Raw genomic sequence first — 144,179 nt, 5'->3', positions numbered from 1 at the left:
GGTTGTTTGAGGTCTTTTTCTGTGTGAACATCTTTCTTTAAAAAGGTTGGTGGCTATTTCTGAGACGGTAGGAATGAACCTTCTATAATATCCTAAAATACCGAAAAAGGTACATAGATCTTTACGGGTCCCTGGGAACTGTATTTTAGTCAAAGCTGCTACTTTTTCCTCCTGTGATTTGATATAGCCCTCCCTTAGGAGATATCCGAGGTATTTAACTGAATGAGCGGCCAGATGCCTTTTGGGTGGGTTTATAGTGAGGCCTCCGTCTTGTAGGTCCTCAATCACTTTTTTAAGATTGTTTAAGTGAAGGTTCCATGTGTCACTGTAGATGACTATGTTGTCTATGTATTCTGCCCCAAAGTCTTGATGGGGTTCGAGAATCAGATGCATAAGCCTTTGAAACGTGGCAGGTGCCCCGTGTAGACCGAAAGGCAATACTTTGAAATGGTATAACCTTCAAGGTGTGGAGAAGGCAGTTTTCTCTTTATCTTGCTCCCTTAAGGGTCCCTGTCAATAACCCTTACACAGGTCTAGGGTGCTGATGTATTGAGCCTTCCCCAGCCTCTCGATCATTTTGTCCACCCTGGGTAATGGGTAGGCGTCAAATGGTGATATCTTATTAACCTCACTAAAATCAATACAAAACCTCAATCCGGTTTTGCATACAACTACTACTGGTGAATTCCATTCGCTTTTTTCGATGATTCAATGATTTCCATTTTTAGCATTTGTTGTACTTCAGCTTAAATGGCCTCTGCCCAGACTCTGGTATCTGGTAGGGCCGTAATCTTATGGTTTTGTTGGAATCCGTATGGATAGCATGACTAATCAAGGGTGTTTTCCCTGGGGTTAGGGAGAACGCATCCTGAAGAGGTGTCAATTGAGTTCTTAACTCTTGTTGCTGTTGTGGAGACAAGTCGCGGTCCATGCTTTGTAAAAATAGGGGTTCAGCATTTCCTACTTTTCCCATCATGGCTAGTCTAGGTCCCTCCCAATTCTTTAAGAGATTTATATGGTATATTTGCGTGTTTCTCTTCTCTTTGGGGGTCTAGTTCCAGTCGATAATTCACTGGAGTTACTTGCTTAATAACCTGGTATGGGCCCTGCCACTGACCCAGCATTTTGTGTTCTAAACTGGGTTTTATCACTGAAACCAGATCGCCTGTGTTAAAACACCTCTCTTTAGCCCTTTTGTCATATTGTTTCTTTTGTGCTTCTTGGGCCTAGATGGGTTTTAACTATGTTCCTGATTTTATATAGTCGAGTCTTTAGACCTAACACATATTCAGGGAGTGGCATCACTCCCTCTGGTTCTTCTTCCCACTCCTCTTTCACCATGTCTCAAAGAGTATGGGGCTGCCTCCAATACAGCAACTCAAATGGAGAGTATCCGGTACTCTTCTGCTGCTTGCATCGGAGAACAAAGAGGACTATGGGTAACATAGCTTCCCGCTTACATGTCTCTAGCTCTAATAACTTCTTGAGCGTAATTTTAGGGTGGCATTACACCTCTCAATGAGGCCATCAGTTTGGGGGCGATAGGCGGCTGTTCCAATCTGTTATATGTCTAACTGTTGACAGACTTGTTTCATCAACTGAGACACAAAAGGGGTACCTTGATCGGCTATGATTTCTTTTGGAAATCGAATCCTGGAGAAGATATTAATCATAGCTTTTGCTATTTGGGTAGCAATGGGCTGTCTTAAGGCTATGGCTTCAGGGAAATAGTCCACTACAACTGAAACATATCTACACCCACTACGGGAAGGGAGAAGGGGTCCAAATATATCCATCTCTACTCTTGAAATGGGTTCTTCTATCACAGGAAGGGGTGTTAAGGGAACTCTCATGGGCATAGCCCTACTGTTCTTCTGGCAGACAGTATATTCACTGCAATACTTGCAAACCTGGTGGTATACTCCCAGCCCATAGAAGTTTTCTAGGATTGCTTTTTTGATTTTCTCCTCTCTGAAATGCCCACCTAAAAGGTGGCTATGGGCCAGGAAAAGAACTTTCTCAGGATATTGTTGGAGAACCAATAACTGCGGGGTTAAGCTTTGCCCGCCTTTCCTGTACAACAGTTCTTTCCTTATGAAGAATTGTGGGCATACTTGATTTGGGTCTTCTTGTGATTAAGAACGTTTCCAGGTTTTGCGTAGGGTGGGATCTTCTTTTTGAGCTACACAGAAGCCTTAGTCGCACTCCCACACCCCAGTGGTAGCTGATTGCATTAGAGCTACTGGGACCCACTAATGTTTTTCTTTCCTTCTTTGACTCCTGCTCTTTCGGGGTTTCCATGGAGATAATTTCAGATCTGGTACCTGTGAGAAGGGAGCCGTCTTCCTCCATTCATTTTCCTCAGCCCATGTGTCTTGTAGCAGCTGGCTCATGTGGGGATATTCTGTCCCTAACACAAAAGGTTCTGGTAACTTAGGGATCAATCCAACCTTAAAGGGTACCGGGGTTACTGATGGATCATGTTTCATATATGCCTTAGTGGTGGAGTACGGTTTCAGGTCATCATGTACACATTGGATGTTTACCGTACCCGTGCTGGTTTGAACTCCACCTGGAACGACCTGTGGTTGTATAACACTCTGAAGACACTCCGTGCCAACTAGTGCCTCTCTCTGTTCCCCATTCACCAACACTTGTCTATGGTATGGAAGAGCGCTATGAGATACAGGATTGCAGACAAAGGACCGAGTGAGCCCTATTTACAGTGGTTCCTACTTTTGGGGACATACACGTGCAATATGCCCATATCCACCACAGTAGAAGCATTCTAGACCAAGAAGGGCAGTTTGTCGAGGGGGAGGAGGTGGAGGTCCTGTGTCTGTTTTTCTTATGGGGGTGGGTCTAGGAGCTCTAGAGCTGATGGTCCCTCCACCCGATTTCCAGTGCATGTCATCTCTCTCTTTTTTGATCTCCTGTGCTCAGTTGTAGGCACTTGCAATCTCCACAGCTCTCTCTAGGTTAAGGTTGGCATGCTGTTGAACCAACAGTTGAATAGGGGGATGGAGAGACAACAGATATTGTTCCAGGTACACTTTTCCCATGTTTTCTTCTTTCATGGAGGTTAATGATTTAAGCGTACACAGCTCCTATGGCTATGCCAGCATAGGAGCTGTGCACGCTGCAGAACACTGAATGCACCACTTGTTGAACATTTTAACTGCCTCAACCACACTAAAGATGACATAAGGTGGCTAGTGATCACTGTGATCCAGCAGGCCCCTAGGAATACGAACATTGCTGGCATCCTTAACAAGGAAGAATTAAAATGGATCTTTCACACTGACATTATCCACACAGGTCAGAATTGCCTGGAAGACTGGACCAACCTTTTATAACTTAGCCACACCTTTGATGAACCTATGACGTTTCCATTGTTGTCACAATTTGTAACTGGCATTCCTCTCCCAATGTTGTCAATTGAATTGGGACCATCCTTTTATGATTTCTGTTGTCATTTACACCTCCATTACGATTAACAATTTTCCCTGTTTAACCATTGGAGCAAATTGTTTCAACACTGGCTACCTTCTGCACACTCATACTTACTTTACCTTATCACGCTTCTGATATTCAGCCCATTTGGACTATTCTTTATCCTCTTACCACTCCCCCCCTTTCTTTTTTTTCCCTCTATGGAATACTTCCACCACAAGAATCTGTTTTTGCACATTCTCTCTATCTCACCCCTTCATACTCCTTGCTCCTTAAGATGTCGCAATGGCTACTCTCACCCCTGTTTTCAAATCCTTACCTCTGTGCTAACTCGACGCAGACCCAGCGCAGCCACGCCCCTGGTCTCCATATCCGGAAAACCTTGCCCATAAGGGACTAATTTAACATCACGGCTCCTATTGAATTTCACCAACTTTGTTTACGATATAAGATGTTATTGCACTACGCGAGTGTGTAAAACTGCTTGCCATGCCCGTTTGCGATGTGTTTTTCTTGTTCAAGAGCGCGTTGTGCATGTTTGGGGCGCTGTTTGCGTCCTCGGGGGATAGTATCTCGCAAACTTACCCATGAGGTTGCCTATGGACGCGGCCATCTAGTTTTTCAATTGTCCCGCCCGCTTGCGATGCCTTATTTCCTGTTCCGGGTCACGTATAGCGTGTTTGCAATGAGCATGTCATGTTCAGGAACGCGATTTACTTTTTCAAGACGAATATTGCGTGCTCTCATCAAAATATCATGTGAACTTACCCACACGGTCGCGATGGGTGCAGCCATCCTTGTTTTCACTCTATGCCATGGTTCTGGGCCTGCTTTTCTATCCTCCCTCAATCTTTGCAATCCTTAGTTTTTACACTGTTTTTCTGACTCTCTCTCTATGTCCTTAAGTTTATATTTTGCATTTTATTCCTTCTTTTACTGTGTTTTTTTACTTTTCTACTGTTTTATATTACTTCTTTCTTTAAGCTCCTACTTCTTCCCCCTAACTATATTTTTTCATTCTAACTTTTTGTTTCCACCTCCTACACACCCCAGAACCATGGCCAAGGGTAGGAGCACTACCGGCTCCAAGGGCAAGGCGCCTGTGCCCATGAGCCACCTGCCTTGCGGCAGAATGCGCCCTGCAGTGGTGCAGGCCAGGCAGATTTTTGGTAAGGTGGAGGTGGCCGCCCTTGTTTTTTTTATCCAGCACCACCTCCCCTTGACCTTGGCAGGAGGCGGCAGGCCAGGCTCCAGGTACCCCACCCAGGAGTGTCATAGTCAGTGAGCGAAGGGCCGCCGGGCAGTGTTTCGCTGCTCAGGGGTCCGGCGCACCCATAACCAGCTGGCACACCGGTGGTCAGACATCCTGGACTGGAAGCAGGATCTGTTGGACCTGCAGGACCTGCAAGGTGTCGAGGTCGAGGGGCTTGGTGAGTAGCTAATATATAGTAGTATAAGTATTGTGTATAATTCTTCAACGAATAACAAGATTACTGCTGCTTACGTTGCAGGTAAATTACGTTTCAAAATATTCTGTGATTGTAGGACACAGGTGCTCGGCGCTACCCTTACTTCAGAGAACTGAAGTTAGGTAATGCTATTGGTAGAGAGGCTCTAGTCCTTCCATTGTCTTCCTGTGAAATAGTGGTGGATGGATACTAGGTTTAGTAAGTATTAGTTCATAATTTTTTATGGTCTGCGTGACGCCTCCTCTGTCACTGAGTGCTGCTTACCCCAGTCCTCCCTAGAATCTTTTGTAGTTTGTTTAGTGAGTGGTAAGCTTAGCAGTGTCAGTCAGTAGCAGAACAACATCAGACGCAACCAACCAACAATTTGGTGTATGCACAAATTTATGCATGCGTCCTCCATCTCATCTATGCATTTTTAAAGGCTAAAAAAATGGAAATGCAGACTTAGTGAACAATTGGCCCATCTGAAATAGGTGGTCTAGGTCAGGTGGTACTTAGGCTTCTTTAGTATTCTGAAATCAGAATGATTATGGAACATTGGATTAGTGTTCATAAATAAGTAGACGGTCGATGTATCCTGCAAGCCAATAGTCGATCTGATTAGATAGGGCAATTCTATTGCAATTGTTGTTTTCTAAAATGTTTTGGAGCATTGTTTTAAATGATTTGTTTGTGTCATAGCACTCATTAATGTTTGTCTCTGTCGTTATTATATCTTACATGATCAGCACCACCTAGGGGAAAGAAGACGGGGTCCAAGTCGGCGGGACAACCACCAGAGGACCACTCTTCTACTGAGGGCCCTGCTGCTGGCCCCAGTAAGTCCTCCAGTGGTTAATATTAACAATTATATTTCCCTAACTTTTACTGCACCTTATTTTTTCCATACTATTAATTATGGTTCCACTTCCTAATTCTATTTTTTTACCAAAGCTTCTTTGACCTTGACTATCTGTTTCCAAATTCTGGTTATCCCTGTCGCTAAGTTCCTTCTAACTGCCTCTGCTATGACTCTCTGTACTACTACTATTAGTCTGTCTGTAGCTATGCTTGCCCAGTTGGCCACTCTTTATTTAAGGTGTTCTTTTGAATAAAACTCACATTGACCAATAGCTCCTTTGGGTTGTCCTCTTCTAGTCTTCTTAATCTTGAGGCTTTGACAATTCCCACCAACAAAATGCCCAACCAGATATTTGACTAGTATTTTTGATAGGATAGTACATACTACTACTGTTGTGGGGATTCTGCACAGCCACATACAGAACTATGCACAAGAAAATAGGATGTTGGTGATGGGAGGTTGCACCTTACTCACACCTCAGTCAGAACCCACAATCCTCTGACCGACTAGCTATAGTGTCTCATTAGGTCCCGAACCCCCACACGAAGATACCCAATCATTACACAACCCAGAACATAACACGCTTTCGCTCACTCACTCGTGTAAGTCCACCCCATCAAACCAAATACCACAGAGTCTATGCGTAAGTTCAAAAGGTTTATTTATTTTCAAATAACAAGCTCTGTACGTTGTTCTATGAAATTACTACAGCCAGCTCCAAAAGCAAAAGTGCATAAGATTAAAACAGTAAACATTTGTTACAAGTGCATGATAGAAGACAAAAGATCTGTGTGAATTCTGGGAGACCCCTCACCATAGAGCGTAGAAATGCTGGTTACATGCATCATAAACTTTGCAAATCTCTGGTTTGTAGAAGGGAATCTTCCGCCTATTATGAGAAAAATGGTACGCGTTAGACAGTATAATGCAATTATGCAAGCATTTCACAGTCATACCAAAAAGTGTAACATGTTATGGCTAAGCAATACGGACTAACCGAACTCCATAACAAAGTGGCTTGTTTTTTTACCGCTTCACTTTTATGCAACACTCATGTGGCCTCAAAGGCGTCTTACTGTACAATAAGCTGTGAGGTAACATGCGCTAAAGAGTAGACATGAATCTAAAATGGCTACATGGCTCAGGCTAACTTTCCAAAGAGTTGAGTAGGAATAGAGAGGACCCTATGGATCATAACACTACTAGTGTCTGTCTACTGACTCTACTCTAGTACCCAATTTGGACTAGTGATGATGTATGTTGTATATGTAGTATTAACTGTTTTTTCAATCTTCCTAGTGAAAACGAATAAAATAGGGGGAGATGTACAGGCATCTAAAAATGTGTAATGTTTTTTCTAGGCGTACTACCAACCACCAGTGCCGGCGGGGCCAGCGGCGATGGTGATGCGGGCATTCTGGAGGGGGCAGGAGAAGATGGGGCACCTGCAGGAGCTACAGGGGGGAGCCAGCAGCAGTGGTGGGCGGTGGTAAGTTATATTCATTACTTATTGACATTACTACTAGCTGGAAGGGGGTTCACTTCACTCACTGTACTGTGAGACTTATTAAGTATGACGTTGTTGTGAGCATTATACAACGGTTGAAGAAGACATCCTTTACTTAGCATTAGCAATGCATTAGCAATAGCATTACCAACATGAGTTGAGTAACCAATAGCCTCTTCTATCTGACTCCAACTCAGTGGTGACATTTTTATGGAAAAGACTAAAAGTCAGATCAGATGACCTTGATGGATGTGTTGAACAAAAAGGGAAAGAAGGGTGGAAGGAGGAAGGACGGGCGAGATGTGATATGACTGGCAGAGGATATGTTGGAAGCATGCATAGGTGGCTGATAGGAATCAGATCAGATGCATGGGTTGTTGAAGGATGGGTGAAAGGTGAACGATGATGCCTGTCTGGGTGGCGGACACAGTATGGGTGGATGCTAGATAGCAAGAATCATCAGCTGGGTTTATGGGTCAAACTCAAAGCCAAGGCAAGCAAGGAGGGAGCGGACGCATGTGTGGTTGTTGGTGAAACCAACTAAGGTTTGTTAAGAGATATATAAAAAAAGAATGATAGACATTTACTTTTAATGGATGGATGCCTGGATGTATTCATCATAGACAGCATAGGTGGAGACTGTCACTGGATGCAGAGTCTTACTTTGTAGAGAATGTAAAAGAAACTGCGCCAGAGTAGCAAAGCGCAGGGGAAAATAAGTAGTATTTTTAGAATACGGTTGACTCACAGTAGTTTGCAAGCACATCATATATATATATATATATATATATATATATATATATATATATATATATATATATATATATATATATATATATATATATATATTATCAAGCGCCTTCCTCCGAGGACCACTCCCTACCTCTGTAAATTTATTTTCGATTGTGTCAGCCATCCTGCAAAGGGTGGCCTATCTATTGGTTATGCAATCAATGAAAACGAAGTACCTTATGCAGTAGCGGTGGGTGGCCTTATATATGGCTTATATATGCCTTGGGTGAGTAGTGCGCTATACAAATTTAAACTTGACTTGACTTGGCGGGAGGTGATGTGGGGAGGGGGAGGGGTAGGGTGGGAGGTAGTAAACTATGGATTACAGCCAAAAACAAACAAATTTAATTGTGTGCACTACACCGCCAAATGCGATGCAGTGCTCACAACAAAATCTGTTTTATTTATTTACATGTTTACTTACCTGTAATATGCCGTAATCCATAGTTTACTACCCCCCTTACTGCCCCTCCCCTCCACACATCACCACTCACAAGCACTCTCACCACTGACCGCTACTGTACTGTCCATATGTCATTGTTCCATAGTTTAGTTTAGTTTAGCTTTTAAATTTCTAATGCGCAACAGCTACCCAACAATGGTTTCCCGGTGCATAAAGCAGATCAAGGCATGATATACAGAGCGTGTTTTATTTATCAAACAAACACGTTTTTAGTGACTTGCGGAAATTGATGTAGTTTGTTTCATTGCGGAGAGCGATGGGAAGGGAATTCCAGTGTGAGGGTCCTAAGTTTGAAAATGATTTGCCGCCCATCCTGGTTAATTTACATTTCGGGATGACAAATCTACCTTGAGTGGCTGATCGAAGATTGCGAGAAGGAATGTATGGGTTAGCCATAGCAAGCAAGTAACTAGGAGCATTTCTGGATTTCATTTTGTGCATATAGGTAAGTGTATTGAATTTTATTTGACTCTCAATTTTCAGCCGGTGAAGTTTGCACCGATGAATTGAGATGGGCATGGTCTTGGAAACTCCACATAGGAGCCTGACTGCGGCATTCTAAGCCATCTGCAGTCTGTGGATTACCGATTTATTTGATCCTACATATAGCACTTTGCCGTAGTCAAGCCTTGATGTAATTAAGGCATTGACTACAGTTTTTCTTGTCGCTTCTGGTAGCATCCAACAGATTTTCCTCAGCCATTTAATATTGGTGAATCCGGTGGCTGAGACTTTCACTGATTGGGGATGCATACTAAGGTCCTCATCTGTTATGATGCCTAAGTTACGCACTTGTGGTGAGGGAGATGGAAGAACACCCATTTTGCTTAGCCAGTGTTGCTGGCTCCAGACGTCTTTCTGTTTTCCTAACACCCAAACCTCTGTTTTCTCTCCATTTTTATTTCAGAAAGTTATTTTGCATCCATAATGCTATGTTCTTTAGGCCAGTCTTTAGAGTGGAGGGGGTGGCTGTGTTATGAGCAGATAGGGAAAAAATTATTTGAGAATCATCTACGTAGAAAAACATGGATAATCCGGATTTCTCAGTCATCTCAGCCAGTGGTCTTACATAAAGGTTGATCAATAAAGGGCTGAGGATGGTTCCCTGTGGCACCGCATGGGCAAAAGAGTAGACTTCAGAGCAGGCAGTTTGGGAAAAAACTTGGAAAGTGCGGTTGGAGAGGAAGGTGGTGAGCCAGCTTAAGGCAGCCCCTCCAATACCCCGTGAATTAAGTTTGTTTATTAGCACTGCGTGGGATACCGTATCAAAAGTGGCGCTCAAATCCAAAAGAATGAACGCCACTGGTTCTCCATTGTGTAGATGGTGACGAATGCCTTCCATAACCCCAAGTAGGGTGGTTTCAGTAGAAAAACCCGCTCTGGAACTTGATTTAGAGGAATGGAGAAGGTGGTGTGTTGTGGCATACTGCGTTAAGTGAGCATGAATGTGTTTTTCTAAGATTTTAGACAATACTGGGAGCAATGATATGGGACGGTAGTTACTAGACAACTCTGGGACCGTGTTCACCTTTTTAAGCAGGGGATGTACCATTGCTTGTTTCCATGTTGACGGTATGGCGGATTCCTCTATTGAAGCATTTAAGAGTTGGGTAAACGCAGATAGTGCTGAGATGATTAACTGTTTTAGTATAGAAACAGGTAATGGATCTTTCAGGGATCAAGATTTGATGTTCTTTAAGAGTAAGGTTACACTATCTGTTGTGAGTAGGGGCCATGCCTGTAGAGAGAGATATGTGTCCTTGGAAACATGCGCTTGATTAGTGGGAAAATGTGACATTTCAAGAAGGGGTGATGAAGGATAGGTAAGAGCAGGATGTGTTTCCTGTTCCAATACAATATCTTGATAAATATTGTCAACTTTGTGGATAAAGAAAGAAGATAACTCTTCACATTTCGACTGAGTCAGGGCTAATTCTTTTACCATATATAAGCAGTGATAATTGGATCAGATATATAATAATAATCTGCATTTTAATAGTAGCCAGTCCAGAGTGAAAGTGAAATTGAGCAATTGCCCTTCATGTGACAGAGAGAGTATTGCCAGTGCCACCCGTAATAGAAAAATAGAATAAAAAAATACGAGCTTCCCCACCTGCAGACATTAGTAAATAAAAGTAACTGGAGTCTGCGTCATGACTCGCATGTTTGTCTTGGGTGCAAGCTTAGCTGACTGAGCTGGCATGTCGGCTACAACAAGGTTATATAATTTAGCTAAACTAGAGATAAGAAAAAGACTTGTGTTCTGTGTACTGGAGTCCATAGTGCTAGTATAATGCCTGAAATACTCCAACAAATGTTAGAGGCAGAGGAAGTGGGAGGATAGATACTTACCACAAATGTTATGTACTGCGCTTGCTGTGCCACTATATGTTGAATTCATTTTGTGTTACTGTTTTTCTAAGAGTATTGGTTACAATTATTTTTCTTTCTTGATATAGATCCTCCTTCACAAGAAAAACCCACAAGGAAGGAGTTGGCAGCCAGAGCCCAGCGCCGGAACCTGGAGGCCATCTGCCCAGAGTACCGTTGGCTGGGGGCTCAGGCAGAGGAGGAGGAGGCGGAGGCGGCAACAGCTGCAGCCTCCTCCAATGCCCGGGCCCCAGCCAGGCCCCACCTCTAGTGGTACGGCGCAGCGGTCAGGCAGCCGCCCACCGCCGCACTTTTGCAAGCACTGCTGCCTCCACCCTGGATGCAAGTGCAACTGCAGGGCATTTTGCCGCAAGATTCACCTCCGGGTGGCACGGCTAGAGGAGCGGGTAAAGATCATGGTGGACAAACACCGTAAAGCCTGCCAAATCTAGAACTATGGAACCCGTTGCATTGCCCCTTTTTTACTTTTGTTGGTGGGTGGGAATTGGGTGTTGAAGTTTATGGACATTGTTTGGACTTTTTTCATTTTGGACATTGGCTGGCTTTAGGGAGAGAGGTGGTTCAGGTGAGTTTATTTTTGTTAGGGTAATAAATTAAATTCATTTATACTTACACATACGATGTTCATGTTTTATGGAGGGGTTACTGTTTTACGAATATATTTATGTCACATGGTTTCCTTGCTGCTGCAGGGCAGCAGCCAATGTTGGATTTAAATCATTTGCCAATTTTGTAACACACAGATGTGGTACCCCTCACTGAGTTATTATTTGTCCTACTAGTACTGTCAGTTTCTCCTCCTAGTCCATTATACCTCCCACCAAACTTATCTTACCTGTGATTGATGATGATTACGTTCGGCACAGCGATGACTGCATGGATTCCCAAGAGAATGGAGAAGATGCCATGGTTGTGGTGGTAGTAGTAGACACTGGCACTAGCATTTGCAAACAAAAAGAAAGAGAAAGCCACTTGCCTGAGAGAGACTGTGAAAGGAATAGTAGAATGAAGTAAAGTACAGTACAGAAGCAGACTGGCAAAGAAACAATATTGCAACTGCTAAAGTAAAATAAAACATAATGGTTGCGGGGACAGCCTAGTACAAGAAGTTATAAACTGTAGTTGTGTCAAGTGAGTCACTTAACACATTCGTAATTTGTAAACTTTACTGCTGTGTGGTAGGATGTTGATGATGAAACCAATCAATGCCCACAATTAATTATGATGTAGAAGGTGGGTTTTTTGGAAAAAAATTGGCTTGTACATAAATTGAACATGGGTGGGCAAGCAGAAGAAGATCCTCGCCCTGCCTTGAAATTGAATTAGTGTTGCTTTCACCAGATCTGCCCCAGCAAGCATGTGATCAATTGGTGGTGTACATTTAATGTAGTCACAACTTCACACCTCAAGATAAATCACACAGCCCGGGGGAAGACACAACAAGAGTAAAACACAATCTTGGAAGATGGCCATGATCCGTTATCCAATAAATCTATAACTGGAGAAAAAGGAAATGCATGCATGATGATGAGGACAACTTGATGGTTAATGAGTAGTACTTACTAACTACTACTACATAATTAGACAGTACAGGGCAGCAGTATTATTAATATGAAATTTGCCTTGCATGGAAGCCCTCAGAGAGACCAAATTACATGCTGTACCTGGCTTACTTTTAAAGCTAGCAAAGAAAATAAAAAAATAGTTGTAGAGATCAATTATCAAACAAACAACAACACACAGTCGTAACGATTGAAGAATAAAAAGGAATCAAATTAATTAAAAGACGAATGATGAATGATACTAAAGTTACTGTATTGCCCAGGTTCAATCTCGTCTTGGCCTCCCTTCCATGGACACTCTGCACATCAGTCTTGGGTGTCATTGCCAGCCTGGTGTGGATTGGTAAGGTAAGTGTGAGTTGTTTCTCACAGTATAGCACAGGATAAACACCAGCCTGTAAGTGAAGATGGAAAAAATAAAATGATATTGAAAAATAAATTAATTTTAAAAAAGCATCAATTACGGTGGAGTGCAAGAAGACAAGACTCTTGAGAGAACACTTTCAGACTAAGGCGGCTTGGATACATCGTGTCTACTCTATTAACAGCATTAAGCTGCTACAACAATAACAGGACAGGAGCCAGCACAAAACAGACCCACGGCACGGGGCTGTGACCCAACCTCCATTTACCTTAAATTGTGACAGAGCCAGACAAAAGGCATATACAGCAACCTAGCATTTTCCAAATCAAGTGACTAAATCAATGCGCCACTGTCGGTCATACCACTACACTCAACTCCTTTTATTGCAGTTCATGAAACACAGTTATTTCATCAATCATCTCCGATCCAACTGACTGACTGTGTGCAAAGTTAGTATGGTCATCATCATGGTGTGGTACATGTACGTGTTGTCCAACACCAACTCAGTCTGTAGTGACTCTGATTAAGTCCATATTCCATATTAAAAAATTGCAATGGATATTGCCCTGCACCTGCAGTAGTAGGAGTACAATGTGGTTATTAAACAACAAGAAAACATTGACTCTCACTTGAGTCAATTTTACTTTGTAGATTATTTAGTCTAGTTCGACTTCATGCACATTCGCTCAGAGTCAGCACAATGCATGCCATCATTCATTAATCATTACCTGTCTTGCTCTTCTCTTTGGCTGTCAGATAGGATGCCTAGTCTTTTGACAGTGATGAGGCTACTTTTGGATGCCTGCTCAAGTTCTGACAGTGAAGATTTGTGGATGCTTGCAGACAGAGGCAGTAGCCTTAGGACAGTGATGAGTATCGGCTCGGGGAGAAAACGGAAGATAGCTATTGTCACATTTCACTTCTTATGGAGGGACTGTTAGAGGCAACATTTATTGTACTATTCTCCATCTCCCTTCAATGTCTGGCTTGATGGAAATGTATTTAGGGTGAGTAAGGAAGATGGAGCAGGACTCTGAGGAGTGGAGTGGACAGTTAAATGCACAAATGTGCAACTCCAATTGGGAAATAAAAATAGGAGACGGTGGTGATGGATTTGTTGTGATTTGATTTGAACCAGAAATACAGATACACACACAAATAAAGGAAGGAAGAAAGTAACAGTTCGAACACCTACTTGTCAGGGGAGAGGAGCTCTGCCACAAACTCTGGTGGTTTAGACAGAAGTAGGTCATATAACCCGCTACTTATGTCATCGAAGTCGCTCTCCTCTTCCTGCTATGATTCACTTTTTTTGTACTCTGGTGGTATGAAGTGCTGATTTATTTTGATCATGGTTAACCTTTCCACACTTTTGGCCGAGAAACTGGTCCTTTTCACAGTTACAATGGCACCAGCAGCACTGAAAACACGCTCATAAGAGACACTTGCGACAGGGCAAGCCAGATACTTTATCGCCAGCCTGCTGAGCACTGGCCATTGGCGTCTTTCCTCATACCAATGGGCTTTGCTCCATGAAGACCTCTGTTGTGTCATCCAGATAGGCCTGGACCATCCGCTCAAAGTTCAGGGGTGCTCCGATTTGCTTGGCCTCTTTTGCCTTTGCATCAGCAATGGACTTACCAAACCCTTTCCATAGAAAAGCAATCAATTGCCGTTTTTTTTATGTGGCTGATGATCCTGTTGGAGCTGTTGTTGATGTTATTGGTAGTGGTGGTGACTGCTGGGAGGCAAACACACTGCTCTCAAGCTCTGAAGTAGAACTGGACTCTGGATGCTCTGTAGTACTTGTTCTGTCCTGGGGTGGCGGGCCTCTAATTAAGAATCGTTCATTTTTTAAATCAGTGGCTTCCTCAGCTATCAAAGTTTTGAACTTGGCAACATCCACTTCTGAAAAAGGAATTACTGCATTACTGTTCAGAAATAATTTGTACCATGGATCCAAAATTGTGGCAGTAATGTAATGTTGATGTGACACAATGTTATTTTGAATCCTTGTATTTTCAGATAAGCGAACACCAAGGTGTCTGCCAAATATTATGCGTCTACTTTGTCATCCACACCTGCGTACATTTCAGACACCTCCTTCAGCTGTTGCTCTAGTATGTACAACAATGGGATAGCTTGGCCCATAGTACAGTCCTCCCTGCTGACTTCACGTGTGAAGACCTCAAAAGGAAGTAGCATCTCTGTCAGGCATTTACCGACGTCCCATTGGCCCATCTCAGCTGTCATGCCTTTCACAGTAGGATCCCCTAATCTTTTCATGACATAAGCATTAAGTGGTATGTACTGCTCAAACAGACAATCAAGCATGTAATAAGTTGAGTTCCAACGTGTTGGCACCTCCTGGATGAGTGCTTTGACTGGCCTTTTATGCTCACGTTGAATGACCCTCAGCTACTTCTGGGCTTTAAAAGAGCGGTTGAAATGTGTGCACATTATTCTGCAGGTGGGCCATAAGTTGCTGACTTTGCTTTCATTTTTCAGACAGCCTTGAACAACAATGTCAATGCAGTGTGCCAAACACGGGACCCTGAAATAGCCCCCATCGTTCATGGCCCTAACTACATTACTGCCATTGTCCGTGGCAACAAAACCAATGTTAAGCCCTCTTGGTCACAGCCACTCAAAGACTTTGCTGTTAAACTCATCCAAAATGTTTTCAGCAATGTGAGATTTCTCCATAGCAAACATGGCTTCAGTTGCACGTTTGCGAGTTTCATTAAAAATCTCATCAGTGTCAACACATGCAGATATCTTTTCTCTAACATCCGAAAAATAGTTCCAGTGTGCAGTGATGCACATGTAATCAGTGGCTTGGCAACTGGTCCACATGTCTGTTGTCAGGTGGATACTCTGAACAGCACTCTGTTTTAAGGCTTTTTCAATCAATCCGTCCATCATCTCCTTTTGTATCGCTTTGTTCGCCCTAAGTTGGCAGGGTATGCTCAGACGTGAGTCCCTTGCTCACTTGGCCACTGGATTCAAGATAGCCTGGCTGATGAGGATTATGAATCCGAAACCGGTCCTAGGATGCATGTTTCCGGTCCAGGGAAGACATGGCTTGGCAGTTCGGGCTGGACTGTTCCCATGAGGCACAGGGTCAGACTGATTTGCATATGGCCATGTCTGAACTGGGGTGGCTGAGTGAGCTAAAGAAAGGTGATGGATTAACCCCAGATCAATTGACTGGGGTGAGTGTTTGATTTGCTCAAACTCTCCGTCCATTATCCCCCTTTGTATCGCTTTGTTCGCCCTAAGTTGGCAGGGTATGCTCAGACGTGAGTCCCTTGCTCACTTGGCCACTGGATTCACGATAGCCTGGATGATGAGGATTATGAATTCTGAAACTGGTCCCAGGATGCTTGTTTCCGGTCCAGGGAAGATATGGCTTGGCAGTTTAGGCTGGACTGTTCCCATAAGGCACAGGGTCAGACTGATTTGCAAACGGCCAAGTCTGAAATGGGGTGGCAGAGTGAGCTAAAGAATGGTGATGGATTAAACCCAGATCAATTGACTGGGGGTGAGTGTGTGATTTGCTCAAACGCTCTGTCCATCATCCCCTTTTGTATCGCTTTGTTTGCCCTAAGTTGGCAGGGTATGTTCAGACTTGAGTCCCTTGCTCACTTGGCCACTGGATTCAAGATACCCTGGCTGATAAGGATTATGAATCTGAAACCGGTCCCAGGATGCTTGTTTCTGGTCCAGGGAAGACATGGCTTGGCAGGTCGGGCTGGACTGTTCCCATGAGGCACATGGGTCAGACTGATTTGCATATGACCATGTCTGAACTGGGGTGGATGAGTGAGCTAAAGAAAGGTGATGGATTAAACCCAGATCAATTGACTGGGGGTGAGTGTTTGATTTGCTCAAACGCTCCGACCATCATCCCCTTTTGTATCGCTTTGTTTTCCCTAATTTCGCAGGGTATTCTCAGACGTGAGTCCCTTGCTCACTTGGCCCCTGGATTCAAGATAGCCTGGCTGATGAGGATTATGAATCCAAAACCGGTCCCAGGATGCTTGTTTCCGGTCCAGGGAAGACATGGCTTGGCAGGTCGGGCTGGACTGTTCCCATGAGGCACAGAGTCAGACTGATTTGCATATGGCCATGTCTGAAATGGGGTGGCAGAGTGAGCTAAAGAATGGTGATGGATCAAACCCAGATCAATTGACTGGGGGTGAGTGTTTGATTTGCTCAAACGCTCCGTCCATCATCCCCTTTTGTATCGCTTTGTTTGCCCTAAGTTGGCAGGGTATGTTCAGACTTGAGTCCCTTGCTCACTTGGCCACTGGATTCAAGATACCCTGGCTGATGAGGATTATTAATCTGAAACTGGTCCCTGGATGCTTGTTTCCGGTCCAGGGAAGACATGGCTTGGCAGGTCGGGCTGGACTGTTCCCATGAGGCACATGGGTCAGACTGATTTGCATATGACCATGTCTGAACTGGGGTGGCTGAGTGAGCTAAAGAATGGTGATGGATTAAACCCAGATCAATTGACTGGGGGTGAGTGTTTGATTTGCTCAAACTCTAAGTCCATCATCCCCTTTTGTATCGCTTTGTTCGCCGTAAGTTGGCAGGGTATGCTCAGACGTGAGTCCCTTGCTCACTTGGAACTGGATTCAAGATAGCCTGGCTGATGAGGATTATGAATCCGAAACCGGTCCCAGGATGCTTGTTTCCGGTCCAGGGAAGACATGGCCTGGCAGTTCAGGATGGACTGTTCCCATGAGGCACAGGGTCAGACTGGTTTGTATATGGCCATGTCTGAACTGGGGTGGCTGAGTGAGCTAAAGAATGGTGATGGATTAAACCCAGATCAATTGACTGGGGGTGAGTGCTTGATTTGCTCAAACGCTCCGTCCATCATCCCCTTTTGTATCGCTTTGTTCGCCCTAAGTTGGCAGGGTATGCTCAGATGTGAGTCCCTTGCTCACTTGGCCACTGGATTCAAGATAGCCTGGCTGATGAGGATTATGAATCTGAAACCGGTCCCAGGATGCTTGTTTCCGGTCCAGGGAAGACATAGCTTGGCAGTTCGGGCTGGACTATTCCCATGAGGCACAGGGTCAGACTGATTTCCATATGGCCATGTCTGAACTGGGTTGGCCGAGTGAGATAAAGAATGGTGATGGATTAAACCCAGATCAATTGACTGGGGGTGAGTGTTGGATTTGCTCAAACGCTCTGTCCATCATCCCCTTTTCAATCGCTTTGTTCGCCCTAAGTTGGCAGGGTATGCTCAGACGTGAGTCCCTTGCTCACTTGGCCACTGGATTTAAGATAGCCTGGCTGATAAGGATTATGAATCCGAAACCGGTCCCAGGTTGCTTGTTTCTGGTCCAGGGAAGACATGGCTTGGCAGGTCGGGCTGGACTGTTCCCATGAGGCACAGGGTCAGACTGATTTCCATATGGCCATGTCTGAACTGGGGTGGCTGAGTGAGCTAAAGAATTGTGATGGATTAAACCCAGATCAATTGACTGGGGGTGAGTGTTGGATTTGCTCAAACGCTCCGTCCATCATCCCCTTTTCAATCGCTTTGTTCGCCCTAAGTTGGCAGGGTATGCTCAGACGTGAGTTCCTTGCTCACTTAGCCACTGGATTCAAGATAGCCTGGCTGATGAGGATTATGAATCCGAAACCGGTCCCAGGATGCTTGTTTCCGGTCCAGGGAAGACATGGCTTGGCAGGTCGGGCTGGACTGTTCCCATGAGGCACAAGGTCAGACTGATTTGCATATGGCCATGTCTGAACTGGGTTGGCTGAGTGAGCTAAAGAATAGTGATGGATTAAACCCAGATCAATTGACTGGGGGTGAGTGTTTGATTTGCTCAAACGCTCCATCCATCATCCCCTTTTGTATCGCTTTGTTCGCCCTAATTTGGCACGGTATGCTCAGACGTGAGTCCCTTGCTCATTCGGCCACTGGATTCAAGATAGCCTGGCTGATGAGGATTATGAATCCGAAACCGGTCCCAGGAGGCTTGTTTCCCGTCCAGGGAAGACATGGCTTGGCAGTTCGGGCTGGACTGTTCCAATGAGGCAGAGGGCCAGACTGATTTGCATATGGCCATTTATGAACTGGGGTGGCTGAGTGAGCTACAGAATGTTGATGGATTAAACCCAGATCAATTGACTGGGGGTGAGTGTTTGATTTGCTCAAACGCTCCGTCCATCATCCCCTTTTGTATCGCTTTGTTCGCCCTAAGTTGGCATGGTATGCTCGGACGTGAGTCCCTTGCTCACTTGGCCACTGGATTCAAGATAGCCTGGCTGATGAGGATTATGAATCCGAAACTGGTCCCAGGATGCTTGTTTCCGGTCCATGGAAGACATGGCTTGGCAGTTCGGGCTGGACTGTTCCCATGAGGCACAGGGTCAGACTGATTTGCATATGGCCATGTCTGAACTGGGGTGGCTGAGTGAGCTGTAGAATGGTGATTGATTAAACCCAGATCAATAGATTGGGGTGAGTGTTTGATTTGCTCAAACACTCCGTCCATCATCCCCTTTTGTATCGCTTTTCAATCAATCCCAGCATGTCGTGATGTAGTGCTGGAACAGCAACTCTGGCAAAATAGTAGCGGCTGGGAACCTTCCATTTTGGGCAGATGGTTGTCACAAATTCCAGAAAACCCACCTCTTCAGCAAAAGAAAATGGAGAAGGTCCAGTGCTAACATTTTAGCCAGCTTCGCATTGTAGAAACGTGCTATTGGGTGGTGCGTTCGTACTGGCCCTCTGGCCTAGTAAACATGCTAAGATTGGTAGGCTGCATGGTATTCCTTTCTGTTAGGCTCAATGCCGCACTATTTTTCATTGCAGTACTCCTTGGTATCTCAGGCTGACTCTTACTCTTTTTGCTGAGGATGTGGGTGGTACTACTGCAGTGCTGGAGACAGGGCTACTTTGTGTACCACTACCAGAGAGAATGTCTCCCTCTTCTTCTTTTTCCTGTTCCACCGTGAGCAGACCTTCTACTCGTTTATCCCCACCAACAGCAATGGTTCCAGTTTTTATGCGACAAAGGTGGTCCTCCCAGTTGATTGCGGGTGTTTTTTCAGATGGGTCATATGGCCTCTGGTATCATAGTTTGTACCAAGCTTACCACGACTAACAGGTATGACAAATGGAGCATATAGCAATGTTCTCCTCCTTTTCGCTAACCGTAAAGAAGTCCCACACTGGGGAGCTTAACTTTTGTCTCCTGCTGGAGGTGCCACTTCCAATGCCGGATGAACTGGCATGTGTGCATTGAGTTTGATTCTGTGGATGTGCAGTACCACTACCTACTTCTGCTGAGGCGGTGCTTGTGCTGGATGTAGGATGCTGCCCGCCGTTTGCTAATGTAATTATGGAAAATGATAGTCGTGTTGGTGTTACCTGTGTTGGAGGTATGCGTGCTATATCCCTCGTAGCCATTCTGGATAGGGTAATAATGTTGGTCTCCATGTCCTTGGGAGTGATGTTCGTGATGACTGGCTCATCATCATTATCCTGCTGTTCTACATCGACCTCCAAAAGTCTAAGGCTTTCTGGAACCTTCCTTTTCCCTAGCCTGGTCTTGAGATGTGTCTCCCTCTCATGCCCAGGTTTTTCTGGCTCCCAAGTGACATCTAGATCATCAGAAGGGATGCTTGGTGAAGAACTTGATGGACTAACCCTCCTTTTCCTTGCTGGGGATTTGGAAGACAATGGATCTCCTGAATGAGTGGCTTCCTCTTCTTCTTCCTCTGCACGAGGCTCAATTTCCTGAACTGCCCCTTCTTCGGGAGGAGCAGCAACTACTATTGCCTGTGGTGGTTGTGGCTGTTGTTGTTGATCACTTATCTGCTGTGTTTCCTCCTGCGTTGATTGTGCACTACTTTGAGATAGTGATAAGTTTTGGTCAGGCTAAGCAGCACTGCTTTCCACCACTAGGTTGGCTACCTCTTCCACACTCATCTGCTTGGACCTGGGTTGGTGGGTTGGGCCCACTGATACGGAGGTGCTGCCCAGAGCTTGGCCCCCGGGGGACACCGCTGCTGGAGGTCTCATTTTTGATGTCCCAAAAAAGGTTTTGGGCGGTACACCAGATTTAAGTGACACTTGCTTCTTTTTCTGTGCCTTCTTCTTAATAGCAACTTTCTTGGCACTGAAGGACCTGGTACCTGCTTTCTTTGGGGCCATCTTCTTCAGATGTCAGCAGCACTCAGTTGCACAAGTTGCAGAGATGTCAGGTCAGGTCACTCACACGTCACGCACAGCAGCAGGATGTCTGTCTGGCACCACAACGGGCAATGATTACACACCTCCTCCTCAGTCTTTTGTGCACCTTAAAGCAAAAAAGCCAGAAGAACCTCAGTCAAATGATCGTATAATCAAACTAATATAATATATAACTTCTTAGTGTGTGGTGGTCACAATTATTACATTTTAATAACTCAGTGAACAACAACAGTGTAGCCACTTATGAGACTTTGACAACAAGGCCAGGGCTTTCCTGGTGTACTGTACCGTGTACACTCAGGAAGAATAAGAACAGCAAAGAACAAAAACATCAATGTAGTGGAGCTTGTTTGCCCTAAATTTGTGCATCACGTGGGATGGATGCAGCATCAGGGAGCAACAACATCGCATACAAATGCAAAAAAAGGCATTTATTTAACACACCCAAAAAGTGAAATATACCCCAGAAAACCCCCCACATTTTGCCATTCAATCCAATGCCATCCATGCCATACCTGATGTTAAAATTCAACAGACAACACAAAAACAGTTGTTTAACTTTCATGCACCCATGATGATTGATGAGTACCTCTGGGCATACTGGCAGACTAGGCCACAAGCTTGGAGGCCTATGGCAAAAGCATAGTGGCTGGTCCCACAAAACGTTCTGCCACCACATGGTAAGGCCACTCACAAAAAAAGAAAAGGAATACAAGACAGACAATACAGGCCTATGGCAAAAGCACAATGGCTGGCTTCACAAAATGGACATCACCTACATGGTCAGGCCACCCACAATAACAAGAAAGTACATACAAAGGACAGGAACAGGAAGTTGCAGTCTCTGGGGAACTTCCTTCCTCTTTTAAAAACAAAACAAAAAAAAAGACTCAATGCTCCAAAAACTACAGCCAAATGACAACCTGAGGAGTTTTTTTAGCAAAATGAACTAAATTATCAATTTCGAGAAAGTTTTATGTTGTTCACGAGATATTGTTCACCAGATTGCAAATTCTGCTTGTTCGGCATCGCGAACAGTATAAAAAGTCGTTATCGCGAGCGCGAATTCGCATATTGAGCGCTCAAAGAAGACAAAACTGTAAGTCTGTTGTCGTATTGTGCAGAGTTGCTAAAACTACATGAGCTGAACTTCTAGGTTTACCTACTGGCTGAAAAGCCCTATTTAATTAACACACACCCAAAAACTGAAATTCCACTACAAAAACCACATTTTGCAATTCAATCCAATGCCATCCATGATTTTAAAATTCAACAGACAACACAGAAAAAGTTTTTATGCACCCATGATTTGATGATGACTACCTCTGGGCCTACTGGCAGACTAGGCCACAAGCTTGGAACTAAAGCCTTTGGCAAAAGCAAGCACACTGCCTGGATGGCTCCACAAAATGGCCGCTAGCCACCCACAACAAAAAGAAATGGAAGACAGACAATGCAAGCCTATGCCAAAAGCACACTGCCTGTCTTCACAAAATGGCTGCCACCCACATGACCAGGCCACAACAACAACAAGCATAAGCCAAGGGGAACAAAGAAAAAACATGCAGGGCTATATGGAAAAAGAAGCACACTGCTAAACTACCACCACAAGGTCACTCACAGTCACAACAGGCCATGGAAAACAATGAACTGAAATAGGCCTATATATGACCAGACAAAGGAGGCCTGCTAAACAACACAGCTTTAATCCAAAAATGCAAACACGAAAATCAACAAGGCTATGAAAGTATTGGAAAGTTACACACCAAGCACACTCACATCCAACAATGGTATTGAACGCACACACCAAAACAGTGAAATACACCACAACCACATTTAGCAATTGAATCCTATGCCATCCATGCCCTACATGATGTTTAAATTCAACAGACACCACAGAAACATGGACCGAAGGGTTCCTCTGGACCTAGTAGCAGAAATTGCAAAGAAAAACAACTAGGCCCCTTCTGAAAGTACAGGCCACCCACAGCAATAATTTTTAAAAACGATGTAAAGCCCAGAACACTGTAGGTAAAAAAGCCCCAATTCTCCAACTTACTTGTAAAATGAAACCTCAAATCCAAAAGTTCTCAAATAAATCCAATCCAAGGATATGACGCAGCATACACACACAAAAAGCGATCCTTCCAGCTCCAAATCCAAATGAAAGTGAACAGCACATGGACAAAGCACTGGGAGAAGCCTGCTGGACAGGAACAGGAAGTTGGAGACTCAGGGGCACTTCCTTCCTTTTGAAAAAGAGAGTGAAACAAAAAAAGGACTCCTTGCACAAAAGACTACAGCCAAATCACAATCTGAGGAGTTTTTCTGAGCAAAATGATAATTTTTGAGAAGGTTTTATTTTGCTCGCAAGATATTCTTTGCCAGATTGTAGTTTCTGCATGTTCGGGAACACGATCTTACCAACACTGCAGCCGGAAGGAAGATAGCACGTACCCGGATAGAATATCGAGTTGGCGAATGCAGAATCATGGTAAGTCGTTACCGCACCAGTGAGAATGCATATTGAGCATGCAAGGAAGAAAAACAACTACGCTATGCTGTAGATTGCGTAGTATCCAGCAACTTTGCACTCTACGTGAACCGCAAAGTTACCGAAACTTCGCAAACTCCACGAGCGGAATATAGTTCACCGCCCAGGGTTACTTTATACTTCTTCTTTACCCCCTTTATGGCCTCGCAGGCTTCTTACATCTGCATCACCATTGACGCCTCTAAATGTCATCATTGAGCCCTTTAACTCTAACTCCCCTCCAAGATGGCCACTCGTTTCCACAGTAATCCCAATACTCTTTGCGCATGTCCCAGGATAACGTGACATCCTGGTGCAAGGTTCAATTAGAGCCCTCAGACGCCTGGTAGCCCCCTCGTACCATTGGTTGCAGGCTTAATACTGAACATTCACTGCTTCCGTTGTGGCCAGAACGTACGGTACTCTCGACAGGCACTCGCACATCCCCCCTATCAAGGTTAGCGCCTTCGCTCTTCCCCGGCTCCTTGGCAGGCATGTGGTTCTTCATACAACTAATTATTACTCCGCTCCCTTAGACGTCGATTTTCTAGATTGTACTGGTTTTGTACCCCTTCGGTCCCTGATGGGACACAACCTGATCTCCCCTGCCGTCCAACTGCTGTATACTCTGGTAAGCGCACTCTGCTGTTCACTGCCGATCTGAGCAATTACTCGGGTCTCCACACAATTAATTTTGGACTTCAACCCACAGGCTTAATCTCCTTCCCTATCGACCAACCGCTTATTATGTCCCGGATGGAACCTCACCTCCTCTCCCTGGTTTCTGACCCACCGGGGTTCCAAGCTTCACAACACTGCAATTTCAATTCTGTTAAGACCTTGGGCGAATTGATCATATGCCCCCCTTCTCCTATCCTTTACCCTTTACATAATTTCACGTTCCCTTCTCTATAAGCCGCCGGCGGTTGCATTGCCCCTTTTACATTGGGATTTACCCTGGTTACTATACAACAGTTTTTCACCGTAAGTCCGCAAACAACCCCCACCCTGCCTTACCTTTCTGCATAGCGCTCCTTCGCTGCCTCAACTCAATGCATTGGGTTACCGTTCCTTCTCCATTCTTGCCCCCATTTTGCGGGTACACCCGGCCTGCAAAATGAACAATTTGCCTTCCCTTCTATTTCTACCAATGCGAACATGCCTTTTATACTTTTCTTCTACTTCTCACTTGAATAATACCCACAGCAATCGCTTCGACCTGTTTCCTGATTCCATTACAATAATTAATTTGCTTAAATTTACTCCACTATCAATTTGAACCTTCTGAATGGATCCTTTACCTGACATATCACCCTTTGCTATTTGCCCTCAACTTAATATCAATTCTAATAATTAACTGTGATGTTTAATTCCACAAGCCAATTTCTCTGGAATCTCACTATGCTGCATGCGTGCTAATCTAGGCTTCATGCCTCGCTAATTTTGTCTCAAGACAATTCATTATATTGTGATCACGAGCATATATGACCTTGCCTCTTTAATTAATTTTTTACCCTATTTCCTTCACGTTTTTCTCCACACCTTTTCCCTACCCTCTCCACGTCCTCGACACATACATCTTCAACTCTATACTGTAATTTGTATCTAATTGTGAAGTATGAGATGTAAATCTGATTGTGACTTTTTGCTTACTCACATTTTCACAAATTGAAAAGTCACTTTTGAGGTCATTTGCCTGTGGTAAGGAAATCAGCAGTTTTTTTTTTTACCCTGTCACGGCCTGCTCACGTTCCTTTCCATATATTAATTTGTGCATTTAATTGAATTGTAAGAAATGTTTCTATTTTTCCATTTGATATACTCATAATTCCATTTTTTGATTGTACAAATTGTGATATTGTACCAATTTACCTTGAATGAGACCATTGTTTCTCTTGACTTACATATATCAGAGGCACATAGTTGGTTTGGTGTCACTCATGCTATCAATACTTTAAGTTGAGGAGACCAGGACACCATCAAGAAAAGTTGTCAGACATGTAGCTGAGTCAATCATTGTATGTACATTGCACTGTCCATGATTAGTGGACATCAGTTGTAAAATGGCAGACATGTGAGAAGGGGCAAAAGGATAACAGCATCTTTGTTGAAGTTGCAGTCACAGGGCCTCATGGTTGTTTTTTGTGATTTCTATGTAGACTTACAAACACTTGACAAATGGTAACCTGCATGGTAAGCAAACATCAGTTGTGACATGGCAGACAAGTGAGAAGGGGCAATAGTACACTAGCATCTTGGTTAGAGTTACAGTCACAGGGCCTCGTGGTAGTTGTAGTGATTTCTATGTAGACTTACAAACACTTGAACTATGGTAACCTGCATCTTTAGTTAACATCAGTTGTGACATGGCAGACAAGTGGGACGGGGGAATAGGATTACAGCATATTTATTAGAGTTACAGTCACAGGGCCTCATGATAGTTGTAGGGATTTCTATTTTAAATTACCAACACTTGACAAATGGTTAATGTTACATACTTGCTGACAGCATGCATTTGGGATTGACCATATATTTACTTTATTGCACATATGATGGTTCCCAGGATGATGAATTTCTACATCTGCACTTAAAAACAGCATTCCAGAATGTGTCATGTAAAACAAATTGACGGATGTCATCTTATATGCAACACTCCACATTGACACTGGTAATTATTTTCATTGGAATGCCCTGCATTCACACTGTTGATGCATGATAGGGATTGAAGGACCAAACCTGAGATGAAAATAATAATTTGTGAACTAATGTGCAACCATGGTTTGCAGCGGTAGGTACCACAGCACAATACCAGTGTGGATGACTGAAATGTTTGATGTTCAGTGAAGGTCTCTCCTAGAATGCGGGAGTCTGTTTTGAATATCTTGAAATAATGGCATGGTAGAAATTTTGTTTGTCTCCAAGATGATATGAAACATTTTGCCCCAGAAGAAATTGATTCTTTGAGGTATTCAAGTGATGTTTATGTTCAAACAAGTACTATGAGACAGCAAGGATAAAACAAAGTGCTAATAACTGAGTCAAGGACGCAGTGGGCGGTAATATTAGGCACATCGGTGCAATGGATTATGGGCATTGTAGCTTTTTAACTTAATGGAGACGTGGAAATGATTTATAATGTAATTAATATATTGAACCAGTGTGTTTATTAACAGAATGAGGATTATCTGATTATCTTAAGACTAAAAGCCCAAATAGGTCACTGGCTTATTTACACCTAATTTTTATGTCATTTTAAGAAATATTTTTCCTTTTAGTTCTTTATACGTGATGAGGTCCACTTGCAGTCCTTTCTCACTCTTTATGTAGATTTCAAAAATCAGTTGACCACTCCTGAAGGCATGTGATCAAGACCCTGAATGGGTTGAAATGCGTCATGACGGACTACTTGCTGAAAAAACATGCCCGCTAGACCAATAATGCCAAGACCCGCTGTACCAGGATCAATTCTGGCTATAGGAACTTCAAAAGTATCCTTTTACAAAGTTTAAAAACTGGAAATAAGGAAAACAGTGTTAGCTCTAGGAAGGAAATGTTAAAAACGTTTATAAAGAGGCACTTCATCAGGCAAAAATTGTTTGGAAACCAGAGATGTGGGAGGACTTATTAGTAGCTTTTATGGGAGAGGATGTTAAATCTTTCTGGGGAATTGTGGCTCACGGCAGACTGAATGCTACCACCAGGGTTGATTATAATTTACAGCCAAAGACCTGGCTAAATCATTTCCCAAAAATGTATGCAGGCAAGTCTAACCCGAAGAATATACAATCAAGCAATGCGCCCCATAGATGAAGGTCCCACTCTATCCTTCGAGCTCCAAGATGTAATTGTGGCGCTTTCAATCTACAATTGCAGGTGGCCTGATCCCTAGCTCTTGTTTGACTACAGAGATTGTCTTGATTCGCAAAAAAGGGCCAAAAAAGACCCAGAGAATTCTAGGCCTATCAGCCTAATCAATACATCTCAGAAACGTTTCTGTTGTCATCTGTCTTCTTATACTGGAACAGCTGCTTGATTGGGCAAAAGACAACTCTATTTTCTCAGAGCTTCAGGTGGGGCTCAGAAATAGAGTCAGTACAGTGAATGCAATATTCCACTTCTGTGCCCTACATTGGAAAACAGTCTTACAAGACAAGAGCCATATTTACATGGTCTTTTTTTGACCTGAAGACAGCTTTTGATTCTATCCCTAGGGCCAAGTTGTAGGAAGTTGTGGAAAAGATGGGTGTTCCCTGCAATATTCTGTCTGTCCTTATTAGGTTGCATGCACTCAATACTGACAGAGTTAGGTATGGAAACTGCAGTGACCTTACAGAGCCTTTCAAGATTGAAACCAGTGTCCGGCAAGGTTATGTGTAGGCCCAACACTGTTTACTTTTTATATTAATGATTTATCACACAAACTTTATTTTCTTGGTAACGATGCACCCATACTTGGCCCTCATAAAATTGCAAAACTATTTTTCGCAGGCGACACACTTTTAACTTCTAAAACCCTGCATGGTCTGCAGGCTCTACTTGATCACTTTTTAATTTTCCGCATTAATCGTGGTCTTAAATTAAATGTTAATATCACAAAATGTATGCTTTTTGAATCCTTATAAATCTGTCAAATCAAAAATCTTGGTGCAGGGTGCACTAGAAAAAGTGCAGGAGTTTGTGTATTTGGCGGTTAGCTTGAATCACAATATGTGCTGGTCCTCACACATCAAGAGATGGTCACTTAAACTTCAACAAGAAGCTGGTACCATATCCAAACTGCATAAATGGGCCAGTATGTACTCTCTAGAACCGTTGGTGGAGATTTATAACATCAAAGCAAAAATTGCAGCCATGTATGGTGTAGAACTGTGAAGCCTCGTTAAAACTTGGCAAAACAAAAACATGGTTTGTGAGGATTATTCTCAACCTTCCAACGAGCAACCATCACGACCCCCAACTCCTGAATTTGTAGATTGTTCCTATAAATCAACTTATTATGTGTCACCCTATTTTGAACTGGCATAGACTTTGGTCGAAAGATGAACTATGATCCGACAGAATTGTGATCAGGGCTCTTCTTAAATCTCCGGGCTGTGAGAGGATTGCTTGGTTCACTTATATAAAATCCACACTGCATGAGATAGGCTTGCCTTTGCTCTGGAAAATCAGTTGTCAAGCAGGACAAGTCTGTTGCTCCTTGGTCAAAGAACGACTAAAATACTATCAGTGGTTGATGGATCTGAAATGTGTCAAAGCGGGTAGTCTCACTAATTAATTTTTAGACATCATGCTCTCCCCCGATGAATAATTTTTTGACATTCTCCCAGGTTCTATTCCTCTACAACTCTTCTTAGAATGGAGGTACAGGGTTTGCAGTTAAATAGTTTCTGCATAAATTGGAGCGTGCAGTATTGCACTTCTAATGTGGGTCCCTCATGCAAGTCAGTGTAAGAAACTGCATCATTCAGCCTGTAAGGGACTATAAAAACAATGGCCAAAGCCACTATGTAATCTGTTGGGCTTTCATCATTATGCCTATGCACTACGCACTTTATGTTTGGACACGAGAGAGGTAAATGTTGTTGGGTGACAAAATATTTGTACCCTGACTGGATCACCCGTATGCATAGTGTCAAGTGTTGAAGCAATGATGTCTACAAGTGAACTTTTTTACATTATTTACTTGTAGATGCTGCTCTTTTTCCTCTGAAGTCTCCCCACATTATTTAGAATTTTTCTTTTCTCTCCTATTTTATTGTGGGATGTTGTTTTACAAGATTGTTGGTCTTACTGTTGTCTAATTATTTCTTTTTATGTGGTTGCTTGCTGTACTGTGTTTTATGGATCTTTGCATCCGAATTAAACATTTTATACAATGTAAAAAAACATTTCTGTACCAGAGTAGTAGACGATGTGACTTGTTTCTATGCTTTCAGATGCTGGGACCTTGCCCTTTTGGAATACAAATGAATGCTTTGTGATAGCGGATCCCGTTTTAAGTGGGAGCCTGCCTTCATTTTATACTGCTCCCGCTAGAGACGGGGAGCAGCCAAGGACCTCGGGCATTGAGGCTTTCCCCTGGTCCCAGCGCTGCACACTGGGTACCCTCAGTATGATCCAGGGAACACAGCATCAAGTGGCTGGACCCGAGGAGATGAGGAAAAAGTCAGCCAACTGGCCCCCCACACCTTCTTTACAGCACAAAGGATCCTACCTTCTTGGACTTGGAGAAAGCAAGTGTGTTTCCTCCTGTATTCCAGTTGAAAAACAATCTGAAAAATGTAATGGAGATAAATGCATCATTGATCTATTAGATCATAATGTGATCTGGGGTGACTATGACAAGTGGCCTCTTTCTGATTGTCGCCTGGTGAGAGCAGAGTGCCAATGGTTCTCCCTTTTAATTACCCAGAGCATCCAAATGCCCCAAATCATCTGCAAGCTCTGCCCATTTGGCCTGCCCCATTTTCCATAGTAGAAAAGGTCTTCTAACATTTTCGCAAGTTGATGGACAGCTTATCAAAAGGCCTCCGAGTGCGTATCCCGCTGATTTTAGTTGTGCGTCCTTGATGCAGAGGAATACGAGGACATCTCCAACAAGCAAAGAAGGACTTATTTCATAAAGTTAGGAGGAGTACTATTATTTGTTGGAGATTCCCCTCTTTATAGTCTCATCATTTTCTCTTGCAAGGATACATGTTAATACAGGTTTGTGGCAAAAACCTTAACGAACAATCACATTTCCAAAATTACATGCACACAAGCTCACTGGAGAAATGTTTCCATAGTCTATTATGCAGAAGTAGTGTAGATTATCCACCAGACATTTACCCAACAAGATAGCACAAATAACCAATGAGCAGCATTTCACTTGGGTAACCATATTGTGCAAAACTGTGGCCTCTTGCTGAATAAAGGGGCAGGTGAAGGTCTGTACTGGTCCAGTCAATCAAACAGCTACTGATATACTCATGCAGACACTCACAGATCAAATCTCATATCCATTCATCACTCTTACATGTACCCACAGACCCGCACAACCACTCACACACCCACTCGCCTAAGAAACACTCCTACTCCCACTCATAGACCCACATAGCCACACACATACCTAAACAATCACACATACACCCTCTCACATATCCACATAACAACTCCCACACCCACTAACAGACCCATACAGATACTTACACACCCAATCATACACCCACATAACCACTCACATACCCATTCATGGACACACACACTTACTCAAACACCCACTCAAAGACCCTTAAGCTACTCATAGACACACACACAGCCACTCACATACTCAATTACTAACCAATACTGCCACTCATATATCTTTTGTACTTACTGACCCATACAACCAATCACACTGCCACTTACACACACATAAAACCTCTCACACACCCACTCACAGACCTATACAGCCTCTCACAAACCCACTCTCAAAGGTTAAAAATAATATTTTAAAAAACTAACGTCCCTGCAATGCACTTCTTATGACCTCACATATTATATCACTCATGACATGGTCAGTGACAACACTCATGACATCACTGATGCCATCTCAAATGACACCATCAGTGATTGGGACGGTTTTCTAAAAGTTACTGAGTGTTAAACATATAAAATAAGGTAAGTGGCTATGTGAGTTCTTTTATGGGTGGGCGAGTGGGTGTTTAAGTGGTGTATTGAAGAGTGAGTGACTATACATGAATGAGTGGGTGTGTGAGTTTTTGGGTGGATGAGTGAGTGGATATGTCAGTGGGAGTATGAGTGAGTAGCTGAGTGAGTATCTGTATCTGTATGGGTGAGTGAGTTGGTGTGCAAGTGGCTATAATGGCGAAGAAAAGGATGAATGATTGGTGTATGGGTGAGGGTATGTCAGTAGCTATAAATGGTAAATGAAAAATACATGAGCGGCTGAATGGGTAACTGAGCAGGTACATAAGTGTCTGTATCAGTGAGTGACAGGGTACATGAGTGATTGTGTGGTTGCATGAATGATTATGTAAGTAGGTGTATGAGTAAGTGAGTGGTTGTTTGAGTAGTTGTATGGGTATATGGATGAAGAATAAGTCTGTATCAGTGAGTAAGTAAGTGTGAGAGAGGTTATATGGATGAGTATGTACTTATCTCAGTGACAATATAGATGAGTAAGTATATGTGCTAGTATAATTATGGGTAAGTCAGTGGACATGTGAGTAATTATGGGTGAGTGAGTAGATATGTGAGTGACTATATGGGTGAGTGAGTACGTATGTGAGTACCATTATGGGTGACTGATTCAGTATGGGAATGACATCTATAGGTGCATGAATATATATAGATATATTGTGGGTGGGGCAGCATCCTGTTGAACAGCGGCATCCGAAGAAGGCTGTTTGAGCCGAAATGCATCATGCCTTATGCTGTGAAATACAAGGCTTCTGAAGAAATTCCCTGTGTGGCCTCTACCTTTCTCGACTGGAGGGGTTCTGTGTATATATATATATATATATATATATATATATATATATATATATATATATATATATATATATATATATATGTATATGAAAACGTCAGCTTCTCCTCGACTCTCTCAGAGTTTCGAGCCACATCGCACGCCAGCAAACGAGGGAGACGAACCAACAGGAATCAGCAAAGATGTTTTTATTGCCACCACACAGAGAACAGCTACGCATTTCAGGCTAACTCGCCCTTGTTCACAGTCAATATATATATATATCAGAAAAGCACCCCTTCAATGAAGAAAGGTGAGAGGCCACAAGCGGGAAACCTGTTGGAGGCTTTATTTAGGACAATGCGGCATGATGCATTTCGGCGCAACAATCGCCTTCCTCAGATGCCCGTTAAAACACAGTCTCTTAGGGCCTAAACCTTTGAATACCTCCTGATGCGCTCCCATTGGTCGGGGAGCACCTCCCCTTGGTCACATGTCAGCACACCTTCTGCAGCGCGATGTAAAAACTACAGGTCCCAGAGTTCTCTTTACCGGGACTGGTTTTGCTGGGGGGAGAAATAAACGACCAAAATAGTCTGAATTGCAGGGGTGAAAGGTGCAGAATTCCAGTTGTTACCCACGTGTTTAATAGCATGTCCTCGGGCCTCCTTGGGTCTCCACAATCGTTCCAGCACCTCAAACAAACATCAGGCGGGCCTTGAGACGGGATGCAATGATTCCCACCGCTTCATGTAATCACAAACTGCTCACATCAGAAGCCCTGTATTTATATATTTCAACCAAGGAAATCCGCTGGAACAGAGATCAGACGAGCCCACAGATCGCTAAAGCAGGTAAGGTTTTTTATTTTTGGCAGCTAGGGATGGCGCGTTTCGACTACAGCCGTAGCCTTGGTCTACATATATATATATATATATGAGCTTGACAAAGGGCGAGTAAGCCCGAAACGCGTTGCTGTTTTGGTGAATAAAACTATATCCTTGCTGTACCTGGCTGGTCCGTCTCCTTCCATTGGTGTCACGCCGCGCTGTGCTGTGCCAAGCTGTGTGGAGCTGATTCTGCATATATATATATATATATATATATATATATATATCTTTGATGTGACCAAGGCCGCTGGGACGGCCGAAACGCGTTTTGACAATCTGTCTAATGGCTGAATAAAAAGAATGCTGAAAAAGATGGTCCTTGCCTCGTGTTTCGCCAGGGGAAGCGTCGCTGCTGCGAGGTATTTGCAGATATATATATCTATATACATATATATTTCTGTATGACTTTTTGACAAAGACCCTGCTGTCGAAACGCGTCAAGTCAATAAATACTTTCCCACAACAAAGAAATCCTGTGTGCGACCTTCCCTGTGCCTCAGCAGCGCAAGATCTTTGCATATATATATATATATATATACATATATATATATATATGTAGTTATAGTTAGGACCTATTATCCATAGGAAAACCGCAACATTCTATTGCTATTAACTATGGCGTCTATTAATGAATCTTCTTGAAATTTTCCAAACTTTTGGACAGCTTAGTTCCACTCCTTCCCTGAAAGGTTAGGGGTGATTGGTCAAGTGGGGGCCGAGAAAAAAGGGGGTGTCCCAAAACATGTTTTTCTCATGCAATTTACATGGGACCTTTAGACACAGCTTCAGCCCGAACGGCTGAACGGAATTACAACAAATTTGGCAGAGAGGTTGTTCTCATTTCCGACTTGTGCCTTTTGCTTATATGGTGTCAATCTGTACAGTAGTTTCTGAGGAATTTAGGGTTAAAGTCATTTATATGTCTATGGGCGCGGTGGATCCACGGATTGTGCGAGGATTGGCATTGTAGCATAAGCGCACCAACCCGATCACGTGCTCAATTCTAATTGTTTGTCAAGCTGTTGTAAACATTCAAAACCAGGAACTGTTGGCAGCCATTTTGTGCCTCAGTAGAAGCGAGGGTGAAGAAGTCTGTGAAATATGTTTGCAAAACGTGAACAGGGACAGGGTAGACACACCCTGACCCCTAGGCCTGTTCAGTGGGTCCTATAAGGGCCCATAGGGCAAACAAAGTAGGAAAAAATATATATTTTTTTTAAAGTCGCGGGATGTGCGTTGGATCCGCGCATTTCACCGTTGAAAAAAACGCATGTATTTTTCAGATGTACATCAAGCTTATGTGAACTTTTGACCTGTTGCTCAAGTGTTTCTGTGGTAACAGGTAGAAGGCAGAATGAGGATAGGGTTCAAATATATGTCGTTTGGAAAGGATTGAAATGTCTAACCAATAGAAATGTGTGTTTGGTTTTGAATTAATGTGGGAAGCAATGTGATTTGATGTGAAGGTATATGTGTGTTGAAAATGAGCGGGAAACTTTGCCAGTCTATGGTTCTGGTGAGAGGTGTTGAAAAGAGAGATTCTGAAGAAGAAAATCTGCTGTGTGACTGACATACTTCTTATTCTACAAAACAATTGGAAAGGTGAGTTATTAATTTGTGATGGAATGTATGTGGTGCATTTTGTTTTTAATCAGAGTAATGTGTTTGTCCTGGTAAAGTGCAGGGAATACTTTTTTTCTCTAGAATTTTATTGTGAGTGTATGTGCATTTAGAAAACATTCTGAGATAAGCATTTGTTTATTTTATGTGTTTACACACAGATAAATACGCTGTTCTAATGTTTTAGTAGAATTAGAAACCTGCTATTTGTTATGTATTTGCAAAATGAGTGAAGTTTCTACATTAAAATGCAGTACTCATTCTACACTATAAAATGTGTTTCGGTAAAATAGAAGGGATAGTGTTGTTTGTCTAGAATCACACAGTGAGTGTGTGCATTTAGGAATCACTCTGAGAGAAGCATTTTGGTAGTTTATGTGTTTCCCTACATGTTATTGTTTAAAAAAAGTATTGTGTTCTCACATTTTGGTGGAATCAGAAAATAGTCACTGGTTATGTGCCTGGCTTGCAGTGACACTTCCACCAGTATGATTTCCTACACTACCCAAACACCACTGCACTACTGTAAACCCTTAATCTACCTCCAGCATGAGTACCTACTGTACCTATTCACCACTTTATTACCCTAACCTTAAATCTACTCCAGCAGAACCTCTACACTACCCAAACACGTTTGTTTCCTAGAAAACATCCCTACCATGACCCCCTATACTACACAAACACCACTACACTACCTTAAAGCCTAGAACGCTATCCCTAGCATGATCTCCTATGGTACATAAATACCACTGCTCTATGCTAGAGCACTACCCCAGTATGACTCCTTATACTACCTAATCACCATTTCACTACTCTAAAGCTTAAATCTATCACAACAGGACCCCTTACACCACCCAAACACTACTATAGTATCCTACTACTGTATTTATAGGAAGAATTGTTATTTGACTAGAATCACACAGTGAGTCTGTGCATTTAGGTTTCACTCTGAAAGAAGCATTTTGGTAGTGCATTTAGGATTCAATCTGAGAGAAGCATTTTGGTAGTTTGTGTGTTTCCTGGCATGTTATTGGTTAAAAAGGTATTGTGTTCTCACATTTTGGTAGAATTAGAAAATAGTTATTGGTTATGTGTTTCCAAAATGAGTTTAGTAATAATAGTAAAATACAGTTCTGAAATATATGAAATGTATGCTTGATGTTTTTGCAGACAAATAAGTACATATAGTCTTGCAGTGACACTTCCACCAGTATGATTTCCTACACTACCCAAACACCACTGCACTACTGTAAACCCTTAATCTACCTCCAGCATGAGTACTTACTGTACCTATTCACCACTTCATTACCCTAAACGTTAAATCTACCCCAGCAGAACCTCTATACTACCCAAACACCAGTTTATTTCCTAGAACACTCCCCTACCACGACCCCCTATACTACACAAACCCCACTGCACTACCTTAAAGTCTAAAACGCTATCCCTAACATTACCTCCTATGGTACATAAATACCACTGCTCTATGCTAGAACACTACCCTAGTATGACTCCCTATACTGCCTAATCACCATTTCACTACTCTAAAGCTTAAATCTACCCCAGCAGAACCTCCTTCACTACCCAAACACCAGTTTATTTCCTAGAACACTACCCTCCCAAGATCCCCTGCACTACACAAACACAACTGCACTACCTTAAACCCTAAAACGCTATCCCTACCATGACCCTGTACAGTACATAAACGCCAAAGCACTACCCTACAACACTACCCCAGCACGACCTCCTACACTACCTATTTACCAATGCACTACCCTAAACTCTAAAACACTATAACAGCACGACCCACTACAGTACCCAAACACCATTGCACTACTCTAAACCTTAAATATATACCAGCATGACCCCCTACACTACCGAAACTCTATTGCGCTACCCTAAAACACTACCACAACACGACCCTATATACTACACAAAAACCTGTGCACAACTCTAAACTCTACATCTACCCCTAGTATGACCCCCTACACTACATAAACACTACTGAACTACCCTAAACACTAAAACACTACCCAGTAAGACCCTGTACACTACTCAAACACTATTGCACTACCCTAAAAATTAAATCTATCTCACCATGACCTCCTACACTACTCAATCACGACTGCACTATCCTAGAACACTACTCCAACATGAGCCCCGTACACTACCCAAACACTACTGCAGTACCGTAAAACACTACTCCAGCATGACTCCATACACTACACACACACCACTACACTACCTTAAACTCTAAAACACTATCCCTATTATGACCCCACACACTACATAAACACCACTGCACTACCCTAGAACAGTACCTCAGCACGGCCTCCTACATTACTCAAACACCTTTCCACTACCCAGCATGACCCCCTACACTACACAAAAATCCTAAAACACTATCCCTAGCATGATCCCGTACACTATATAAACACCATTGCACTATCCTAGAACACTGTCCCAGCAGGACCTCCTACACTACACAAAGGCCACTGCACTACCCTAAACTCTAAATCTACCCCAGTACATCTACCTACACTACTGAATCACCAGTGTCGTACCCTACACTCTAAAACACTATCCCTTGCACGACCCCCTATACTAATGAAACACTGTTACACTGCCCTAAACCTTAAATCTACGCCAGCACGACATCCTACACTACTGAAATACCACTGCACTACCCTATAACAGTACCTCAGCACGACTCCCTACACTGCAGAAACAACACTGCACTACTGTAAGTTCAAAATCTGTACTGTTGCAAAACCATAGTGAGTGTTTATGTACCATGTAGAAATCTATTTACTAAAGTAAAAGTGATCCACTTATGAATTCACTCAGTGTCTTTCCTTATAGTATTGTAATCATTTAGTAAATGTGCATGTACTCATACAGTGCATCAGGTTCTAGTGTTATGGAGTGCTTCAAACTGCTATACATTATGTATGTAGTGCTCTTATCACCTTCACAGTTGTGCTTCAGGCCTGCAGTTTTTTAGTCAGAATTTGTATGAAATGTGTTTGTATAGTAATAAAAATGTATAAATAAAAAAAAAAAAATATTTATGTTCATTTTTTACAGATACTGTTTATCATCGTTAAAATAAAGTTATCATGCTGCAGAAAGAAAGAAGAAGAAAAAGTCAGAAAAAGGATATTTATTTGAAAAAAACTCAACCACAAGTATTGGCAGACCAACATAATGTGACTAAAAAGAGAACAATTTCTGGTAGGACTACAAAAGTCTTCATAAAAAACATTACTAGAGTCAGAAAAAAAAATGCAAATGTGCAAAGCAGTGAAAATGCTCCTAGCACAAAAAGTGCAAAGAATATGAAAGGCAAAAAAGGCAATGTAAAAACAAAGTATACAACTTATAGTAAAAGGAGAAAAAATCAATAGAAATTCGACAAAAATTATTAACAGAGTTGTCCATAATTTACTGAAACACACAAAGAATTATAGAAAGATAACACAATTTTATAAAAAGAAGAAGCATATCAAATCCATTGTTGAAAAGGCTTTTGAAGTAAAGAGGAAACTCTTCATTTTAGTATGTAAGAGAATTCGATCACTAGATAAACCAATCCATTTAATGAAGGCCAAAAGTAAGAGGAAAAGAGTAATTAACAGAAGTATTTTTTGTGATAATTCTTTAGGGCAATGGAAACACAGTTCAAGTTCAGAGCCTTTTTTAATGAAGAGAGTTATTTACAGAGAAATGATTTGTTGCATGCAGTTGACACCAGTAGTCGATCTTATGAGGTTAAAAATGGTTGTCCAATTGAGAAAGAGCAAATGGTTCCTAGAAATGCAGAAGAAGTGATAGCAGATGAAGGTCTAGGCATACGTCCTAAAGCCCCAGTGTACACCTGGGATTGTAGTAGTATTTGTAGTGTACGACAAGAATCTATTGATAAATTACGTAATTTCTTACAAGCATATTGTAAAAAAAGTGTTAAACAAAAGATGATGGTGTTGCAAGGACTAGACCCTTGCAGAGTGAGAAAACACACTGGTTTGCTAGGTCATTCTCTGGTTGTCTCTCTAGAGAAGTATGTCAAAGTGTTTTTCACCATTTCAGGATGTTGGCAGTACATCATACTCAAATGCGGAAGTTAGTGAGAAGATTGTATTATGCAAAATGCAAAAAGTTCAGCACTAAAGTTAAATGAGTTGAACAGTGCTCTTTTACGTGGTTCAGTATCAGATGTGAAAAAGGTTTGTAATGATATTGAGCTTTGTTACTTTGGTCCAGAAGAAGAGAGTAAAGAAACTCAGACATTAACAGAAGAAAATGTTGTAGAGAATGTTGAACATTGTTGTACAAAAAAGTTTGAAAATAACATTACAAAGTTTAAGGTGATTTCAGGAGAAAGGCCAATTTTTTCTCATATTTGTTGTCGCCGAACTCACTACAAAAATCAGACTAGGAGTGTTGATCTGTATGTAAAAAGTGAAGAAGAGGGGGGGCGTGGCTAGCGGCCAAGCATGGCGGCAGCGTGAAGCGGGAGCTCCTCGCGGCATAACGGCCTTTCGTAAAATCCGATACTTTAATCCGTCACACTGCCTGCCCGAAGTGGCGATACCTGCTCAGGAACCGAAGCAGCACTACCTGATCCAACTCCTACGAAAATCGAGTGCCGGGAACTGCACCTTCTAACACTTGCGCAGTAGGGCCTACGGCGACCCAGCGACATCGGTCTGGCGTGTTCGTCGGACCCCGGCGGAAGTGTGACCTGCCCGGATTGAACACGGTGACAACTGCCGCCCCCCCCCCAGAAGGGGGCGCAGTGAGAGACGCTTCAGCACAAGCACTAATGGTGAGAGTCTCGGGGGGGCCGTTGAGACTTGTGTGGACGGGAACGGCTGCCCGGGGCGGCAAATACCCACAGAGAAACCACAGAGGTGACTGAAAAGTGAAAGTTTCCACACGGTGGACGGCACCTTAGGACCCCATCAGGCGCCATTTTGGAGGAGAGGCCTGGTCAACACGAGCGGAACGGGAGAGGAATAGGCACTCCAGGAGTGCAGACGCCTACTAGCCGTGGCAGTAACAAACAGAACCATTGTCGATGCTGACACGAAGCTGCTCTGCCTCGAGTCATGGCGGGCAAAGGGACCAGAAGCGCTTCGACACAGGCAAAATTGGATACATTTGCCTATAGCCAACACGGACACTCTCAAGTCAGTGGGCGACACTCCACAGGCGCTACTCCGGACACGGAAGGTACAAAGAAAGTGACATTGGAAGACATTATGAAGACCCCTTCAGAGGTGCAAACAACAGTGGGCTCCATCTCCTCCGAGGTTACTCTGCTACGGGCGGACTTTCAAAAGATGACCGAAAGGGTGTCTCAGGTCGAGGTGGTTACAAAATCACTTATTGAAGACACTTCCGAACTACAAATAGCGATGGAACGCATGGAAAAAGTCACCAAGATGCTACAAGAAAAGCTGGACGACCAAGAAGGGCGTTCCCGCAGAAACAACATACGCATTCTTGGCCTACCGGAAACAGAAGGGAAAGGAGCAATGGACCTATACGTCGAGGACCTCATCAAAAATAAACTGCAGCCTAAAGGCCTGTCGCATTTCTTCTCCGTTGAGAGGGCGCACCGGGTGCCAGGTGGGACGCCCAAACCGGGAGCAACGCCGCGGCCTGTTCTGGCTAGACTTTTTAATTTCAGAGACAGGGATGCAATCTTGCAGGCGGCAAGAGTTTCACCACCAGTCAAGCTCCAAAACTCCACTTTGGCCTTCTTTCCAGACTACACAGCGGAGGTGGCCAGGCGCCGGAAGTCCTTTACGGAGGTTAAGAAGACGCTGCACGACAGAGGCCTGCCATATTCGATGCTGTTCCCTGCCAAATTGCGAATTGTGGCTGATGGAAAAGCATGGTTCTTTGACAAGCCTGAAGTGGCACGAGACTGGCTTGATGGCTGGAGACAGGCGGGGTAACAACAGCGTCCACACAGAGATCGACCAAACCATCGCAACGGCAAGCACACGGACGAGCCGACCAACCGTCCTTCACACCACGATGATGCAGCGGGAGTGGAATCTGATTTGGAGCGGGACCCACTTGACTCTGGGCAGCCAGCCCGGATTTAGAGGTGGACTTCATAAGAGACAAAAAGTGCGAAATAAAGGGACCTGGAGCTGGTTAAGCTGAGTAGGGTGGGCAATAGCCGGTGCCTGTAGGGGACTCACCAACCCCACGAGCAAGTAAGATAGTTGGGAATGGGGAAAAGCACTCTGCCAAGTTGGGGAAGCGGGCGGGAAACGGTCCGTGGAGCAGGGGAGCAGGGAGGGGGGATGGAGGGGGAGTTCGAATGTTAATGTTATTGTTATTGGTCATCACTTCTATTTTATGGTATGCTATCACACCGAAAGCCACACGATCATGGTACACTAGCACACGGCGCTGCATCTGTGTTGATGTCGGCCACCGCTCGTTTGCGACACTGATTGCACGACCCGATGGCCCAACAGTTAAACGTTGTGCCCGTTGAGGGCACCCCTGCGATGGCTGAAGTGCCCCCCCTGCGTATGATTACCTGGAATGTTAGAGGCTTAGGGGATAAAATTAAAAGAGGTCTGGTTTTGCAGGCCATTAAACGACAGGGACCTGACTTAGTGATGCTCCAAGAGACACACCTCGCAGGGTCAACATGTAAAGCACTTAACAGACGTGGGTATGTAATGGCAGTGCATGCAGAATTCACAACAGGCTCCAGGGGGACTGGGATACTCATGAAAAAAACATCCTCTTTCCTGGTGGAGTGCCATAAGATGGACGACCAGGGTCGTTTTGCTGCACTGCATGGACAATGGGAAGAGAGACCTCTGAATGTGGTCTCCGTGTACATCCACTCCACTCAACGGCATTGCCGGCACTTGGTAAATTTCTCCTAGACCTCCCTGAGGGTGACACGATCATTGGAGGGGACTTTAATGCAATAATGGACCCCGCGCTAGACACCTTCCCCGTGAGAGACCGCCCGAGGGGCTCTGCCACACTCCCTGGTTTTCTAGAGGCGATGGGCCTTACGGACGTATGGCGACAATTGAACCCAGCGATTATCCACTACACATATTACTCTGCAGTACACAATAGCCTTTCACGAATAGACTATTTTTTGTTTCTGGGGGTGGGTCTAGGAACGATAGATAAAATAGATATCCTGCCTAGAGGTGTGTCTGACCACTCCCCAGTATCTCTATTACTCACCACCAAAGAGAGGAAGTGTGCTAGAATATACCCAATATACCCCAACTATTTGAAAATCCCTAAGATCAGGAAGAAACTCAAATTAGCAACTACGCAATATTTCAAAGAAAATGAAGGGACCGTTTCCTCGCCCTCGGTACTTTGGGAAGCTTATAAAACAGTCCTCAGAGGTGAAGCGATAGCAGCGATAACGGGACACAAACGGGAGTCCAGACGTGAGCTCACAGAACTAGAGCTAGCACTTCACAGCGCGAACGTCACACACATGTCAAATCCCACAACAGAGACAACGCACTTATTACAGCTCCGTCAACAACAATACCAAGACCATCTCAAAACGACCGTCAAGGGCTATCAAGAAAACACGATACATAGGATATATGATGTGGGCGATAAGGCTGGGAAAATGCTGGCATGGCAGGACAGGAGACGGGGCAGTAACAGAGGTATACAGAGACTTTACACGCATGATGGTCACTTACAGACACACCCTGAGCAAATAGTACACACCCTGGCACATCACTTTCAGGAGATATATACCCCAGAACGAGACGTCAATGCACAGACGGCGACAACTTCACTCGAAAATATTACCATCCCCACGCTTACACAAGAGGCACAGCAAGAACTAGAAATTGAACTGTCGGAAGATGAAATCCAATTGGCGATACACACTTTGCAATCCGGTAAGGCACTGGGCCCCAACGGACTGCCTGTAGAGTGGTATAAAGCAGTGGCACCTATGCTAAGCAAACCGTTACTAAATATGTATACTGAAAGCATTGAAAGGGCGGCACTACTGCTTGACCAGCGTACTGCCACTATAGTGGCTATACCTAAGCCGGATAAACCACCGACTGCATGCACCTCCTACCGCCCCATATCATTGCTTAACGTGGAAGCTAAAATCCTAGCTAAGATCCTGGCCAGCCGTCTGACACAACACCTGTACACACTGATACACCCTGACCAGTCGGTCTTCACGCCCCACAGGAGTACAGCAATGAATCTCAGGAGGGTTCATGGGGTGTTGGCACATGCGCACCTTATTGTTGAGCAGGCGGTGATCCATTCCCTCGATGCCAAAATGGCGTTCCATCTAGTGGAATGGGAATATCTATTTGCAGTGCTTACTCGTATGGGCTTCGGACCGAAATATATTGCGTGGGTGCGACTACTATACACATCACCGGTGGCACAGGTTGTGGCGAATGGACACATTTCAGCATCGTTCTCACTGAAGCGGGGAACTAGACAGGGATGCCCGTTGTCTCCCCTGCTCTTTGCCCTGGTGCTTGAACCACTGGCAATCCTGATTCGAACTACGCCACTATTTTGAGGTATCACGTGGGAAGAGGGGTGGGAAGATAAGATCTCCCTATATGCTGACGATATGCTATTCTACATGGTTGACCCTAATAACGGGATCCCTGCTCTGTTGCACCTCTGTAACACACACGGGAACTCGCCGGGTTACACCCTGAACTGGTCTAAGTCGGTAGTGTACGTGCTAAGGGGTCCGGAGCCATTGTTACGGGAGGACTGCCCTTTGGCCTTAACGACAACCTCCTTTAAATACTTGGGTATTTTCATCACGAATAATGCCACTGACTTCTTTGACACAAACTGAAAGCCACCTATGGAACGCCTACGTGCAGACGTTAAACACTGGGCGACTTTGCCCCTGACCCTCCTATGGCGGGCGGCTCTGTATAAAATGATGGCACTCCCTAGATTTCTATATGTGCTGGAAAATACCCCTTATTTGGTTGCACCGCGCTATTTTAAGCAGATTGCAGCGCTGGTCTCCAGCCTACTCTCGAATAATGGCCCGGCACGTATAGCGCATGACAAACTGGTGAAAAGTTGGTATGAGGGAGGGATTGCACTACCCAATGTCCAATTATACTACTGGGCGGCTCAACTTAAGATAATCAATCAATGGGTCCACGCCCCACGGGAGGACCCAGCATACAAAGCGGATTGGTCTCAACTGGGGACAGATGGCATGATCTCCGTTTTATATAACAAGTCCCGAGTTAGAAAACTAATTGGCCCGACACAGCACACAGCGACACTGTGGCATAAAGCACAAATACGGCTAGGCTGGGCAGGGAAACTCACCAAATTGACGCCACTGTGGGATGCAAAATCACTGGGTAACCTCAGATTGTGCAAAGGATTCACGCAGTGGGACCGCATAGGGATCTCCACGATAGGGGACATGTGGGAGAAAGGCACAGTGATTACGTTTTCGCAACTCCAACAACAATACGGTTTAGGTCCCAACGAGACGTTCAGGTACGTGCAGATACGTCACGCACTACTCCAAGCAATCCCACCAGACACTGACCTACCAGAATCTTCACCACTAGAAGATAGACTACTGACGGACTTTATGCCGCAGAGTGCAACTTCTCTCACATATAAAAAGTTAGTTAACAACCTGGCAGACCCCACATTACAACTTAAAGAGAAATGGGTGGGGGAAATAGGAGAAGTAGATGAATCGGAATGGAATGAAGCGCTAGCCTCACCGAGAGAGGTAGGCATATGGGCAAAATTCAGATTAGTGCAACTCAAAATTCTGCACCGAGTTTACTACACGAGAACGCTACTTCACAGGATACAAAGGGCACCACACCCATTCCGCCTTAGGGGATGCGGGGAAGAAGGGAATCTGTTCCACACCCTATGGGAATGCCCGCAGATACAAGAATTCTGGAAGCAAATTCTGCGCACTGTCTCCCAAGCCCTTAAGATATCTGTCCTGCCTGAACCTCGAAAGTGTCTGTTGAACATTTGGGACCCCAATGATCTGGACAGGTATGGACTGTTGTGGGCCACACTAGCCATTACAGTAGCCAAGAGGGACATTGCACAAAAATGGGGTGTTCCAGAACTACCTACAGCGGCTCCATGGGCCAGAAATATGGACTTGTTGATGGTGACGGAAAGGGAGGTGTATGTGCTTAGGGCTTGCCCCCGGAAGTGGAACAAAATCTGGGCTCCTTGGAATACTTATAGAGGGGAAATCTGTGAACCCTTGCCAGAAAACGAAGATCTAGACTCTGAGGGGGAGGATGAGTAGAGGAGTGGGTGTTTGGTTCTCTCATGCACCGGGCTGTCGCACGACGGTGGCTTAAGCATAGACCAAATTGTACTTAAAGAAGATGGCTAATGGGTGTTGAACTGTATAGAAGACATACTGTAAGTGATGACAAATAGTTGGGTTTTCTTTTCTTTTATTGTCACTAAATCACTTTCTTACATATTATTGAACATGATTTGAGGGCTAGAGGGATATACCGTATATAATATGAGACAGATAAGTTATGATCCAACTACTGTGCTAAAGACAATTGAGGTTACACATCAGTGTAACTGTTGGGATTACATTTAACAGATGTTAAAGTACGCACTACCATACTGTACTTCCGGTTTATTATTGCACAGAACAAAGATGAATCCTATTTGCAATATTGTACATGTCACTAATGCCTTCATGTCAATAAAGATTTTCAACAAAAAAAAAGTGAAGAAGAAAATAATGATAAGTGGAAGGAATTTGCTACTTATTTGTTGGTAGAGAATTGTTTTGATTTGGGTTCTGATCAGCGTATTTGTAAATATTGTTATAACAAATTAGATGAGAATAGAATGCCTGCTAGAGCTGTGCATAATAATTAGGGCTCCTGGTTTTCCGTTTAAACGGATTTATACACATAAATACAGACGGAAAACTTTTTTTCCTTTGTCTGTATTTATAAATAGATACAGAAAAATACTGACAAAACAGCGATGTGTCTATACCTGTCCGAGGTTCACAGGGGCTGCAGAAAGAAATTTGAAACCTTTTCCAGATTCTCCGGCACACTATTCTTCCATCTAAATCACCCTAAGCACTCCCCTGCTGAGTGATTTGTTTCCAGGGAGCCCTGACAGCAGCAGTCCAGGAGCGCTTATCAGCTTTTTTTAATGTACACTCTCGGCTGTTTAGGCTCTCTCTTTCTCTGGACTCGGTGCCTTTGCAGATCGCTCGAAATGAAAAGGGGGGCACCATGGGTAAGTAAGGAGGGGACCCCAGGACACACTAAAATCACAGCGTGGGCATTGGCCATCACATTGTCTGGCATAGTGATGTCACGGCCAACTAAATGACACTATGGAAACTTTCAACCTGGGCAATTCGCAAAGTCGAGTGCTGGGGGCACGGAGCGATACCAGGAGGGCAAATGGTGTTGCGTCTTTTGCATTCTTTGTAACCAAAAGACATTTTAGACTTGTATTCAGTAATCCTCATCTATCCCATATGCATGTTTTGTAATACATACATTTGTGAGCCCTGAAAAGATCACCTTTGTCCGGCAAACCATGCCTCTGTTGTGTCCATTTACTCTGTTGTTCTATAATTGGATAACTGATAGAAAGTTACAGTGGCTGCAGACTTCAGCACTTAAAAGTATTCTAGTTGGAGAGATCAAATACTTAAAATACCATCCTGATTAACCGATCATACCAAAATAAACAACATGAACAAAGCAGGGCTCAGTGGGCTGCACTGTATTTCACAAAGCAATTATGAAATTGGGTATGTGACAATCCGTCCATTGTGACATGTGCATCTGGAAATCTTGAACACATGGAACCAGGCCCAAATGAATGTGCATTTGCACAGCAAGTTTATTTTCACTCCGAGGGAGATCTACTTTCGCTATATTGCAGACTATCTTTCCAGTTACTGACCTATGTCCTATCTCTTTTAGATAAAGTCATTGAAAAATGTGTGGCTGGCCACCTTCGACACACCCCAGTGTAATTTGCTAGCACCTTACCACTGGTTCCTGTCAGGTTTTCTTAATGTTGCAGTACTGAATCTGCACCCATTACTGTTCTGGGTGGCAATCCCCGCATGTTTCACAATGGTGATATCCGCCTTCTCATCCCGCTTGATTTATTGAAAGCATTCAGTCATGTTGGTCATCGTAGGCTCACCGCAGTCCTTGAAACAGACATGTTAAAAGGTAATTTTCTCAACTGATTTGCCTTTATCGCAGCTAATGGCACACAGACAGGTAGAACATCAAAATACACCTTGCTAGGCTGCACAATTTAATATATTTGAACTTTCTCGCGCTCAGAAAACTTAATTTTGACCCATAAGGTAACCGCATCACTCAAAGCTCATCGAAGATTGCCTCTCCGAACTGCACATTGACAGCTTCTCTCTTACTCTGGGTAACAAGGCAAATTCATTGCGTCTGTGGATTGAGACTCTTCTTTCCATGACCTTACTAACTGAACACACAGCATAACCAAGTAGCCCAACAGATGAGAAGTAGATTATGAGAGTCACATTAACTCCAGCATATGTCCGACTCAGCATGGGTTGATGGGAGATAGAACCAACATGGTATTTAAGTTTGGATTGATACAATACATATACCTAAGAGAGGTCGTATTCAGTGTGTGAGGGCAGCAGTGCAGGGAACAGCGGCAGGTGTCAACGAGGAGTAGGAAGTGCTGGGGCCTCTACTCCAGTCTCCCAGACCCTCTCGCAAGCCCTCATGCACATCGTAGCAGTCAGCCTTGTGCACCTCGCACTCCAGCCGCCACTTGCCAGCTGTGCCCTTCCCTAACCCGGTTCTGCTTATCCCCTGTGCCTCTCATCCCAGTATGGAGGCAGGCATGGGCCCCTCCTGTCTCCCTGAATGCCCACTGTTGTTTGCCGTACTTCAGCGTGTATTGTGAATTCACCCCTGGCCTTCCTGGAAGATGGCAGGTTTAATTGTGGGAGCCTGCTTCTGATTGCGGAGAAGTTTGCTTCTGATCGCGGGGAGAGTGCATTTAAGATCGGTGAGTCTCACTTTCTGGAAGAGAAGGTGCCATTTCCGGAGTGACTTGACAAGATAGTAATTGTAAGGGGGCTTCATTTGATCTCCCACGACACCCATTACACCAACAGTCCCATTTCCACTACTGTAATTGTGAACTTTCTGCAATATGCAGAGTGTAGCTGCAGGGGCTCTAATGGGATGAAAAACAACAAGCCTTGTTAACGTGTGAATGGTCTTTTAAAGACCTGTGAAGTGTTCGGGTGCAGCTGTGTGTGCCCGCGAAGCTGTTTCAGCCCAGGCTGCCACACAGGAAGGGGAGGTGGGGGGGCGGGGGTTACCCTTTGAGAGCCTGGCAGGCTGTGGAGTGTTAGAGCTCCAAGGAACATGCAGGTATGTTATTTTTCAGCAAAGTAAACCACATGAAAGTAGCAGGCATCTTGGAAGGATGAAAGGCAGAGTAGCCCTGCTAAAAATTGATCACATGGCCTGAGTTCCCACTTGGTGTACACAACAGGCTTACCAACCCACTGTGCTATAGGATACAGATGTTCCATACTCTGGGTCAATAGCAGGGCTAACCTTGGCACTGGTACGAGCGCCACTGTTCAAGAAGGCATCAAGTAACTGGCAGAACTAATTTTGATAAAACCAAGTGCCCAAGGGTAGCAGGTGGAGAGCACATCATCGGCACAGAGCAAAAGGGGAAGAGAAACAAGACATAATACTTGAATATCCTAGAAATAGCGGAAGGGAGGCGCAATGCGCTATGAAGCACTAGATGTCAGACTTCCAAACCATCACTGTTATCACAGAATTTGGAACAACATATTCATTGCCATGTGCTCGGGAAGGAGGAAATCCGCCCTTTCTGAACCTAGCTGTTAGTTCGTCTTACATCAATCAGAGGTACATTTCTAGAGCGTTTCTGGTCCACCGTTAGGGTATGCAGGCGCTGGGAAACCCCATTCCATCTCGTATGAACTAGCAACGCCATTTAACAGGAGCCTAAAGTAAGATTTAAGCAGGGATCTGCGCTTTCATCATAAATATGGGGTCAATTTAAATAAATGTGAAAAAATACTAGCTGTAGCATCGTCTTTTGCTTGTTGCAAAAATAAATGTGGATAAATACAGATAAAATGCCCAAAAAATAAATATGGATAAATACAGACGGAAATGGCAAAAAAATAAATACCATAAACCGGGAACCCTAATAATAAATTAGTGTTGGTTGATATTCCTCCATAACTGACAGATCTCAATACCTATGAGTCTATTCTCATTCAATGTGTGCACCCATTTTCAGGCTATTGTTCGTATGGAGCCTAAAACAGGTAAATTGCCTTCTTCAGATTTACAAAGAGGATTAAAAGGAAGAGTTGTGTATTTACCGTTAGATTTAAAGAAAAATATTGAAACTATTGGTGTAGACAGTGTAGAAAGTGAACAACTAGTTATTCCTATTAATGTTGTGCCAACTAAGAATAAGAAAATCTGGCAGGAGTTAGTGGATGTTAGCAAAGTGTAAAAGGCAACATTGTATTTGATAAAAAACAATACATACTATAAGAATGTTTATATAGGAGAAGAAGAAATAGTTTTAGCAAAGATACTGAAGCGCCAAGTGGACAAATTGAAAAAGTGGATATGTTAAGATGTGAAGAAATCTATGAACATTACAGTTGCACCACTTCATTCAAAAGAAGTGATGGGAAACACTATTGATTTGTTCCAAAAAAAATAAAGCAAAAGGAAGTCCCATGAGTGTATGGGAAGAGAGCTTGGAAGCTCGTTGTTTTCCACAGTAGTTCCCAACTGTAAAAGGAGGACGTTATGATGAACGTCCTGTGCAGATTCCTGCATCTGAATATCGGACAACTAGATTATACGGAGAAGATCCGAGATTTCGACAATGTATCCCTTATATGTTTCATCTTTTGTTTGAAAGTGACTTGTCTGGACTTTCATATGCAGTCAACCATATTCTAAAATCTGGAATACATCTGCAAAAGATTTTATGGATAAATTACACCAGCGAGATGATCATCTAGAATCCAAGCTCATTAATTTGATGACATGTCAGCGTGGGACTAAGGAATATTGGTACCATCGTCAAGGAGAACTGAAATGTATGCTACGGAACTTAGGAACTCCAACATGGTTCCTTACCCTGAGCTGTGCTGAGTACGCTTAGGATGATTTACTAGAATTTCTTTCAGAGGCAAATTCGAATATAAAAAACATTGAATACAAGACACCTGGAGAATTGTGCTCTTTGGATCCTGTTAATGTATGCAGGTATTTCAATCATAGATTTGAGGCTATGATGTCTTTTATCTGCAATCCAAAAAATCCTCCTCCTGGAGAAGTTGTGGATTTCTTTTGGAGAAAGGAGTAAGCAAGAGGTGCTCCTCATATCCATATGCTGTTATGGATTAAGGACGCTCCCAAATTTGGAACAGATGCGGATGATACTGTTTTGAGTTTTATTGAACAATATGCAACATGTGCCGTACCCAAAAGCACAGACGAAAAAAACTTAAGAGCACAAGTCTTACGATTCCAAAGCCACCGATGTGGAAAATAATGTCGACCAAAGTACAAATCTAAGGACTAGTTCTACACCAAATGTCGTTTTGGATTTCCACGTCCTGTAATACCAAAAGGAAGAGTGAACAGTTTTATGTCATCTTTGCGACATACTATCACAAGAAAGTCTCCAAAAAATTCCTACAATTTAAGAAGAAATGAAGAGTCAAAATACATAAATGACTACAATCCAGTCACTTTGTCCATGTGGAATGCTAACATGGATATTCAATATGTTGCGGACAATTCCATTGCTGTTGCTCAATATGTAACATCTTATATTACAAAATCAGAAAAGACAAAATTTAAAGAAATGTGGGAAGAGATTTCTCATGAGAAGACTCTAAGTAAGAAATTATACAGTTTCAGTTTGAAGATGTTATCGCATCGAGAAATTGGAGAATATGAATGCTCAGATCGTTTATCATCTGCAAGTCTATACTCCAAATCTAGAAGAATCATTTATGTGAGTCTAGGTCGTGCAACAATGCGAAATCGAGTACTGAAATCTGTACAAGAAATTGAATATTTAGCAGCAAAAGATATAGAAAGTACAGATATTTTGAAAACGAATATGTTGGATAAGTATTACTTAAACAGAAGTCATCATCTTGAGAACTTGGGTCTCTATGAAGTGCTGCAAAATTACACTTTAAAAAGGAATACTACAGAGAACATCAATTATGGAAAATATGGAGTCATTGGTTCCGAAGGATGTTTGGTGAAACAAACAAAAGGAAATTTGATTAATCACAGGAAGCTGAGTTGTCACACTGCTGAGAAAAGGGAATTTTACTATTTAGCTCTTTTACAACTATTCAAAGCACGGCGTTCAGAACTAGAATTACTTGGAGATTTCCCGAGCTATGAAGATTCCTTTAATGCTTGTAAAGATAGCATACAATGCAGTGCTTTTGCAAATTATGTGAAAATGTTGAACGATGAAATTGATCAAGAAGCTACAATTGCAGCTGAGATTGCTAGAGACAGTTCTGCGCTAGTCAAGATCCACTAGGACAACCAATTGTTGAAAACGAAGCAGAAATCGCTATGACTGAGGTGGAAATAGCAATGTATCAAGCTCAAGAAGATGTAACAAACTTAGCAAACTTGGAAGAACAACTAAATGTTGAACAGAAAGAAATATATGAGCAAGTGAGACAACAGATTGACCATGGATTACTTCCTGAAAAGAACGAGTGCTCATGTACGTCATTTCAACCTATTCGAATGTACGTGAGTGGACAAGCTGGATCAGGAAAATGTTTTTTCATTAAAGTAATTACAAGTTATCTACAGAAAACAACTGAGTCTCATTTGTCTTGTGTTGTCACTGCTCCAACTCGGTTGGCAGTACACATCATTAAAGGAATTACTTTACATTGTTTACTAATGCTACCCGTAGAGAGTAAAAACAAATTGGAATACCACAAGCTATCTGGAGAAGCTTGTTGTGAAGTTTCAAGAGTCTTGAAGAAAATGAAACTTCTCAATATTGATGAGGTAAGCATGGTATCAAACGTAATGCTTGCCTTTGTGCATTTAAGAATGCAGCAAATTCTTAAAACAGAGTATGACGTGTTATTTGGAGGAAAACACGTCATCGTTTTTGGAGATCTACTGCACCTGATTCCTGTAAAAGGACAACCAGTATTTAAAACACATGCGCATGAAGACACCAGAAAGTCTCTAAGTAGTGTTGGAAACGTGCACATTTGGTCATATTTTGAATACAAAGAACTCATTACAAATATGCAATAGGCAAATTATGTTGATTAAGGAACTATTCTCTAAGATATAAGAATTGGACTACTGACAGAACATGGCAAACAAGCTTTACAGACTCGATTACTTTCCAATTTGTTTCCAAATGAAAATGTAGATCCTGAGAAAATATACATGGGAATTGCAGATAAGAAATCTGTAATCTGCTTAATGCCAAAACACGCGGGACTTTTCTGTTATTTGCTGGCATTCATCTGCTGGGACTCTACTTACCCTCATGACACCTGGCAGCAGTCCTTGAGGTCCTTGACTCTGCCTGTACTGCTTCTGCCGCGAGGACCTTCACCGTGGGATCGGACGCGGGCAGGCGGCCCGGGACTACTATTCCCGGCATTTCCGGCTGGCGCTCAACAAGGGCGTCATCCTAAAGCGCCAGGAGGTGCTTGAGAATGCAATGCTCATAGCCTCCTTCAGCACTGGACTTTTCTGTTATTTGCTGGCATTCATCTGCTGGGACTCTACTTACCCTTCTGACACCTGGCAGCAGTCTTTGAGGTCCTTGACGCTGCCATGCCGCGAGGACCTTCGCCGCGGGATCGGACACGGGCAGGTAGCTCAGGACTTCTATTCCCGGCATTCCCGGGAGGCACTCAACAACGGCGTCATCCTAAAGCACCAGGAGGCGCTTAAGAACGCTGAGAGCCTCCCGCAGCATTGGACGCATGCGGGCGTGCCCGGGCAAAGCCTGGGCAAGGGCGGGCCCGTCTGCGCCTGTCAGAGCCTGGAGGCGGCTGGGCCACCCCTTTTCCAATGAACTTACTGTGATCCAGACTTTTATAGTTAGCTCTTAATACCCACTTATTTACACTGTTATACGTGTTTATAGATTTGTAATATTGCTGTGTTCCTGTTTACCCTCACAAGCAAATATGTCCAAGGCTAATCATAAGGGAGTGGGTGGCACAGGGGTTGTGGACACCCTGGATGCTTTACTTACCCGGGCTGAATCGGTTCTCATCCATGAGATTGATTTCACCGAAAGTAGACTCTCGATTGAAACTTTTTCATCTATCCTCCCATCCACTGTTGATCGAGCTGTTGATTGTACTCCTTTGGTGTCTGCCCAGCCACACCCTTCCCAAATAAGTAATCATATTTTAAATGTAGGTAATTTATTCCCCGATCCTTCCCCCTCTCCTAAGATACTCATACGAAACCAGAGATCTGAGCAGAAAAAGGTGGGGGAAGTTCATACAAAAAAACGGAAGGTGCGTAGCCAGCCACAAAATACATCTTAGGCTAGTAAGGTGGCTAAAACAAGAGGGAAGTGCCCAGGTAATGAGGGGGGCCTGAAAGTTGCTCCTCCATCAGGCAACTCCTGTTTCATAGGAGATAAGGATGAGGAAAGGGTCCATATTAAACAGATGTTCAGGGAGTTTGAAGAGGCTATCCTCGCCAAAATAGGTGAAAACATTGTAGTTATGCTAGATCCCCTACTAACCAAGCTGATAGAAATAGACACAAGGTAGTCCAAAATTGAGCAATACCTAACGCCCTCTGTGTCAACTCAGGGTAAGGAAATGTACAGACCGCCAATTGAACCTAGACCACCTTCAGTGTATAGCAAAAGTAAACCTCTTAACGATGCAGGTACCAGTAATGGTATCATTGTACCAGCCTCTAATGCCATCGCAAGCAGTCCACACACTACATTTACTAATGCTGCTCACAGCAGGGAGCATCAGGGGTGTCGTGTTCTAGGTACGTCACAGGGTAAAAATGTTGATCCTAGTAAATTTCTCAATCTACCGCCAGAAGCCACACCATACACCATCATTCTGTCTAATGTGCCAGCCCCTTCCACAGGTAGTTTTGAACATTGGGTGTCACTAAAGAACAAAGCTCTCCACCTGCTAAACACTAGAACTGGGTTGGGTGACTACCTATTCCAAGAATTCAAAATGATACGCTGAGTTGCTTTGGTAGGGAAAACCCAGAAATCTTTCAGAGGTGATTGTGTGGTGCTTAGTTTTGGGTCCCCATTACTTGTTCAAACAATCTTGGAAAGGGCAGGCTCCAGGTTTCCGAGTAAGTATAATATTCACATCTTGCCCCTGGAGTTTTTTTATCGGGAATTACCATCGCATACAACAGACAGGGATAGCACAGAGAATATTGATCAGGCTTGAGGTCCCTATGACTAAGTAGTCACCACGTTAAATAGATTTGAGCTCCTCTCCACCTTGGAGGATATTGACTGACTACACTCCTTAGCAGAGTGTAATATGACCTCTCAGTCACCATCGATTTCAGGAGAGGGAGATGGGGTTTCAGATCGCATAATGCCAGGCAACCCCCTCCAATCGTCATTGGCAGGATTGGGGCTCGAAAAGTCAGTGGGCAGGTCCAGGAGGGACACAGTTAGGGATAACTACAGGAGCTCACCAGGCAATCATATGTGCGAAGTGGCTTGCGTTACTAGGATGGTTACTGACCCATGTGGCCAGTCAGGTTATGGCAAAAACTCTTGTGAGGTGACAGGACTCAATCTTTTTTCTTGGAACATTGCAGGGCTTTTACACAAAACAGTCTCTGCAGACTGGTCTAATTTTATTGAGCAGGCTGATATATAGTTTTTTCAAGAAACATGGGCTACAGACGCAGTATTTCGTAAAGGTTATCTAAAGTTTGCGAAAGTTGCGGAAAAAGGGCAGCGTGGCAGACCTAAGGGGGATTGACCACTTGGGTCAGACAAGTGAGCAGTACTCTGTAGAGGAGCTCCATATTGATTCCAGGGACATTCTTATAATAAGGTTATCTAGAGTAAATGTCCCTGACATTTTACTTATTAATGTTTATTCTTGAGGTCTGCAAGGGGGGAAAGCCTCCCCTACTGTAGCCTCTTTCGATATGTTTTTACTAGACCACAGAGCTGATAACAATGTCATATTCGCTGGTGATTTTAACTGTACATTCGAACCTCTGGACACTCATGATGTAAACCTTGGCACAGAAGAGGATGCCCAGTGGTCCATCCCCCCATAAAATATTCCTGCAATAAAAAAAATGGTCTTGTGCAGCTCTCCAATTAAAACTACTTTGCCTGGAACACGGTGTAAGGGCTGCAAACGAAAGATCAAATTTAGATAAATTAGGTTCTCACACCTTCAGCAATGGATTACGTACTAGCAGAATAGATTTTTTCTTACTAAACAAGGAGTTTTGGTCCAGCCTTGTAGACATGGAGGTCTGTGAAAGACCCGAGAGTGACCATAACCCTCTTTTGCTCTCTATATTACCCACCTCATTATTATGTGGAGTTAGCCCGGCTCCACACATCGACTACTTTGAGGCCCAAATGACTAATGAACCAGACGTGTCAAGTGGGCAAACATGTTTAAAAGGAAAGAGCATTTAGATGAGATGAGTAGCCTGTTAGTCAATGCTCTAGGTATGTTGCAGACCTGTGTTACACAGGGGGAGTTAAATGTCACAATTGAACAGGTCAATGAGGAATTGATTTTACAGCTAAGAAGTTATTTTATTATTCAAAGCAAGAAACCCAGGCCCCAACCGGATTTTAAAGCTGCAACCTGGTACGGCACTTCTTGTCGTCAGGCATATAGAATTCTAGTGGCAGCAATTAGATCAAAGGATAGGGCCGAAATTCGCAAGAACAGGGCAGACTACTAGAGAGTGCAGTATCGTGCCATAAGGGTTTGGGACAAACAGCACTGGGCGGCTTTGCTGGAAGCTTCTCTAGGGAGGAACATGAGTGCTTTTTGGCACTTGGTGAGATGGGGTAGTGGGGTCCCTAACAACATCCCTAAAAACTATGTGGAGCCTGATAGGAGGGTCTCCCATTTCAAAACACAGTTCTCAAGTGCAGGCGGTAATTTAGATTTTCAAGTTACGCCATCTCCAGCCTCCAGCCTACATTTTACCAAGAAAGAGGTGGAAAATGCACTCACCTGGGCCTGATTGCATCTCCGCTGACCTGTTCCTTCACAATCTACCAAACTGGGAATCATATATCCAGCTCTTAGCAAATGCTGTAGCTAGTGGAGCACCCATGTCCAGCACGTGGGCAGGAGCAGAAATATTACCCATTTTTAAAAAAAGGGGATCGCACTATACCAGGGAATTACAGACCCATCAGCCTTATTGATTGTATACGGAAGGTTTTCGCAAGAATGGTACTGAGCAGAATCAAGACTTGGCTGGAGGAATGCAATATCCTGTCCCACCTACAGGCGGGGTTTCGGTCATGTACATGTACAAGTAACATAGACCAGGTGTTCAGATTTGTCCTTGTCTACTGGCGCACCATGGTTATAGGGGGAGGCACTTTATATGCAGCCTTCGTCGATTTGAAGTCGGCCTTCGACCTTGTCCCCCGAGCCAAGATGTGGCATACTTTTTTACAGTTAGGCATGCCATCAGATATTCTGGCACTTTTGGTCAAATTACATACCGCAAACTACGCGCAGGTGAGATGGGATGTACAGGGAAGTGTCACCCACAAGTTTCCAGTAGAGAATAGGGTAAGGCAGGGGTGTGTTCTAGCACCCACCCTCTTCTCTTTATATATAAACAGGGTGGTAAATTATTTTAAGAACTTTCATACTGCTGCGCCTTCTTTAGCAGGGAACAGCATCTCTTTACTTATGTTTGCCGACGACACCCTCATCCTTTCTAAAACAAGAAAGGGCCTACAAAGTGCCCTTTCTAGATTTGAGGAGCTTTGTGAGGACCATGAACTAATTGTCAACGTGGACAAAACCAAGTACATGGTCCTGCACAAACACAAGATGATTGTCGTTAGAGTTGAAATGAAGGATGGCACATTGGAACAAACTGACATTTTTCCTTATCTGGGGGGTAACCATTGATAGAAAAGTGAGCTGGAATCCACAAGTAGAATTGCTCACAGTCAAGCATGCTCAACTGTCGGGTGTATTGCTCAAGGAGCAGATATCCTCAAACACTGAACCCATTGCTCCTGTACTCCAATTTTATCACACCAAAATTAACGCCTCAATCCTATACTGGGCTGAGCTGTGGGGTTTCGCCAATTTGGATTCCTTGGAGCTAGCGCAAAACAAGTTCTTGTGGTCCTTAATTGGCCTCCCACAATCCACCCCTTTATTACCACTATATCTGGATTTGGGCTGTCACTCCATTAGGGATGTGGCACACTACAGACCAGTTGCCTATTGGAGGAGGTTTTGGGTGACTCCTGAGCTCAAGCACTACGCATTGGCATTAAACGATGTTAAAGTGGCAGATATCTCTAACATAATTTTATGGCTAAGGTGTGTACAAAATACACTCAGTGAGATGGGATGAGCCGCTTATGGACTACCCCGGGTGATTTTGTTTTTCCATCCAAAGCAGAGTTTAAGGTAGCATATTGGAACATGGTTGTAATGAGGCGCTTTGCGGCCCTCACTGCTCCTTCTCTGTCCAGAGCATTTCTTGGCTTAAAACATGAAGCAAGGTATGAAGGTTATTGGGACCTAATCACCACCCCCAAAGACAGAAAACTATACCATCAGTTCAGGGTGGGTTCACTCCCTACTAATGTATTCACAAAGAAATTGAGTAGCTTGAATACCAGTGTATGCCCCCACTGTCCAGAATCGATAGAGACAGTGATACATATTTTCATTGCTTGTCCAGCCTATAGAAAACCTAGGCTAAGATGGTTGAAACCCTTATGTTGGAGCATGGGTACCCTGTCTAGCAATGAGACATTTAGGATTCTAAATACATCAATGGAAGAGTCCATTGTGGTCGCTGTCGCTAAGTTCTTATGATGGGTGTGGGTAATTCGCAGGAAAAATAGTTGTTAAAAGCAGATGACTAGGTTTTTGCACCTGCACTTTGCACTTTGCACTTTATATCACTGGTACTGTGTACTACTAAAGTAGCAGCTCCTTATTGGCGACTGATAATAGCTGTAATTATAACTGTTTATCCAGCCAGGGTTTTTCTTTTTAAAACGTGTTTTAACTTAGTAGTTGTACAATTTTTCCATTTTAGATCTGTTGTTCTTATATTTTATGAATTGATTGAATAATTGAATAGTACGTATGTTTTCTAAATGATGAATTGTTTTTACTTCACTGCTATATGTGTCATGTATCAACTTTTGTGATCTTTAACATCAAAATAAAGTTTATGAACTGCTTAATGCCAACACTGCGTAAGTGTTCTATATTCAATGAACAACTTTTGAAACTGGAAAATAAAGAAATAATAAAAATAGAAGCCATCGATAAAATAGAACATAAAGGAATCACGATTATTTTGACCAAAAAATTGAAGACAAAATTGTATTCTTTAGACAAATCAATATCTAAAACTGCTGGTTTAGAAAAGAATCTATATGCATGTAGGAACTGTCGGATAATTTTAAGGCGTAATTTGGATGTAGAAAAAGGTTTAGTTAATGAGGCAATGGGCAAAGTTGTGGATTTTGTTAATTATCAAAATAAAGATGGTATTGAATTGAATTGATTTGAATTCTTAAAGATTAAATTTGATCAGATTGAAGAAGTGAAACAAATTGGTTGTTGTTCTGTTTGTTTTTGCTTGTTAAAGATTTATATGTCCTTAGAAAACAGTTTCCATTTTCTCTGGCATATGCAGTGATTATTCATAAATCTCAAGGTTTAAGTGTTGACAGTGCTTTGGTGAACATTGGAAATACTGTGTTTAAAGAGGGTATGGCATATGTTGGTTTGTCACGAGTCAGAACATTATCTGGTTTGTTTTTGATTGATTTTGATGAGACAAAGGTTACTGCAGATGCGAACTGTGTCAAAGAGTATAATAGGTTAAGAAGAACATATGCTCCTAATTTAGGTCAATATCCTGTATTTGAAAAGCGTGTGGTGGCTCAAAAAAGAAGGTATGAGAAAATCTGTATTGAAGGTGTAGAGAAGGGAAAAAAACAAGATAATGTTGTGATTGCAAGCAAAAAGAAAAAGGACACTGTTGAAGAGATAGTTTTTTTCAGTTTGAAAATAGGTCTGGTGTCAACTGCTATGCTAATGTAGTGGTCAATGTTTTTTTTCTTGAAGGTTTGCAACAGCAAATTATGGAGAATCGTGAAAAAAGATTTTGTTCCGTGTTATATTCTCTTTATGAAAAATTGAGAACAGATAAAAATAAAATACAAAGCGTTTCTGATGTTCGTAATCTTTTGGATGCTGAGGAGTTTCTAATGTATATGCTTACAGAATTGGAAAATGAAGGTGTAGACATAGAGAATATTTTTGTCCTTTGTTATAAATGGGAACATCAATGTGAAAATTGTATGTATACATGTAGCACTAATGTAGACACTGAAAGATTTTTATATTTGACATTACCGGACTGTAGTGTCTTTCAGTAAATTAGTTAAAGCTGCAAACCAAAACATGGAGTGTAGGCAATGCAAATCAGAAATGTTGTCAAAATTATTTATCCAAAGATATGGAAAATATATAATTTATTGATGCAACGTTGTACAGCTGACGGAAGAAAATTGGACTCTTTAATAAAACCTTTTGTAGCTACACAGCTATTAATATCTGGAAGGACTTTTGTAGCTGTAGCAATAATTTTCCACAATGGTCCTTCAATAACATCTGGACATGACACTGCATATCTCAAAAGTGAGAAAGGCTGGAATCGGAAGGATTAATGTTTCCAAATTCATGTTTGAAAACTATCAATTTTTTTTTCTTTTTTGGAGAGGCAAGATGGCTGCCGTGAGGGAGGCTGTGTAAGCAGCCAGCTCCCTGGTTCCTGGCGTCCCGGAGTGTAGGAGAAAGAAAACTCAGTTTTTTGCAACAATAAACCGTGTGAAAGCTGGTCGTGCGATTTTCTACTATTCCCGCTGCACTGCACCAATTGCGGTTATATGTTTATATACAATGGACGATTTTATCTTACCTGACTACGTTGGCTGACGCCGGTCGGCTCCCTGCGGCTGCTTGTGGGAGTCGCTGATCTACGCTTGTTTCTGCCCTGTGCTGGACCGCTTGGAGTTCGAGAGACGGAGTTACACGGAGGCGTTGACCATTTCCGGATCGGGCGCCGAGGAGAGCGTTCTGAGACTAACGCTAGCGGAGCTGAGCAACTCACCAAGTGGAGTGAATTCCTCATCTCCTAATCCAACATTCACGGCTTCTATTGCCAATGATACTCCTGGGTCCAGTCATAATTCTGTACCTGACCCGACTCTGTCACAAGAAAATAGTGAAGAGATTACATTAAAAACAATCTTCGACACCATGATGAATCACAGGGCAGAAAGTAAAGCTGAAAACCAACGTACGCAGATGACTTGTGCTAAAGTCAAAAATGCAGTGCGACGTGCAATTAAAATATGTTCAGAGACTGCTGACAGGGTCACCGAAGCAGAGGCTAGGATATCTGTCCTAGAAGAAGAATGTATGGCCCAAAGACAAGAAGTGGGCGACTTTAAAGCTCAAAAGGAGGATTTATCCGATAAGTTAGCTAATTTGGAGAATCAGGCCCGCAGAAGTAACTTGCGTTTTTTGGGGGTCCCTGAAAATAAAGAAGGGTCTGACCCGAGGAGGTTCATCATTAATCTATTAAATTATGCTTTACACGGGAAATACAGCGTGCACATAGATTTCCCTTCACAGTGAGGAAACCGCGACAAGGCCAAGAAAACTATCCCAGGGCCATTCTGGTGTCGTTCAATAACTTTCTTGCCCGCGAAGCCATTTATGCAAACGCAAGACCGGATAAGAAAGCGGATGGATTGGGCTGTCAGTTTTTTGTGCGACCAGATTATTGCCAAGCTACTGTGGCTCAACGATGGCAACTGAGGCAATTAATTCCTGATTTCCAAAAGAAAGAAGTAACAGTGTTTCTTCAAGGTACTGCAAAATTAAAGACTATATTCAAAGGCCAAGTAAAATACTTTATCTCTACAGTTAAAGCCAAGGAATATTTGGACTCTCTTTGAATAATCCTGAAGAACTTTTATGCGTAGTCTGATAAATTTAGATTGTAAGACTTTGAGTTTAGAAATTGCATTGTTTAATAACTATTATATTTGGACTCTTTGTGATTAATCATGAAGTATATTTTTTCTCTTTTTGAAAGAACCAATGTGCAGTCTGATAAATTCAGACTGTAAGACTGTAAGCTTAGAAAATGTATTGTTTAATAAATACTTAAATATGCAGGATCACTGCTTTCTTTTCTATTTTATCTATTTTTCGTCTCCTTTTTTTTTTTTCTTTCTTTCTCCTCTATTTTCCATTCCTTCTTTTATTCCTTCTCTTTTCTTTTTTCTCTTCGTCAGGACGCTATGGGCCAGGGACACGGCACACATACGTTTCAGGAACTGACAGTTCCTGGGCCTCCTATAGTGGGGAGGGTGGGGGGAGGGGTTCTGGGAAAAAGGGTGGAGGTGGGTAAGGGTAAGGGTTGGTGGTGGGGGTGTAAGGCAGAGGTGTTTAATACAAGGATGAATACATGGCATTTGAATGATAATATTGAAGAATATATAGTGATGATAGCTAACAATTTTTTTTTCATTAATCTTAATATGGATAAAAAGGTGAAAATATGCACAATCAATATTAATGGTCTTAATGACTTAAAAAAGATCGGTATGTTTCGAACCATGCTCCAGACTTTATATATTGATTTATTATGTATTCAGGAAACGCATATTTCATGGGACAAGCGCTCTCTTTTGGATAATTTGGGATTAGAAGTTTTGCTTGCATCTAAACAAATGGGTATAAAAAGAGGTATTGCGATTTGTATGCGAAAGGGAGTTGGGAAGTGTCTGAAAACATCAGCTGATAAATGGGGCAGATGGGGGCTTGCTGAGTTAATTATTGGAAGTTGCAAATTTACTATATGTTGTATTTATGGCCCTAATCTGGATGATGCTGAAGTGTTCAACACTATGAATGCAGAGTTAGCTACGTGGACACAACCAATAATAGTATGTGGGGACTTAAATATTCATCTGTCACCTGATTGGGATATTAGATCAGGGATGAGATATACGGGCCGTAAGATTAGAACTTATAGAGCACTTAGAGATTTGGTGTTAAATAATGGTTTAACTGATGTTTGGAACAAATTTCATTATAAAGATCCAGGATATACTTTTTTTTCCATCCCTCATCGGAAATTTGTCCGCTTAGATTATTTTTTTGTATCCTCTTTGTTTTTGGAGAAAATCCGTATCGAAATATTACCCCAAGTTATTTCAGATCATAACCCTATGATTGCTGGGATTCAGTTTCCCACTGATCGTCAAAATCCAACTGGATACTGGTCATTTCAGAGAAATCTGCTACTAGATGAAGACTATCTTCAATTTATGGCTACAATTATAAAAGACTATTTTTTAATAAATAATGATACTGCCTCTCCACAAGTAGTGTGGGACTCTTTTAAATCTATTGTACGGGGAGAGACAATCAGCTTTGCAAATTATAAGAGGAAAAAAATCCAAACAGATTTTAAGGAGAGGCTAAATAAGATTAGGATAGCCGAGATGGATTTATCCACTGCATGCAAAAATAATGTAGGAATAGAGGATGCACAACTACGCTTAGTGACTGAACGCTCTGGTCTGCGTGTTCATATTGCTGATGAAGTAGCAGCAAAATTTAAGCAATATAAAACTGAACGTTATGAATATAGCGAGCGTACCGGAAAAATATTAGCCCAGCGCTTGCGACAAAAATCTTCCAATAACGAAATACAGTGCGTTAAAGATATGAATGGTGTTTTTCACGAACGTAGGGAAGAAATATTAGAGGCATTCCATGATTTCTATAAGACACTGTATAATGACCTTAGTAATGAAGTTGATAAGACTCTTAATCCTGCAGATTATCTTCAAAGTGCTAACCAACTTTCATTGTGTCCAGAAGAGACAGACTTGTTTATAAGGCCAATAAGCTGGGATGAGATTGAAAAAGCCATTTTGAGTCTTGCGGCAGGTAAAGCTATGGGGCCCGACCAGATACCTCTTGAATTTTATCGGACATTCAGACACATGCTGAAACCAGAGCTGTTAAAAATTTTCAATATAGCATTTCAAGGTAAATCTCCTGACTCTTGGTCTACTGCCACTATAGTTATTTTTGTAAAAAAAAATAAGGACCCAAAAGATTTAGGTTCCTATCGCCCTATTTCTCTTATCACCGCAGATAGTAAGATCTATTCTAAAATCCTTGCAAATAGACTAAATGACGTAATGTCAGGCTTGGTTTCTCATATCCAACATGGTTTCATTAGACATAGGGATACTACAGATCATGTCAAAATCGTTATTACACTACTGGATTGGGCTCAAGCGAAGGAATCCCCAGTTGGGGTGATTCTACTCGATGCTGAAAAAGCGTTTGACAGGGTAGAATGGGGATTCCTTTGGACTGTACTAGAATGGAAGGGTTTCCCGTCACAATTTATTAAAGCTGTACAATCACTTTATTCTAATCCCAAGGGTGTAATAAGACTAGGCACTGATACTTCTAGACCTTTTTCAATCACTAGGGGGACCAGACAAGGTTGCCCCTGTTCCCCGCTTTTATTCGCTCTCTATTTAGAACCCTATTTGAATAGATTAATTATGGAACCTGACATCCCACCAGTCCAACTTCATGAGGTTGACCACAAAGTTTTAGCGTACGCAGACGATGTGGCCATTGTAACCTCTGATGCATCTACTGCGCTACCTAAAATAATTGAAGTAGCTAGAGAATATGGTAAATTTTCCGGATACAAACTTAATATTTCAAAAACCCAGATTATACATTCTGAAACCGGTACACCCACTGATATTCCATTAAATTCTACTGGTACATACCTTGGCGTAGTCATATCTCCCAAAATTGATGACATTGTCGGACTAAATCTGGACCCTTTACTCATATCTACTTATAGAACTTTAGAAAGGATAAACAATTTACACTTATCTCTATATGGACGAACCAACGTCATCAAGATGATGATCTTCCCAAAATTTCTCTATTTTTTTCGCACTATTCCTTTATTTTTTTCAATGTCTCTTTTTAACAAAATAGACAGGATGTTGTCTAGATTTTTGTGGGGGTATCGCCGCTCAAGAAGATCTTTAAAGTGGTGTACTCTTCCGCAAGAACGTGCTGGGTTGGGATTCACGAATTTCAGAATGTATTATTGGGCTATTACTCTTAAAGCAATCAGGGTCCTACTATTTCATGACCATGTTACAGAAAGTTCTATGGCACCCTCCATCTTTGAAATGCTTATGGGCGCTGATGCGCGTCAATGCTTACTAAAATTCATGGAACCCAGCTACTACAAAAAAACAAAATTTAAGGTGTTTCTTTCTGCCTTTTTAGTTTGGAGACAAATCAATAAAACTCTACGGATAACTTCAAAACTTAATTTTTATACACCTATCTTTTGTAATGTTTCATTATCAGGGATTTTTCAAGGTATGGCTACATATCGATGGCATATGCGACAGATTCACACAATTGGGCAACTGTATCAAAATGGGGTTTTTATGTCCTTTTCTGAACTTCAAGAAACATTTGGCCTTTCCAGGAATGAATTTTTTTAATATATACAGATTCGTAGTTTCTTGGAAAAAAAAAACTTGTTATATAGTGATGCTATGGAGACTATCGACATTCTAGAGAGCTGTAGGAAGAATAACCGTATTGGTACAATTTATCAATTAATAGTTAATAGGCTGCATGATGATCTTGACCAGCAAGCCCAGAAATGGCAAAGAAAATTATGTATAGAAGGGATAGACTTAGTAAGGGCTTTTGAGATGAGTAATAAAACTCTAATTAATAGCTCTCTTAAAAGTCAACATTATATGTCTACACTAGATCTTTATTACACACCTGCTAAGTTGGCCGAATGGAAAGCTACGAAAGGTATTAACTGTGGTCGCTGTGGAACCCTAGCAGCGGACTCATGTCATATGTTTTACAGTTGCTCTAAATTGGTGGTATATATAAATAAGATTGAAAAGTTTCTGACCAACTTGCTTAATGTCAATATCAAGCTTTGCCCTTCTGTGATTATTTTTGGTGCTTATTTTCCTTCTACAAGCTTATCTGTTGATCAAGAATATTTTCTGTTTATTGGAATGTCTGTATATCGTTTTTGTATTACTTCTAGATGGTTGGACATAGATCCACCAACATTTGAACAATGGCTGGGAAAGCTGTTAAATGTTTATAGAATGGACAAAGCAGTTTATAAACTGAAAGGACAGAAAAAGAAGATTTTTGCTTGGAGGTTATGGTCCCCTATAGATAATTGGATCTAAATCTAATAATGACTGCATTTGCAAAGATATATATTTTATTTTTCATATGTTTCTTCTTTTTTTTTCATTATGCCAGTAATGTATTAGAAACTATGTGAATGACTGTCGTTGATGAGATGCTGTTTCGTCCTTGTATGTTTTATGCCTCTGCCACAAAAAAAAAAAATATATAAAAAAAAAAAAAAAAGAGAAAGGCTGGAATCTTTGTAATGATGCTGAGTTGGTTTTCAAACAACGTTTGCCTTTCGAATTACCAAATTCCTACCTAATATTCTTAAAGCCAAAGTTTTAGGAATATAATTCAGCCTCTGAGGAATTTATTGTTATCATTTCATAGGATTTTCATTGGACAATTTACATAAAAATTACTGCAAAAATACAATTTAGCCTCAAGGAAATGCATTTCTTTGAATTATGGACTTTTTGTTGCACATTGTCTCTATGTCTAATTTTAACTGGCATTATTTATAGTATTCATAAATTTAAATTATAACATTTTCTGAGCAGTAACAATTTTATATACGTATGATTTGTATTATCTAGTATTTTTCTATACATGGATTATTGTTTTTTTTTTTAAACAATCGAATTGATTGGTTTTTTTTTGCCCGCTGTTATGTGATGAGTACAATTGAAATCACTATTTCTAGTGAAATTCAATATATTCTGAGAACAGCAAAAAAGGCAAAGAAATTACTTTGTAAAATGTTAAAATTATGCTGCGCAGTTAAAAATGTATTATTATATGTTATAACTATTTTTTCTTTTTTTTACAGATTTTAATTTTAAGATATCAGATTTACCACCATTTAGATTATTAAAAAACAAGTGAATAAAATGTGTACTGTTTTTTACGTGTATTACTGTTGTGGTAAGTTTTAGTAAGTCTTAAAATGCAGTATGAACTGTGTTTCCACACAGTTAAAGAAAAGGAACATGGATGGACTAGATTTCTGTCAGAAAATTGCAAAGCAAAAAGGTATAAAATAGGGGACAGCTTCAGAACACCTGTCTGCAAGATATATGGTATAGTACAGAATAGACTAATATGGTTCTTTTGCAGGTCTTGATAATTTCAGAATTAAAAGAAATGAAACTGTTTAATTTAAACCACATCAGTCAGTGATTTTGCAAATGTCATATTAGGTCGCATCCCTTCCCTTCAGTAATATATAAACATGTTCTATCAGTTCCCTAAAATTTAAGTAGTTGTAAATGTATCTTGTTCTCTGTTATCTCTACAGAAATTTACTCCTATAACAATTGGCCTAGCCATTTACTCTCTTTCTTATTTATAAGGTGAGGAAAAGGCATTCTGTATACCTTTTCTTTTCCATGTAAATATAATCTCATTATACACAGTACTTTGCGTTGAAAAGGTGTTCTATAGGTTTTTCTGTGCGTGTTTGCACTGAACACTTATAGAACAAGACACATTTCCAGATTGATCATAAATCATAAATCTGGACATGTTTGTGAATGCTACACCATCCTTCTGTTGGTGTAGTAAGGCACAACGACGAAAATAGTTTTCACTGCTCCTCATTTTTCAATTTCAAGATGAAAAATGCCTTTACTGTTTTTATGCAGGAAGGTTCCCTTCTTGCACAAAAAACAATCTCCACATGACACGGACATCCTTGCTCCATGGTGCAAGGGTGCCTGTGCCACCACATGCCTGCGGTTTCTGCAGCTGTGCAGAAGGAAGCACAGAGCTGCAACATATGTATGTACATATGCTACACACAGTTTACAGTGTCATGCTACAGCACTTGCTTATAATTCTGCACTTATGCATTCATCACACTTCAGATATGTATTTTTACAGTCAATTATGCACTACACATACATTCATCTCAACTTTCACACACTAGCATACTAGTTTAAATCTTTCTTTAACCAGAGTAGTTAGTTCTGAAAAGAACTTTTTTTTTCTTTCTGTTGTTTTGGGGGTTTTTTGATTTGTTGAACGGTTTTGTATTTTTTTTTGTTTTTTTAAAACAGGGGAAAACATGAGAACTGGGAAAAGAGAACTAAAAACTCGGAGGAGAGGAGAAAAGAAATCTAACAATGGTGGTGGTCAACAGCTCGACACACCAGATCCACCGACTGCTGTCCATCAGCCGTCCACATTTTACACAGCTGATTCTAAGTTTCCCAAATTGGGGACGAATATGAGGGTGTACGGTAGAAGTTGATGGTTTTGCTCCACTCGTACTCAGGCCTTCTGATAAAGCAGGTGGAGCCTCTCTCAATCTCCTTAACTCCTCCTTTGCAATGTTGACCGGATGCTTAGATTGCAAGTGCTTCCGCATGCTTGCAGTTCCACAGGAGAACTTTTTGTTGGGGTCTCCCTTGAAAGCACTTCCTTGCATATGTGGCAAGTAACTTTTGTTGCATTCACCTTTTTTAGGCCTGGTGAAAAGATGAAAAATTTCTGCATAACTGAATAGGATGTGTGCTGGTGTGTAATGTTGATGTAGGTGTATAAGTATATTTAATAGTATTCTATTGATCTTTGTTAGCATGTATGACTGAATGTATACATAAATGTTTAGATGTGTGTGTAGATGTAGGAATCACTAAGTGGGTTTTTAGAAACTTGTATTGGTGTGTCACTGGTTTCAAACACGATACTCAATATTTTACAATGTGTGTTGAAAGGTTATGCTACTGTATGATGAGGTGTATCAGCTTCTCACATGGATGATGTCATCAGTGATGTCATTTGAGATGTCATCAGTGATGTCATCAGTGATGTCACTGACCATGTCATGAATGATGTAATATGTGACATCATCAGCAGTGGATTGCGGGCGCGCGTACAACTAACTATAACAGGGAAATTTGAAATGTGTAGCTAACTATAACACCCCTTAAACCTATGGTTTTTCAGTGAATTTCTAAGGTTTTTTAAATGCTAATTCCTAACTATAACTAAAACCAGTAGACTCGGTTCAGAGTTCTTTATTTCTCCTTCCGGACGCGTTTCAAAGCCAGGGCGGCTTCTTCTTCAGAGGAAAAGTCACTGCTTCACGGAGACACCGGCCCAAGCACGTAAATACACGCACCAATTCAATTGATCCCAGGTGGGTTTTGTATGTTTGCATGCTGGTACTTGTAGTAAATGATAAAGGGCACCAGTATTATCCAAGTGTATTCCGTGTGTGAAGTGACCCTTAACATTCTTGAAATACCCAAATAGGCCTCTGGGCCGTGAAAGCTGGCTTTTACATTTCTCACCCCTTCTGCGCCAAAGTCCGATGTGGAAACATTTCCCGTCGGGGCCCCGCGAGACCCGTGGTGGCAAGTCCTCTGCCGCAAGGCTACCGCATAAACATCCAACAAAAGTCTGCCCTGAAGCGAGGACAAGCCTTCAGAAGGGTGGCTAAAACACCATTAATTAATAAAACCAGTAGACTAGGTTCAGAGTTCTTTATTTGGCCTTGGGGGTCCCACAAGGTCCCCCAAGGCCAAATTCTTTTTTTTTACCCGTTTTTTTTTCAAATTACCCCCCATGGGGACAAAATCGCGGGGGCATAGTGATAAAGAAGTGTGGGGAGGGCCCAATCCCCCCCTACACTGCTCCGGGGACCGCCGTTCCCGGGGAAAAGCAACGCAGCCCCCTGGCGCACAATGGAGGCTCATGGTGGGCTAGTTGGCCCCTAGGGACCCCCAGTATGCAAGAGAAATTAATCCCCGCAATTTAGAACACTCTACAGGGCGTGTTTGCACAGTTTTACTTGGGGAATTAATTCCTGTTCAATACAGAGGTCCCCGAGAGGGAACTAGTCCAACAGGTATCTCCAGTAAGCACCATGGAGCTGTGCTGCAGAGTGTTGTAAAAAGGGGGCGTGCCCTCTGAACACCTGCCTGCAAAAATGTAGTAAATCAGTATAAAAAAATAAAAATTAATACATTTAAAAATTGTCATTTAAAAAAACTTCGAAATTATATAGTTAGGAATTAGCATTAAAAAAACCTTGCAAATTCACTGAAAAAACCATAGGTTTCCGGCCTTATATAGTTAGGAATTAGCATTTTAAAAACATTGCAAATTCACTGAAAAAACCATAGGTTTCAGGCCTTATATAGTTAGGAATTAGCATTTAAAAAAACCCTGCAAATTCACTGAAAAAACCATAGGTTTCAGGACTTATAGTGATGTCATTTGAGATGTCATCAGTGATGTCACTGACCATGTCATGAATGATGTAATATGTGACATCATCAGCAGTGGATTGCAGATGCGCGAAATTAGTACAACTAACTATATATGAGCAATTTCAATGGTTTTGTATGAGTGAAATGTCCAGCTAACTATAACACCCCTAAAACTTATAAACTTATAAAACTTATAAGTTTTTAAGTGAATTTCAAAGGTTTTTTACATGCTATATATATAATATATATATATATATATATATATATATATATATATATATATATATATATATATATATATATATATATATATATATATATATATATATATATATATATATTCTGGTTCACAGCGCGTAGCCACCGCTACGCGAATGCACTCTCCTCGATAGGCAAAGATCACTCCCAATCCATTATGCGCATTCCAATTGTATTTATTTTCTCAAATGCAGCATCGTGATAGCAAACACGGAGTAAACCCCAACGCGTTTCAGCGAAACATTCGCCTTGGTCACGGGTGGTTACATTGCCGGTGCTCAAACTATAAATAAAGTTTCACGTGATAGGTGATCAAAAAATAAACAAAGGACTCAAAGCCCTATTACCGTGGCCATTTTGGAGTGAAGTATACTATCGGAAATACATCTAGCCCACTCCAGCATATTCCGCAAAATACATGTAAACACTCCTGTCATTTGAGTGAAGGCATAGGAAATATCATTTACATTAATTGATAACATTTGTAAAATCAATTTCATATCACATATTATCCAATATAAAGTGAATCGGTGTGCAGGATAATTTACATATTCTTGTTGACAACATCGTGGGGCAGCGAACTGATAGCACTTTGTAAAACATGGTTGCCACAATGAAATTCCAATTAAATTCATTAGAAAATATCATAAATACTCCAGTGAGCAACATTATATTGTCAATAATCAAAAAATTGTCGCAAAAAGTATGTGCCTGTTGTATAGTCCCAAGTGAGATTATATAGTGTTTAGTCCACACGATCTTATCCAATTACCATCACCCAAGTGGGATTTCGTCCTGTACACCATTATACTTCCATTACCTACAATTAAAACACAAGAGAATGGGCCAGTCAGAATTCCTGTATTCTATGTAAAACTCCATAAGGCCCTAAATGGGTTATGAGTCTTAAACTTAGTGAAAAAAGGTGAAACAACAAATTAAACATTTAAAAATCAGCAGAAATCACTAGGTTGACTTTGGGCCTAAACAACAAATCACTAGAATATATATAGTATAATCCTGACAAGATCTTAAGAGACATAATCAACAAGGAAATAACTCAGACATCATTCCGTAAGATTCTCAATACTAGGCTCTTAATCCCCTAAATGCCATTTCATTTCTTCCTCAGAGTTGAGGCCTCTAGGCATCAGAGTGTCCAGCTCAAGAATGTATCTGTTCTCCATTTGCCTTAGTTTATGGATTTTGTCACCTCCTCTTTTCATAGCAGGAAGCTTGTCAATTACAAAGAACTTCAACAAGTTTCTATTACTCTTGTGTAGCTCTTCGAAGTGACGAGCAATCGGTGAGGTTTGGTCTCTATTGTCAATCGATCTCATGTGTTCCAGGACACGTTTTTTGGCTGGGAACATTGTGCTCCCTACGTATTTCCTGGAACACGGGCACATCAACACATATACACAATATTCGGATAAGCATGTAAGATGTTTGCTGATGGTTTTCTCTACAGCTTCTATCGGGAAGAAGACTTTCTTGATGTTGTTACTATACCTGCATGCCTTGCATTTCATGCAGGTATAGAAGCCTTGAATGTCACTGCCTTTAGCTGTATTAGTGCTCACATCATTCCTGCTCAATTTGTCCTTCAAGGAGTGAGCCTTCCTATAGGTCATATTAGGGTTGTCACCTAAAACATCCCTCAGAGTAGGTTCAGTTTTAAGAATATTCCAATGGCGTTTGAGACTACTTTGTACCCGCCATGATCTGGAGTGATAAGTCGATATAATCCTTATCACATCACTAGTTGCTGCAGGTCTCGAGTCTTTATTGGCAACCAATAGGGAAGAGTGGCTAATTTCACTAGCTTTTTTCAGTGCTGCCTCTATGACAGAGGATTGGTATCCCCTTTCAGAGAAGCGTTCCTTCGGGCACTTACTTTCAATCAGAAAGTCGTGATCCGTGCTGCAGTTCCTCCGAGCCCGGAGGAACTCACCAAAGGGAATACTCCTTATCAAGGCTTTTGGGTGTCCACTCTCCGCATGCAATAAGGTATTCCCCGCAGTTTCCTTGCGGTATAGGCTGGTTGATAGCTTATTGCCAAATACTTTAACACATAGATCAAGAAACACCATGGAATGTGTATTCATTTGGCCCTCCAAGATAATATTCTGATCATTCCTGTTCAGGTCACCAATGAAGCTCTCTGCTTCCTTTTGTGAACCTTCCCAGATGATGAACAGGTCATCGATGTAGCGCAGCCAAAGTTTCACATGGCTGCTGTACATCTGGTGGGTCTTCTCTACTTGCTGCTCCCAGCTCGCCATGAATAGATTGGCGAAGCTGGGAGCAAAACAAGTTCCCATCGATGTACCTTGTCGTTGTCTGTAATGCATATCATTAAAGACAAAGAAGTTATGCTCCAAGCAAAATCTCATCATTTGGATGATCATTTCCCTATGGCTGAGGTATGAGATTGATCTAGAGGTCAAAAATTTACGACAAGCATTAATGCCATCTTCATGCCTGATAGAGTGAAAAGTATGTAGTTATATCAATTAAATACAATTGGAATGCGCATATTGGATTGGGAGTGATCTTTGCCTATCGAGGAGAAAGCATTCGCGTAGCGGTGGCTACGCGCTGTGAACCAGATTCTGTATACAGGGTTACCTTTGCCCCTGGATTGCACCGTTGTCTTGGTGTCCTGGCGCTGATGCGAAGGATGTGAGCCTGAATATATATATATATATATATATATATATATATATATATATATATATATATATATATATATATATATATCTTTTTCCCTTACCCCCTACAGACACGGAACAGAGCCGTGTACACTGACCGGCCATTTCCTTCAAAATTCACTTACTCAACAACGACAGATGACTAGACATCCGCACGGATTGTTTCTAGTCCTAAAGGCTTTCCTAATCCAGGTAGGACATTTACCGAACAGAATGGACTATACACACGAGAGGGATTTAAGGTGTCTTAAAACAATTTCTCCACAAACCATAGTATGAAAAGTAAATGTGTGTAAATAGTATATGTACAAATGTCCAAAATTGTAAATATCAGAATTCACGACAACATGTCCACCTCTCTTTCTCTTGTTTTTAAATAGCACCATTTCTAAGTCACTTTGGGTCACGACAATAATGAATGAATTTTCCACCTTTCCACTTCACCCATTGATCCGGCCAGTGTTCTCTGTCCCTGTAGGCTTTATACATATCTCTCACCCACAGACATCACTAGCTAAGTTGATTGAATACTGTACAAAGTCACATAAAATGGCATGCTTTTGTCACATTGGGTGGACACTCTCAAGTCACTACCTAAATGTGTTTACACAAAAAGAACATGTTCCCAAAAAATATATTTTATGTTTTTATCCAGCCCTGAAGATTCGCAGCTTGTTCCCTGCGATGAAACACGTGTTGGCTGTTGAAACGGAACAATAAATAGAAGTGCCCACACTAAGAATAGACTGTGTTTCTACCTATGTATTTCCATACATATAAGTTTATTCTCGAGGATTGACTACATGTTTAGATTTGTCTAAATGTATTATTTACTAAGTGAAAGAAACTAACACTACAGTTACAATCTGATTTCACTAAATTGTTTGAGTGCAGGGGCATAGTCGTTTTTCCCAGTGCCACATTCTACCTGCGCCAGGTATAATGTATTCAAGGGGGGCATTTTGAGGCAAGAAAGAGTCATAGAAGTGACGCAGTGAAATCTATAAGATTTCACTGCACCATTTCTTGGACGTTAATGCGCCAAAATCTGACGCCTTCCTCATGGCAGGCATTAGACTGAAGCAGGCACTAACAACATGGGACTAGCCCATGTGAAAGTACACATTGTTGGAGTTGCGTCACTTTTGTGACACACTCCAGCAATGTGTCACTTTTGCGCCTACAGATACGTCAGAAATACTGACGCATCTGTAACTCCTTGCGACATGATGCGTCATACTGTAAATATGATGCTTCGTTAGTGTCGCAGGGAGAGCGCAGTGAAAAGTGACGCATTGTTGTTTTCACGCAGTGATGCGTCACTTTTCATAAATGAGGCCCACAGTGCATAGGCATGAGGCAGCTGCACAAACATAAAAGAAATACTTTGTAATGTCGGTCATCTTATGTTCATTTGACAAATTAAAAAAAGGTCAAATGAAATATATTTTCAAACATGTACAGTCGTTCTAATTTATACAATTTAATTCAATACTGTATAGAGAGACAGAAATAAATGTATAGTACATTAGCCATCAAGTCATATTGTGAGTGTGGCCAAGTTATTGGAGTTGCTTAGAGCTAATATTATTAAAAGGAAAAGAGTGGGGAGGGGAGTCTGGGTGTAGTACCTTGCTCATTTTCCCCTAGGTTATTAGGGGACATACTCAACAGTATATTTGGCAGCAAAATAAAATTAATAGAGGGGCACTGAAAGAGATAACTTCTGCAATATGTAGGGCAGAAGATTTACATGCGGACGCAGTTTTGAAGGGGGCAGGGGAGTCAGAACAATTGGGATTTGTGATAATTAGATTGGGGCTGAAGAAAACACTTAAAGAGAAGAGTATGGTCAAATTTAATAAAGACCGGCAGACACAGTATGAGTACGGAGAAACAATTGGGAAAATTCTGGCCTATAAAGTATCTGATGATAGAGCTAAAGCATTTAATATATCCATTAGGGGGGCTTCTGGTAGACTTTATGAGCATCCACAGCAGATTTTAGAGCAATTTGTGAGGTATTATCAAGTATTGTATACATCTACGATACAGCCAAGGCAGGCAGATATCTTCGATTATATTCAGGGATGCTCTTTGCCAAGCATAGGGGAGGAGATTGTGGAGTCCTTGGATTCAGAGATACTGTGGGAGGAGATTGAAATGGCAATTGGGGCTTTACCATCGGGCAAGGCTGCAGGGGAAAATTCAGTTCCGCAAGAATTCTATAAAATCTTCAAGGATGATCTGAGGCTGCCTTTTAGTCAGATGATAGGGTTTATCAGTGTTAATGGGCAAGAGCCCAACTCTTGGAATATGACACAGCACAACAGACCATGAAGGGCAGAAGAGTGTGACAGTAAAATGGGCCATGGAGGACAGGAGGAAGGGGATAGGGGCATGGAACATGGACAGGCAGGGTGGAGGTTGCAGGGACAGGTTACAGTCAGCTGAAAATGTTAGGCAGATGGGAGGGGAGTGGCAGCTCAACACAGCACTCAGAGTAGATAGGAGGAGCAGGTCCGTGGAACATGGCGGGCAAAAAGGATGGAGCAGGGGCATGCACACAGATATTGGAGGGCAGAGGGTAGAAGAGTAGGTGCAGCAAACTAAGCACAGAGGCTAAGCAGGAGGTCAATGACGGAGCATAGAAATGAGCAATGGAGGCAGGAGGAGTGGACTGGGACATCATGCTAAATGGAGGGCTGGGCAGCACATCAGACCATGCATGGCTGGAGGGAGGAGGTGGATGGGGCAGCAAGCTAACTGTTCAGAGAAGGTGGGAAGGCCAGTGGTAGAACAACGGCCACACAGGGCAGTAATAAGGGAGCAGGGACATGGACTTGGACAATGGATGGCTAGGTAGAGGGGAGGCAGGAGCTTGGATGGGGACAGTCCAATGCCAGGCCAGGCCCTGCTTCCAACCCCCCAGCATCCATTGTGATATGCATGTTACTTAACGTTAAAAAACCTAGAAATTTGCTGAAAAAAACAAAGATTAAAGGGACGTTATAGTTAGACCCAGATTTCACTCATACACAACCAGTGAAATTCAACAGTTATAGTTACCTGGGCTAACTATAACTTACGGCCCACATTGTACTGCTAATGACCTCAGACATTACATCATTCATGACAAGGTCAGTCACATCACTCATGACATCACTCACATATAGTCATTTATATAGTCCAACACTCACATATACTACCTTTCACATATGTAGTTACTCACACATGTACCACTGAGATATCCATTTACTCACCAACACACCCGTACAAACACTCACCTACCCATACAGCCCTTCACAGATTCACTCTTGAAGCTGTACACCCAGTGAATCACCCACTCATACATCTATGCACAGAGTTAAACCCACCCACACAGACACTCAGCCACCAATACAGATAATTAGACAACCAATCAATAACCCATATAAACACCCATGTAGCTACTTACCAACCCATGCAGCCGATTACACACCAACTGACAGACTGATCAGACATTCACACAGTTTAGTCACTAACCCATGCATTCAGTAAGACACATTTAAGTACTCACTTATACAGTCAGTCACTCACCCACTAAATCATCCATTCAGACACTCATACACCCACTCATTATTCAATAAAACTTGGCATACTGGATGAAGTCATCGGTGATATCATCAGTGATGTAATTTGAGATGTCATCAGTGATGTCATCAGTGATGTCACTGACCATGTCATCAGTGATGTAATATGTGACATCATCAGCAGTGCATTGCAGGAGCACGAGTTATAGTTAGCACAACTAACTCTAACGGCCAATTTCCTCTGGTTTTGTACGAGTGAAATGTCCAACTAACTATAATGTCCATGAAACCTTTTTTTTTTCAGTGAATATCTGAGGTTTTTTAAATGCTAATTTCAGTGAATATATATGCACATATATATACACACACACACACACACACAAATAGACATTTACATAGGTAAGTTGAGGAAATCTACACTTACCTATGTATATTTACATTCACAATATTTTGATATCATGGCTACAATACTTTTGTAGCATACAATTTATGTAGTAATGTTATTCATCAGTTTTATAAAGCGCTTCCACTCTGTAAGCCATTAAGGATTTTACAGACAACACAAATTGTAAAGAGCAAATTATACAAAGGAATAATAATTCAATATTGGTATTGGTAGCGAGCTGTTTTTAGGAGAACTTAATTTTGGAGAATTAGTGGATAAGAAGAGCAAGAGTGGTAGGTGTTCAGGTGGGGACAAAACGAATGGGTTTTCCTGAAAATCAAAAGTTGCAGTCAATCTGATCATCATAACATTGTGGTTATAACTTGCTCTTCTAATAATAATCCTCTGTCAGATTAGTGCAGAAAAATGTCCAGCAACATAGATCTCACTAACAGAGGGTCCCTTTTCTAATAGGTTTCTCCAAAGAATCTTTTGACATTGTAGATAAATAGTGTTGCCTTTATCTGGTTATGTTTCTTTGATCGCAGCATCACAAAGAATCCCTTTGTACTGAAACAAGGAATATTTCATCAAGCAGATGTAAATAAAGAAAAGCACAGACTCTGAAATGCTTTCTCACACATAAATCAATAACCATTAATATGTAGTCATAATTTATGAAAATGAAAATGCAGTTTAATGCCATCATGCAATGCTGAACAAGAAGGAAAAACATATCATATGGAAAACTGCACGATGATAGTATTCCAAGACTGAAAAGTTTGATAGTATTTGCATATTTGGAAGCCATCACCGGTTTACAGTAAATGCTTACTTGGGATTGAATAAAACTCTGGACAGTTAAAAACTAGATAGAATTTGTTAATATTACACTGAATTTGCGGGTTCAAATCATGTACAGTTGCTTGCAGGACATTATTGGCTCTTCAGATTCTCTCTACCAGCAGTGTTTACCGGCTGATTAACAATTTATTCCATACACATGAAAAGCTGCTTAACATTGCATTATATTTTACAATTATGGCTCCCATAGATGGTAAGCACAAGGATTTGCCTGAACTCTGTGACATGGGCATCATTAGGTGATTGGTAGTACTTGCACCTTATGGCTGATTTTTATAGTACCACTTGCTTTGCTTTTGCTGCCCATAGTCTCAGAGGGCACCAGACCCCATTTGGACGTCAAAGGGCAGGTAGGGGCTGCCAAGCCCTACCAATGGTGTGTGAAGTGATTTTGTACTGGTGTTCTGGGATGCATTCCCATATGACTCTGCAAACGGAACCAAGTATAATCCTTTCCGCACCTCGGGGTAGTGATAGGGAGCAGTGGTAGACTTCTCTGGTAGGTAGGGTGGGGCAAAGAGTTCACAATTCAACAATCAATCAACAAACACCATACTTTAATGCCCAGCCATGTGCTTATCTTTTATGTGAAAATGTATTTACTTAAATCTCACAGCAGAACAAAATACTGCACAATTCAAGCGCATGTTGGTAGATCTGGCATCCTTTACTTTTAGCCCTCAGATTTGCTTTCCCCCTGACCTTTTGCCTTTAGACCACCTGTTTTTAATGACTTCATTTTTGCTGGCTTTAGGAATCTACACTCTGTGTCACTGATATCCAGTGGTAAAGTGCATTCTCCTATAAATATGCTAGAAGTGACTTGTACCAAATTAGCATACTTAATTTACTTGTATGCCCCTAATAAGATGGCGGAACCTGTGCTAAGAGCCTGTAAATTGAACGCTACTAGTAGGCTTGCATACTAATTGTGCCACTCACTTAAGTAACACTTTAAACATGTTTCACGCCTTCCACTGCAGTCTCGAAGTATACAGTTTTAAATTGCAATTTCGACCTCGCAAAGATAACCTTTTGCCAGCTCCAAACATTTCTTTTTTATACATATGTCACCCCTAGGGCAGGCCCTGGACAAGCAAGAAGGCAGGGTACAATTTATTTTAAAAGTAGGACATGTATGTTTAAGTTTTATATGGTAGTAAAAACGATTAAAATCTGTTTTCACTACTGCAATGCATACCTCTCTCATAGGATAACATTAGGGTCACCTTATTAAATGTTATAAGTGTAATTCCCAAATGGGAACAGGTAGTCAGTTAATGTTCAGTCTCTAAAATTATAATGGAAAATCCTAACTTATAGCTAAGTCAGATTTTAAATTACAATTTTCAAAATGCTGCTTTTAGAAAATTAGATAAAAAACTTGCATTTATCCCAAACTGAAAGTATTGTATAAACACTTTCGTAAGACCAAGTAATTGAATTGTATTAATCTTTTTATGATTTTTCTGCCTTCATATTATTCAAATACATTTAAAAAACACCTCTTGAAATTAATCAGACAACATATGTTTATGAGGCACATTTCTGCATAACTAAATGGCTGCACAATACATTTCTAAAATATGGGTCACAAATAATCAACATATTAAAATATATAGCCAACATGTCCAAGAATCACATATTCATGTAACATTTACACCAGTCAAAAAATGTAATTAGTAGTGAGGTCTCTATGATTGATCTTTGTGACCTCTTTTTTCAAGTCTAGCTCTATTGGTTATCTACCACATTTTATTAAGGTAGTCTATCAATTTCTTTTTACAGGATGTCCTACTTGCGGTTGTCTTATTGATTGCCAATAACTCCCCATGAATGGTTGCCAATGCGTTGCATTTTGAACCTCACATTTCTTTTGGGGTCCTCACCAGGACATGACTGGTTAATTCCTAGGTACGCTGTCAAGCCTTTTATCTGCCATTTTCTGACATTCTCTAGTAGGTTTCACTCAATTTCCTTTCCTTGTGATTTTTTAATATTCATAATGTATGACTTCTTCTTTGTGAATGTTGTGTGCTCCCCAGACAATTCTTTGGCCTTGTCAGTTTGGAAATGCTTTTAGTAAGTTGGCGTTTTCTTGCCTTAGCCATTTGGTGTCTGACTGGGCGTAATTGGCAGTTGGGCTTGGTGTATTCCTCCTAGACAGCCCCACTCAATGGGAGCATAGGTGTGACTGGGTGGGCCATTACAGGCAGCTTGGGAGAGAGGAGCTCTACCCAGCCCCAACTACACTTGAATTGGCTTTGTCCTTATTCCACATAACGGGCTGCATACCCCCTGCAGTTGGTCAGGAGCCAGGGACATGAATGCTGGGCACCAATACACTTCAAAATCATCCCTCCTGAAGCTTCTCCCCATTTCAAAGGCACAACCGGATATGAATACTTGACCTCAGACACCATCTCTTCAGTTCACTTCTGGACCTGTTGATGGTCTGCCAGGAAAAAGGATTGCTGTGCTGTTGGAAGAACTGTCACTCTCCTGACTGCTGCTCTGAAGGACTTCTGACATTCTGTGTGCTGACCTGCTGGCTGATACCATCTTGTGTGAGTGAGAAGGACTGGACCTACATCTCTTAAACACGGAAGCCAGGGTGAGTCCAAGGGCAAGTTGGCTAGCCTCCAGAATCTGAAGCCTCAGGTACACACATGCTTCCAACAACCTTGCACCTGTACCTGGACTCTTCCATCTGTGAGCCTACTCTGCCAAGTGGCGCACCCAAGTCCTGTTCCTTTGGAAGTAGGCTTATGATGCTCTGTCAACCTCTGTGGATTCAACAGATCAAAAGCATTCCCTCTGCTGAGTGACATAAACCAAAGCAGAATCAACGCATTACTGATACTGTGTGGATTGGACCTGTTGATGGTCTGCCAGGAAAAAGGATTGCTGTGCTGTTGGAAGAACTGTCACTCTGCTGGACTGCTGCTCGGAAGGAGTTCTGCCATTCTGTGTGCTGACCTGCTGCCTGATGCCATCTTGTGTGAGTGAGAAGGACTGGACCTACATCTCTTAAACACAGAAGCCAGGGTGAGTCCAAGGGCAAGTTGGCTAGCCTCCAGAATCTGAAGCCTCAGGTACACACATGCTTCCAACAACCTTGCACCTGTACCTGGACTCTTCCATCTGTGAGCCTACTCTGCCAAGTGGCGCACCCAAGTCCTGTTCCTTTGGAAGTAGGCTTATGATGCTCTGTCAACCTCTGTGGATCCAACAGATCAAAAGCATTCCTTCTGCTGAGTGGCATAAACCAAAGCAGAATCAAAGGTACCTGAGTGGTGGGCCCTCTTCTGTCAGACTTAGGAATTTGTATCTGCTATTTTCAAGGCGAGGGGCCCCAAGGATGTGAAACGCTTTCAATCTATTTGAGCTGCCATTTTCTATCTTTGAGGTGTGTTGTTTTATTGGCATTATTTTTCATATGATGTAAGTTACCTAGCTTTGGTGTTTCTGATTATTACTGTCTATGTGCTGTACATGTATACTTTTGTAGTGATATTTTGTGACCATGACCAACTCTAAATAAAAATACTTAACAATAAAGACTGCCTTAGACATTACCCACGTCATAAGGACTGTCCCAGCCCCACTCTATTTGCTCTATATGGCCTCTCCCTGACCCTCATCCATCCCCCCTCTCCCTTAAACACACACATCATATAATGCAATGTTACAAAAAAGTAAACTTTACACAAGCACAGCAAACTAAGTCATGCAATAAAACACATGTTAACAAACTTATTTACATTGCTCGAGGGCAGAAGAATAAATGTAGAATAAAGTGAAAGGCTCAATTAGGAAACAGACACAAATAATGAGGGGATTGCATAACAATCAAGGTCATGAAAATATTTTAGGTTACTTTATGGGTTATAAATATGGATGACAGTGCCGACATGAAAGGATCACTTTAAAACATAAACACTTGCAAATAGTGAAGAAAACACATCTATATTTATAGGTCCAGTGGCGACGTCCAGCCGTGAGGGCAACGGCGTAGCAGGCGGAGCATTACTCGTGCTGTCAGGGGACAGCGGGGCCATTACCACGCCGTGAGGGCAACGGCAAACTACAATCCCCAGGTGCCCCGGGACCCGCGGCGCAAGCCGAACGCCACCACCAGCGACCGGAGGTGCTACAAAGCACCGGGCTGCATCCTGCAGCGTGGGGGGACCTACCTGAGGTCCAGTGGCGACGTCCAGCCGTGAGGGCAACGGCGTAGCAGGCGGAGCATTACTCGTGCTGTCAGGGGACAGCGGGGCCATTACCACGCCGTGAGGGAAACGGCAAACTACAATCCCCAGGTGCCCCGGGACCCGCGGCGCAAGCCGAACGCCACCACCAGCGACCGGAGGTGCTACAAAGCACCGGGCTGCATCCTGCAGCGTGGGGGGACCTACCTGAGGTCCAGTGGCGACGTCCAGCCGTGAGGGCAACGGCGTAGCAGGCGGAGCATTACTCGTGCTGTCAGGGGACAGCGGGGCCATTACCACGCCGTGAGGGCAACGGCAAACTACAATCCCCAGGTGCCCCGGGACCCGCGGCGCAAGCCGAACGCCACCACCAGCGACCGGAGGTGCTACAAAGCACCGGGCTGCATCCTGCAGCGTGGGGGGACCTACCTGAGGTCCAGTGGCGACGTCCAGCCGTGAGGGCAACGGCGTAGCAGGCGGAGCATTACTCGTGCTGTCAGGGGACAGCGGGGCCATTACCACGCCGTGAGGGCAACGGCAAACTACAATCCCCAGGTGCCCCGGGACCCGCGGCGCAAGCCGAACGCCACCACCAGCGACCGGAGGTGCTACAAAGCACCGGGCTGCAACCCGCACCGCGGGACGCGCGCGGACTGCGCCGGGCTAAGCCCGGGCAAAGGGCGGGCCCTCTGTGGCCCTCAGAGGACCCGAGGAGGACGGGGCGGGCCACCCCCCTTGGCTTTCACACCTGACTTTACACCACGAAGGTAATGACTATTTCTTATGCATCTGTTGGTATTCCCCGTTTATCATGAATACTAAAGTGGATCACCCAGCTACCGTAGCAGGAACTGGGCAAAAGTTTTCTTGGTTGGACGAGCTAAACCTCCTATGTCAAACCACCTATGCACCATCAGAAACCCCCCTTTCGCCCAAAAGCGACATCATACTACCAGTTAACTCTACTCTTTCGGAGCAGCCCACATTACTCAACAAAACTTGTAGTCCTCATATCGCACCCCCCCAGGTTTCATCGGTGAAAAGGACTCAAACACTGCCTCCAGGTTCACGCATTGTTAATTCCCCAACGATATCATCGATTCCTGAGGCCCAAGATCCCTTAAGCCCTTCTATACACCCGCTTTTAGTACCGCTCATTGAAAAACTGCTTAGCTCTCTGATAGCCCCGTTGTTGGACAAAATTAACATGTTAGGGGATAGGCTTACTAGTTTAGAGTCAGCAATCAAGTCAAATTTGTCGGCCGACAAGCACCGTGACACATTCAACCGTCCAAAGTCACCTTCTACTCACGAAGGCTTTAAACGGGATAAAAGCTGCCAAACACAACTAACTGGCCCTAGTACAGTGGGGCAAAAAGTAATCAAACACTTTCCAAGTGTCTCCTCCCCCCAGTTGACCACACCTAGAGCAGTTCATGATAAGATTAAACCAATCCATCTACCACCAGAAGCGGCCCCATTCGTGTGCATACTTGCTGGCGTCCCTGCTCTTCCACCTGGAAAAATTGAGAGCCAACATGACTTACTAAACAAAACCAAATTCTGGCTGTCAAAAAATAGGCCACTGCCTCGTCACCTATATGGAGCAATAAGGAGCGTCAGGAGGGTGGACTGGCTGGGTTCTCTCCATAAGGATCTTCCTGGGGACCTGGTACTCGTGAGATTCAGAGACACAAACATTGTCCCTTACTTGAAAACCTGGCCGCCACAAGAGATAGACGGCCCAATATCTATATGGGACTTATATGACTTTTATCCCTCAATCCCTGGTTTTCCCCCTTTCTTGAAATCATTCCCTACATCATGATCTTTTTGGGAAATACTGGGAGTGGTAATAATTAATTCTAACCCCCATTTTCACCATCTCAACCCGGGGGTGGAAGGGAACTAATTATCTTTGGGACTCTGTCCTACTGTTTTTGGATTACATTGGACTTGGTAATCATAGAGGAATGTTGAACTTTGCAAGGTCATACCTAAATTTACTCCTCTTTTTAGACTTTTAAACCTTTTTAATTTTTTATGTAAGCTGACACTGGTTCCTTTGATTTTTTCTTTTTAAATGATGATCATCTTTCCCTTTACCCTTTTATTTGAATGAAATTGTCTAAATGTACTGTATTATTTTTTTTCTGTTACTGTATGCTTATATGATATTCTTTTGGTAATATCGAATAAAGCTTATTTTGAACCTTTGAACCTATATTATATTTCATTTCTGAAGGCAAAACGCCAGATGGATCCATGAATCATTTCTTTCAAGAAATAATGTAAATATAGCTTAATGGGTGCAGCAATGTGGTGAAAATATGATATCTACTGACTCCTCCAGTAATATTATGAGATGTTATCCGCACACAGTAGCTGGTGAGTGAAGAATGAGCCAACCCCAATCACACAAATCAATTGCGACAGTTTCCAATGATGCTCGGGACAGTTCAATTAAGATCCATTACTGAATAAATATCACTGCAAGCACTTATCGTTTGAGTTTATTTAGCTAAAATTCACACTAAATGCCCTTCAATATTTATCTAAAGTGAGTCAGGCAAACACATTTAGATACCAAAGCCAGAAAAAGACAGTTATGTCTTCTGGGCGCCTGAGCCTTTGGGTTGTTTTCTTAATCCTCATCCGCTTCGTGAACCCTATGACATAAACTTGGCACTGGAATACATGTTGGCCAAGTCCATATTTACGCAATAATAGTTGTAAATGACAAAAAAAAGAAAAATGATTGCAGGTACCATCTTTAAACCTATGTAACATTCTTTTAGCGTATAATCCTTTTATTTGTGACACAGAGATCACTTTAAAAATGCAGCGCACTTGTTTTGCTCTATTTTTGCCAGAAATATAATATACTGGAGCGAATTATAGCACAAAAACAATGTACTTAATTCCCTAGCACTTAGGCAGCAACACGGTGCAAATTGATTTTTCTGGTTCACTGACAAAAAATTTAAAACTTGCCAATTTAATTACACGTAAAAAGTAAGCATTATAAAACAATACATTTTGCTGAAAATATATATTAAAAACATTACTAAATAGAAAATATATTTCTAAATACACAAAAACATAATAATAACATAATTTTAAATAATATAAACACAACTATAACATTTCAGGAATAATACATATACTGGCCCACATGCATCATTGTGTCATTTTGCATTTCTTAATTTGCGAAAATTAAGGAATCGCAAATTAAGAAGTGCAAAATGCTATGCATCATTTTTTTCGGTATTTCTTTGTGATTCGGTAAAAATCGCAATTTTTACCGAATCCCAAAGAAATACCAAATTCTTAAGTTAATTTTCGCAATTCCCATTGATTCCTATGGGCCAAAAGGCCCATAGGAGTCAATGCAAATTGCGAGTGGCACTTAGAAAATTTCATGGGTGCAGGGGGGGGGTCCAAAGGACCCCCCCATGCACCCCTGAAATGTATTTTTCGCATCATGTTTCACACACACATGTCCTAAGGACATGTGTGTGTGAAACATGAATGTTGAAAAAAAAACATTTAAAGCATTTTAAACACTTTTTCCAAATTTACCGAGTGGTTCAACCACTCGGTAAATTTGGAACCCTAATTGCGAATTTCCACTTGTAAAAGTAATGATGCATTGCTTTTAAGAAGTCGCACATCTGCGACTTCTTAAAAGCACCCGCAATTTTAGAACTCGCAACAATGTTGCGAATTCTAAAATTGCTTCATGCATCCCAAAAAGCACTTTTGCATTCGCAAACGGCCGATTTTAAGTAATCGCACCGTTTGCGACTACAAAAATGCTTGATGCATGTGGGCCACTATTCCCACTGAAGACTGTGCAAAAGCAGGGAAAGAGTTAGACTAAGGAGGGTAAAAGTTACTTCCCACTTCAGTCTCTGCCACAGAAGGGAAAGCGTTGGACTCAGAAGGGGTATAATTTAATGTTCCCACTCCAGTCTGTGCAACAGTAGGGAAAGAGCGGATCTCAGGAGGAATAAAACGTACTGTTCCCACTTCAGTCTGTGCAACAGTAGGGAAAGCGTGGGACTCAGGTGGGGTAAAATTTACTATTTCCACTCCCGTCAGTGCATCGGTAGGGAAAGCGTTTAAGTAAGGAAGGGTAAAATGTACTATTCCCAATCCAGTCTGTGCAACAGTAGGGAAAGTGCTTCACTTCAAACACATACCTGATTTCAAACAAGTATTAATTTAATAAAATTCTAAAACGATTATCTTAAAATGAAATTTATACATTAAAAAGCAATTAACTCCTTAACCGCGGCGCAAATTCCGGCTTAGTGCGGGAGTTCCAAAGAGTGGGCGGGGCTGCGTCGGCTAACGCACGTGCGCAGCACTAGCGAGGTAGTGCTCCCAGCGGGCGTTGAACACCGCGAGCACGGAAGGGTTTAAACAATTAAAATAATTATACATTTTTTAAATAAATAATATAAGAACATTTTTTATTTCATAATAATTTCATTAAATTCCTACACTATAGTCCCAAATAAGTTGCAATGTACATTTAACATATATCTAAATTAAAATATTATAATAATTACACAACTTTCATGATTACCAGTTAATTCATTATTAAATACTTAATTTATAATTAATCAATTAGTATTTGAATAACTTCCCACCCTCTACCCCTTCAAACCCAACGAGCATCTAAAATGAAAATTACAAACTTATATTAATTACTTAATTTATATAAATTATTAACCATGAATTTATTATTAATTGATCAATACTAATAATTTAGCTATTATTTATTTAACAGTCCAGCCTCTATCCCTACAACTCCAAAAACCCTGCCATGAAATATAACTTTAAAAACATCATTTACATAATTTACATACTCAATACACAAATAACTAATGAATATAATTTTTTTTAAACTTATAAATTCATTATACTTAATTGACTTCCCACCCTGTACACCTAAAAACCTCACAATCCACTACAGCACTATAAATTACTAATTTACAATTAAATAAAAAAAATACTACGAATTGTAAAATATATTTGAATACATTAACAATTGCACAAACAATATAAAACATATAAAACTAAAATATAACTTGAACACATAAAGATACTTAAAAAACAATATTTCTTACCTTAAAATAATCAATATTTATGTCACTGATATTTTTGCACAATATTAAGCATTTGATCTTTCTGCAACTCAATATTTTTAACTCAATTTTTTGTCTGAATACTGATCGTATCTTAAATTTTACTATGTGGAGCACATATACTTATTTACAGCACAATGTTATGCATTAGCTAGAGCAAGTACAGAGTGGAAAAAAGGAGGCCGGATTCACCAGAGTATTTATGAATACAGGACTATGGGGCACATGCATCATTGTTTCATTTTGCACTTCCTAATTTGCGATTTTTAGGGAATCGCAAATTAGGAAATGCAAAATGGGATGCATGTACATTTTCTCAAAATATTTGAGAATCGGTAAAAATCGCAATTTTTACCGATTCTCAAATATTATGCGATTAGCAAAGTGCGAATTCGCAATTCCCATTCATTCCTATGGGCTAAAATGCCCATAGGAATGAATGGGAATTGCGAATTCGCACTTTGCTAATCGCAAATCCTGATTGCATTTCAAGGGTGGAGAGGGGGGTTCAAATGACCCCCCCCTGCACCCATGAAATGTTGTTTTCGCATCATGTTGCACACACACATGTCCTAAGGACATGTGTGTCCGTAACATGAATGTGTAAAAAATGCTTTTCCAGCGTTTTTGACACTTTTTGCAAATTTACCGAGTGGTTCAACCACTCGGTAAATTTGACACCCTAATTGCGAATTCGCAATTATAAAAGTAATCATGCATTGCTTTTAAGAAATCGCAAATTTGCGATTTCTTAAAAGCAATCGCATTTTTAGAAATCGCAAAAATGTGCGATTTCTAAAAATGCTTGATGCATTCCAAAAAGCATTTTTGGAATCGCAAACGGCCGATTTTAAGGAATCGCACCGTTTGCGACTCCAAAAATGCTTGATGCATGTGCCCCATAGTGCTACAATAGTAGTCTTTCACATATTGCTACGTGGCTTTTGACTTGGTCTCAAAATATCTATCTCCTTGTTAGCAAAAGGGCAGCAAGGACACAGTTCCTTCTACTTGCACTGATTGTATATGCATACTACTTGAATGATCATTTTTTAGGACAGTTTTAGATGCTCCTGCACCTGAATTTTTAAAGTGAAGGAACAATGGCTCAATTTACTGTCTGATGAATGTGCTCAGTAAAAACACATGAAAATCAAGCTGCAAGCATAGTCCAGCCATGGGTTCCATGCCTGACCTCCTCCTATGGTACAGGGGGCACTTCCCCATACCTGAGATCACCCTTCCCTGCATAGATGCCTCCTCACCCAAATGCCACCTTCTCAGAGCAGGTGGTAAGTGAGAGTGTCAATTATACTGAACTGGGAATTAAGGGCCTGATTACGATAGCGGACAGACTTCTGTCCATCCGCCATCGTTACGGGGCCGGCCACATGGTGCAGGAAAATGTAGGGAGAACCATAGGTGCCCTCCAAGTACAAAAACAAACTGCTCCTGTTTAAGGGGGGCCCACATCGGGCCCCCAAAGTCAATCCCTGCCAGCCTTTTCATGGCAGGGATCCAGCATTATAATCACACCGGCGGTGCCTGCTATGCACTGCCGGCATGCATTGTGTGCTGAGGGCCTCCACCACCCCGGCGGGCTCAGGAGCCTGTCGGTTTGTGGCGGTCTGAGTTCCCGACCACCACAAAACCACCTACCATCAAAATATGGTGGGCGGGAAAAAGCATCAAGATCGCGGTGAACACGCCACCAGTAGCCTGTTGTGGCGGCTTCACCACAATCATTATCAGGCCCCAAGTGTTTTGACCTAGATACTCTCTGTTTGTAGGGTTATTCCCCATTTCAAGGGATTTAGCATGTAATTGCATGGCATTGGTGGGATCCTATTGCCTTATACTGATTTTAAAGGTGTGCAAATTTCACCCCACCCCATACGTCCTGTGCAACTCATAATTATAGCCTAATAAGGAGGTCATGGATAAACCATTATTAGGGACTAGGAGCAGCAATAGGCAGGAGAAAATAAGCAACCAAAAGCTAAAAGAAAAGGTTAGTTTTAAGCACCATTCTAAAGGGCAGAGTTTGGAATCTGTGATGGAAGGTTTGGAAGAATGGTCCAATGTTGTCGACCAAGTACATGAAGAACCCGACCTACACAAGAGACAAGATAAAATGTGAAACATGCAGCAATGTTTTGGCACCTAAGCAAAAAGCCCTAGAGCAGTGGTCTTCAAACTTTTTTTTTTTTTTTTTAAACCTTTATTTGGAGACGAGCAAAAGATAGCAGTGGTACATCCATAAACCATACAAATAGTCAGAGACAGTGCAATGCAGCAATAGGCTTGAAAGATCCAGGCTTCATGTCAAGGCATAGTACAGTGTAGACATCAATGGAAAAATACATAACATCTGCAATCGGACTGCGTGCAACGCATCCGCACAAAACAGTTGGTGACTGCAGGGGTACAGACCGGTAGCTCACACTCGGTAAGGAAGGAAGAAAAACAGCAACCCAGTGGACGACGAACCACCATTCAACATTTGGTCAGATGAGGGACCCCCCCCCACCACCACAAGAAAGCAGTCATTGGCCCACCATACCGCCCACAGGGACAGCACAGTGTGACTTATACAATCAGCATAGCAATAGAATAAAGAAACGACCCCACTCACAGCGGAGTATGGGGTCCGGTAGGTGCCAGCGTGGTCCAACAAACATCGTATCACTAACCAACCCCAACCCGATCCTCACTCTCAGATTCAGAGTCCTGCACCGCCCTAGTGAGGAGGTACACCTGCAACGGGCTCCAAAAATCCTTAGGCCTACAGCGCAAGGGCATCATCTCCGCATATACGTTGTACTGGTCCTGACAGTAAATGATATCACCCAACCAGTCCTTGAACTGTGGCACTCTGCCCCACCCCCAACAGCAAGCCACTCGTCGTTTGGCCAACAATAAGGCCACGTCCACAAATCTACGGTGGAGTGCTGGCACCTTCTTAGTATACCCCAACAGGAGGACCATGGGGTCGAACAATACCCCATCCTCGGTCATAGTCTGAAGAGCAGCATGGACCTGCACCCAGTACTCCAAGACGGCCGCACACTCCCATGCCAGGTGCAGGAAATCGGCACCTACTGCCCGGCAACGGGTACATCTATCGTCCTCCGACAATCGAAATCTAAGTTTCCTGGCTGGGGTGTAATAAAACCTTTGTATGAACTTGTAGTGTATGATTTTCAAACGGCAACTAGAGGAGATATTGGCAGTCACACCACAACAGTACGCCCATTGTTCGTCAGAGATGGTAATTCCAAGTTCAGCGTTCCATTGTTCCCGTACCCGACTATCCGGCGTAACCCGTTGCCGTCTAATGGCGCCATACAGCTTCGAAACCAAATGACGCCCATCGGAGACTAACAGAACGTGGAGCGGTAAGGTCACGTCCGGCTCCCTAGGGAACTCAGGCAGTAAGGTACGCAGGCCTTGTCGCAAGCGGACATAATAAAACATCTCCAAGGGGGAACAAATCACACCACCAAAAAACTGGTCCCGGGTATGAAAGGTGCCCTCGCGAAAAAGGCTCCCCCACGTAAGTGTCCCAAGACGCTTGCATAGACGCTGGAACCCTGTTTCCTGCAATAGGGACAAAGCAGGATGATATGCTAGGGGTAGTGCAGGTGAGTAGAGGAACGAAAGACCCAGTAACTTCGCCACACGTTTCCAAGCATCCACTGTGCACGTCACCGTTGTCTGGTGGGTATCCACATCGCCCACATTGCCCAGCACCATGCCTTCCAATGGGAGAGGATGGGCGACCCATTGTTCAGCCGCAATCTGTGGCATAAACGGTGTGGGACGCATCCAGTGGTATGCATAGTGTGTTTGAGCGCTCAAATAATAAAGTTCAAAGTCAGGAACATCAAATCCTCCATCGACATAGGGTAACATTAAGGTAGCCCACGCCACTCTCGGTTGTTTACCCCCCCAGAACAGGCGAATCAGCTCCGAGCGGAGACGTTTAAAAAAATACACTCCAGGGTGATATGGAATATTCTGAAAAAGATACAAAAAGCGGGGTAAGACCACCATTTTTATCAGAGACGCCCTGCCCGCCATGGACAACGGCAACGACATCCATCTCGCGATGTTATCTGCCAGTTTAGTGATAGCGACGCCATAGTTAAGCTTAATAGTCTCCTCTTTGCTCAAAGAGACCACAATACCAAGATATCGCAGCTCCAAGTCACACCACTCCAAAGGGTAGTCCAACGGAAATCGATGAACCGCTACAGTGAGCGGGAAGAATTGGGATTTCTGCCAATTGATATGTATCCCAGAGACACCTCCAAAGGCAACTAGCTCTCGCAAAAGCGCATTAAGATTCGCCTGCGGATCCTTCACATAAAGCGTGACATCATCCGCATACAAAGAGATTCCCACTTGGCGCTGAAAACAATTAAACCCACTCTGTTGGTGCAGTTGGCGAATCCGACAGGCAAGAGGCTCTATGGCAATGGCAAACAGGAGGGGAGAAAGGGGACATCCCTGCCTGGTTCCCCTTGTGATAGGAAACTGGGGGGAGAGCACACCATTCACGACCACCCTCGCCACTGGGTCAGTGTACAGCAATTTGACCCACGAGATAAAGATCCGAGGAAACCCCATTCTGCATAAGACATCGATAAGGTAACCCCACTCCACGGAATCAAACGCCTTAGTAGCGTCCAAAAAAACGGCGGCTACCGGGAGCTCCGGAGCTATAGTCGGGATTAGGGAAAACAGTGTCCGAAGATTATGAGACGTCGCCCGACCAGGCACGAACCCGGACTGATCAGGCAAGACAATAACAGGCATGAGCTCCGAAAGCCGAGCCGCCAACACTTTCGCCAGAATCTTGACATCACAGTTAAGCAATGAAAGAGGCCTATAGGATCCCACGTCCAGGGGGTCCTTACCCGGTTTGAGTAACGAGGTGATAGCAACTTACCTCATAGACCCCGGCAGTCTCCCCACATCAAGGGACTCTTCAAAAACCTCACGGAGAACAGGAGCCATAATATCTACATAACATTTATAAAATTCGGCGGGAAGGCCGTCCAGCCCCGTAGCTTTCCCGTTGTTCAGAGACATGATGGCGCCTCTGATCTCCTCCTCCTCAAGGGGCCTACCTAGGAACGCCCTGTGATCGTCTGACAGCCAGCAAAGCGCTAAATCATCAAGGAATCCCCCATATCGCACATCTCCCGATTGCTGAGTAGTGTACAAGTGGGCGTACTGGTGGATAAATGTCTCCTGAATCTCCTTTGTGTCTCTACAACGCGTGCCATCCGGCAAGACCAGTTCCAACACATCCGAACTATACCTCTGATGTCTCGTGAGTGCAGCAAGTACCTTCCCAGGCCTCTCACCCTCGCAGTATCTCCTCGCCGTCCAGTACTTCCCCCTGTGCTTAGCCTCCCTGGCAGCCTCCTCCTCGTACTCTGAAAGCTTACCCCTAAACTGACACATGAGGTCGGGATCAGAACCAGCCTGCAGTCTGCGTTCCAGTTGTCGTAAGTCAGCCTCTAAACCCTCGAGAGTCCGAACAATAGACTTAAGCACCCCACAGCTCTTGAAGATAGTGACACCCCGGATCGTAACCTTAAATGCCTCCAATATCACCTCCACACTATCGACAGATCCTTTATTCCTTGGAAAGAAAGCTTCCACCTCCTCGCCAAGTTCCGCCTTAAAAACGGGGTCCAATAAGGCAGACGGGAAGAGCCTCCAGGGCGGCCGCGGCCTGTGCAGCCCGGGCACCGAAAACACAACTTTAACCGGGCAATGATCAGAGTACGTTCTGGCCAGGTGTATCACCTCCCGCAACCCTGCTACCAGCCCTCTGGAGAGGAAGACATAGTCCAGTCGCGCCCAGGAGCGAGACTGTGCAGTGAAGTGCGTGCCCTCTCTATCCGTCGGGTGAGCATACCCCCAGCTATCAATCAGGCCTGCCTCCTCCACAATGCCCCGCAAGACATCCCTGGCTTGTGTATTGTACTGAGGACTCCCCTCCGATCTGTCCTCCAGAGCCTGAACCGCTAAATTGAAATCCCCCCCCATACAATATGTGAGGCCTCCACAGCAAGAACATGACCCCAAAGTGTAAGAAAAAAAGCAGGTGTATCAATATTAGGTGCATAACAATTCACAAAGAGCACAGTGACCTGCCCAAGCCTCCCCCACAATAACACATACATCCCCTCAGCGATTTCTTGATAAGTATAACAGCCCCACGAGCATACGAGGAGTACGATGCAAATATCCTCACTGCAGCCCACCTCCCACCAAACGTAGGAGCAGGCACACGCCGCAGATGCGTTTCCTGCAGGAAAGCTATTTGTATTGCATGTCTATCCAAATATTGTAGTACATTCCGACAATTCCTGGCATCATTAAGCCCACGCACATTCCAAGACAAGATCGATATCTTATCCACAGCATCAATCGACATCACCTGTGATCAAGGTGCAACGGGGCATACGCAAGCAGTGCACCATCCCACTCTCTCGGCTCAAGGCAGCGGAACGGCACCATCGCACACACCAGCCTCTCTAACAACCTCACACCACATACACCCCTGTCATCTCCAATCCAAAAAACCAGATACCCCCCTCCCAACCCCAAACAGCAACATCCGTGCAACAGGCACGCAGATAGTACAAAAAGTAACGCGCAGCACACACACCATGTCCCATCTGCACCGACCATGAGCGCCCCAGGAGTAGACCGCCACGTCCACCCCTTCCCTTGAGACAATGGCCACAATGAGCGGGCAAAGCAGTCCCTCCTCCATACACAGTAGAACAGTACAGGCCCGGTACGGCCGAGGACGAAACAGAACAGTGATCACAGGTCACCGCCAGGACAAACACACAGCCGCAGCCAACCCCGCCACAATCACAAGGAGCAAGTGGAACACGCGCTGCCAACACAGCCTCCCCCCTCCCACCCACCTGATCAACCCCCAACCATCAGGACCCCCAGGCACCCTCCCCCCCTCCCTCCATCCATCCGTCCATTCAACCAACAAGTCAATCGCACAAAGAAACTCAAAAGAAATGGGGCATTCCCGGTGGGGTGCCCACCAGAGGTGCACATCACCACTCCCACACACTACGCCGCACTCTGAACCCCAGGGCGTACACACGGCCCAGGCGCAGTGTGGGGGTGGGTGCCCGGAGCACATCAATATCATCAACCATCGCCCCCTTAGTGACCCTCAATAGCGGCCACTCGGACCAAACCGGTGACCCTCATGTCCACCTCCAACAGTACAAAGCTGGAAGTGCCTAGGCCACAAGAGCAGCCATACGAATGTCCGTGCACAGCATGCACCACAGCCGCCGTGCCGAAAGAAACATATTCAAGCGTCCTCCTCCTCTGCCGCCGAGCGGTGGCCTTCCCGTTCCTCCACATTCTGCCGGTCATGCGTAGATCGCTCCCTCCTAAGGCGCTTCACAAAGTCCTCTGCATGCTGCGGGTTCGTGAAAAAATGCTGCTTTGCCTGATGGGTCACCCTCAGCTTAGCAGGATACAGCAAAGCATAGTCCACCTGCAGATCACGAAGTTTTTTCTTGACCGCCAGGAATTTACAACGTTGCTCCTGCACCATCGGCGTGAAGTCAGGGTATATGGTGAAGTTGACCCCCTCAAAGGAAAGCGCACGATTAGTGCGAGCCGCCCGGAGAGCAGCGTCTCGGTCCCGAGAGTTCAGGAGACGGGCAATGATAGGGCGCGGTGCAGCCCCCGTGGCCGGACGCGGCCCAAGGGAGCGGTGCGCTTGTTCCAAAATGAACTGCGTAGAGAACGCCTCCGCGCCAATCGCGCCAACCAGGAGTCTCTCCACATACGTCTCCATTTTCCCCACATTCGTCGTCTCCGGCACACCTACCACGCGTATGTTATTACGCCAACTTCTCGCCTCCAACTCCTCATTCTTAGCGGCTATTACCCGCAGGATATTGTCCATTCTCGCCAGCTGGGTGGTATGAGTGGCGGCAGTGTCGTCATGATCAGAGATGCGCTGCTCCGCCGTGGTCAGGCGCTCCTCATGCACATCCAGTTTCTGCACCACTGCGTCCATGCGCGAGGACAATTTGTCCACTTTATCCACAATAGTGGCAAAACCCTGCCTCATCTCCTGCATCATCTGCTGAAAGTCTGGGGTGGGAGGCTGCAGAGCAGCATCAGCGACAGGTGGGGGGGGGGGGAACGCAAACTCCCGGCCTCTTGCACCAGACGTGCACCCCTCCTGGCCGCCACAGAGTCAAAGGACAGCTTAGGCTGCTTGTTGTCAGGTTTCCCCATGATAACACACTCCCAGCGTGTGACAGCGCCCACAGCAATGTCTGAGGAGAAGCCAAGGGACTGCAGGGCCCAAAGCCACGGGCTCCCAACGGAGTGTCCCACCAGCCAGAACACACAGCGCCCACCAGCCCCAGACCGGCGTGTAATGTCCGGCCAGCCACACAGAGACGTCGCGCTACTACGGGGTCAGCCCCCTCCAATAGTCCCAAAACCAGCCGCTCCTGTAGTGGCAGAGGAGAGCACCCTCAGTTGTAGGCAAAATCAGGCCGGGGGGGGCAAAACAGTAGTTCAGCATATTACATCATAGCGCAGGGAAAGAAGCGCCACGCAAAGGCTGCACCAAAGGCGGCGTGCACAGACATGCACCAGCATTGGCTCCCGAAACAAGTAGATAGCACACTCCGGACCACATAGCCCGTGGCCCAAGGCAGGGAACAACAGTCAATAGGCCAGACAGCAGGAAGGTGCCACCATGCACAAGAAAAAGCGCAGCGCTCCAACAACAGGCGCCGTCGATGCTGGTCAGCACCGCCACCCAGCCACCGCCGTGATGAAAAGGGCGCCAAGAAATGTCCAGGGAGCCGCCACCAGCACCCGTATTCCACACTGTGCCCACCGCTTCACGTCGCAGGCAGCTTCCCAGCGGACATAAAGTCACCACAGCCGGGGGCACGAGCAGGCGCGAACACCCCGCCACTCCCGCCTGTGCAACGGCCGCTGCTCACCTCGGGCTGTAGATGTGGCCCCTTCGCGCTTCACCTCCAGGGTCCGGTGTGGCTCCTGCACCGATGCTCCATACAAGCCTTCCCGGGCCACAGGCAGTGGCCACAATCGCCCACTGCGGCAGAGTGCCCAGCCGCCAGGAAAATTCAGAGGGGGAGGGGGACAGGGCCTCCACCACACGTGCGAAGCCGCGGTCTGGAGTTGGCAGGGACGCCGGACCACGGAGCACCCATCCTCCAAAGCGTCTGGCGGGGGAAACTTCAAGCCCCCGTATCTCCGGTCAACAGGCTCCGATTACCACAGGAGTTGGACCGAGTGCGGCCGGCAGCCGCCCTAGCCAGAATCCGGGGTCAAAGCAGGGATTGGCGATGGCCGAGAGGATCAGTACACGGATATAAGCTCCGGGCAGCAGGAGCCTCACGGCAGTGCGGCCATTCTGCAGTGCGCCCTCTAGCGCCCCCCCGGTCTTCAAACTTTTTAATGCTGAGCCGCCTGTGGAAAAAATCATTGGGCACCCCCCTCAAAAATGTTCACAATTATTATATTAAACTGACAATGTTTAAATATGTAGAGACTTATTTAAACATTTCAGTTAAGTTCTGTACTGTTTAAAAAATGCAATCAAATACATGATAACCTAGCTTACTATTCTGGTCAGGCAGACCTTACTGACGTGTAAAAATATCCACGTATCCACAGTGTAATTTTTAGAAATGAAGGTGGGTTTTAAAGACTCTTTGGATTCCCTCCCCTTTTGACATCTTCTCCCAGCCAGGATATAAATGACAAAAGATGCTAGAGATTGATGATTACAGAGCAGCTTACTCCCAATCATTTTTCCCCACTGAAAACAAAGGACTGTTAATGCATAATGCTTCTTTTGTCCAGAGCCGGGTGACCGCCTCCGGATCACTTGAGTACCCCAAGGGGGGACTGTCCCCCAGTTTCAGGACCCCTTGCCTAGAGGGACACTGGGAGATGATAATATCCTGAAAAAGTAGGCTTATCACTATAGAACCTTAGCTGGGCCTTACATAAGACTTTTAGCGGGATACAAATCAACACTTTAATAGTCAAAGGTGGTGTGGGAGCACCCCGCTGACCTCTCAGCGGGTTCGCCTCTGGCTTGCTGGGAAGTGTAGTTTTTCTTCACGTGTTCAAGTTTTTCGCTAGAGTTAGCGCAGGAAGTACTGATCTCTAGACACAGCGTGTGTTTCTGGTTTCTTTACCGTCTTCAGTAGAGAATACAGCCAATATTAAAGGTTTGCTGAGGGCTGCCAAAATGTTCATCAGGTGAAGTGCCTCTCATGGCATGCGGGTGCTTCAGCCACGGACTCGTCAGCCCAAGCACTCGCGGGAGCGCCATTAAATAGTCAAAGGTGGTGTGGGAGCACCCCGCTGACCTCTCAGCGGGTTCGCCTCTGGCTTGCTGGGAAGTGTAGTTTTTCTTCAAGTGTTCAAGTTTTTCGCTAGAGTTAGCGCAGGAAGTACTGATCTCTAGACACAGCGTGTATTTCTGGTTTCTTTACCGTCTTCAGTAGAGAATACAGCCAATATTAAAGGTTTGCTGAGGGCTGCTAAAATGTTCATCAGGTGAAGTGCCTCTCATTGCATGCGGGTGCTTCAGCCACAGACTCGTCAGCCCAAGCACTCGCGGGAGCGCCATTAAATAGTCAAAGGTGGTGTGGGAGCACCCCGCTGACCTCTAAGCGGGTTCGCCTCTGGATTGCTGGGAAGTGTAGTTTTTCTTAAAGTGTTCAAGTTTTTCGCTAGAGTTAGCGCAGGATGTACTGATCTCTAGACACAGCGTGTATTTCTGGTTTCTTTACCGTCTTCAGTAGAGAATACAGCCAATATTAAAGGTTTGCTGAGGGCTGCCAAAATGTTCATCAGGTGAAGTGCCTCTCATGGCATGCGGGTGCTTCAGCCACGGACTCGTCAGCCCAAGCACTCGCGGGAGCGCCATTAAATAGTCAAAGGTGGTGTGGGAGCATCCCGCTGACCTCTCAGCGGGTTGGCCTCTGGCTTGCTGGGAAGTGTAGTTTTTCTTCAAGTGTTCAAGTTTTTCGCTAGAGTTAGCACAGGAAGTACTGATCTCTAGACACAGCGTGTGTTTCTGGTTTCTTTACCGTCTTCAGTAGAGGATACAGCCAATATTAAAGGTTTGCTGAGGGCTGCCAAAATGTTCATCAGGTGAAGTGCCTCTCATGGCATGTGGGTGCTTCAGCCACGGACTCGTCAGCCCAAGCACTCGCGGGAGCGCCATTAAATAGTCAAAGGTGGAGTGGGAGCACCCCGCTGACCTCTCAGCGGGTTCGCCTCTGGCTTGCTGGGAAGTGTAGTTTTTCTTCAAGTGTTCAAGTTTTTCGCTAGAGTTAGCGCAGGAAGTACTGATCTCTAGACACAGCGTGTGTTTCTGGTTTCTTTACCGTCTTCAGTAGAGAATACAGCCAATATTAAAGGTTTGCTGAGGGCTGCCAAAATGTTCATCAGGTGAAGTGCCTCTCATGGCATGCGGGTGCTTCAGCCACGGACTCGTCAGCCCAAGCACTCGCGGGAGCGCCATTAAATAGTCAAAGGTGGTGTGGAAGCACCCCGCTGACCTCTCAGCGGGTTCGCCTCTGGCTTGCTGGGAAGTGTAGTTTTTCTTCAAGTGTTCAAGTTTTTCGCTAGAGTTAGCGCAGGAAGTACTGATCCTTAGACACAGCGTGTGTTTCTGGTTTCTTTACCGTCTTCAGTAGAGAATACAGCCAATATTAAAGGTTTGCTGAGGGCTGCTAAAATGTTCATCAGGTGAAGTGCCTCTCATTGCATGCGGGTGCTTCAGCCACAGACTCGTCAGCCCAAGCACTCGCGGGAGCACCATTAAATAGTCAAAGGTGGTGTGGGAGCACCCCGCTGACCTCTCAGCGGGTTCGCCTCTGGCTTGCTGGGAAGTGTAGTTTTTCTTAAAGTGTTCAAGTTTTTCGCTAGAGTTAGCGCAGGAAGTACTGATCTCTAGACACAGCGTGTATTTCTGGTTTCTTTACCGTCTTCAGTAGAGAATACAGCCAATATTAAAGGTTTGCTGAGGGCTGCCAAAATGTTCATCAGGTGAAGTGCCTCTCATGGCATGCGGGTGCTTCAGCCACGGACTCGTCAGCCCAAGCACTCGCGGGAGCGCCATTAAATAGTCAAAGGTGGTGTGGGAGCACTCCGCTGACCTCTCAGCGGGTTCGCCTCTGGCTTGCTGGGAAGTGTAGTTTTTCTTCAAGTGTTCAAGTTTTTCGCTAGAGTTAGCACAGGAAGTACTGATCTCTAGACACAGCGTGTGTTTCTGGTTTCTTTACCGTCTTCAGTAGAGGATACAGCCAATATTAAAGGTTTGCTGAGGGCTGCCAAAATGTTCATCAGGTGAAGTGCCTCTCATGGCATGTGGGTGCTTCAGCCACAGACTCGTCAGCCCAAGCACTCGCGGGAGCGCCATTAAATAGTCAAAGGTGGAGTGGGAGCACCCGCTGACCTCTCAGCGGGTTCGCCTCTGGCTTGCTGGGAAGTGTAGTTTTTCTTCAAGTGTTCAAGTTTTTCGCTAGAGTTAGCGCAGGAAGTACTGATCTCTAGACACAGCGTGTGTTTCTGGTTTCTTTACCGTCTTCAGTAGAGAATACAGCCAATATTAAAGGTTTGCTGAGGGCTGCCAAAATGTTCATCAGGTGAAGTGCCTCTCATGGCATGCGGGTGCTTCAGCCACGGACTCGTCAGCCCAAGCACTCGCGGGAGCGCCATTAAATAGTCAAAGGTGGTGTGGAAGCACCCCGCTGACCTCTCAGCGGGTTCGCCTCTGGCTTGCTGGGAAGTGTAGTTTTTCTTCAAGTGTTCAAGTTTTTCGCTAGAGTTAGCGCAGGAAGTACTGATCCTTAGACACAGCATGTGTTTCTGGTTTCTTTACCGTCTTCAGTAGAGAATACAGCCAATATTAAAGGTTTGCTGAGGGCTTCCAAAATGTTCATCAGGTGAAGTGCCTCTCATGGCATGCGGGTGCTTCAGCCACGGACTCGTCAGCCCAAGCACTCGCGGGAGAGCCATTAAATAGTCAAAGGTGGTGTGGGAGCACCCCGCTGACCTCTCAGCGGGTTCGCCTCTGGCTTGCTGGGAAGTGTAGTTTTTCTTCAAGTGTTCAAGTTTTTCGCTAGAGTTAGCGCAGGAAGTACTGATCTCTAGACACAGCGTGTGTTTCTGGTTTCTTTACCGTCTTCAGTAGAGAATACAGCCAATATTAAAGGTTTGCTGAGGGCTGCCAAAATGTTCATCAGGTGAAGTGCCTCTCATGGCATGCGGGTGCTTCAGCCACAGACTCGTCAGCCCAAGCACTCGCGGGAGCGCCATTAAATAGTCAAAGGTGGTGTGGGAGCATCCCGCTGACCTCTCAGCGGGTTCGCCTCTGGCTTGCTGGGAAGTGTAGTTTTTCTTCAAGTGTTCAAGTTTTTCGCTAGAGTTAGCGCAGGAAGTACTGATCTCTAGACACAGCGTGTGTTTCTGGTTTCTTTACCGTCTTCAGTAGAGAATACAGCCAATATTAAAGGTTTGCTGAGGGCTTCCAAAATGTTCATCAGGTGAAGTGCCTCTCATGGCATGCGGGTGCTTCAGCTACGGACTCGTCAGCCCAAGCACTCGCGGGAGCGCCATTAAATAGTCGAAGGTGGTGTGGGTACACCCCGCTGACCTCTCAGCGGGTTCGCCTCTGGCTTGCTGGGAAGTGTAGTTTTTCTTCAAGTGTTCAAGTTTTTCGCTAAAGTTAGCGCAGGAAGTACTGATCTCTAGACACAGCGTGTGTTCCTGGTTTCTTTACCGTCTTCAGTAGAGAATACAGCCAATATTAAAGGTTTGTTGAGGGCTGCCAAAATGTTCATCAGGTGAAGTGCCTCTCATGGCATGCGGGTGCTTCAGCCACGGACTCGTCAACCCAAGCACTCGCGGGAGCGCCATTAAATAGTCAAAGGTGGTGTGGGAGCACCCCGCTGACCTCTCAGCGGGTTCGCCTCTGGCTTGCTGGGAAGTGTAGTTTTTCTTCAAGTGTTCAAGTTTTTCGCTAGAGTTAGCGCATGAAGTACTGATCTCTAGACACAGCGTGTGTTTCTGGTTTCTTTACCGTCTTCAGTAGAGAATACAGCCAATATTAAAGGTTTGCTGAGGGCTGCCAAAATGTTCATCAGGTGAAGTGCCTCTCATGGCATGCGGGTGCTTCAGCCACGGACTCGTCAGCCCAAGTACTCGCGGGAGCGCCATTAAATAGTCAAAGGTGGTGTGGGAGCACCCCGCTGACCTCTCAGCGGGTTCGCCTCTGGCTTCCTGGGAATTGTAGTTTTTCTTCAATTGTTCAAGTTTTTCGCTAGAGTTAGCGCAGGAAGTACTGATCTCTAGACACAGTGTGTGTTTCTGGTTTCTTTACCGTCTTCAGTAGAGAATACAGCCAATATTAAAGGTTTGCTGAGGGCTGCCAAAATGTTCATCAGGTGAAGTGCCTCTCATGGCATGCGGGTGCTTCAGCCACGGACTCGTCAGCCCAAGCACTCGCGGGAGCGCCATTAAATAGTCAAAGGTGGTGTGGGAGCACCCCGCTGACCTCTCAGCGGGTTCGCCTCTGGGTTGCTGGGAAGTGTAGTTTTCAATCATTGTATCATATGCTATCTAACAATTCCACATTACGGTATCTATCTCAGAGTGACTCTGAGATAGATACCGTAATGTGGAATTGTTAGATAGCATATAAGTTTGTACCAGAGCACCCAATTACAGTATCAATTGAATGCACATTTTACAATGATTTTATTAAATATAAATGTTTTCCTATAATAATAAAATGTTGTTGAGAGTAACAAAAACGATATTCTAGTGTGGAGTTCTAATATTTACTCAATGTCTACCTGATATTACAAATCATAAAGTAATAGGTATTGATTTAAATGTGTAGGCCATATGGTCACCAACTAAAAGACTAATACACAGAAAGGTTTCTTCTTTGTTGACAGAGCTATTATGGACCAGGGAGGTGCGGCTGTCCTGATCCTTCTGGACTAGTCCGCAGCCTTTGACACGGTCGACCATGCTATTTTGGTCGACCGTGTCACAGCCCTGGGGATAAACGGTACGGCTAGAGATATTATTCCATCTTTTCTGGCCAACCGTACCCAGACAGTGAAGTTGGGTAACTTCTATTCTCCTATCTCTGCACTCCTTTGTGGAGTTCCACAGGGTTCTACGCTAAGTCCAACGCTATTTAATATCTATGTAGCAGAATTAGCGAGGGTAATAAAGGCCCATGGGTTGCGACTTACATCCTACGCAGACGACACCCAACTGGTTCTGGCGATCCACAAGGATGGCCCAGCGGTGGCAACTAATTTTCAAAGGGCTATGCTTGCTGGCAGTACCTGGATGTCCTCCAATTGTCTGAGGCTTAACTCAGACAAAACCGAGGTCATGACCTTTGGTAAACTCTCCCCAGACTGGTCTTCCACTTGGTGGCCTAACCAGCTGGGCTCTCCACCTGTCCCAGTTGAAAAGGCTAGAAACCTGGGAGTCATTTTTGACAGCAAGCTGTCATTTAACCTTCATGTCAACAAGGTTGTGTCATCTGCGTTCTTTATTCTAAAGAAAATTAGGAAAATACTGCCTAACCTCCCCACATCAGCTGGGAAGACCCTGGTCTCCACCCTAGTGTTTTCCAAAATTGACTACGGGAATGCCCTCTTTCTTAATACTCAGAAACTCGTTCTATCTAAGTTGCAGTCCATACAGAATGTGGCTGCAAGAATTCTTCTTGACATCCCTCGCCGTCAGCCAACCACCTCAGCCATTCGTCACCTGCATTGGCTAAGAGTAGAGGGCCGTATTAAATTCAAGGCCCTCTGCATCGCCTACAAGGCAGTGCATGGCGTCGGTCCAAAGTTTCTGATTGAAGCGTTCCAGTTGTATAGCCCCAAGAGACAGTTGAGATCCGCCAACACCTGCCTGCTTCCGGTACCTCGCACGGGAACGGCAACCTGGGGAGACAGGCGCTTCCTGGTTGCCACACCCAAACTTTGGAACCTTCTGCCACTCACCATAAAAACTGCCCCCAATCTGATGAGCTTTCGTAGGCTATTAAAGACATGGTTGTTCAACCAGTAAGCCTGCTGCTCGGTCTCTCTATCCGCCACATGCGCCGAGACACCTTCGGGTATTTGTTTGCGCAATAAAAATCCCGAAAATAAATAAATAAATAAAGAAGCCTAACCACTGCAAGGGCTCCACGCTTGACCTGCTCTTGCCAGAATGCCCTTTCTAGTGTCCAATGACCCCATGTTGGTAGATTGTTCTGACCATCTTAGGATCCATTTCACAGTGTCCTTCACACACACAAAAACACTTACTTTACACATCCCGGCAAATAAACTCTTGGAAACTCTTCAATCTGGTTTCTGTTCGGGCCACAGCACATAAATTGCCATTTTGCAGATTGTAGATTATGCCATCTACAACTTCAACAATGGAAATTCCCGTCTTTTTTCTCTTCGACTTCTCTGCTGCATTTCACACTGTCAAAGGGTTTGATAGACACCCTGAAGCAGGGAATTGGATTTAAAGACATAGTACAAAACAGGTTATCCTCCTACCTATTGAACCTCTGTCAAATATTAAAAATTGGAAACATGATCTCAAAGCAAATTGATCTACTGCATGGGGTCCCCCAAGGATCTCTATCTTGACCCCTATATTTGATCCTTGACCCCTATATTTGATCCTCCAGCAGCCTGTTTCAGGCTGCTGGAGCATGCCTGAAACATTTTAAAGTGCTACTTTAGTAGGTGGAACAATAAGTGCTGCAACCCACTAGTTGCAATTTATTTAAAGGTCCCCTGGTTCATGTAGTACCATTTACTAGGGACTTAAAAGTAAATTAATTGCGTATTGGGTGTATACCAATGTAACCATGTTCACGAAAAAAAAACAAGCACTGTTCCACTGATCAGCCCTAGAGAAATACCCAAAGCCTTTAAGACAACAAAAACTGAGTTAATCAAAAAGGGGCATGAAGGCAAAAAGGATGAATTAATACCACACCAAAGGTGTCATGTCTAACATGTCTTATATCGTCAAAGAAAGCTAACCCATTGTTTCAAAACTGGATGGAACTCGGTGGGAGTGGGGCACCAGAGTGCCTGGCTCAAAGATGACCACACTCTAGTGAAGCTCCTTGTGCCATCTAATTCATCCGTGACCATCTGGGCAATTATCGTCCCGAAGGACTTTGTCAATCCCAGGTGCTGTAACTGTTCATTACACCCCAATTGCTGCCACCTCCGGGCTCCGATGTTTGAGCGAAACTGAGCGGCGGCCACCGGCACTGCATTCCGGCCTGTGCCCCCATGGAGATAAATGTAAAGTTTGCAGCAGGTCTGCTTCCCATCTCCCCTGGAGTGACAGACACTGGCATTTGAGTGGGTGAGGGAGCGCCCTCTATGACACGTCACCCCCTATGTAGAGTTGGAGCTACATGTAATGAAGGCTGCAAGGAAGGTGGTGGCATATGACGGAGGGCAGCTGATCGGGACCTAATTTGCTGGGGCTTGCTCATGCCTCCGGTATAATTGCTTGGACCGGAGTTAGTGCCCCACCATCATGCCCCACACTGCGGACTGCCTCCCTGGGACTCACAAAGATTTGGTGAGGAGCACTGATTTGGGAGTGCTGGTGGCTGAAGCACCATGGAAAAAAACAGGGCTGTGATTAGAGTTTAGTGTATACTACACCTGTGGCCCCTGTGTGGGTCATCCCTTGGCCCGTTGTGATGATCACTGTGCTAGAAAGAAACAAATGTGGTGCAGCACCCACTGTACAGGGAGTCACACAGGACTTTTGAGACGCAGATCCCCACTGCGGTGGATTTGCGCAGTAAGGCAGCTAATGAGCCCCTGTGAGACAGCTGCTGACTGCAAGATTGCTAGTGTCAGATAGCAGAATGGAGTGAGACCTCTGTGGCTGCATTCCCCTTGGGCATTGATTTCCAAAACTGGGAAAGTGGGGGCAGGCAGAACAAGCTACAGTTTGAGATCAAGAAGGTGGCCAAATCAGACCACACTGCTGAGGACTCTACTTCTCATGACTCCCAATCAAAGCCATAGATGCCTCTGAGTACACTAATGTTCCACATCCAAAAAAGCCTTACCTCAATAGACACTAATATTGACACCCTCAGCACCCGGGTTGACAAAGTAACTATTGCCAACGACAAGCATAAAAAGCACATCATTGAGGAGTAGAAGCAAGTTACACTCCTGGCCCCACTTAGAAACTCTTGGACATGGGGGAGGTGTACAGCATCATCAAAGTAAAAAATTAAGATTTAGAGGCCTTGCTCTGCAGAAACAACCTGCATATAGTAGGCCTCCCTGAGTCTACTGCCACAGGCAATATGGCAGATTATACTGAGACTTCACTCAAAACGTTATTGGGTGCAGACCATTTCTTACCCTTTTTTTTTAAGTAGAAAGGATGCACCGGTCCCTGGGATCTAGGCCCTCACCTGGGGCACCACCACTGCCCTGAGACTCCCCCTAGAAAAACAGGACCTTAATTGCGAGTGCTTGAAGATTTAGTTTTATCCTGACTTAAATCTCAGAGTTTAGGAGGCGTACCTTGAGTATGTGCCGTTAAAACGTAATCTGCACCTGGCTGGAGTACAGTACTCGGTACTGTACCCAGCGTGCTTGAAAATCACACATGGTGGGAAATCTCACCTCTTCCCTTCGCCTCAAAATGCTGAGCCATTTGTTAAGAAACTCCTCGAGGATCAGTGTGTAACACCATGGAAAGGAGCGCTGGTGCAGGTGAGATTAGCAACACAGAATGAGATCCCTCTTTCTGAGGTGGTCATGATGTGACATGGGTTTTCACAGGGCTGATGGGTCCACTCTATCTGACAAGACTATCATGCAGCACTTGTCTTGAATGGCGGCCTCTGATTTACTATTCCCATGCTTTGACCGGCAGGTGCTCCAATGATAGTGGTGCCACACCACCGGCACTCTGAACTCCCCCTAGGGGTGAATCCGAATAAATAATAAACATTGTTCTTATGTTGTCTTTACGTTTGGTTTGTGTGACAATGGGATCATTTATGTATTCTGGGTGTGTTCACTGACAGGGTGGGGTGGTTGGTGTGGGAAGGTCAATATAGGTTGTGCTTTGCAGGCACACAACTTAGAACTAAGCCACTGCACCCACAGGGCATATGGCACTTTTGACTTTTACACACAGCGGGCGGAAAACTTATACAATACTTAACCGGCTGTCCAGGTCTCCGATTGCTGACCTGTAATGTGAGAGGGCCTGTTGACTTCCCCAAAGCACAGCACCATGCTCTCAGACCCATTTCGCTTCCTGATGGAATGTACACTGCTCCTTTTCCAGTTATTCATTTTATTATTCGTTTTATATCTTTCAGCCCGGGAATGGCTGAAAGATATGGCTGCTTGAACTCCACGCTTCCTTACTGCCCAAGACACATCCCACGAAAAACATCTGTGGCCCCTTGCAGACATATCTGTTTAGCCATAATCTTGAGGAACTGCTGCCCTCCCGCTGAGGAAACCAAGCCTCGGAAGTGTAGAAACCGGCAGCCCTGCAGCAGCTACACAATGTTGGTCCCAACTGATGCTCAGGGGATGAGTGGCACAATGCTAAGGCAATGATTTCGTACTGATCCTAGAGACAAGTTGAGTAAAGCTGTGTGTGACTTCTCATGCTACTGCCAGCCACATATTTTCCATATGTCTCTTGCCGTTTCTGGAAAGAGCCTTGATCTATGTAACCTTTTCTGCCATGCTGTGCTTATTGTTTGTTGTTGCTTTTTTCTTTGTTTTGCTCTCAGTCCTGCTTTGGGCTGCTGTTAATAAATCAAATAATAATTAAAAAAAGATCTGGATGAAACTCCTCCCTGTCTTAGAGGGCTATGCCACCATTGCTCAGAATGCAAATTCACTTACTCCCTGACAAACATCCCAACCTTCAGAGCCATTTCTCATCTTTGGCTAAGAGTGTCCGGCTCAAGCTATGGCTAATTTGGGGATCAGGTACCTCATCCTAGACCAGCAACTAAAAGCACTTGTCCATGTGCTCATTTGTTCCACACTTTACCACAGATTCACTCTCCTCTTGGGCATCCCCCAAGTCCACAAAAGGACAGCTTAGACCGGTCCTTCATACCGCAGCATGCTTTGTGACCTGTCACAAAATGTTCAACCACATCACTCCCATCCTCCCTTCAATGGCTTCTATTAGAGACGAGAACCCTATTCACAATTGCCTGCAGCACTCACAAAGCACGTCATTCCTCTTCAACCTCGTAACTAAACAGGAAACTGAAAATTTCAGGTGCCAAGTGGGGCTCAAGAAACAGTCGATCCCTTGTCCTTGAATCACAAACTTTTAATAAGAAGTGTTGCATGACCCAATTCTTCTTTGGAAGTGATGCAAGAATTTGGAACTCCTACCTTCTGACCCTTCACCTGACCATATGCCATGACAGTTCAGTTTCAGTTTTTAACGTCTTTATTTCGAATTTTCTTCATAAAAGACATACATATATACATACATAGAAATACAATCAATATAACAGAGTCATGAACATTTATAAGCAAACTAGATAACAAAAATAAAGAAATAGTTAAAAATCTCAATTAACTATTCATATAAAGATGTCTAAGGGAAATTATTAAAACATTTGAATGTAAAAAAGACAAATCATCAATACTGGTCAAAATATAATGGGATAACATGCTGTTTGGGATTTTTAGGTCGAAGTACTACGAACTGACCTGATCCTTATTAACCAGGCCCACCCAAGGAATTTGGCCAATCCAATGGATAGCCATTCAGAAGTATTTGTTCTCAAAATGAACAATGCTTCACTACTCACCCGGGTGTTTAATCTATTGCATATAGGCTTTAGCCCCTTGTGACGTGGCTCACGGTAAGCGGTGCATACAAATAGAAAGTGACCTATTGTTTCTTTACATTCGGTACAACAGGGACAGAAAGTTGACTCCGACTTCTGCCAACCACTAGTAAAAGCCCTTAGTGGCAGTGTACCTACACGAAACTGATGGTAAAGTTTCCTATCTAAAGTTTTAAGGATTACATCCCAATAGGTCTCTGTGTGAGGGACTGCTTTATGGAGCAAAAACAGGCCTGTCAAGTTCGGTTTCTCCGAAAGAGCAACGTGTTCTTCTTTTACCATGGACCAAAAGAGAAGTTTAAAATCTTTCTTTGAAGGAAAGATATGAGAGCCCGGCTCGGACCAAAGCAAGGGAAGGCCCATTCCAATAAGAGTATTCCTAATTAGCTTAAACCATGGTATTTGACCTGCCCCCTGCTGCGTTCTAACATCCTGTAACTCTTGTGCAAACATGGCAAGTTCCGGGGTAGACCATATGCGTCTCCATAACGCCACCATCCTGTAATGGGCTTGATGTTTAATAGAATAAAAGCCCATGTCCATCAAGAGTGGTAGTGCTGGTGTTGAGGGAGGGAGACTGACTAAATTTCGAAAGAATTTATTCTGAATCCTATCTAAGACAGCCAGGTCCACACAACCCCATATGTCAGCCCCGTAAAGTATGGCTGAGCTAATTTTTGCACTATAAATTTTAAGCGCGGGCAGAACTCTTTTGGTCAGAGAACACCGCTGCTCCTTCACTAAGCAACCGGACAGACGTGCGAATTTCAAACTAAGCGCCGCTATTTGCTCTTTCCAGCGCAACCTATAATCCATTGTAACACCAAGGTATGTCATGACTTCGACCTGTTCCAGACTAGACCCATTCATCGTTACATGGCCCCTCAGTGGTTTATTCTTTGTCAGGACCATGAACTTGGTCTTATTAATATTAATTTCTAGATCATTCTCATTACAGAAGTCCACACATTTATTTATAGCTACCTGTAGGCCCTTCTGAGTTTTAGCCAGTATGAGGGTGTCATCCGCGAAAATTAAAAGGGGAAATTTGGTCCCACCCAGTGATGGAGCATCGGTAGGGGTAGCTGAGAGGAACTTAACCACCTGATTAATAAAAAGTATGAATAGGGTGGGGGCCAGGACACAGCCCTGTCTCACTCCACGGGTCACGGGGAAGGATTCTGTAACCTGGCCCTGACAACCCCATCTGACTCTAGCAAAATTTCCCTCGTGCATCCTGATGGTAAATTCTAGGAGTGCAGATGGAACACCCATCCTTCTCAAAGCTGCCCACATCTTTCCTCTGGGGACCAAATCAAACGCTGATTTGAGATCCACAAATGCAGCGAATATCGTACCACCTCTCAAAAACACAGTTTTCCAATAGATCATAACAAATCTTAATATCTGATCAACTGTGCTAATGTTTGCCCTAAAGCCAGCCTGCAATGGAGACAGAATATCAGCTTCATTCATCCATGAGTGGATTTTTCCTAGCAGCATTCTGGCTATAACCTTTTGTAGGGCATCAATAAGGCTGATGGGTCGATAATTTCCTGCATCAGTTCTGTCACCTTTTTTATGCACGGGCAGAATCTCAGCCCCTTTCCACGAGTTTGGGATCCTAGTCCCTCTAGCTATCGCATTCGCTAAGGTGGTTATGTACGGGACCCAGTGCGCTTGATCGTACTTAAACAGGTCCGCAGGGACACAGTCCATACCGGGGGCTTTGCCATTCTGCACTTGTTTAAGAGCGGTAATAGCTTCTATTTCAGTAAAAACAATGTGATCAAGTGAAGGCACCGCAGTCTGTACACTGGCATCTTCCCTAATACTGAGGGAGATCCGTTCCGTGTTACTAAACTGCGCCGCTTAATGCTTGACCCATTGCTCAGCAGGGACATGGTTAACAGGAACTTGCAGATCCCCAGTCCCTCCCCATTTCACAACCTCCCAGAATTTTTGTTGGTTAGATGAAGTACTTGCTTGATATAGATCTAACCAGCGCTGTTCATCCCAGTTAGTTTTTGCCTCTTTAAGTACTTTCCTGTAGTTAACCCTTGCTAACCTTATATCCATGGCTGACTTGGATTTAATAGCAGCTATCAGGGAACTATGGGCAAGGTGACAAGTTTTGTTATACCATTTAGTCCTAGTTTGTGCTAGACCATTTTTTCTTCCTTTTACAGGTTTGATAAAAAAAGTTTTAATTTTGTTAAAAAGAGACTCATGGATCATCCCAATTTGATCTAGTGATGTGCCTTCAATTGATATGGGTACCATTAAGTTTGTGGCTGCTAAGACCTCAGCTGCAACCTTATCAATAGTGGTGGGGTTATCTAAAAACCTAGCCCAGTGTACCCTTCTGCAATCGTTTGTGAGAACAGCCTCGGCTGTAACGATATTGGTTGCAGGATCCATAAGGAAACCCTCATTCATTGATAACTTTATTGCCAGAGGATTGTGATCACTTTCTGGTCTTGTGACTACTTCCATGTCCTCCAGTATTTTCCAGAACTCTAACCTTATTAAAAAATAATCAATACGGCTCGAATGCTGGGAATTGTCAAATGTGACCTTTCCCATCAAATCTGATTTAGTCCTACCGTTAGCTGCGCGCAGATCCCATTCAAGGCAAAGACCTAACCACTGCATCGCAGCCTCAGTGACTTTTTTAACTGGAGGGATAGATAAGTGGGGAATGTTCCAAATCTGGTCGGTTTCCCCATATCCCCCATTGTCAAGATTGGGAAACGGTTCAAAAGAACAGTTAAAGTCGCCTGCCACCATAACACATTTATCTCTACTAATGTTATTCAGTAGGGAATCTAAATCGTCTGCCGCTCTCGCGGGCTTCCCACCAGGCTGCCCTCTTGCATATATATTAATCAGGAAAAAGTCCTGGTTATTTTTATCGGATAGTTTCAAGGCTAATATGTCGTTGCTTGAAGTGGGAAGGTCTGTGATTTTAAAAGCTAATGATTGTCTAATCCAAATAACCAGACCTCCCGAAGGACGTCCTTTGGGACCTTTACAGGCTGGTTTATAATAATTAAGATAACCAACCCGGTAGATAGCATCAGTTGACCAGCTTTCCTGTAAAATGATTACATCATGAGAATCCACAAAGGAGCCCCAATCATCCTCTGACATTTTCCCCTTTAGTCCCGCTATATTCCATGACAAGACTGTGAGGGTATGAGTAGATTTCTTTGGCAAATTAACAGCTGGATTTACAATCTCCCCAAGGATCAAAGGACTAGGAGTGCAGTTTAAGAGTTTTTCCCTCCCTATCTCCCCCTGAATGATTTCACTAGACCCTGAAACAGTCTCTTCCCTGGGAGATATAAAATTATTAGGGGAGCAATTCACTACAGCTCCAGTCAGCCCAGAAACCGGAGGTTCTTTGTCAAGTCAATCCACACCTTCCAGACCAAATAGGGGGGCAAACCGGTTCGCAAGGTGGGGATGAAACATTGGGTAGATTGGAGTGTCAAAATGGAATCTACCTCTTAGCCTGTCCCTTTTGGAATGTTGGAACGGAGTTTGGGGTCTATTTACATATAAAGCGGGATAAAAATAATGCAACGATAGTGTTTGTACATCCCCAACTCTTCCGAATCTTGGTTCCCTACTAATAAATTCAGCCACCCATGGCTCTCTAAAGCTAATTACCACGCAATCCCCCTCAAGATCTTTCTTACCAAAGCCTACCCAGTCCACCCTCCTTACATTAAGGATTTCAGGATTTGAGTTACGAGGGAGCGGGCGATTTTTATTTAGCCAGAATGTAACCTTATTATAAAGATCCATGTGTGTTTCTCTCTTACCATCTCCAAGAGGAGCCACGCCAGTTAAGATGATAGTGTAAGGCAGTGACTCTGGAGGGAGATTCACACATTGTTTCCTCGGGATAGGTTTGGTATTGGGCCGAATGCTTTGGTCGTGACTGCTGGTGGGGATGGGGTTTTTCTTAGCCTGGGGATGCTTTACAGCCTTGTGCTTAGGTATGCTCTCAGTGATAGTTGTTTTCTTAGAAACAGGTACAGTAGTTTGCAGCAGGACTTTTGTTGTAGAAGGTCCCGCTTTGGAACTATTACCCCCTGCTTTATTATTCACGATGGTACTCTTCGCAACGGTCGGGGCAGAGGGAGTCAATCCTTTGGAGGCTAAGCTGGCAAGAATTCTATTTGAATTCGCTATATTATCTTTTACCAACATATCTAAAGAGTCCATTTTTGTGTTTAATAATCTTGTCCTCTCAAATAGCGGTAAGAGTAAAGATTTAATTAGCAACTCTATCTTAGCCAGGAGTATACCTTCTACGATGCTAATTGTAGTGTTATGTTCCTCTGGCTGAACAACCGCATTAGTATTAAATAGCGGTGTGGGGGATATAATAGTATTTCCTAAACCCTCAATATGTTCCTCTAGATCAGGTGAATCTATCCTTTTACGCTTCCCAGGATTATGTGTGGGTGGATGTTGTGAATGGGAAGAGGAGTTCACTTGCTCTGTACTTATATTAAGATTTGGTGAGTCAGAGAGACCTGATTTCTCACCGGACTGGTCTAGGTAAATAGTCCCACCGTTTATCAAATTTTCATGTGCCGTGTTAAATGCACTTTCTTGACCAGTCCCCACTGACTCCACAGTTTGAGACTCAGGAACAGTTACTATCACTAAGTCTGCATTGGCATCGTGACTATCTGAGTTCAACAAAGAAAGCGGGACAGGGGAGACAGCCTCATTGATTTTGCCAAGAGAGGATCGCTTGCCTGTAATTATATCAAGCGAGAGGCGTTTTTCAGCTAGAGCGATCTCCTTCTCCAATATAGCAGTGGAGCGTTTAAAAAATTGGTCAATCGTTCCAGTAAAAGTACCATTGGAGGTGGAGACCTGAACTTGCCTTTCTTTACTTGACCTTAAAGTCATTTTAAAATGTACAAGAAACAAAATTAGCACCAACCTCAGTGTACAAGCAACAAAGTACAAATAAACCAAATTTGTTCTACCAACTATGAAGGCACAACCGTAACTTTAGTCTAGTGCAGTGATAAGAATGCAAACATAGGTAACATCAATTGGTTGATACCATGAGGTACAATATAAAATAGGAAGAAAAAGTTAGAGAGGTGGCCCAGCCCGGCCTCCTCCGGCCCCTGACGGCCACAGACGGCCCCGCCCTTGTCCCGGGCTTCTCCCGGGCGCGCTCACGCTCGCTCCCGCTGAGCGGGAATAGTGGTCGGATTTTGACTCAGTTACTGCTTGCTGATTGGATGGAGGACAGGGGGGTGTGGCCAGCGGGGAGAGCAGCCCAGGTGTGTCGAATGGGCGCGCAGGGGCTCCTGGACACTGGAGTCCCTGCCTGTGTGCTCGCAGCCCCGCCGGCTCACTCACCTGCCCGCGCCTCCTTTTCCCAGCTCAACACAGGATCAGCAGCAAAGTTAGCAGCCTCTGGGGGACAAGGCGCTGCGGGACCCGCGAAGCGGGGGACAAGGCGCTGCGGGACCCGCAAAGCGGGTCCGGCGAGGTTGGTTCAAATGTCAGCTGCGGCTGCAGCAGTCTATGTAGCGCGGATTCCTCTAAAGGGGCAGATAACAATCCAAAGGTCAGCTCTGCGGTATGGAAGGGTTCCGATGGTTTGTGCAAGGGAGCGGCTTTTCAGGCAATCAGGCGGGGGGCGTGGCCAGCGGGGAGAGCAGCCCAGGTGTGTCCAATGGGCGCGCAGGGGCTCCTGGACACTGGAGTCCCTGCCTGCGTGCTCGCAGCCCCGCCGGCTCACTCACCTGCCCGCGCCTCCTTTTCCCAGCTCAACACAGGATCAGCAGCAAAGTTAGCAGCCTCTGGGGGACAAGACGCTGCGGGACCCGCGAAGCGGGTCCGGCGAGGTTCGTTCAAATGTCAGCTGCGGCTGCAGCAGTCTATGTAGCGCGGATTCCTCTAAAGGGGCAGATTACAATCCAAAGGTCAGCTCTGCGGTATGGAAGGGTTCCGATGGTTTGTGCAAGGGAGCGGCTTTTCAGGCAATCAGGCGGGGGGCGTGGCCAGCGGGGAGAGCAGCCCAGGTGTGTCGAATGGGCGCGCAGGGGCTCCTGGACACTGGAGTCCCCTGCCTGCGTGCTCGCAGCCCCGCCGGCTCACTCACCTGCCCGTGCCTCCTTTTCCCAGCTCAACACAGGATCAGCAGCAAAGTTAGCAGCCTCTGAGGGACAAGGCGCTGCGGGACCCGCGAAGCGGGTCCGGCGAGGTTGGTTCAAATGTCAGCTGCGGCTGCAGCAGTCTATGTAGCGCGGATTCCTCTAAAGGGGCAGATTACAATCCAAAGGTCAGCTCTGCGGTGCCATGACACCTTTAATGTCCTTTTAACCTTTATTTTCCTCAGTTAATTTCGAAGTCTTTTTTAAAATGTGAAATAAGATATTATTACCGTAACTACCTGAATGTCGCTTTCTATGTGAATTTTTCGGTATTTAAATGTAAATTAGTGTCTTTAGTCTTTAGTTATCAGTCGCCTAGACTACTGTAATGGGCTCCAGATCTCAGCCAATGACTCTCTACTAAGCCGACCTGCAAATAGTTCAAAATACTGCAGCTAGATTCGTCCAGAATGCACTTCCTAGGTCACCTTCGCGACCTTTACTAGTGAAGATCCACTGGCTGCCCATCCGCCAACGGATTAGGTTTAAAGTCTGCTGCATTGTTCATAAAGCACTCCACGATTTGGGCCCATCTTATCTGGCTGACAAATTTATTCCCTACACTCCTTTGCGTGCCCTGCGTTCCAGTAGTAAAAATCTCCTTGTAGTACCTACCATTAAGAGGACAAGATTGGGAGGGAAGGCCCTCTCTTACTTCGGTCCTCGCCTCTGAAATGAACTTCCTGACTTTCTCAGACTCTGTTCAGAACATACCACATTTAGGAAATGACTAAAGACCTTTTTGTTCCTCTCTTATTAACCTGACAGTTCCTATTCTCCTTAGTCTCTGTTCAAGCGCAGAGATACTCCTTCAGAAGTCGATTCTAGTGCTATACAAACCCTTAAATAAATAAATTAGAACATTGGAATGTTGCGAGCTCCATTGAAAACAATGGAGTGCTCTGGGCTTCTAATGGCTGGTATAAGCATGGACCTCCAACATTCCAATGTTTCTTTGTTCACAGCTCTGGCTGTAAACAAATCCAATCCCCTAACGTAGCTGGGCTATACCGGTTATTAAAGTCCCTCTGCCTTGTTTAATGCTGGAGAGGGCCTTTAACCCCTTCCATGCTCATGACGAGCTCAGCTCGTCATGAGGCACAGTTGAGCTGTTCTGATGACGAGCTGAGCTCGTCATGAACAATGGGGATTCTGGCAATCCAGCACAGAAGGAAAATATCGCTAGCAGCCAAGGTGTTAATAGCCGGTATAGCCCTCTACGATGGTCTATAAGGCTATAGTAAAATGTTATTACCTTACGTAACACCAGCCCCCTTTGGTTGTATGTGACATGAGGCATGCCCTGAGGCCAGGCTCTGCATTAATCCCATCGCTGGCAGCCAACTCGAAGTCACACATGGCTTTTGGCTGTGTGAAGCTGGTCATAGGCCATGACCTGTGGCACACACACCTGCAGGCAGCCACCTCCATGCTTCACCCAACCCCGCTGGCGCCCAACCCCTCTGCTGTGCATAAACCATATGCCAAAAATATCAACAAAGGGAGTGAAGAGGTGGTGCAACAAGGCACCGCGGTGGGCTAATCCTCCTCTTATGAACGTCTAAATAATCAACAAAGACCACCTGAACCAGACATACAATACATATTCCGATGGTGTTGGAATACACTCAGTGTGTTAAAATACCCCTCACACACCAAAAGGGCCCTTGGTGTCATGCTTCATCATCGGGGTCTTCCCGCCCCCGCTGCGGGACGGGGCAGTGCTGCGACAAGCGGCTACGCCGGAGCACCTTTTAATTGTGAGTACTATGTGAGTGATAATGGAGTGAGTGTCAGTGAGGTCAGAAGTGATGAACAGTGAAATTAAAGTTAAAAAATACCTGGCCTGGTGTTTAGAAAAAATTATTTAATAGGCACTGGCTGGTATCGTTAAAAGGGGTGAGGCGGAGTGCAAGATCGGGTTACTAGTCTTGCTCTCCTGTGTGGGTCAACATGTTTCGGGGCGACATGCCCCTTCGTCAGGACCGGGATGTATAGATCCCCCTGTCACTCACTAATGCGCTCCCACAGATAGAGAGTGTTGTGTTTGATCAATGTGTATAAATAATTTAAATACACGTGAAAGAAGCTCGGTCAGTAATACTGATGATGTAAGCTTATTGAATGATGAGACAATGCCCCATGAGCCAAGCTGGGCGAAGGGTATAGAGGGTCCAATCAACCCCCACACCTCAGTGCTTCCTCCTTCGTCAGTGGCCACGGAAGCCACTGACGAAGGAGGAAGCACTGAGGTGTGGGGGTTGATTGGACCCTCTATACCCTTCGCCCAGCTTGGCTCATGGGGCATTGTCTCAACATTCAATAAGCTTACATCATCAGTATTACTGACCGAGCTTCTTTCACGTGTATTTAAATTATTTATACACATTGATCAAACACAACACTCTCTATCTGTGGGAGCGCATTAGTGAGTGACAGGGGGATCTATACATCCCGGTCCTGACGAAGGGGCATGTCGCCCCGAAACATGTTGACCCACACAGGAGAGCAAGACTAGTAACCCGATCTTGCACTCCGCCTCACCCCTTTTAACGATACCAGCCAGTGCCTATTAAATAATTTTTTCTAAACACCAGGCCAGGTATTTTTTAACTTTAATTTCACTGTTCATCACTTCTGACCTCACTGACACTCACTCCATTATCACTCACATAGTACTCACAATTAAAAGGTGCTCCGGCGTAGCCGCTTGTCGCAGCACTGCCCCGTCCCGCAGCGGGGGCGGGAAGACCCCGATGATGAAGCATGACACCAAGGGCCCTTTTGGTGTGTGAGGGGTATTTTAACACACTGAGTGTATTCCAACACCATCGGAATATGTATTGTATGTCTGGTTCAGGTGGTCTTTGTTGATTACATAAACCATATGCAGCAGAGGTTGTGCACAAGGTGGGTGCGACCAGGGCTTGTGCCCAAGCCTCCGGCACCCAATCCTGCTTAAACCCATAGGTGCACACAGCTGACAATATGATGTTAAAATAGAGAGGGTGTCATTTTCAGAAAGGCAGATGTACTGACTTTGTCAATAGGCCGCAACACCAAAATATATGAATCACACCTGTTTTCTTCTTTAAAAAATCACTAATATTTGTAATCAAATTATATTTCATTAATTCACACAGTGCACTGTTTAATAAAATATATTGGGCCATATGTATGAAAGAAAATTTTGTTTGCAAACGCCGAAATTCAGGTAAGTGTGATGTAACAACCTCGTAAAATAAGGAATCGCAAAATAGCGATTCCCTATTTTGCGATTGCATTTAAGGAATCGCAAAGTGCAATTCCTTAAATGCAATGTAAGAGGCACAGAAAATGTGCAATTTGGCCATAAGGAATCCCAAATTCCCACCAACTGCAAGTTGGTGGTAATTTGCGATTTCTTTGAAAAATGCACTTTTTTGCCATGTGACACACACACATGCCCTTAGTTGAATTTATGTGTGCAACAGGGTGTCCTTTTGGCACCCTGGTATCCTTGAATATGCATTCGCCATTTGCGATTCTCTAATTGAGCGAATATCTCCCCATTCATTCCTATAGGCCTCTAGGACCATGGGAATGAATCGAGAGGTATTCCTTTATTGCGAATCGCAATTTGCGATTCGCAATTAAGGAATATGTAGGATTCTCAAAATTATTTGCTAATCCTACATACATAGCATTTTGCGATTCTCAAATAGCAATTCACAAAAAATCGCTATTTGAGAATCGCAAAATGACTTTTTGATACATATGGCCCATTGTCTTTATAAAAATGTAATAATGTTTTATTTAAAAAAATCAACATGTCTTTTCATCTTTTTGTAACAGTTTTCATGCAACAAAATGCAGCCATATGCCCAGCTACAAGGGTACTCTGCACTCCAGCTTAAGACCATAAAGCTCCAGAGAGGATTGCTTTTAAAGATAATATGGTAACATCTTCTGGGGTCATGGATTTAATGATCCATAAGACCTAGGGGCCTATGAACAAAAATGTCCCGCAGAGCAACGCAGCACACTGCCTGTCATGGAAAGGACAGGAATGCCCAGTATTTGAGGCAGTATGGGGCATTTCTGCCTTTCCCCCTGCCCTGGTGTCCTTTTGGCAGCCTAGTGCCAACATAGGCACCAATGCACTATGGGGCAAGTGCGGTTAACTACATTCTGGATTGTTTTTGTGAAGAAAGAGACACCTTCCTGCACAAAAACAATCCTGAGAGGCATGTTTCTCTTTTCATGTGTACTGCATAATGCAGCAAATATAGAAAAAGGAAATAGAGAGGAGAAATAAACGTACCTTTACCTGGGAAGTTGTAGCATTTTAAAGCATTCCCAGGTTTACTAGTCTTATTAAATATGGGAATGTACCAAAAATCATGGATGGATGCTTGGGAACACCCATGCAAAGCCCATGGAATGCCTTCACAGGCCAGAGTAAAGCAACGCAGTGATTTGCACTGGTTGCAATACTTCAGATTTAGTGAGCCATCCAGGGCCACACAAAATGGACTTATGTGGCTTCATGAGTCACATGTAAGGTATGCGTTGCTCTTGCACAGCATTGGGTGGTGCAAGAGCTATGCAATCTGGGATCTTAAACATCCCCATTAGTGTTTATTTTATATTGGTGGTGGGCTGTTGCACAACCTGCAGCCACCCACAACATTAAACAATAGGCTTGGTGGTGCTCCCTGTCTTTCTGGGGCATCATCAAGCTTCAAAATACGTAAGCAAAAAGCGGTTGAAGGGTATTTTGAAGCGCTCCTCAACGGAGAATCAAATAATAAATGATCGACTTCTTCAGCTCTTTTAATATTCCCATGTTTTGGGCTTTTTTTATTATGCCACTCAGTGCATGCAGACTTTTTTTATGCTGGGGGAAGGAGCCCAACAGCCCATGGGGCCCCAGCCAGCTCCTTAGCCACCATTGTGCCAGGAGCCTGACACTTTTTTGTTTTGTGTCACAGGGCCATCCCAGGACAACCACAAGCTTGATTGCGGGCTGTGATGGGAGCCCTGGGCCTCCTGCCAGCTCCCTGTGGTAGGAGTTGGTCTTTTTTTAACTTTGTGGTGGTGTCCTGTGCCCACCCCGGGCACCCACATATCTATGTGTGTTGATGGTTATGGGGGAAGACCCAAGGGACCAACAGTCCCCAGCTTGCTCAACAGCCAGCACCATACTTTGTGCTTGTGGAAGCCAGCACTATTCCTTTGCTCCTGCCTCAGAGGGAGAAGCATTTTTTACTACTCCCACCAGGTGGCAACAAAGTTCTGATTTCTGCCAAGAAGAGTGTAAGCAGGGTATGTCAGCACTCTCCCGGGCAGAAAACAGCAGTGTCTCGGGGATGGGTCCCCTGGGCACTGTTGCCACATCTAGCCCGCCCCACTCTGGAAGGGGTCCATGCACCCTCCCCCCCCTTTTTCAAATTACTGCTTCCTACCGATTGGGTCCCCAGGCGGTAAATGTCGTTTACAACGCGGTGTTTACACCGCACAACATTTACCACACTGCCATTACAATGCAAGTCGTTACTACCACTTGCGCTGGATGGCGCTGTTGGTTAAGGAATATTGTAATTTTATATTCCAACACCTTCCCTACTGTTACGTGGACTGGTGTTGGGATATAAAATTATAATATTCCTCAACCCGCGCACTCCAACGTAAGTCGTTGTAACGACTTGTGTTGTAATAACCGCTTTGAAAAGTACTCCTAAAAGATCGCGTTGTACTGACATACATCCCCCCAGGCCCTGTTTAAGGCCAAGGGACGGGGCCAACCACCCATTCCAGTTAAACATCAATGCAGGCTTGTGAATGAAGGCCCTGCAACCTGTAAGAGGTTCTGGGAGGACAGGATACATATCCCTCCTCCTATCTATCAATATGTGCCACCCTCAGTGCCCTGGCCTACCTGGGGGGTCACCAGGCCTAGAGGGGGAAGCGTATCTCTATCTTGTCCCCTTATATATTATGTTAATGTTTTTTTAACAGGGCAAGGGACTAAGTCCTAAGATGGCTGCTGCCACATTGTTATTGCTGTTGTGACAGTCAATTAGATCTTATCTCAAGATCTGTCAGCTCCACTTTTGTACCCGGTGTGAAATATGCTGTTTGTGAACCCAAATTTCTCTAAATTCACAGAACAGATTTACACAAAATCACAAAAGCACACTTATTGGAACAAGATCTAGCTTTCTGCCAATTTTGCTCAAATACATTTGGTCTTTTACTATGGAAAAATGAATGGAGAAATTTATTTTGGGAACCCTTATTTCTTTTGCTAATAATTTCGGTGCTGTCTGATGAATCTGCATGAAACTTTCAAAAAAAAGTCCATCCACCTCAGCTCCTTTAATTGTGCTGATTAGTCGAGTAAGAAAAGAAAAGGGGTGTGGGGGAGTCCTAAAAATATTTACAGTGTTAATTTCTTACGAAAGTTTGCTAACCATAAGCGTTACTCAGTTTAGCCATTTCTTTAAAAATGTGTGTTTAAAGAGGTGCTGAAGTTGGGTTGAAGGAGTTAAAAAGTTATGTTCACCTGGATGGTTCATCGAGCTGAACTTCCATGAGAGCCTTATGGAACAATAATTTAAAAATATATAGCTGTTTGGCTGATGGAGGGAGCTGCTTCTCCCATTTGGCTAGCTGCAACCCAGAGAAAAATGTTGCATCCACCATTACAGGACTTGGCGACTTGGTCCCTGTGTCCTGAAATGGTTAACATAATTCGTTAGGAGGTGGCAGGGTATGGCCACCCTAACCCCCTGGCGCTTATGGTGCATGGCCCAGAGGGAGAACCACAGGGGCAACTGTTTTAAACATAGTTATGCTGGCGGCACCACAGTACTCCAGTAGGACCCTGCGAGGTCTTCCAGTGGGGTACTGTGGAACCATTATCTAAGCTTCCGAACCATGGTACCTGGATCCCATAAAGCATTCCTCAGGGAAGCTTGGATAGTAGCACAGTGCCATGGAGGTGAAACTTGGGCAGTTGTCGCGCAGGAATACTGACATTCTTGTGGAAAGTTTTTTTTAAATGTTTTAAAAATTAAATGTGTGTGAGGTGACTGCTAGGGAGGTGGGCATTCTTGTAGGGAGGGGGGGGGAGGTTGGGCACCACAGCATGCCCTGCAGCCATTCCACTGCTGTTCACAGTCACAGTTAATTGTGATTTGTGCAGTACCTCCCGTTACAGTACTTACTGTAATTATAAGTACCATGGTAAACACCACACGCCCACAATTTTCTCTGGCTATAGTTCAGTAGGACAAACCTGTCAAAATTTACCAAGAGAAAAAAGCCCAGTAAATACAGAAAGTAGGGTCTTACCTTGAATGGAACGTAGACATCTCCTGTATCCTGGAGACACATTAAATATCTCACTATTTCCCATCTGGCATGTAGAGCTTCAAACCTCAGACACGCTCAAGACCCTTGTCCTATGGTATATCCGTTCCCCCTGGGTACTGCAAGACATTTGACCAGCCCATATATACCTCTGAGCCCCCTTGCCTCTTCTACAGAACTAGGACACAGAGTCCAAGTTGCATTTTAAAGATATAACTCTTGGTTACAGATATTGTCAGACAAAAATGCTTGTATGGCAAATATTTTTCATTAAAACTTCCTATTCTCTTTTGTCATTGCTTTTTCTTATTAAAAGCACAAACCGAGATAATCTTTAACACTCTCCAATCTCATAATGTTTAGGGAAAAAACATATTTTGTGGCATTCGGTGTAGTACATTGTGAAACTGTTGACTCCTTAAAAGGTATTCAATTGTAGAGTTACGTGCTGGGACCTTGTATAGAGCTGTCTCAAATAGAGACAGACATTCCATTCTCTCTTTTGAATCATCTTTGCTTCTAGGAATTACGGTCCATCACGTTGATTTTCTCCTAACCACATGAGGTAATTATTACTACAGAAATGTGATATGTGCGGTGTAACATCTTAAAAGATAGAACGGACAATAATCATCGTTTTTTATTTGTTGAAGGCAGCCATAATTATGAAATCTTTGCTGCATAAAAAGTGAAGCCATAATAAAGAACTTGAATGGGTCAAGGATTTTTTTGGGCGACGTATGTCTCTGTGCTTTGTATTCTTTATATCCTTATTGACGTAAGTGTCCTTCATTTGACCGCAAATGCTGTACATTTGATGTTAATCTGAAATACATAAAATAATTCAAGGTGCTGTATATTATTATCATGTTATACCATGCATCTTGGTACACCCCTTACTTTTTCAGGATGTGATATGTTTCTTTGAAGCCTGTATTGATGTTGCTTCTTCTAGAACAGCTATTGGCACCAGAAAACACTAATATATAGTGATAAAACTGTTCACATTTGAAAATGGTGTGGAGATTAATGATAGATGCTGAGTGAGCAGGCAAGGTGTAGGAACACTGCAGCAGTGGCAAAGGCATACAGGAGGGCATAAGAGAAGGTATGATTTGGTTTTGGAGCCCTTTAGTGACATAAACAGCTTGCAGGTAAAGCAGCATTCGTGTGTTCCATCAGTGAAATGTCTGCATCAATAATGAATCCATCATTTTTCACTGAGAAGCTGGAAAGAGAAATAAGCTCATCTTCAGAGGCCGGAGTCAATACTCCAAGTGTCCATAATTAAAGATAATAACATGACCTCAGTTTTGTTTTTCTATTACTTCAGCGGGTGTATGTCAGTCCAATCTCTGATCCGTTCCACTCAATATTGGAACAGCGCAATACTTGCACATAATCCACTCGTATCTAGATGTCAGCGGCAAACATAGAGGGGCACTTTCTGAAGGAGCTATCGCCGAATTAGCGGCACTTTATCACAGCCAAAGTCATGATAAATGTACATCTACATTCACAAGCAGGTGCTAACAGCCCACAGCACCAATTTTCCAGCGAAAGCAGCCGCAAAAACATCGCCACAGAGGACCCTCGCAACTATCGCTAATGAGATGCAGAGTAGGCGTTCTCGTGCAAAAAGACGCAACAACACCACACCTCAACATTCACAACGACCAGACAGCTCGGCGATAAGAACACAAAACATGCGATAAGGCGCGTTAGCAGCAGGAAATTTACACCTGCTCTGACATGGTGTAAAGTCGGACGGCAGCCTTCACAACAATAGGGAGCCCAGCCCAGGGCATCATAGGAAGGGCAACAGATGCCATGGAGCAACTGATTATGCCCACCGAACACCCAAGAGGGCCACAACACCCATCGCCACCACACCTAGGACCCCCCACGGGCCCCCCAGGCAAAGACATGCCACAACAGCTACACCTAAACGTACCAAATAATCAGCCTGATGTCGCACAATCACAACAGGTGACATGCATGTGTCGGCAATTAAACTTTATTGAAACAACACAGAAATCAAATTTATCCACATGGGGGCTCCCCTCAACACATCTCGTAGGTCACAGCCTGCAAGACAAAACACATGATGAGAAGGAGTGTCCTGTGCACATCAAAGGAGAGAGAGAGAGCGAAGGAGAGAAAGAGAAGAAGAGAGGAGGAGAGAGAGAGAGATAGAGAGAGAGAGAGAGAGAGAGAGAGAGAGAGAGAGAGAGAAGAAGGGAGGGGGGAGAGAGAGAGAGAGAGAGAGAGAGAATAAGAGAGGGGGAGAGAGAGAGAGCCGACCCTGCACACCAAGTCCACACTGCTCATCTGCTGCCACTGGTGTGTCTCCAACCACTTGCTGGTACGTATAGCAGCACACCAGAGCTGTCATCTGAAACAGAGTCCAGAGACAAGACTGGCACAGTACACACACTTACACAAGACAACCTCGCCCGCCTGCCCATGCACACCTAGGCAGAGGCATCCCAGCCCCTCCTGCCACCCATCGGAGCATGCCCACCCATGCACACAGAGGGCACACTCCTCACCTTCTACCACCGTCGTGTAGACTGCAGGTCCCACCATGTGCCGCTGCAAACCACAAGGCCGGCCCCACAGACATTGTACCCACCACACCATGCCTCCACGCTGCCTTGCCACCAGGTAATACGAAAGGTGCTGGGACTAAATGAGACCATGGCATGGTATGAACCAAGGCACCCAGCAACATCGCAGCCTGCACAGCTGCTCAGCTCAATGGGTGCCACTAACTCTGTGACCACGGAAGCGGGCCACGTTGCAGTAGGGCCACGCAGGATGCTGGTGCGGCCTACACTGCAATCCAGCAAGGCCCACAAATCCTGGGCAGTCCGGACCGCCAGGACGGGCCATCATCGCAGGCTGCACACCCACTCGGCAGCTCAAGGTGCCACTGACTCAGTGCACCCTAAGTCACCGTAGCGTGGCGGGGTGCCTGTGCCGGCCGCAATGCAGCATCTTCAACAAACCCTGTCCAACCCCAGTCAGCGTCCTGTGGCAGGGTTCCTGTGCAGGCTGCATTGCAGCATCTGCCACAAACAATGTCCTACCCCAGTCAGCGTCCTGTGGAGAGGTGCCTGTGCAGGCCGCAATGCAGCGACTGCCACAGACCCTGTGCAAACCCAGTCAGCGCCACATGATGGCAGGCCCGTGCTGGCCTCAAGGCCTCGGGCCCGCCATCAAGTCACCACCTGCAAAGGGTTATGTGACATCGTTGGCCCCTTACATTTGTGGGGCTGGGTGGGTGTGGTGTGTGTGCAGACCTGCCCTTAGGGAGTGGCTGTGACATGATGACAACTAGACCAGTGACCTGCACAACACCAGCGAGTACACCTGCAATGGGTAGCAATGAGGCCCCCCCCCGGGGAGCGTGAGTGGAGTGGTCTGGCCTGCCATATGCCGAAACAGGGCAGGGCTAGCAAAAAAAGTGACTCATGTGCACTGGACGTGGTTCAGTCCATGTCCTGACAAGAAAGTGGCTGATGCATGTGTCCCCATTGTGGTGTCCACGGGACCTGTGACACAAATTGCCATGTTTGCACCTTTTGTCTGCCATCCCACAGGATGTGCGTCAATGACGGAAGGGAAATCACTGTCCCTACATTCATCCACACATGCATACATGAATGATGAAAGACATGACAAAGCAGTGCGTCACCGGATGTTTATTGCACATCCAGTGCTTTTCAGAAGCTGGAGCGGTAGAGGGCACTGCCGAATGTACCACCCTATCTGGGCCAGCCAGAGACAATCCGTGGAAGACAGGTACTGCGGAAGAAGAGGAGTGCAGTCCGCAGTCTGGTTGCCGTGTCATTGGTCATCAGACAGGATATGGCGGTCCATGACGCTGTCCAAGGTGAGTGAATCAGGGGTCAGTGGAAGGTCATGAGGCCACGTGCGGGACAAACCAGGAACAGGCCAGGTGGCGGAAATGAATGCTAAGAGCCCTTCTGATCACAAGTCCGTCCACATCCTTGTCCCCTGATATGTGCCTTGCCCCACTTGGGGGTGTTGCTGTACCGGCTGCGGCAAAGGGAGGCACTGCCACCTCAGGTACCGGAGGTGGTCTGTCTACCGCACTGTGTGGCACCGACATCTCAGGTGCCGGAGGTGGTCTGTCTGCCGCACTGTGTGGCACTGACACCTCAGGTACTGGAGGTTGTCTACCTGCCGCACTGTGTGGCACTGACACCTCAGGTGCGGGAGGTGGTCTGTCTGCCTCACTGTATGGCACTGACACCTCAGATGCTGGAGTGGTTAGGCCTGTCACATAGGGAGGCATGGCCACACCAGGGGGGCGGAGATGTGGATGTGTGGGGGCAGCAGCATGCAACGTCGCCACGTCTTGTGGCAACAATGCCATGATGAGGATCTGCAGGGCATAGTAGATTCCAGCTACATTCCGCTGATGTTCAGCGGTGGCTGCCATCCTTTCCGCCTCCATCTGCATCATGTCCTCCATGAGCAACCGCATCTGTGGTAGCTCACGGCTAGTATCGCTGGAGCCACTCTGAGTGGACCATGTAGCGGGGATACACACCCAAGGATGGTGTCAAGTGTGGTTGCCATGTTGCCGAAGCCCAACCGCACCTGCTCTAGGGTCTCCCACTGGCACTGCAGCACACAGAGTTGGAAGGCCATGTGTTGTTCCCGGGGGTCTTGGGGGGGTGCCGGGGCTGTGGGTGCCTCCTGCTGGGTGCTTTGGGTAGTGGGTGGGGTCTCCTCGATGCAGATGGCCTGCCCTGATCCTGGAGGGGAGTTTTGGATGAGGTCCATGATGTCTTGGATGGCTTGGGTGTCGATGCTAGTGTTGACCTCCTAATCATCAGTGAAGAGTGGCTGGGACTGCTCTGCAGGAGGTGTTGATGGTGCCCCTGCAATATGAACGGGAGATGGTCTATTACGATGTGTTCACATGTATGTAGCCGCATGGTACATGTTAACATTCAGACAGCATGGCATTGTGCATTGTGACAGTCTGTAGATCTGGGCGAGGACCCAGAGTCATTGTGGGAGTGCACTGTGCTCTGCTTGATTGTGCATGTGTGCCATTGTGCCCATCTCCACCCATCCCCCCAGTACCTGGTGGTCACTCGCCCTGTTGTGATTGTGTTGTGTCCTGTCGAGCAGTGTCAGATCCCCAACTCCGGCCACAGTCTCCACACTGATGACTGTCGAGACCAGCTCCTCAATGTCATCCAGCTCGATCTGTGGCAGGGGCCCTCCCCTCCAGTCTGTGTTGCTGCCTTCTGGTTGGCGGAAAGTTTCCCCTTGGTCCGCCGCTTGATGTCATTCCATCACCTCTTGACCTTGTCCATTGTCCTTTTGTGCTCCCCAAAGGCATTCACCTTGTCCACGATGTCCCGCCATATTTAGTTTTTGGTGCCCAATGACACATTGGAGGTGATGAACAGTTGTTGATGGTGTTCCATCCGTGACTATAATCCTGTTCACCTGCAGACTGAACTTTGTCGTCCTCTTCTTCTTGTCCTTGTCCTTCCCTGTCCCCGAGGTCCCAGGCTGGTCGTCCAGGGTGATTGTGGGGTTGTGCTCGTCCTCTGCGCCTGCTCCGGCTGCCTCCATGGTGCTTGGGTGCTGGTCAGTTTGTGTTTGGGTGTTCTTTTCTACTTTTAAGCCTTCCAGGTGTGTGTTGCAGGCCTGGCACTGCTTATCGCTGGCTTCCTCATCGCGCATGGGCCCATCGCATGTTTTTTGGTGTTGTGATTTGTGTTTTTGTCTCCATTGAGGTGCTTGTATTGCGGACATTGGCCAATGTTTCGGCAGACTATCGCATGCTACTGCCGTGTTGTGAATTTCATATTGACACAGGGTTATTTTTCCGCGATGGGCTGCGATTTTGAAAGTTGCGTTACGCTACTCTTGCAGTAGTTATCACCCCTTGTGAATATACCCCATAGAGTACTAACTATAGGATTAGGGGCATTTTCAGTGACCGCACATATACATTGAGCTTGGTGAGAGAGAAGACACGTAAAAAGTCCACAATTAAAGATTGGAAGGACACACAAACTTAATTCTCTGTGAGAGAAACTACGTGAACCAATCCAGTATGATCTTCCATTACAGATTTCCTGCAGGTGGGTGAGTTATATATGATGATCAGTATTGTGGAAGGTTGCTCCTACCTCCTGTAAAACAACAGTCTTAACATTTTTTACCTTCGTCTCCTGTCAAGGGGACTTTCCTTTGGTATTTTGAACTCTGAATCCCACTTAAATTCAATTTAAAACCTGAATTATTTAAGGAAAGCTGCTGGTATGTACAGTAATGGTACTTTGAAGCCTTAAAGGCCCCTGCAAGAAGTGAGATTTACCTTGCTAGGAACTTATCACTTTCTTCCATATGTCCACTGCCAAATTTCAAAATACATCTCATGCTATGTAGCTATAAAAAAAGTCTGCCATTAAGGCTTGTCACTGGTTACCTTTTAAAAATGGTGTCATATATATTGGTTTATAAATAACAAACAAAGCTGTGCACAGTACTGGGCCTCATACTGTCAGTATTAAATTTATGTGCCAGACAACTTAGATCTATAATGATAATGTTTCTCTCAGTTGAATATTACTACGAGCAATGCTCTGGAGGCCAGAGATTTGAAGTACAAGCCTGTCCCTTCTGTGCAAAGCTTTTTTGCGGTCGCAAAGGCACAGACTCACAAAATCGGAGCCTTTGCGTCCCGAAAATAGCTTTCGGGTATGTTCAAAACCCATATTGTGATTCACAACTTGTTACCAAATTGAAAACCAAGATCCCTCTCCCACCTGTTGATATCGGTAGCATTTATTCTCCACCACGGGATACATCTTTTGGAGTACTTTGGGGGTGTAATAAGCCATCCAGCAAGATAGAAACGCCACTCTTTTAAAGTTTGCTGCTCTCAATGCCTTATTACCATATTGTGAAATGGCTTGCCACTCCCCATCAGAGATATTACATTGTGTTTCCTGTTTTATCTTTTCAAGAAAATTGGTAACCAAAAGGGGCTCCACTTGATTTCGAAGTAAATAATACCAATTCCCTATGCCACTTAATTTGATCTTAAACAAAGTGGCTAACACTGGAGAGGTGCCTGTATTGCCTGGAAGTACATATTTGTTTAATAATTGTTTAACCTGGAGGTAGCTAAAAAATAAGCCAGTTTGTGATCTTTAGTGGCAAGCATCAATGTTCCTAAAGCATTGATAAATTACAAACATGTCAAATGAGGAGGTAACGCCCTTTAGATTATTTATACACTTACATGCCCAGAAGGCAAAACAAATAATTAATTTGGCAGGATTTCCACAAATAGACAATGCGACATTCTGCCACATTAGGAGACATTTTAGTACTGCAGGACACAATAGACGGGAGGGAAAATGTCCATAATTGTTTCAATGTCCAATACCATAAAGTTTTAATCCACTACTGGTATTCAAGAGAATAAGATACAAGAATCTGGAAGAGAGGGTCATTTACCAATCAGGCGCTGCATATCACTCGACTGTGCATCTGTTAGACATGAGAGCCTTAGGGAGGTCTTCCCCCAATGTGTTGCCTGCCTCCTCTTAGATTTTGCTGGTATTAGGATTCTGTGCATTTTACCATTTCTAACCAGTGCTAAAGTGCTTGTACTCTATCAGCTAAACATTGGAACATTGGTTCATCCCCAGTTGGCATATTTAATTTACTTATAAGTCCCTAATAAAATGGCACCCTCTATAACCGGAAACCATACGTTGGCTTGTTGCCAAATTAGCCCCATGGAGTAGTCCGTCAGAGGAGTGGACCCTGGGAAGAAAAAGGGGGGCCTCAGGGAGTTAGGGACCTTTGGAGAGAGAGCTTACCCGTCTCGTAGCTGAAGCGCTCGGTTTACTCATAAAACTTTCGATCAGTGTCTGTGTTGAACCTCTTGTTGTCTCTGCGGCCTCCATAAGACTCCTGGGCCATGTTTGTGCCTTAAATGCAGTCTGCATAATTCGGAACACTTGTGTGGGGAAGGACAGAGAAAACAGACTGTGCTGGGACACGCTCAGTCATGGCTATGCTGCACATGTGCGGGAGAGTAGTGTATCCTACTGAGAGCAAGCCCATGTGCGGGGACACGCTGAGTCATGGTTATGCTGAGCATGTGTGAGAGAGTAGTGAATCCTGCTGTGAGCATGCCCATGTGCAGGAGAGTAGTGTATTCTGCTATGAGCTTGTGCGGTACCGATTATCGGCGCCTGTCCTTCCCCGCACAGATGTTCTGAATGATGCAGACTGCATTTAAGGCACAAACACGGCCCAGGACAGTCTTACGGAGGCCGCAGAGACAACAAGAGGTTCAATGCAAACACTGATCGAAAGTTCTGTGAGTAAACCGAGCGCTTCAGCTATGAGCCGGGTAAGCTCTCTCTCCACAGGTCCCTAACCCCCTAAGGCCCCCCTTTTTCTTCCCAGGGTCCACTCCTCTGCCGGACTACTGCATAGGGCTAATTTGGCAACAAGCCAACGTGAGGATAATCTTCCTTTCATGCACCTACCACCTTTTTTTGTATTGATGCGCTTACAATGTTTAGCCCACCACAAAACCTAATGTATATATGATAACTTTCACCTTAGTCATACCACCAATATGGCTACACCATTTGCAGCTTATTTATTATCTACACAGCACAATAGATATTGGCAATTAAAAGTCTTGTGAATATGTTACCATACTGAGGGCCCGATGTAGGTCGCCCAATACCGGTCGGTAACGGCCGATTTCGGCCGTTACCGACCAGTATTTGGCATTTGACATGTAGGTGGCTCGGAATTTACAGAATCGGTATATTTACCGATTCGGTAAATTTACCGCTTCGGTATTTTTCTGAATCTGTAAATATACTGATGCTGTAAACCCATATGTAGGTGGCACAGTTTGCAGTGCCACAGGCCCTTAGGAATTCTTAATTTACCACCCAATACTATTGGGTGGTAAATTAAGAATTTCTGTGTACAAGCACATCTGTGCATGTACACCTGTGCCATGTGACACACATACATGCCTAAGGGCATGTATGTGTGTCACATGGCACACATGCCAGAAACAGGGGTGCAACAGGGTGTCAAAGTGACACCCTGTCCCCCTTGGCAATTCGGTATTATACAGATTCGGTAAAATACCGAATCAGTATTTACCTATGATTCCTATGGGCTTCAAGGCCCATAGGAATCAATGGCAAATTACCATGGCTAATTACCGAATCGGTAAATACCGAAACTTACCGATTCGGTATTGAATTCGGTAAAAATACCCACATCCCGATTGCCAGTTCTTAAATACCGAATCGGTATGATTCGGTATTTAAGAATCGGTAATCTGGGATTACCTACATCGGGCCCTAAGACTCCCCCCTGTATGTGTGTTTTGTCATACTTGTTGTATGACCAATAATGCTCTAAGAGGGAATCCCCCTCACACATGTAAAGCACCTTAGCGAGTGCTACACATTTTCAAAATTACACAATCACTTAAAATTAAATAATCTGCACCTACACACTTTGGTCCTGAGGAAAGCCAGTTTTAATCATAAAGGCTGGGCTGAAACATGTAGACCACACCTGGATGTAGGAGACCCTAATTAACACTCCTATAACATCCATCAGCCTTTTTTATTGCTAACAGTGACCCAGTTATTAAAATATAATTTACCCTCGGGTACTGGGATCCCTGCATAGCTTTTAAACTTACACCTTCACTTCACTACACTGCACACTCAGAAACATACCTGCTCTGCTATATTCAGGCGTTGAAGCACACCCGGGACATACTCGGCGTCACTGGTGGGCCCGATGATGAAGCATGCCACCAACCAGGTTGGTGGGTGAGGGCTTCATGAACAAACAAAAGGGTTTGTACCCTGTCTTACAGTCTTGAGTCTATGCAAATTCACAAATAGGTTAGTCCTTATTGATTTCACAATGATAAGCTGTACCCAGTCTTACACCAGAATAGATTGTGACCTGTCCCCACATAAAGAGTCTAGAGCAAGGGCAGGAAGGGAGGGCCTCTGTGCACTTCAAAGGCACGTCTTTGAAGTCTCCCCCACATCAAAGGCACAACTGGATATAGGTACGGACCCTGCACACCACCACTTCATTACACCTTGGGACCTGTAGACAATTTGCCAGGAAGGACTGCTGCACTTCTGAAAGGACTGCCACTCTGCTGGACTGCCACTCTGATGGTGATGCTGCCTTGCTGTGCTAACCAGCTGTCTGCTGACATCTAGCCTGGAGGGGAAGAACTGGCCTAGAACCCATCTTGAACCCAGGACCCCAGAGGGACTCAAGGGCTTGTCTTCTGGCCTACTGATCTGAGCCTCAGGGATATAACTGGCTCCCCATAGCATCTGGGCCCATCTTCAATGAGCTCCAGATCCCTACAGGTGCATCTCAGACACTGGACCCTTGGAAGAGGTTTTAAAGCTTTTAAAAGAAAGTGTTTTGGGCTCTTTTCAAATGTGAACAGGCCTGTTAGCTACCAGAACCACGTCACTCACACAGAAGATCAGAGCTATCCGCCACAAGTTTGTATTTTTATACAGTGGGCATCATCCACCAGCGTGGACCATCACTGTGAAGCTCCACCTCGCGTGTCGGCGATGTCCAGCCTGCTCTTTGCGCCATGCCTACCATCATCAGCAATCCTCTCCTTGTTCCCGTACAACATTTATCCCATGAACGGGACTCTTGCCACCAATCTTGAGAAGGTAAAACTTTACCGGGACTAACCTGGCACTGTATCCAATCCATGATCCATTGTGGTCAGCCTAAACTTTTGGATTTGACCCGGTCTAGCGCAACCAGATGTCCGTGATTGGCGCTTTATGCTTCGAAGCACTATTTTAAAGTAAGTTCTTTACAAATCACTCTGCTTCGGCTTATTGGATTTTTGTCATTTTGGTCTTGTTTGATTTATAAAATGATGCTCTATTTTTTCTGACCTGGTGGAGTCTTTTATTTGGTGTTTTCACTGTTTTGCTGTTTGAAGTGTTGCACAAAATACTTTACACATAGCCTCTACAATTAAGCCTGATTGTTCTGTGCCAAGCTACCAGAGGGTGCGCACTGGTTAATTTAGGGTCTGATTGTGCCTTACTCTGACTAGGATTGTGGTTACTGCTTGACCAGGGCTTATACCCCAGTCAACCAGGAACCTAATTTCTAACAGCATCCACTAGTATCTAAGGCAGTAAGTTTTCTAATTTATCACTCCATATGTTGAGCAATAACTCAGCATCTTGCCAATGTAATTTTTAGGTTTTGTGGTGCTCTCAATATAAAACTGTTCATTTAGTTTTTTCTGGAAGCATTTAATTATATATGATGATCAGGAGAGGAACATTTTTCTAGACATCAGAAAAGAGAAAGAAGCACTGAGATGCTCAGTTGCTTCTCTGTTTCCCGCTTGTGATCCCAAACCAATGTATCCTCTATCAATGTTGACAAACAGACATTGAGGACTAAGAGGGCCAAACTTGGTGAGAAAGAAAATGGATGAGGCGCTTATACATCAATGAGCATCCCTTATCAAGTGAGAGGTGGAAGGACTGCTGAATAGAACAGTGGCCTTTTTGCACAACATGCACTTAGCTTTGACCCTCTCTTCCCTATATTGCACATATACTGCACAAAAAGAGGTACCACAATAGAACATCTGTCTTCCAAACAGAGGCGAATAATTGCAGTGTCAAGCCATTCACTTGAATGACACTTGGATTAGAGTACCCTTTCTCAGCCAATATGTGGGAGTTTAGTACACACCACGCTTAAGCCTAGGTTTATCAACATTTGGCACAATGCAGCAAGACAAGCTGCTGCTCTGTGCCAAATGGAGAGAGCAGGAATGCACCATAATTACTAACATATTGGGCATTCTTGCTCTTTCGCTGTACTAGCACACTTATGACTGCCAAGCACCAATGCAGGCACCCTTGCACCATAGTCCAAGGGTGCCTAATTTACAGGCAGAATTATTTTTGTTCAAGAAGGGCAACCTTCCAGCACAAAACAATAACCTGAGGCATTTTCCTCTTTGTATGTGTGCTGCAGAATGCAGCACATGTAGGAAAAGGAAATAAAGAGAATAAATAAATATATTTCTCCTTGTTACACTTTACGTGGGAAGTTGTACCATTTTAATGCATTCGCAGGTTTACTAGTCTTATTAAATCTGGGAATGCACCCCAAACCATGGGTGCACGCATAGGAACACCCAACCTCCACCCAAGGAACGCTTTTTTCATGCAGAGTAATGATGACCAGCCTCTCTACTCATTCAGTTCTGCTTATTAGATGGCATTACATTGAAGAGAAAATATGCAATTCTATCTAGGTTTAAGCAGAAAGGGTCATGTAATGAGAGAGACACTTAGTCTACGAATATGCAGATCTTCCATCCTCACATTTCCTCTAGATTAAAATACATCAAGAGAGGTTACACTTCATGAACACAATCTATTTTGGCTATTCTACCAAACATATAAGAGGGACCATCCTCTCTACAAAGGTATGTTTGTGGTCTGTGCTATATAGTTAGCCTGTACCCTTGATGGTAAGTGGCCATCTAAATAGCTTCCCAATAGCATTCCTTGGTAAGCGAAAAATAAATATATTTCAATGTGCACAACAGAGAGGGCCACTGTACTTATACAGTAATGTAGGACCAAAATATATGTCATGTGCTGATCTAAATATGGAGCAAGAATAGGAAAAGTATGAGGCAAAACGTGGCTATTGTGTGAGAGTATTATTTCCCTATTTTATCATTCTAACACAGGAATATTAGAAGAAATGTTGGAATATGGCCACCCATACACAATTGTCCCTTTGTGGTCTCTAACCATTGTTACAGTTCTGCAAAGGGAGCATTCTGTGCTGAGACCTCCCAAAGTGTCTATAGTGTGCTGTGGAAACAAGTGCTGTGTCTTACCTTGAAGGAAATGTGAAAAAATGTGAAAAAATGGCTCCATTCTACAAATGTCCATACCACTGTTTGTTACCCAACATCTGCTTCACAAGAGGCTGAAGAAGCACCTCAGCAGAATGGAGCTTTTTCCCCCACCTTTTAGGCAAAGAAGACACCTCTTGCTAATGCAGAGCTGCCTGATTTGTAAGGGTTGCTAATAAACTTATTGGCCTTACCTACTAAGGTAATGGCAGCTTTTAATTACCCTACCTTTAATTATGTAAAGGTTAATTAACCACCATTATATGCCCTGATATTTGGGCAATAACGCTCATTTAATACAGTCAGAGCAAGGTTTTCACCTAATCATTACTAGTTTAACACCTGAATAAAGCAATCAACAACTGAAATGTGAAGTGATCTTTCCAAAGGGGCTGCCACTGTATTGTGATCTGAAAATTAAGAAGTTGATGGTGTATTAAGCGGCAAGTGACGTAAATCCATTATGCACAAAACTCTTCATTGACTGCAACGTCTATAGTACGCGCACAACGTAACACTCACTCCTCCCCCACTTCTGACCCCTTTGTCTGCTCCCACTGGGCCCAAGAATGTTCAGAATCGGGTTATGTTGTCCGAAGCGTAGACTTTTATTCACATAAAATCAGGTGACTCACCACAAACGATTACAAGAGTAAAAGTATTCTCTTTGGGTATATATCATTTTTTCACAGCATCAGACTTTAGCGAACTCAAACTATCAAGGCAGTAGGGAAAATAGCAATTACATTACATTTGAACTTAAGCTTGGCTTTACACTAGAATTAGAATTTGGAGACTCGACCAACCCACGCAGTTACACGCATTGTGCCAGCAGGCCCCAACGCGCTTCAGCAAACAGTTGTATATTAGGAGAGTAAAGCCTTCTACTTGGATATATCATCAGCTTCAGACTTTTAGCGACATCCACATGTCAATTTGGCCTACACGGCCGACCCACTCAGCTGCACGCATTGTACCTGTGGGTGTATGACATAATATCGAAAGACAGAATATAGACATACAAACATATCAAAACAAAAATATCGACATCAAAAATATCGAAGTTCTATCTACATAAAAGTAAGTACAAAAATATTGAAAAAAAATATCGTAGTACAAAAATATCGAAGGAAAGATTATCATTTTTTAAATGAATTATTAATAATGTAAAAATAATAAAAAATACATATAATTAAAAAAATTATAGATATAAACTTTAAAACATATTTAAAAAATAATAACTAATGCATATACATTTAAAATAAATTAAAAACTCTACATATAAATTAAAATATATACTTACTCCACATATTGCATCAGTAGGGAAAGCATTGGATAGCGTAGGGGTAAAAATTACTATTCCCACTCCAGAGGGTGCAACAGTAGGGAAAGCGTTGGATAGCGTAGGGGTAAAAATCACTATTCCGACTCCAGAGGGTGCAACAGTAGGGAGAGCACTGGATAGCGTAGGGGTAAAAATTACTATCCCCACTCCAGAGGGTGCAACAGTAGGGAAAGCGTTGGATAACGTGGGGGTAAAAATTACCATTCCCACTCCAGAGGGTGCAACAGTAGGGAAAGAGTTGGATAGCGTAGGGGTTAAAATTACTATTCCCACTCCAGAGGTTGCAACAGTAGGGAAAGCGCTGGATAGCGAAGCGGTAAAAATTACTATTCCCACTCCAAAGGGTGCAACAGTAGGGAAAGCATTGGACAGCGTGGGGGTAACAATTTCTATTCCCACTCCAGAGGGTGCAACAGTAGGGAAAGCGTTGGATAGCGTAGGGCTAAAAATTACTATTTCCACTCCAGAGGGTGCAACATAGGGAAAGCGCTGGATAGGGTAGGGGTAAAAATTACTATTCTCACTCCAGAGGGTGCAACAGTACGGAAAGCGTTGGATAGCGTAGGGGTAAAAACTTCTATTCCCATTCCAGAGGGTGCAACAGTAGGGAAAGCGCAGGATAGCGTAGGCATTATATTATCATACTTATCAATTACATATTGACATTTTTTTTAAAAAAAATTAATATTTTATTCACGAAGATATATGACTAAATACCGAATATTTATAAATAATATTTACTTAAATAACAAAATATTACTTCCCACGCTACTCCCCCTTTAACACACAACACACTACACATACAAACAAACACAATAAATCGAAATATCAATTAATAACAATTAATAATATTAAATTGATGTATTTATAAAGTAACTAATTAACAAATATTAATTAATAATTATTAATTAATGACCAATTAATATTTAATTCACACAAAAATTACAATAAGAATAAACAATATGTATTAATAAATTATTCATAATTAATAATATACAATAAATTGTAAAATACTAATTACCAATTAATTAATTAATAATTCATTAATAATAAATACCAATTAATAAATACAATCTCTTTAAGTAATTTAATTTAATTATTTCACACCCTATTCCCCTATAAACACACATCCCACTACACATAAATAAATCACATCAAAAATTGAATTATCATTTAATTACTTAATAATAATTAATTACCAATTAATTATTGATTAACAATAACAAAAAAAAATATTAATACATTGACTCTAATTTAATTAACTAATTAATACTAATTAATTAACAAATAATTATTAATTAACAATTAATTATTAATCAATATTATTTTTAAAAAAAACAATTATAATTAAATTTATCCCCGACCCTATTCCCCTATAAACCCACAACCCGCTCTGATACTAAAACGCAAAATGTAAACAAAATTAATAATTTCTAAACATACATTAAAACATGTTTAACAAACATATACAATACATAAAAAATACAAAACACTAAACAAAATTTCGATATTAGTAACATCGATATATTTGATATCGATATTACTAACTTCGATATTACTTACCTTAAAGTCGATATTCTGTCCATCGATATTATTGCACATCGATATTCTGTGCCATCGAAAATAAAATATCGATATTGTTGTATATCGATATTTTAATTTCGATATTTTGGCTACTCACAGTGCCGGCAGGCCACAGCGCGCTACAGCCAACAGTTGATTTACTTGAACAACATCACACCGCATAGCTTGAATGAGCTGTGCACATTGTGCCGGCAGGCCCCAACGCGCTACAGAAAACAGTTCATTACTTGAAATCCAGGGCACCACATAGCGCACAGGCCCACTTGGGTACCTAACCACAGGCAACCTCCCCAAGATTTTACTCAGTTCATATGTTGCGGGTTAAGGCAGTAAAATCCAGCACCAACGGCAGGTTGTGTACAGTTTCGGTTTGGAGAAAATGATTTCCCTCCTTCAACCAGCCCCCCGGCAGAGGAGGCTCATCTCCGTGGAGCGACTAAGGGCACCCCTACCCTAGGCACGGGATACCTACTCATACTAGATAAAGTGTTCCTGCTGCTTTTCCTTCAGAGTAAAAATAGAGGCAAATCTCTACCACTGTACCAGAACAACACATTTCTACAAAAAGGCAGCTCTCTGGAGGGATCAGAGGGGGTCTCATGGACCCCCACAGAGTTACCCCTGCAAGCAGGTGCAGTCACTCACTGCACCCACCTGCAGGGGGATCTCGCTCCCATTTTCAAAATGCAAGTGGGTGTTGCCTGCACAGAGAAACATTAGGCAGCCACTTTGAAGCAGCCACTCTGTGTTTCACTGAATGTGATGCCCTAGGACACCACGAGTTTGTGCCTGCCCTGGGGTCAGTGTACTCATTTTAATAGGGCACACGGTCCCTGTTTTTTTCCAGCCCACGTTCTTAAAGGTACACCATGAACAGTGTGTCATATTAGTAATATGATCCGAGCGCGAGTTCTCATGTGTGGTGAGATTGGACACAGGCGGGGCGGCATCTTCCTTAGAGAAGCTCTACACCCTTCCTGAAATCAAGATGGGAACTGAAAAAGACGACAGAAAATAGGCAAACATTTAAAAAAAAAAAAAAGACTGCTGGGAGGAGATGAAAGATGCATAAAGTGGAGATAAAAAAAAGTTTATAATACATGCATATTTAAACATTATACTAAAGCATCAACATTATTCATTTTTTATTCTTACTATTTTGCTATTTCGTATTGTTCTTGCAGTATTACAATATTTTACTATGGAACCCTATATCTTAACAAGTGATTAGAAACAGAATATTTTCCAATGCAATAACAACAGTTGTGCTCCAGTTTGCAAGCATTTTGCACGCTAAAGACTCCATTATGTTCATAATATATTTAGATCTACAACATCTTCAATGATGCATATTGTGACGAGTATTTTAATCAAACCCAGATAACTGGACCAGAAAAAAAAATCTAATTTCCCCCATGTATGTCTTAAGGGTATATGATGCCAAAGGTTTGGAAAAGTTGTTTGTCTGCTGTGTAACCTTGGAAACCACTTTGTAAATAATAAACACACGTTGTAAACTCACTTTCTTGGAAACTAAAAAGATAAATGTTAACAGGGTATTTAAAACTCATGAATGTTTCATGTTAGCAGGATTTCTTTTTTGGGGGTGCACTGTATGACTGGTGATGAAGGAGCACAGTGGAACCCAATACCTTAACTTTTATGCTCATTGCTTGCTAAGAAATAAAGTCCTTAAATATTAAAGTTTACAAATAAAAATTAATACTTAATTTAACTTTTGATTATACTAATTTCTTATAGTACTGTATGTAAAAAAATATTTGCCACCCGTTGTTTCTATTTATAACAACTAGTGTCGACAAATGCTGGTAAAAAAATGCAAAATATAAGCAAAGTTAAGCTTAGGGTGGAAATATTTAGCACACTTTTGAAGTTCCATGTTTTTTCAAAAATCTCAGGGGTATATTCACAAGAATGTGTGATAACTACCGCAATAGTAGCATAACCCAACTTTCAACATTGCAGCCTATTGCGGGAAAATAACTCTGTGTCAACGTGGAATTCACAACAAGGTGGTAGCATGCGATAGACATCAGATAACGGGGCAATTGTCCAAGTGAAAATCAATGCCACGCCGCAAAATTGCGATACGCGAATGAAAAAAAAACATGCTATGAGGCCAACGGCGGCACAAAAAGTAGCCAAAACCAGCCACAGGCCTGCAAATCCCACTCGCTGGCGGGACAATGCACCATAAAAACCACAGAAAAAATACACCAGAAACATGCCAAAGCACGTAGTAATATGAATGCACCCTGACCCAGCGCAGAGGCCAACTCGAACCACGCAACCCCCACAGACTACCAGCAAGGAACAACAGGGTCGGTGAAGGCCAAGGAGAAGAGGGAGAGGAAGCCGAGGAGCAAACAGCAGGAAAACAAGACCAGCGTCACGGAGTTGACAGAACACTACCAGCAACTGACCCAAAAGCATCACACCTGGAATGTAGTCAGAGTGCTGAGGAGGCCAATAGACGACTGCATGACATGACAAAGCAAACTAGGCACCAACCCGCTGCCAACAGCAACAGGAAATGGCAATCCAGCGCCACCGGAGGAGCTGGATAAAACCCAGCCCACAGTCATCAGTTTGGAGACGGTGCAAGGAGTAGGGAGTACAGACACAGCTCGAGGGGACCTGATACAACACCAACAGGGAGTGCAACGAACAGGGACTGGGGGGATGGGAGGAGATGGGCACAATGGCATACATGTACAATGAGGCGTAGCACACTGTACACCCACAAACACCCAGGATAATGTACCACATCCCCTTAGCACATTGCAGCACACACACATAGCATGAACAGCACACCCACATTGACGACAACATGGAACTACGCGCATATCCGACACATTCAGAACAGAGGACACAACTGGCTCCGCACATGCACAGAAACATGCCCACTACAGCTGACAGAGCCGGTAACAGTGAAATGGAAATGTACGTGTTCGACCTCACATTCGTCATGTAGTTCAAATGTACACCTACCTGCAGAAGAATCCAGCACCCCCCAAACAGTCACAATGTACATTGCCATACAGTATGTATGCAAACTAGAAAGATGGCAAACATATATGTCAACACAAAGGCAACATGCACCACCCCTTCACATCACAGAGGGGCACACATCACCTGCAGCAGAGCACATAATACAACACACCAGTGATGCCGGAGATATTCCACCTCATCGTCAACACCGACACCCTACAACAGCTCATGGATATCCCATGCAACCCCCCACCAGGATCTGGACAGCCAAGCCACTCAGAGGAGAACACCGAGGTTTCAACAGACTACACAGCAGGACGCACCCGCAAGCACAACTGGCTCACGACACTTCACCCACCCACACAAGGCACCCCAATGACATGTGTCAGCATGCCTAAAGGAGGTGGCCCAACAGTTGTGGATGGGGACTGAACCCATGGAATGCGAACCAGGACACATATGTAGGGGTCTATCACCCTTCAGGCACACCCACACCCCACAAAGGAGACCCACGCTGCCATACCATAGACACACATACAGATGCATATTCATAGCACAGAACCACACACAGGGGTGCGCAAATAGCAATCACACACCCATGTTGGCTGTGAAAACGACGGCCCTGGATACTCCCCTCATGAATTGAGTGGATGACACCAAAGCTACATGTCCAAGCCCCAACCCGCTGCCTCCGGTGACTTGTCTGTGTCCGATGTACACCGCACAATGTAAAGTCGTAGGGCCCACATGAATACTACAAGACCACAGGGACACATGCAGAGATCATGTTAAACTGGCTATGGGTGCATGCACTAGGACCCTTTATTGGCAGGCCCACATGTACAGTGATGCCTGTGCTGGATGTGTGTGGGGTGAGGGTAAGCAATACCACGCACGGAAATTCTGGTGTTGGCAACCACCTGGACATTGGACACCAGTGCAATGGAAACAGAAAGCACATGCAATACAGAGTCAACTGCTGAGCAATATGGGGTGAGCCGGATAAAGTCTAGAGGACAGCTAACATGCAAACAGAAGTGTCCATGAGTTGCAGTGCACTGGTCTGTAGACACTAGAGATGAGCGCGCTCATGTGCAGAAAAAGTCTCGGAATGTGTCCCTTCGATGCATTCCTGATGCACATGCAGTGGGGTGTGTCAGATATGCATCATCTTCACCATCAACATCTCAGGGCCCCCACACTGTTTGAGATGACATACCTGCACAACAGCTCGACAGCATAAAACACAATCAGCAATGGAGAATGGCCTGTGGTGCACTGTGTCACTGGCACCTGGTGTGCTGAGGAGGGCATTAGGCCGATAATGGCATCCCTGGCAGGCCTGAGCAACTCCATATGTCTGCCAGGACCACTGCTTCAACTCCGACAGATGGTGTTTGGAGGTGGTCCTTGCGGTGGTGGCATGTGCCTCCTGCAGTGATGCGTCATCCGGGCCAGTCTGGACTCGCTTTGGTGTGTGAGCCATAATGGAACGCCTTTGGGCCCAGAGGCTGCATACAGCGCAAGGCCACAGAATCAGGGCATTGATGACCCCCCAAGGCCTTCGCCTCAGGGGCCAGCCTATGTCTCTGGAGAAGGGGTCCGGGACAGGACCCACAAAGTTAGTGACCCCGGATGCACTGAGGCCGGCACAGGCACCCAGCCATGGGACAGTGACTTGCGGTACAGTCAGGTGGGCCATGCAACCTGAGCGGGTAACCATCATTGTCCGAGGTGTATGTCTCGGAGTGTATCGGGGTACAGTGGAAGGTATCCTCCAGGGCAAGATGCTGAAAGGTTTGATTTTATCCGTAAGCAGCAAATGGAAGAGTGGATTGTGACAGCCCTTTAAAACCACCAATTCCGTATCAGCTACATGGGGGTGAAAACTTCCCCCTAGTCCTAGGCTCAAACACCACCACTGTTCAACCAGAGAGTGTCCATGAATGTCAGGGAACAGACTTAGTGGCACCGGGGCTGAGCGGGGATGCAGACTGCGATGATGCCGGTACACTGATATGGACGACGCCATTACTGAATCATGACTCTGTGACCTACTGGACCATAGTGTAGGCCATAGGCCGCGGTCAGTGTGGCCCACAGCCACATGTCATTGGGTCGCGATGCACAGCGCTAGTGACACAAGGGCAGTTGTCGGCAGTGTACGAACACCTCAGTAACAATGTTCCTTTTCTCTACGCCAAGATGCAAGGCGACATCCTCTTGGACCTCTCCTTGCGTGCAATGATGTGTCATCTGCCTTTGCATACTCGATGTTCAGTTCCAAATCTGTGACCTTCTCGAGCACAGCCTAGGCTGAGAGCAGTGTAGGCCGGAGGCAGCGGTCAGCACGGGCCATTCACAGAGTGTCGCCGGTATTGGTTGGTGGCCCCACCGGCCTACGTAGTTTCAGGTTCAGTGGCACCACATGTTCGGTCACCTCAGTGACTGTGACCTGGCTTTCATCTGGACTAAGCTGCATCTTCCTCTTACTACTCTCCGTGCGACCACTGGTGTGACTCAGCCATTCATGATTGGAAACTAGGTGCTGGATGTGAGACCTACTGGTCCACAGGGTAGTCCTGGTCCCTCATCCATGTGTCGCCGGCGGGCGTTGGACAGGGTTTGTGGCAGCATGTGTCGCACGATGCGCATATGACACTATGCCTCATGGATCGGAGGGGGTCTGGTGCTGTGGCCGCTATCTCGGATTTGGGGTCACTGCCATTCAGGAGTCAGGACACAGTCTCACATATGGGACCCACTGATCCGCAGAGGTTGCCGGTAGAATATGTAAATGAGAAAAAAGTAATGTGAGCCAGCATCGGTGGGACAATGGTGAACTGAAAAGGCTAGCCAGGTCATGGACCTCGGGCTTGGAGCTTACACTGGCATGTGGTGGGCCCTCCATGACACACGTCGGTTTTGGATGCTGATTAGTGTGGCCTGGCTGCGTAGGGTCGGCCCTGATGGGTTTGTGGTCCAGCAGGCCGGGGTATGGCAGGCGCACTGGTTCTCAGGCAACTCTGCTAACAAGGACAGCGCCAGCCTCATGGTGGGGTGGGAGTTGCCGCCCTGGCAGAGACGTTGGGCTTTCCGGAAGAGGACAATGCCCAGGGCTATGTGCTTTTTATTTACACCCCTACGCTGGCCTGGCGTATGCATACGCCGGCCCATTCCACTCTGCTCACGCTTACGGGGGGAGCGTAACAGGCAAAATTTCCGTGGCCGGGGTGACATGGTTGCATCCACTGTCCACTACACTCCATTCACCAGAAGCGTATGTCGCCGTGGATATAGGTGTGTTCTGCATACTGCTTTCTGTTCAGCACTTCGCCGCCGCTCTTTGCATAGTGTACTTTCCCAATCATGGTTCTACTGCATCCTTCATACATGCCTGGTTGCCTCCTCTCCCCACCTTTGTCTATTGTGTGGCTGAGGTGACATGCCATTGATTGGTCATGCTCACGGCTTTTCCAGGTTACCATTGTGAGTTGTTCTATCGTGTCTGGTGGGTGGGCTTGTTGTTGTGCATGTTGGTTGTGGACTTGTGACATGTGCTTTGCCAGAGTTGTGGATTTCATGGTTGTGGAATTGAGGTGAGTGGGGTGTTAATTGGGAAGTTGCCAAGGGGCTGTGCATTTCCCTTGGTGCCATCTTGGGACGGCTGGTAGCTGTTGGACTGTCGGAGGATGAAGGGATCATGCACACTGGCTGTGTATTTGGAGGCGAGATTGGTGTAGGTCCCACAGTGTTCTGATGTTGCCTGCACATTGATGTATGACGTGTGCTTCCTGTTGTGATGATTGTGTGCTGTATCACCAGGGGGCACAGGTGGGACATGTGTGCAGTGGTTTGCCCCAACACGTGAGTGCATCAGGCTATGGCGTATAGTCCTTGCTTGGTCTCCAGCGGTTCCTGCGCATTGTGTTGGCCGTACGGGGACTGGGGTGCCATGGTGATTGTGATGTCCAGGACAAGTGTGGGGGTCTTAGATGTGGCTGGCTGTGAGACTCTGCCGACTCTGGCAGGTG

The sequence above is a fragment of the Lissotriton vulgaris genome, chromosome 11, assembly GCF_964263255.1.
Source record: "Lissotriton vulgaris chromosome 11, aLisVul1.2, whole genome shotgun sequence".
NCBI lineage: Eukaryota > Metazoa > Chordata > Amphibia > Caudata > Salamandridae > Lissotriton > Lissotriton vulgaris.
This window is presented reverse-complemented; position numbering follows the sequence as displayed.